Here is a 115,930-nt window from a genome sequence, read left to right on the forward strand (position 1 = left end):
CAACCAATGGAGCTCAAAGGAGCAGATGGTGTTCAAAAGACCTTAATGAGATATCCAGTGATAAAAGTTGACAGACGCATTGTCATCCCTATGGAACATTACATTGGTAACATGCTGGGCAAATATCAGCATTACTCTTTTCCAGTAACTGCTATTTTAGATTTAACTTAAAGGGATAGTTCACCCAAAAAAATGTAAATTCTGTCATTAATAACTGACCCACGTGTTGTTTCAAACCCATAAAACCTTAATTCATCTCCAGAACACCATAATGGTGGCAGACTGTCCTCGGAGATATATTTATTTTTCTTTTCTTTGTGCACAAAAAGTATTCTTGTAGCTTCATAAAATCAATGTTGAACCACTGATGGCACGTGGATGAATTAAAAATACCCTTAATACCTTTCTGGGCCTTGAACGTGTCAGTTATATTGCTGTCTATGCAGGGTCAGAAAGCTCTCGGATTTCACCAAAAATATCTTTGTGTTCCAAAGATGAACGAGAGTCTTCCGGGTTTGGAACGATATGAGGGTGAGTAATTAATGACAGAATGTTCATTTAGAATTTAGCATTTTACTACTAGATGCTTTAACAACTAGATGCTAACATCAACGGTACAAAAAATGTAAATTATCAATGGCAATTTGGGGAATTTTCTTATTGTAGCAGTGCTTCTATGCAAAATATTATGGGCAAAAAAAAAAAAACAATTTTCTATTTGTCAATAGTATGGGGAAACGAAGCACAAAATTAACAGAACAGTCACTTTCAAACCATAAAGCTTTCTGATGGTGAACACATTTTTTGACTAACCTGAACCAGTTTCTCATTGGGGAGAAGAAAAAGATTGCGCAGAATTAGATTTTATTATAAGAATTAGAACTTATATGACTCCTTTCTTCAAAAAAGTGATCCATTTGACTGCTGCATATTTCAAGTCTTCGTACAGATGTTTTACTGTAGATTTGTCTAAGGAACAGACTGAAATTTGTCAAAATTCACTACAAATTCTCTTCTAGTGTGAACCGCTGAGACTGGATTTTGAGTCGTTGAGTTTAATTCTAGAACCAGATCAGACGGCTCACTGACAAATCAGTGTTGTTATTGTTAAATCTCATTTTCATTAAGTAAAGATGAGGTGAACTATCCCTTCAATGGATATCCCTTCACACGCTCCCTAAATAATCATCACTATAGAAGATAACAGCTGACAGACAAATCATCATCCGCTTCCCAATGGAACGTTACATCAGCAGCTCGTTGTCAATATCTTGAGAGACCAAACATCAATATTACTTCATTTGCATTAACTAGATAAATCAATAAACGGTACAGGTGCTAGCTGATATCAAAGGTCCAGAGAGGGCGGTCTGAGGATTTTCTGCTTTTCACAGTGTTACTTAAGGCCACATACTAACCCTGGGTTAGAATCCCAACAACAAACTCTCTTTTATTTATGAACCTGTATGCACTCAAGGTGAAACTGCCTCTCTGAGGATGTTTAAGTAGCTTTTGGTTCTGTATGCATAAATCATTCGTATAGAAGATCTGTCAGAATGTAGAGCATGTTGGCCACTTGGATGGAGTTGAAATTTTATTTACGTACAGGCATGTTAAAAAGCTTATCGTAACAATGATTTCACAGTGTCACTGCGCTTTCTGTTCTATGCTGTGACCTTACATAATATGACACGCACAGTCAGTGGCGCTTGGAGCTAGCCAAAGGCTGGAAGCCAGACGGTGAGGATCCTGGGCTCAGTTCTCTGCAACTAGAGGCACTGTTGGAGTGGTAGTACACTGTTATCACACGTCTCCCTTATTCTGAAATAAATAATGCAAATGAATGGAATCACATGCACAAAATATATTAGACACCACCACTTCCATCTGGATTACAGGATCATTTATCTGACAAGGAAGAAGTAAATGACAACACCTGCATATTTATAAGCGACCATTAAGAATAACTGATAGCGTGAGAGGATCAGATTCACTGGCACTGCTATGTACTTGTCATGCTCAGTTAAAGCTGTGCTGTGGAGGACGTGTGTACCGGAGGGGGAGGGTTTGATTGGGAAGAAATGTCCATTTCTGCTCTGAGGTGTGACCTTGTACTGAGTTCACCATAATTAAGTCTATTACCGATCAGTCTTTGTCCAAAACTAGCACTCAAGCCATACACAGACCTAATGCTGTACTAATTACTAATTTATCATTCAGCTCAGGCATTTATTGTGGCACTACAAAGACTGAGTGCACATTGTTTCTTACTACTTCACTACTGTAGGACTGTAGGGCAACAGTATATCACACACTTCTGCTGCATTTTGTGTAATGGTATAGTTTAAATTTACATTTTTGGGGATTAATATATTTGTATGTTTATATTAATATACTATGTAATAAAACCAAGTCACATTGCCTTGGTTGCAAAGATTTAAAGAGGTTATGAACTGTCTTTGTTTTTTACTTTGTACTGTTCTCTGAGGTCCTCTTACAATGCTATCAAGAGTTTTATATAAAAAAAAAAACATCATAATTTAGAATCTATTCTCTGTCCTGTTTTAACCTCCTCATCTGAACGCTCTGTTTGAATAGACGTGACAGATTGTAGAGCTGGAAGTAAACGCATACTGCTGTGATTGGCTAACAGTTGTGTATGTTTGACAGCCTACATCCTTCATAGATGGGTGCTGCTGTGATTTAGGTTAAAACCACATAAATAGTCACTACATATCAAACAATCTGTAATAACAAACATTACTGTTGGATCCAATATAGTCGGCACAGCATCATCTTTTCGTTTTAATTTTTCTGAAAATCCCATGTTGACTTGTGCCTCATTTGTAAACGAATCCGTGTGAAGTGAACAAAGGACCAAGTTCTTACTGAGGCGGTCTAGAACTTCATTAAAAATAAAAGTTCATAATATAAAGTTTATCGTTTGTTTTCTGCATTGACCTGCATTTGCTGCTCTTGTCATTTACCTACTACATGTGCAAATCAGTGGGCGGGGCTAAACAGGCAGTGATGTAGAAGCAGGCGTTGATCATCTTCTGCAGAGGCGGAGTTCATCCACACTATTACATCATAGAGTACAACATTCCACAAGCTGATGTTTTTGCAGACTGGCTTCAATATAAGCTGTTTTTAGACTAACGAGAACGTTTTGAGTTCTAAAACTTACAAGAAACGTTTATCACACAATGACTTCTTTATTGTCAAAAGAACAAGGGAATTTTGATTTCTCTGTTCATGCCCCTTAAAATTATTTGCACCGCTTTAGATATGAAAGTATTTTTTATTTTTTATTTTTGTACTACTAGCTGGTGTCCAACCTGCCATTCCACTCTGTGTTTACATGCACTCATTTTCATCAATTCAAAATGAATGCAGTCCAGTTTTCTGAAATTTCTGATTATATCAAACCTATATTTTGGACTCAGCTCAGAAATTTGTTCACATGATGTGCAATTAATATATTTTGAACAAAAAACATAAAACATATGCACACATCGAATCAAAAATACTTGGATTCAAGCATGCTTAATTTATTTTTCTGTTAATATGATTATTTCATCTCTACACCACACCTTTAAGGTTGAGATTGAGGTGTTTACTTGAAGGCTTTTCAATCAATCTGATTGCATACCTACTTTTTGGTCTGCGTAAACCATGCTAGTGGAGAAAAAAATGAGTGATTCAGTTATTTTCTCATCCATATTTCATATGCACTGCCAACTCGCTGATTGTATATGTGTACACACAGATGCTTATATACAGTAAACATTGTATATTTTTCTCCTTCTAACTCTCCTCTGTACATTTTTATGTTTCTATCTATGACTTTCCCATCTGGGGGACGCACGAAGTAAGAACTGCACTGTACACTGAACCAGTGAACCTGAAAAATGAAGAACTTGACTTGACAAATTATCCCAAGTCACAAGGACAGTCACCCTGGAGCAACCTGAGTGTCTTGCTCAATGGCACGTGATATTCGGATTACCTCTTGTGTGTTAAACCCAGAGCTTTAACTACCGAACCACTGAACCACCGTGCACGGGAAGTAATACACAACTCTAAAAATGCAATCCATATAAACTACTCTTCGAAATTATATTTGGAGGTTAAAAGAAAGCCGTACACTAGATCACACTGCTGCATTTCACTTGGCAGAGAAGAACTGTCCTTATTTCCATTCCTGAATATGGTGGATTGAGTAACAAAACCAGTTTGCCAAAAGGAGGTGAATACAACACAAATGCCTCAGCTGATTTAAAACAGCAATTAGAGCAGTGCAGACTTGCAGCACGCTACACAAACAAGAGGAGCGTAACCCCTGTAGACCTGAAGCTCAACACCAACCGTATTTACATACGATGTGCTGGCGTACTGCAGTTGCTCAGAAAAGGAAGGTAGAGTGCAGAGGATATATTTCCAAATTAGGCCATGGAGGGGGAGGAAAGGAGCATGACAGCGCAACACTGATTATCCCAACATGCAGAATTCATAGCGCAGATGTTCCACTGAGAATCTCAGCAAAGCGAAGTGAAAAAAAGATCTGGAAGGTTTTCATATCAGTTTAGCTTTGGGTCATGGTAAGAAAGAGAAGTGTTGTTTCTTATCAGCTGTGCAATAAAATCTGAATTTGAAATGCCTGATTTCTCTCTGTCTTTCCATCGCCGTCCCTCTTTACTGCAGACGCTCATTGGCATTTCTTGTGGAATGGTTTGAAGTGGGATCTGATGGATTCAGTGGGGAAAAAGCCAAGTTGAACCAACAATTTTTTTTCTTTCCCACTGAAATTTGTGTAGCAAATGGCATTCAGTTCTTCTCTTTAAAGAAATGCTCTTGGTAAAGATTGTTTTATTTTTTTCAGATTGTAGTTGAACTAGCAAGGGAGGGGGAGGTTGGGGGTAGTCTGGTAAGTTAGTTGCTATGCAACAAGACAGTTCTGTATGAAAGCATTAGCATCCTCTCTGTAATGGAACCTGGTGCTATGAAAACACTGGCGCTCGAGATCAGCGATCACACAGGCGTTTTGAATCTCTTTACCCTTAAGATTAGCGATTATTCATATGAATCTTGAAGGGATCCAAATAAAGGGCGAATATTGGAAGCGTCGTCTAAATCCCAGCTGAAATACGCATCAGAGAAAGCAGTGAAGATGGCAGGCAAGTATGGTTTGTCACAGTTATTCGCTCTTCCCATGAGAGGACCTTAAGAACTAACAAAGACATCCACATCAGACAGGTTTCTCTTTTGACAGTCTCCCAAACCACAACATTAACAGATGTGAATCAATGGTTTCGGTGAGCTTTCGCTTCACTTCCTGTTATGATGCAAAAAGACAAGAAAGAGCCTCAGGGGCGAATTCACTGTTGGGGAAAGTAGAAAAGATCTGAAAGGTGGTGTTATAAACTTAAAATGAGTTTAGCTTATACATAATAATCAGGTAGATAATGAATATTAATTATATTTGTTCACTGAAGAAAACCCTGTTGGAAAAGGTTGGTCCTATTTACATAGTTAAAATGTTTTCTAAAATTGGAACATTGTAAAAAATATTAAATATAGCCTTTAAAATGTCTCAAATTTGATTCCAAAAAGTGATGGATGGAAATTCAGAAATGTCTAAAAGTGAAGAAATGGTTATGCGTCATATTCACTAACCATCACCCTCAACTCAGATGAACTCTACACATGCTCTACACAGAATACACATGCTGATGTATTGGAATAGTGCTGCTCCATTAATATTTAAATTAAGTCACTGTCTTTCTGTACAGCATGAACATGCCTCCTTTATATGTAAATGTGGCTCATTACAGATTTGCAATCTCATGCTCAGAATCCAACCCGCAAGTTCAGAAACTGCACCAAGCAAATTGCAATAAGTCTATTTTTTGGGGATGCGTTTCTGTCTAACCTAATGTGCTTAAGTCCTTTGATGAATCTGGTGCTAAACAGAAGAGGGGTTAAAGGGATAGCTCAGAAAAAATATCTAAAAATATATTGTTGATACTTTTTTACCTTTCCTGTGAGAAAGGGCTGGGAAATTAATGGGTTCCAAACCATATGAAACTACTGACTTTCACTGTATGTGCAAACACACACACACACACACACACACACACACACACACATATATATATAACGGGGAAAGGGGGAGATTTGATATCTTCAAATATCTTTAACATATCTTCATGTTAAACAGAAAAAAATAAGTCATACATGAATGACATGAGGGTTAGTAAATGATGACAGAATTTTCATTTTGGTGAAGACATTACCAAGGTCACCAAGTTCTACTGGAAGAACTGAAGAAGAAAAAAGCAGGCATTTAATTTCAACTGAGAGTTTAGACATCTACGAGGGACAGAGATTGATTTCCTTTGTCAACTGCAATACCTTTTCACACAGCCCAGAAACTGCAGCTTGGCAGCCTCCAACTCTCTTCATCACACGTCGCGAATATACAACTGCGAATGAAATCTTTGAAATAACAGTCACATAAGTCACGCGGCAGACTTCAATCAAAACTCTGGGGCATCAAAACTCCCAGCCCTTCCTCTAGACTCACCTGCCTCCATGTTCTTTTCTGCCGCGATCTGGACGTGTCAAAGCACTGACCCTGTTACCGGCTGTCTGAAATGGACCCGTTATATAACCATTCCACTTACAAATTCAGTTTTTTCAAAAGGATTCCAATCGCTTTCATTTCAAGGCCAATAAGATTGTCCCCTCAGAAGCGATTGTTGTATTTTGAACTGCGTGTGTCTTTGGATTGTGTTCTATAAAATTGAGATGTGATGCAACCTCATTCGTTTGAAAACAATTATTGGGTTTTCACCGAAATATTTACTCTTCCAGTAAAAGCTCCCCCCCGTTGTTCACTTTTCATCTTTATTCAATGCCGTTTTTCATGCTGCTTCTATTACGATGATAGCAACACACCCCTTTTTCATGGATCTTCAGTAGAATTGTCCAGGTACTATAGGAGATAAACACTGAGTGAGAGATGGATTTGTTTGCAGTGGCTTTTCAGTAACAGCGTGAGGTGTGGAAAAGAGGAGAGGGGTAGATGCTGACAGGGTTTATTTTCACCAGGGACTATGCTGAAAGCATTATTGCTGTGAGAGCACACACAAAGATGCACAAAAACAATGCACACTGCCACTATACTACAGCAAATGATCAGTTTCTTTACAAAACCAGTGCTTGCCATTCAGATTAAGGGTGCTGTGATTCATTTTCTCTTGCAGATTCTCTTCAGAGGTCTTATCTAACAAAGGCAAAATGCTGCAGGACAGAGCGGTCTGTTTGCGAGTCTCACAAACTCCTTCTCATGCCAGCACTTCACTGTAGAGAATGCTTAATAGCAGCTAGCGCAGTGTACACAGTGTTCAAAACTGGAAAAAAGCTGAGGCCTGTCTGAGAGCAGAGAAAAATCTAGCAAAAACAACTGCAGCCTCAAAGCGGACTGTCCTTCCTATGAATCCAGGCTTCAAAGTAGACAGGCCATGTTCGGTGTAGACTCTGCAGGTCCTGAAATATGGATTTCATCGCCTATGGGATTCTGCCTACCATTTCTTATATTATACACTTCTTAAAAACAGGCTATTGTTGTTTCAGCATCTTTAGGGTTAAATATCTGCTGCAGTGATGTTTATTTGTAAGCAACATTTTAATATTAATAAATGCTTATTGGTGCACTTTCAAAACAGCATTTTATCAATTTAAATATACAAAGTAAAAAGAACTATATATGGGCCGAATGATGTCCCACAACCAAAAAAATGTTTAAAAAGCATTTAAGTGTTCAAATCTTAGATGTTTATTAAGATCCTCCTATTATCCATTATACCCACAATAATATTTAAAATATTAGTAAGCTTAATATGTATAAAATCATAGGCGGAGGGTGGACCAACTCTAGGCTAAGGCTAAAAACAGCCAAGTCTATTAACTACAAACATGATAAATGCATCTTTTTATGCAAGAACCAGATATGGGTGTCATGTAGTCTGATAAATTATTTTTAATGGGACTGAATAATGGGGCTAAGCCTTTCCTATAACTTACACAAGCTCCGCCTATGTATAAAATCATCATTTAATTTGTACTTCCAGTTGGGAGGTGGCTGTCCCGAACCCTAACCCCTTAATTTAAATTTATGAAAATTATTTATTAAAAAAAAAACAATTCCCCAGTTGTTTTTACAAATATCTTTCTGATTCTCTTAGAAAAGTGAAGTTAAAAATATATATTATAATATATTTCTATAGTTATATTTGTCTTTGTAAATTATGAAAACTTATGTAAAAAATATGTCTCACATTTTATGTCACTACCGAAACAGTGCATGTTTTAGTCCACTGGCCGAGAATGATTTTAACTAAACCAAAGACTATAGAATACCCAAGACGTTGTCACTTATGTAGTTTTGAATGGGGAAAAATGCAATGCTCAATATGGCTGCTCAATTCGCAGGAAGCCCCGCCTTCTGAATGAAAGAGCCAATTGCTAAACGGTGAAGTCAGTGCCTCACTGCAGCTACCAAAGTGACCCGGTTGCCATAGAAACAGTAAGCACTCTGAGACATGCCCTTAGGACTGACTAATCTAACCTGAGAAATTAGCTTTTATAATGCTATTTGAGCAAAAATAACAACATTTACGACCCAGTTGTTGTCAGATTTCTTTGGGAATTTCAAATATGGAATTTAATCCTAAACTTAGTGAACAGTTTTAGAGGATTTGATGTTTCCCCATTCAAAGTGACAGGAGCTGCACTTGGATCCCCGAGAGGCGTTTCAAAGATGGCCGCCGTCTGACATGACTTGCCTTAAAGAGACTTTGACTAAACCCATAAATTTATGATCAGGAAATATTCCACTGTCCCTATCTCTAAAAATGTTAAATGTGTTCAAAAGTTTTTTTCTGCAATTAAGCACACTTTTTGGGAGTTATTCCATAACATTTAGCTTTTAAATACTGTTCAGAACTGTGCTAGCTTACCATGTACTGATTAGAATCTTTGAGCTAGTTTAATTTAAAATCTAAAATTCACCGCCGAAACAGTGACTACCAAAACATTTGGTGGAGTTTCGGTAGTGACATCTTTGTTTTTATTTTTTTGGGTGTTATCCAATAGAACTGTTAATACCGAAACATTCACGACCGAAATATGTCATCACTGTTTCGGTAGTGGGAAACGGTAACAAATAAACAATTTTAGTACGGTTATGCAATTTATTTTATTTTTTATTCTATTATGTTTTGATTGTGTTTTAGTAGTAGAGAGTTAAAATTCTGTAATGCGATGTGGTCGTTACCAAAGCATTACTGTCACTACCAAAATTATATTATATTAAATATAAACTAAGATGTAATGATAGTTTAGGTTCAATGTATGTTCAAACTAATGAATCCTTAACTTCAAAATCAATATGATCAACTTTTGGCCATTTACAAAGAAAAAATGGATTCAAAATAAAACAAGTCTCATGAATTACAATTTAAATATTGTTAACATTTTATTTATTTACCTCAGAAATTTTTTAAATAAAATAGCAAATAAATAAATAAATAATTCAAAGAGATAAAAACAACATTAGATATAAACAAAATCTTAATAGGTTAATAAAACCTTTCTAATTAAATTATTATTACTGTGTTTCGGTAGTGACAAATTAGGGGAGAGGACAAATATTCCAAAACTTTCTGAAAATACAATATGAGAAGTAACTGCACAACTACTAGAATTGATTCATTTAAAAAATAAAGATTTTTTTTAATTAATTAAGCTTAATTCAGTTTAATAAATGTGCATAATCATCACACATTAGTGAAAAGCACCTCAGCTATGATGTCATTACTATCTAAGGTTAATCTCAGGTCACTGATCACTAATCATTACTAAGAACATAATGTTACTTCTTTGACTGGACACAAATTATTCAAGTAATCTGCGGTCAGGTGCTCTCCTGGGCAAGCGCTTCAGTAGGCCGAGCATAAATGTCATCAGGAATGGACAGTAAAAGTACAGATCAGGCTCTAATTTAAATGGACATCAGTTAAATGAGGTCATGACTACCTACCAACACAGAAATGTGCCGTTAAATTTACTGTGTGGAGTCAGAGGCTTCTTCCCTGACCTTCAAATCGCTCAACATCTTTCTTCATTTTATTAAATGACTCACAGGTTAGTTTCATAGTCACTCCACTTTTCTCACTGCAGACAGTTTCTACAAAGAAAACAAATTAATAACAAAATGTATCTGCATCTCTTGCAAGTTTAGCAAAAATTGGAAATGTCATCTTTAATGGCACAAAATTGTGTCTGAGAGATTTCTCCTTAGTTAGGTAATAGTCTGAGTGGGTAGAAGAGGGTGTAAATTAAGCCAGATTGCACAAATCAAGTAATACTAGATACCTTATGTCCATAAACTCTCTGATTAAATAATTCAGTCAAAATCAGTCCAACTGTGATCCACAAAAGATTTCCAAATGATTTGTAAATTGATTGGTTGATTTAAACAAAATAATAATACTTATAAAAATCTGCAAAAATAACTGATGTTAATAATATAACTGACAGCGTGCACAAGGTTTTAATCGAAAGTAGCTAGATAACAGTAGGCTTATTTATTAAACTAGTTGAAATAGCACAAAACACTCTTTTTTTCTGTTCAAATGGTCCTCAACCTCAAATGGCTTCAAAACCACTGTCCGAAGCAAACATAGCTTACAGCAGGGCTACATCTATAAACAGTAATAATGTGAAATATTATTACAATTCAAAACATCTGTTCTATTTTTAAATATTTCACAATCTAATTTATTCCTGTGATGTCAAAGCTTCATTTTCAGCATCACTGCTCCAGTCTTCAGTGTCACATGATCCTCAGAAATCATACTAATATGCTGATTTGCTGTTCAAGAAACAATTCTTATTATCAATGTTGAAACAGTTTAATATTTTTGAACTTAATGTTTTATGGAAACAAAATTTTTGATGATTAAAAGAAATCAATTTTGAATTTGAACTTCTGATCAATTTAATGCACCTGTGTTGTATAAAAGCAATAATATATCAATAATAATAATAATAATAATTTATTGAGCGTCAGACAGTGTTAAGTTCACACCCTTCCTATGCTATCGTTTCCTGTCCAGCTTCAGATCAATCCGGGAAAATCAGTAAACATCAGTTACGGTAATGTCCCAGACAAAACCATTTAAGAGCTCCCAAAAGAAAATTCATTCTTTTATTATTTATCAAATGGAAAAATTCTAAAAGCATGGGTGGGAAAGATTTATCTTTCATGCAAACTTAAGGAGTGGTCGAAATGAAAGCTGCTGTAATCTGACACGTGTAGATCCACGGTGACCCTCTCATCTGTCTGACACAGGCCATTATGCTGTCACAGAGCTGCACTCCAGCTAATGGAGAGGCAATATTAATGATTAGCCCTCATAATAAATGGCACTCTGCTTTTGACCATGATTGGAGTTTGGAGGGAAGGACATAAATCGATAACAATTTTACATGACATACATTCAGGTTGTGTCTCAGCTTAGCTTTCCAGTGAAGTCGGGGAAACAGTGACCTGGTATTTTCAGATGCAGGTCAGGGACTGACTATTATACAGTATGGCAAGTTCAGTACATAAAAATCTAAAAGCCATTCTATTAAACAATATTATATATTTATGAGCTTTTAGGCCTTTATAAGGCAGAGTCATAATGGCATTAAGTGGATGTTTCTTCCACTCCATTATGGTCAGAACCTAACGTCTTCTCTTTACATATTGAGTGAATAAACAGGAACTTGAATAAAAATAAAGTTCAAATCTATGTGTGCCAGGGTTATTATAGTTAACAAAAACCAAAACCGTAAAAAGAAACATTTAAGGTGTATAAATGAATAAACGTACATGTAAAATATTACATAAACATAACAATAATAGTACCGTGATGCTACTGTTTTCAAGAAAATTTAAGAAAGATTTCGAAATCCATTTGTAAAGGTAAAATGTTAACCAATATAATAAATTATTTTTACAAAAATGTCATTTCTGGGAATCAAAAAACATAACAAACCTTGACTTGTCATTAAATTAACTTTTTTTATTTTTTTATTTATCAACACTGGCGCACAGTCATGAGGGTCTACAGTGTTCCTTTCTATCTTATCACTGCATAACAAAGTTAAATTATAGTACAGATATTAAAAACATGCTCATTGTATAGGAGATTAATTAAGTCACTGTATGTGTGAACTGCAATTTAATGTTATGGTGTTATTTTATTTTTTTTGTACAAAATTAAAGAGCACCATGTCACTGACCCATAAATGGTGTCTGAATAAAGCCAAGCTATTATAAGCTCCTTGTTATCTTCAAGACTAAACAATGAAGAACACTTGTCTTTAAGAAAACACAGGATCGTCTTTCAGACCACCAACCAGACCCTCCAAACTACAGCCCAGGGCACATGACCTTTCCGTGACATTTGCCATGGTGTGGACAGTTGCTGCATGTTTTGGTGACACTAGCAAATGTCACCCAAACAAAAAAAATGTCAATCAGATGGACACAGCTATTCACAAACTGTCCAGATCAGAAGTTCAGAAATAGATTAAATGGATTTCACAACTAAAGATTTGTGCTATGAGATTAATGGAGGACAAGAACAATACAGTCAACCTAAACGCCACATGGGTTGGGTATGAAGACAAAAAAAAAAAACATGCCCCACGGAAATGACTGAATGAGTCTTTATTTCAGGCCTAAAAAGGGAGACACAGGTCCCGTAGAGGACTTGTAAGTAGTACAGACGTCTATTGCTATAAATAGTGACTGTAAGTCAAAGACCTGGTCCCAGAGAGGGAAAATTGGCAACAGATGAGGACAGCTCAAACTGGGACATCGTTAGGCCAAAAAGTGACAGGCAGGTCTTCATCTAGGTTAAAAAAAGCTTTGATCTGTGTTTACTCAGTCCCAAACTCAATTTGTGGATTTATATATTGATTGGCTATAGCATGTCGTCTCTTAGGAGGGGTTTACATTTTAACTTTGTTTCATAGATATCTCACACTTTTTCTTTTCTTTTTCATTTTTCAGTTTCACGGTCTTGGTATCTGTTTCAAGGACTCACTTAGCTTCCCTCAAGGTTGTCCTTTCTGCTCAGGTGAAACAAACCTTAGTTTGTTATTTTAGCTGCTGTTGTATTTTATACTGACACCTGTTGGCGTGGATGTGGATGTTGGCATTTTTTTGTTGGATTCATAACAACATAACATAACTTAATATTTCGAAAGAGGGGGCAAACCTCGTAAACAAAAGCAGCTGTACCCCTGCACAGGAAATGAGGTGAAAACAACACTCTGGACCTCATGCCATAATAATAAACATATTAAATAGTTAAGTTCATCCCTGCTTTACGAACCACAAAGAGTTTAATTTAACATCCAATGGGCTAGTTGCATATCTCCGCCATCTTGGATTTCCGGTCTTGCGAGTGTGTGCGTAGGTATTTCCGGTTGTGTTTAAAGTCAGTGCAGAGAACCAGAGAAGTCCAAATATTACCTTCTATATGTTTACAGGATTTATAATATCACTTCATATGCAAATAAGATATACACTGCTATTATCACTATACTACAAATGTTAACTGAGCCAGTGGATTTGAAACCTGTATGTTTCGGTCCTGTTGAATTAAATACACTATGTTCACTATTGTTCACGAGATGAAAGTTTAACTCATGGTGTGTATACACAGCTATATAATGTATTTTATCTTACCAAATATGTAAATGTACAAATTACTTATTTCTCGAAGATGTTTGCATTGTTATTATTATTTTTATATTAAATATTTACCTCGTGAGACGTGGGCTGCGATTTATCTTCAGAAGTATCCATTTCTCAATTGTACACATACATCAGTCCGTTTTATCGTTATTTTCACAAGATTATTTTACACAGTAAAAAATACGTGACTTTTAATATCTGTTTAATCTGATAATTAATGCAAAACAATAACAATGGCTACTCGTAGACAGATAATGATTTATGCTGCAGATCTTTCACAAAACAAATAACCAGATAAAAACACACATGAATGCAAACAGCGATCTTTTATTTAAGGCAAACCTACCATAATTATACTACGTTTAATTGTACAGTTAGTTATAAATTATGTTATCAAATAAAGTTAATAAAACGCTTTATCAGAAATCTCTGTGCGTCTTGTTTGACAGTCAGAAACAATTATCTTACATAACAGAACAAAACCAGCTCTTCGAAAATGAAAAGTATTGCATATTTGAGAGGTTTCTGTTTGAAAAAAGAAATCCATGTGGACCTGAACTGACGCTGATCCACATAATCAACAGAAGAATAAAGCAATCTCCGCGTTGTATCTTGATGAATTTCCACACAGAGGTACGCAAAATATAGGGAGGATGTTTCCCCATGTTTTTGATATACCACTATGGGCTGTTAAATTTGAAAATCTTTAATTATATACATCTAGCCAAGTTTCATATGTAAGTTTCCCTTACAGTCAATGCGAGCGTCGCAAGACCGGAAATAAGTACGCACACACTCGCGTCGCTGAAGCTCACCGGCGCCATCTTGTGCACCTAGCCCATATGGCCATACATGTCAGATCCGTAAGTCTTCATCCACTAATCCGGAAAACCAAATAAATTCAAATTTCATGTCCACGACAACCACCTAGCGGAGTATCATTTTAAAACGCATTTTTATTTCGGATATTTTGGACCGTATTGCCTGCCGTACTGAAAGCGTCCGTAGCAGCCATAGTGATGTTAACAACAAGCATGCATTAACTTCACATCGAAACTGATTTTAGTGCAGCGAGGGAGGTTTGGTGGGATTGAAATGTTTTCCAGGGTGTTAATGGTGTGGAAATGACCTCAGACAACCCTTCTGTTTTTCTTCTCATGGTTAATGGGCAAATCGAAGCAGCCGATGTAAGTTAACATTGATTTTTAGAAGATGCGTATAATGTAGTAAACTGTGTGCAAAGCCTGTTATTAAAGTGAGTTAATAGGATAACTTACATGTCGTATTTTGCCTAAAGTTCCCAGAATATGATGATCTTTACTGCAAGTATTGCTTCGTTTATGGGCACGACTGGGCGCCCACATCAGTGAGTGACGTCAACCTGCTGCACTTCACTTTGTCTTACAGTAGATCAGGACACAAACACACACACACACACCTAATATTAAAAGTATATTTAATTATGTTTATTAACGTTTGGCTGTCCCTGCTCTCCACTGTTAATATATAGGCTATAGACTTTAGTATTCTTATATATTCCACAGTAGTAAGTTTGTATCTGTTTCCCACAACCTGAAGGGCTTGGAAGAGGGAATTTCTCAAATAACTTCTAAAGGTAGAGGATCTCGGAGTTTGGTGTGGAACTTCCCACTGGACATCTCGTTCAAAAGCACGAACCCATTTGGCTGTAAGTGAACCACGTGTGATTGAGATTCTGTGGGTTTTAAAGGTAATTTAAGTACTAAAAAAAAGTGTATTTAAAAAAGGAGCAGAAAATCTTAAATTCATGAAGTTGAATTAATGAATTAAAAAGTGCCTCCAGCACTGCAAAAAAATATATATATTAAAAAAAAAGTTATATATATATATATCCCTCAGTACGTTTGTCTTGTTTACCAACATATATTTACAGTCAGAGAACATTGACATACTCTGGTCCCTTTAATTTATTCCTTAAATTTATTTACTTGGTCTTAAAAAGGTAGTACAAATGTATTAAATTTACCATTATAAAACCTGCAGAAACCCTGATCTGATGAATGAAAATTATTCTGAAGATTGTAATGCAGCTTAATAGTTGTGCCCACTGTTTCTAAGTATCCATCTATCTTTTTATTTTATTTTATTTTTTCTTCAGGGCCCCAGATTGTGGTCAGTGTGTATGGCCCTGACACTTTTGGAAATGATGTTGTGAGAGGTTATGGAGCCATACACATCCCGTTTATACCTGGAAAGTGAGTTACTCTAAGATTGTGTTGTCATAATGCAAGCTTAAACAATTACATGTGAATCCTCTCTGTCCAGACACACCAAGACCATCCCTATGTTCGTTCCTGAGTCTACATCAAGACTTCAGAAGTTCACAAGGTTGTAACTCATTTCTCATAATTAATCCAATGTCTCCTCATTCATTTGAAGTCACATGTAGACATAGAGCAGAGCATTAAAGTTACCCGATTTATAATTCAGCAGCTTTGGGATATGATCTGAATATAATTTGCTGTTGCCCTTCCCTTTTGTTCTCAAGAATTAAGGTACACTGTAACTTAACATTTATTTTTTTATCAGACTCTATCCCTTGGTTTCACAGACAGGGCTTAAGATAGTCCCAGACTAAAATACATGTTTGAGCCGTCTCAACTGAAAGTATCTTGCTCTGAGACATCTTCAAATAAGTCAGTCATTGTTCTGTGTCAAGATGCACACCTGTAATGTTTTGTTCTAAGGCATTTTTGTAAAAGTTGCTTAAATCTCTTAATTTAACTCAAGCCTAGTTCTGGCTTAAGATAAATCCCATTCGTGAAACCGGGCCTATATCTAACATGTATCTGGTACTCAGCTGGCTGATGGGACGGCGTCCAGAATTTACAGATCCCAAGGTTGTTGCCCAAGGAGATGGAAGAGAAGGTAAGATTTTTTTCTAAAACCCTTGTATCAAAATGAAATATGACATTTCAGTGAATGTAGGGCCTCAGAAATTGTTCTTCTGCAGTCAAGTGTATTTATAAGCCATAACTGATGCAATGGTGTCTGTTTGCAGTGACGAGGGTGTGCTCACAAGGTTTTGTTACACTACAGTTCAACATTGTGACTAAAGACATGAAGAAACTGGGTTATGAAACAACATCAGAGCATTCAACTGCTACAGGACTGACAAAGACATCTCAAAAGCTCTAATAACCACTTTCAGATTATTCTTGTAATCTTGATCTGCTTTCATGTCACTTTCATAGTCACTTTATAGCTATACAAATGTGATAACTAAACTGATCTTGTGCATTTATAGAAGTTTTTTGTGCATTTTTGCTTTGCATAATCTGAATTCCATCTTTGCCCATTTTAAACCTAGACGCTAAATATTATAAATCTTTGCCCAGGGTCTTTATATTGAATTAAAACCACAAGAACATTAAAGATGACTGAAATAAACAAACAACTGAAATGAAATGTGAAAAAGTAAGCTTATTTTATTTCAGCTAATTGCCAAGGCAACATTTTTTAACTTTACTAAAATAAAAAGAAACATGTTACTCAACAAACTAACGAAAATCATGAAAACACAACAAAATTACCAAAACTATGAAATGGGAAAACAGAATTCAAAATATCAATAAAAACTATGGTTGCAAAAATCCGATTTGAAATAAGTTAATGTTTGCATACTCTGTGTGTGTGTGTGTGTACGGTGTATACTTACGAATATATAAATACACATGTATATAAGAAGGGAAAATGTTAGGTAAAGTATTTATATATAAAATATATACACATTATATATAAAATGTTATTTATATACATACACAATAAATATACACAGCACACACATATATAGTATGTGAACAAACTTTTATTTTGAATGCGATTCAGGATTAATCGTTTCGCAGCCCTAATAAAAACAGTATCATAATGATGCTAAAATAACACTGGCTCTGGCGCCACAATAAGATGTGATGTCTGTGTTTACTGACAGCATGAATAGACGGATCAAAAGTCATTGATACAATTTATTTGTTTTACCGCTGCAGCTACAGGTCCTTTATCACTTGCTGCTGTTTAGATGGCAATAAAACATCTCACTCCTCCTGTGACTCTCCTACAAAACCATTACACGACAATATGTTACAATAGAACAGATGATAAATTATATTATACAGTCATAATGCCAACAAGTTGAGCACATATCCATAAAAGCAGCCTGCTCCCAGTAATATGAGACAGTTTTGTAAATACACAGACACTATAATATGGAAAAATAAAAGGTTGTTATGCATGTTCACATGGTTAGTCCTCCACAATAAATGCATAATGAGTACATAATAACAGAAGAACAGGTGATACATGGTAACAGCCAAAGAAAATGGTCGAGACGAATGAGTTAGATATCATATGGATTCAAAAGTAAAACTAGTCTTGCATAATCAAATACAGTGATGTTCACTAGCAGGGAGTCTTGTTTAGCAGAATCAGTGCCTGCCTTAACCATCACGGCCATCAAGAGTGCATTGCATACATCTTAAAGCTTTCTTAGCCACCCCCACCCCCCAAAATGCCTGAGTATGCCTGCAGATTATTGACCATAACACCCAGGCTCTGCTACAAGACTGCACTATAGCAGTACTACTGAAATATTTCCAGCAGAGGTCACTAGCTCACAGATGAGAGAAACCGTAGAGTCAATTCTCTAACCCTAATCAAAAAAAAAAAATATAGGCAGGAATAATAATGATAATAGCTGGGGAAAAACTAAAGAGAGAGAGAGAGAGAGAAATGTGTAGTCAGTTCAAAAATGGTCGCAGCTCTGCATTTAAAAAGGACAAGCACGGTCACTTTGGTAACTACTATTGGTGGCAAACGCTGCCATCTTGTGCTTAACTGGTTGAAGTAAAAAGTGTAGACACAGCAAGCCACACCAAACACCAAAGTCTAGGCGTTCTCGCTTTAAACGGACTGCTAATTGATAAACTATATTTATAGTCTAGTCTAAGTCTCATTTAATGATAAAACCGTGGCCAAAATCAATTCATGAATACAGAACAATGCAAATAAACCACAGGTTTCTAGCTGTAGAAAGATGCGTATGACCACTAACATACATGTATACCACATATTCAACAAACAAATAAAGGACTCCTCCCACACTATAACCTGTCTTAGCATGTCCACTCATTCTTGTAACACTATAAGCCAGTTAGCCGCCTCGAATACAGAACTGAAGATTTTGTTAACGGCAAGCTCTGATACACGCTTGTTTCCCCCCCCCCCGACGTACATGAACAGATTGCATTAGGAAGCAGGGATTAGTGATACAGCTGTCAGTTCTAACAGTAAGATGCATTAGGACCTGATGAAGATATACACTCATTTCCTCCTGTTTCCCTTTGCTCCTTCCATTCGCGCGTAGACATATATTAAAAATAAAAACGTTACTGAAACGATCACATTTCAGATTGTTGGATACTCCGAGAGAAGGGGATGAAAACTAATCATTAGTATGGATTAGCTGTCGAATATGGCGCTGTGCAAATAGTGAGCCGTACTGAGTCGAAAGAACCCATTCACCCAATAAACATCGTCTCGGGATTGTGAAACAGTAAAAAAAAAAACAGGCTTCGGTATAAAAGTTAAGCTGTATTATGATATGCAAACCAATCCCGCCATGCATTACAAAAGAAGAGGAAGAAAGAACAACTCTCCACTTCAGTATGAAGTTCATCTTTTAATGCATCAGGTTTGAAACCATTCACACATGCAGTTCGCAGACTCCCTCCTAGTCCTCGGCTTTGCTCGTGTCTTAGTGAATGGTTTCCCATTGCTTCTCGCACTAAGGACTAACGGTAGGCCAACAGTCAAAAGCAGATAAACCAGAGCATGTGCAAAATCCCTGCTTAGAACATCAAAATCATTTCCATGTAAACTGATAGAGAGTCCTCTAAACTGTCTACTTAAGCGTACTGTAAATACACATAGTGTATATGCACTGCGTAGAACGTACAGGCTGCTTCGATTAAAAGGGTTAGCTTTATCTAGCAAGCTGCTTTCAAAGACTAGAAATTAGAAAAATTAAGAGGAACCAGTACTCCTAGTTTCAAGCCTCTGATAAGAAAAGGTAGCCATCAAAAAAAAAGAAAGTTAAAAACAGGAAGGTTGCTCCCGGGAAAAAAATCTCCTAGACGCTGTATCGCTGATGGTTTCTTTTTAGGAAATTTAGAAAAGAATACCAAATCGTCGTATGGTACCAATTTCTTACAGGAGAGGAAGGGAATCTCCTGCCAGTGTAAAACCTGTAAACACCACTGCTACTCCCAAAAGTCTCAAAATAGCACACAGGTTTGGCAGAACACAATAGACTACGATGTCTATGCCATAGGAACAGGGATGAGAGAGAGAGAGAGATTGTGTGTTTCGGGGAGGCAAATGTTGTTCCTCACAATAAGAAGGGGTTGGTTGTGCCGGCGGCTTGTGTTGCTGCGCCTGTGGGCGGCAGCCCTACGCTCATGAGCGGCTGGGGCAGGGACATGGAGGCTGGGATCCCCATGTTTGGAATCTGGCCCACCGGCCCGAGAGGAGCCATACCGGCCATGGGTACGACTGAGATGGGGCCCGCTGGGGGCAATGAGGACAGAGGCAAGGGCTCGTTGCTTCTCTGGACCATGCTGAAGCTCTGTCCGCTCAGGCCCATCATGGGACTGACTCTCATCTGGTTGAGGGTGGGTGGCTGTGGCTGGTTCACCTGGAAGGGGTTGACCTGAGCTGCAGGAGCTGAAGCTGCTCCCGAGACTGAAACGAGACCAAAGGGAGGTACAGGTGAGTACAATCAGGCTATCTGCAGGGGGTTTCAAATCTAACTTAAGGCTTTGTAATTAAACTAATACTCTATTCAGAACAAACCAATACGGTCTCAAAAGCTGCACATTTTAAAATGCTCTAAATAGGTTTTTAATAAAAATTTAATGAAATCTATTCCAACATATCAATGCATACAAACAGGTTGATCAGATTTTGCCGAGACAGTAATAATGTCTTGAGAAAGACAGAATACACATTGAGCTGATACTAGTAAAATCTAATCTACTGAATGTATATTGTGTCTATATTTACAGCATATTACCATATGAAGAACTTAAACATTGTCGTATTCTTTAATACAGTACAATTATGAGCAGAGGTACTCTAGATAATGGCAGAAGATGTGATTTGAAAGAAGAATTATTGAGTCAAGTCATGATTTTTGTTTTCTTTGAGCACAAAATGTATTCTCATAGCTTTGTAAAACTGCAGTTGAACCACTGATGAAGCATGGATTGTTTTATCCACGTCCGTGCTACCTTTCTGGATCTGGGAACATTTCAGCTGCACTGCCTTTGGAGGGACAGAAAGCTCTGGGATTTCATAAAAAATATCTTGATTTGTGTCGATGAACGAAGGTCTTACAGGTTTGGAACGATGTAAGGGTGAGTTATTAAATGACAATTTTCATTTTTGGGTGAACGATCCCTTTAAAATGACAAAATGACCTTTAATTTTATAAAACTTAATTTCGAGACCCCAGTAAATGTACAAGTGTTCTCCTAGAAATATGTAATTGGTTAAGGTTACCTCCACCGAGGAAAGGGTTGGAGACTGGAGCCTGCTGGGGAGGTTTGGTGACCAGAGAGTCTAGGTTGACAAGTGCGGCATTGGGACCAAGGAAAGACTCTGGAGTTTTTCTGGTTGGGCCACTCGGTACGTCAAACAGATCAGAGCCTACAGACAAACTGGCCTGCGATGGCAAGGCGGAGCTTCCTCTACCATCACCTGGAAAATAAACATCACTTCCTTATATCATTCCTAAACAATAGCCTTTCTTTTAACTAGTAAACTGTAGTAGTCAGCATTTACCCGTCACAGCTGAGGAGCGAAGACTGTCAAACTCAGAGAGGTCCTCCCTGGAAGTACCATTTGTTGTGGAGAAAACATCAAAGCTACCCACTGAAGGATGACAGTTGGGATTAGAATTTTAAAGTAAAATAAGAGAACAGGCTTATTTCTCAGTGTAACAAATACATTTTAACGTGAACTTACCTGTGGCAGGGGCTTTAGGGCGAGTGGCAGGTACTGGGCACCAGGGATCAGCAGCTGCAGGAGCCGGGGTCGACCCCCAGGGGTCACTGCTTTTCAGAGGAGCAACTGATGAAGAGGCACTGGGAAGACCCCAGGGATCTACAGGAGCAGCTGGCTTAGGGGCTGCACCTGGAAGTTACACACACCTGTGTTAAGTAACACTACAATGAAAAACCACTGCCACTCCCCTTGCTCTGACTCCGGTCAAAAATGCCTTTTTTAGAGCTAATAAAAAAAACAAATCAAACCCCAATGAGTTGCAAATAATGGAACTAGCAGCATAATATGAAAGCAGAATGAAACAGATAAAAAAAAAAACTTGTTTCTATCCATTGCTTTTTGACTGAATAGAAGCTTTGAATGAGAGCCTTAGTCTGCCATTTCACAGGAAGACCGATTTATGACATTTTGATTTAAAATGACAAAGTTATACAAATACAAATGCACCGATGAATCACATGATGCACTGAACTAAGCACAACACAATTAAGAGTATACTGATATAAATGAGAAGGCCACAGAATTACTGTCATCTCATCAGTTATATATCTTCACCTTTAATAATTAACTTCCTAAGAACAGAAGCCAAACGGATCAAACCTGTGCAAACTATGATATGACAGGAAGAGAAAAAATAACTATTTGAAGACAATCAAAAAGTTTAAGATCAATTACATATACCACAAAAATCTGAAATCAATCCATTATTTTAAATCTACTGGCAATCCTAAAATTATATTAAAAACAGTAGCAACAAGAGAAACTATTTTACTAATGAGTGTGACAGGCAAGTACAAGTAAAATGGGAGTGAAGGTTATTGAAGATACAGTGAAACTTTTGTTCGAATCGGCAGTATTTGCGGTTTCCACTTCAAGAGGACATACACACTTGCCTCAGTGCTTCTCTCCATATGCTTCATAACTTTAGTCCGGCTTAAACTTAATAGAACTAAGCTGTTGGAAGAGGAACCCAGCGCTCTCTCAACCAGTGCAGATCTGAATACAGCGTCTCTCAGTTTTGTTCACACTGGAATGCACAACGAGCGGTCTTGCTACATTACTGAGCTGCCACGAAGAGCTACAGGCCCAAACCACATTATGAAATAGAGTCTGAGGGGGAAGTGGGGCTCTAAAAGAAAAGTGGGCTTTTGGTTAACAAGTGGTCCTCACATTCTGACCAATAACTTTTTTCTGTTGATAAAATTTAATTCAAATCTGCCTTTAGTTGTAACAATGAAGCTAATATCTATTATGCAAATGGTCCTGGTGGGATAAGTGCCCTTTTTTTTTTTTTAGTTCAAAGCCTAATGTAATCAGCACAGCAGGAAGCTGATCTGATACAAACTGTTGTCAATGTGCTATTATTAGCCACTGCCAAATGTGATCTTTTATGTGGGTGTTTACTTGAGAAACTAGCTAGTGTCTGTGAGTGTATATGCCTTCAAGATAATAAAACTAAACAGTGTCTGTTTTTAGAGATATATTGCTCATCCATTTGACAATTTATTACACACAATATTTACGCGTTTTCTCCAAAATGGTATAAAAGGGTGATTTTTTTCCACTCCTGACGAATCATTAAATTCATTTCACTGCTGCCAAGCAGATATTTAAATGTAAATTAACACAAGACCAAGATGGACGAGTCTATTGACACTACATGATTGCCAACCAAAGGTGCTTTATAATCATCATGATATTTACAATCTAACGGATATTGTCAAACCCAAGTTTGTGTGTGTCTGTTTACCGTAGGACTGCCAGGGGTCTGAGGCGGGGCCTGCTGCTGCAGCACCTGCTCCCCAAGGGTCCGAGGTTTGATCGGCAGGGCCCTCCAGAACAGAGTCCATCAAATCCATCAGAGAAGACTGTGGAGGCTACACACACACGACATACGAGATTAGCGCCCACAGATATATCTCACCATCCAAAGCTATCACATCAGCTTTAGTGAATAAGAACTTGGAAGCTGATCTGAACATAAATACTCACATTACGAGTAAACAAGTCTACATGCAAAGAAAGGGAAAAAGAAGTTCTGTGTGGCCCCTGATTCAGTTCAGGCCTTCTGATGAGTTGAAGCGCTCAGAGGCTACACCTACCTCTTTCTTCTTCTTGGCTATTTTCCCTGTGCTGGAGTCTTTGCGGCTTTCTTCCAGAGCCATCTGCAGTCGTAGGTCATCTCCACGACGCATCCTCTCCTCCTGAACAACCACACACAGACACACAAAAGAATCCATGTTACATCACACACATTATGGCCTACGTGCCGTCTGCTGAATCACAGCATGAGCCTCCCGCCCTGCGTCCTGTGATGATACAGCCCTGTTGTTGTGATTCATGGTGATTCAGCATCAAAATTCAGTTACTGAGGCACGTAAAAATCTGCAGATTACACAATACACATTAAAGCCAATACTCAGAATTCAGTTAGCAAACCAAGAGACACATCCGACACTGTTTCCTCAACGGGTCCATTTCAAAAGGGCAGAGGAGACGGGAAGGAAGCTAGAAATGTAAAATATTTCAGTGGGAAGTAACAGAGGATAGGCTGTAATCTAATCCCTATGTTAATGTGGAAGTAACTTTATATTTGGTTAGCCATATGTGAATATTCACAACAATTAAAGCTTACAAGCTGAAAGGGGAGCAAGAACAGATCGACCTGCAAATCAAAACATTTGAGCAATTATTTGAATAAAATGTTGTTTCAATAAACAATCCAAGTGATCATCTTGCAAAACCCGGAAATAATTAGCAATCAGACATGGGTTAAATGAGGCTGTAGTGCAAGCAAAGCCCCTTTTAAAAGAGAGCCATTTCACTTAATCAGTGATCATTTCTAATGTTGCTACATGCAGGACATTTTAGTGTAGGGCTGAAACATGAAAGATTTATGCATGAGACAAAGAAGACCGAGAAAGCAGAAAAAGCTGAGATAAGTGATGCACTTTCACTATTTCACCACAAGCCTCATTATATCAACAGTTAGAATACTACTGTTCCCATATCCTCATAATGATCCCAAATCTGGGACATCTGACGGACATCTCATACAATTATGTCCATTTTTTAAACAACCCCTAGTTAAACTCAAGATCTGACAGGGAAGGAGCTCACAGAATGAATCACAATCCCTATAATAGACACCTGTCAGTTATACACTGAGAGGCAGGTCTAAGAGGAGCCAATAACTAATTAACATGCCTGCTTTTTTCATTTGTAAATTCATCCCAGATGTCCAAGCGCACACACAGTTCCTTCACATTAATTTTAGAGCACCAAGCATATTCAGAGACTTCAGGAACATTATATTTCCTACTGTATCAGCTGCCCCGCTTCATCACTTTTATAAGACATGTAAGATGCGGTTTTAAACCCCACTGAGACAGTTGTGTGGTTGTATGGCTTCCACACTAATTTTTAAGCTTCCCAAACAATATCCTGTTGCTGGTCTGGCCCCATGTTGCAAGAAAAGGACAACCAGGTATATGTAAGATGTTAGCCAGCAGAAGGTCAGATTTCCTTTTTCTTGATACCATGCCAATTTGAAATATAAGTACAGTGAGAGTGGCTTTCATGTGATGCAAATAACCCTCAGCTTGCAATTAGAAAAGAAACATTTTCCTAGAAATGGAGTAACCGTATCACCATAGACTAAATATACAGTGACACGGTTAGTATATGTAAAAGAGAGACACAGTAATGTAAACCTGTCCACATACAAATGTGTTCACTCCTGAATCAGCTGTTCAAAGCTGTAAATAGAAATAATAAAATGCATTCCTCTGTAAAATTGGTTTGAGTAGAAAACATATTGGTAAATAACGTTACTTTTAAAACTTTTTCTTTGCCAATAATAATAATAATAATAACAACAATAATAATAATAATAATAATAATAATAATAAAGTTAAGTGTTTAATTTACTCAAAAAGAAAAAATGATCTCTCCAAGTCATAGCCAATGCATCATCTTTTCCAGATTAACCAAAGACCAAATGTATTAAACAAAAAAAAAAAGGTCAACAATTAAAACATTAAATAATTTTTCTTCAAGATATTAAAAAATGTTTCAGAAGGATAAAAAAAAGAAAAGTGTTAATTTTGAAATGGGAGATTAGTGGGCTGTATGTTGCATTTTATTATTACATTCAGAAATAATGTAGGCTAAAATAATGGTAAATAAAGGCAAAATTACAAACACAATTATGCTATTTTAGGTCCCTTCTCTTCATAACAAATCCTCTAGAGTTGTATTTTTGTTTAATATAAGTGTCAAGCCATACCTGTCGGGTGTCTGAAGCCTACCTCTCTCATTTTGGAATCCAAATGTTTCCATATTCGCAAAGTATTTGGATACTAACCTATTATTTATTATGTATTCTATAGGCTTTGTTCTTCACTCACATTATCAACGTACAACTTCATCCTTCATAGGCTATATGAGCAGTGAGGCGCTGGTCATACTGAACAGCACAGACTGTACTACAGACTGTTTAAATTGAGCAGTGTAACTTTGTTTCTTTTCCTGCATTTTATTTTGAAATGTTAATGTCAAATTAGCAAAAAATGGTTGTGTGTGTGTGAGTCACCAATGCTCACTGCACTGTTTTCCCAACTGTCACTCTGTAATTTATGTTCATACCAAGGCTGATTTGTTATATAGACAGAAGCTAAACATATTTCAAATCTGTAAAGCTTTTGTGTTAATGTTTTCATCAAAAACCTTAATTTATTTTTGACTGAGGAAAGAAAAACACAAACATCTTGGAAGAAATAGGGCCGAGTAAATTATCTGGACATTTTAATTCTGGAGTGAGCTGATCCTTTAACGTACATGTGTGCTTCTAGTTAGCCCTACCCAACAATAGAACTCATTGATCCAAAATCTTTTTCATAAACGTACACCAAGCATCAGAGTAATAAATCATATAATTAGCTGTAGATGCATCACATCAGGCAGCAGTTTTAGAGTGGTATTAAGTGACATGATGTACCTGCTCAGCGGCCTCTCGGCTCATGGCAAGAGCCAGTTGAAACTGTAGCTCCTCTTCTCCACTCGTCTGAGGTCTGGCTTGCTCCAGCTCTGAAGATGCATTGGGAGATGTGGCTAAAAACAAACAACACACAAATATGATGATGATGACGACGACATTATCATTCAAGCACTGCACTGCTACTACACCCGGCTGGGTTATCTTAAGGCAGGACACGGGTGAGCCAACAGGCACACATTAAAATTACTATTGGGTGGCTTTTATCAGTCATATCACATCTGTCACCCAATGACTAAGTTGTTGTTTAAAGAGGTCAAAGTGAATACTGAATGAACATCCATGAGAGTGTTGCACGTGCCAGGCCAGAACGAAGGAGCCAAACTGGGTAAATCACAACAGCCTACTGATAATAAGCTTGCTGCTAAAACCAGCGGACAAGAGTACATCAATACTAATTGGATTAGGCCAAGCCATGTGTTTAGAAAACACAAGTATCTCTAGCCATTTCGGAGCACACTGAGAGCCAAAATACCTTAGAAAGTACAGTTCACAAGGCCAGAATTAACACTACGCTCAGAACAACCACAACTTCTCAAATTATAAGCACGACACACGCGACAAAATAAGCTACAAGTTAGTGTTAAGGTTTTGATGTTTTAAGTCACCACCATTAGTCTAGGCATTTTTGTTGTAAGCAGCATCAATCAATAAACTGCTTGTCTGTAATCCATAAGATCTCTGACAGCCATTAGGCCTAGTCTTGATGTATCACTTCAGTAACGATCAGAAACACTGGACCTGGAGAATCTCAGTGTCTTTTGAAACACAAGCTTCCCGGTTTCTAAACCCTGAGGGACTAGAAATTACAACCAAAGGGCTTGAGTCTGTGGGAAAAGCAGCAGAGGCGAAGAGGGGAAATGAGGTAGTGTGGGCGTTGAGCTTCAGTGAGATCTCAGATGATATCACAAGTGCTTCCATTCCGCACCATGCCACCCTTACTGGGCTAAAATGGAAATATGACTCATATGCCAACTGCATGGTTCAAAATCAATTTCTCAGAATCATTATTTAAAAAGCAAGTTGGTTTTTCAATTCATAGTCAAAGATATTTTGTATGCAAGCAGACAGTCAGCGAAGGTACGGTCTCAAATCGTCTCAGCAGGCACAACTAATGGACTGCTTATCCATCATTTTGGGGCCGAGACCAAGACAATTCTATTAAAAGGGGTCATATGATGCAATTTAAATTTTTTCTTTCTCTTTTGAGTGTTACAAGCTCTTGGTTCATGAAGAAGCTCTGTAAAGTTGCAAAGACTAAAGTCTCAAATCCAAAGAGATATTCTTCAAAGTTAAAACTCTGCCACGTCCCCCTAAAATGGCTTATTCAAACAAGCCCCCAGATGTCTATGTCACTATGTGGAAATATTTGAATGATGCCACCAATTTGTCCACGCAAAGAAAGGCAGCGTGGTTTCAGTAACCGCAGTTAGCGTTAAAGCAGCCGTGTCAGGGAGATGATGTGTGTACCTAGTAGGGGTGTGACGGTTAGTATATAACCGTGAGACCGACGGTTATAGTTAAACACCGTCATTAGAACTCTATAACCGCCAAAACCGTGTCATTAAAATATTTTTTACAAACATTTTTTATCAAAAATTATTTTCATTTTTTAGATAAGATCATAAGATGCGCAATATATCGGGAGACATGGTTTTTACCACTTAATGAAGTTTTGTAAATCGTCAGACATGATATTTACCACTTCATAAAATTTTGCTTTGTAGAAAACCTTTCTTAAAAACGAATTTTGTTTTGTACAAATTTTATCTTAATTTTAATAAATGTTTCATCAACCAATTGCATGTATTTTAATAAATAAAAAGCAAGTAAAGCAGACAATGATAACCGTGACATGGAAGCACCAGCGCGCCGCTTGCACTGCACTGTGAACTAGAGCACATCTCATCGTAAATGAAACTCAGCGTAGGCCTATGCCTCATACTTTAGCATTAAATATCTTTGCTGCATCCTTTCTAGAACAGACAATGGCTTTTTTTTTTGCGGCTCGCATCAGCAAAGCATTGCATCGCCATAGACCGCAAAACAAGCAGCGGATGGCGGGCGGGTGCGGCTTTGAAATTTGCTCTATGATTTCCATGAAGCAAAAAACGAGGACGGAATCTCGAAATCCAGTCATGAAAATGAAACTTGCATTTTAATATGGACAGTCATGGAATTTGCCAAAGTTAGCATAAAATAATCAAATCAAATCTCCATATGGACCAGTATCTGTAAATGTTAAGCCGCAAAAGTTGTTTAAAATATAAATCCGTGTTCTGCGCGTCTCTGTGTGAATTAATGAATGGCAGAGACGTGCAGGTTTGTTTACTACATAGACTGAAGCGCATGACGCTTGCATTAATTTCAGCATCTGAGCTTCAGAGTTCTCTCTCCTTCAAGCGATCTGAACTTTTCAGCTCATCTCAATGGACACACAGCGCACCTGTATTTGACACTCTGTAAACTCTTTGTGAATGCGCATGACTCACCGTCACTTTACTGATAGCGCTGTTTCTCACACATGCAAAGAGAGAGAGAGCGAGAGTCTTACCACGCTTAAACAACACGCTATATGTAAACTATTCTTTGTTGTCTTCCCCTGTCCAAATAATGGATTAAATTTAGAAATATTCATATTCATTTTCGAACAAGCAGAAGACATACCAGTTTCTCCAGTAGTGGGCGGAGCTAATGGGCAAATGGCAATGGCTTTTTTTTTGCGGCTCGCATCAGCAAAGCATTGCATCGCCATAGACCCCAAAACAATCAGCGGATGGCGGGCGGGTGCGGCTTTGAAATTTGCTCAAAAAACGTTGGCGCGAATGATGAGTTTTGTGACAGATCTCCTTAATAAACGGAGGTCTGAAATCTCTGCCCCTTTACCGATCAGAGCGCGCGCTGACACGGAGTTAACCCACTATCTCCAAGAACAACCAATTGACTTGGACCCCCCCCCCCCCCGACGGTTATGTTATGAACCGTCACATTTGACTCACGTCATAACCGTCATCACCAATTCTGAAACCGGCACACCCCTAGTACCTAGGTAAAAGCAAAAGCACTTTATTTGGCCTTAGATGCATTTAGGAATCTTTAAGATTACTTACAACAGAACCTAGAAGTGGAAGTACTTCTAACTTTGCTACAACAATCTGCCGCTTCTGAATCAGCTACTGTATGTATGTTTTGTTATTAGTTTAAGTATTTGCTGTTGAATGTTCAAATGCGGGGTTTTGCACATAGCGCGTGTGTGAGAGAGAGAGAGAGGGTCACACAGTGGAGTCAGCTGTATTAACTGTCCGTGGCTTGTGTACTGCAAACACATACGAGCTTCATCACCGTGTCCATCACGCAACTCTGTTCCCCTTTCGGCTTGAACTGATGGTAAAACTAAGGACATTATTAACTGTCTTTACATTTATTTTGAAAGATGAAGCTTGCGATTATTGAAAGGGACGTTACATTTCTGACGAGTGCTCGTGTGCTCTGCCTTTGTAGAAAAGGACACATTTGAGAGAGACTATTAACTAATAGTCAAGTGTTTAACTACATAGTCCTATAGTTATATCGGTTATATGTGAAATTTATATTCAGTTGTATTCGAAATGATTCAAAATGTGGCCAAAATTATTTTCAAAGAAAATAACTGGTGTCACATTGTTTGTCAAATTCATTTGTAACCATGGTTTAAGCATAAACAGAAGTATATAAAAAAAGCACCAATGTTTTTGCAGTTTGGAGACATGAGGAAAGTTTGGCTGCATTACGTTGTTTGAGAAAGGCATCCAGAATCTATTTTAAACAAGGTCAAGATCTTTCCTGATCTATTGGTTTAATGTGTTGTCATGTGGCCAAGAGGGTGCCATCCACTGCTCTGAAAACAAAACCTAGGATCTAAGAGAAATGGTAAACAGCTTGACATTTCACAGTTATGCAGCTTTAAATACCTTGTCTTGGATATGTGCACCTGTGAATGTCTTACACACAGTTCACCAACAAAATGAGGTTTTTATGTAAATGAAACTGATAATGGGGGAGTCTTCAGTGTAAGCAAAAGCTTAAAACGACAAAAGGTGCACATAAGGGGAAAAATGCTTGTTTTGACGTCTGATGATGACTTCATATGAAGAGGTTTCTAATTTAGAAACTAAAAAGGTTTTAGAGGTTTTCCGTCAGCGGTTTTATACGCAGTACATTCACACGACTACAGAACTAATACACAGCATTAAGGCTGGGAAAATAAATTGGTGCATCACGAATAAAGAAATTATTCAACACCGATTCTGATATTTTCTGAATGCATCGGCCAAATATAGGTTTGGAACTACATCAGTGTATGTAAATAATTATAATAAAAATGTTTGGTTGAACCATTGCTTTACATGATCAGTGAAAGACAGACCACAGAATGATCAGTGGTTCTAGATCAAGAAAACTACATGCCAGAAAATCATTCTAAATAAAAAGTTTCTATCATAACACTGAATTAATTTTACAAACCAACAAAATCACATCTTAACGTTTAGCACTCCTATCCTAATTTTCCTCAGTCTGATAAAGTGTGAATTACACGTGACTGGCAGCCCATTTACACTTTCTGGAGAAACAATACCAGGAAACTAGCAGAGGAATGCAAATTGTTCCTTTTTTTGTTAATAACTCAGCCGTTTACGCCCTCTTTCATGGAATAAAGCTCGCCATACACTTTTTCCATCTTCTCCTTAATCCAACACATTAATGCATTTGATTACACTAGGAGAAGGTCACAAAAAAAAAGTACTTTCAATGGTTAGATTTTGGATCATGATAAAACATTTATTGGCTGACTTGTAGCATATTATCAAATTCTTTTTTTAACACTGTATAAAAGACACAGGGGGTAATAGCTAAAAAGGAGAGAGAAATATGCAACTTCCTCCGTGAAGAACAGGGCAGAGATAAATACCTCTGGGAGTTCAGGAATTCTGTCTTCCTGTAAAGAGCTGAGGGAATGGGGAGGGGCGTGGATGACACGCAGCTGTCCAGGGCAGACGTACAGACACTGAGTGCTGCAGGGAGGCACAAGAGAGGATGTGTCTCCTGCAGGGTAACAGCAGACAATCAGTTTCCTGGTCTGCAGCGTAAAGAATCTGCACCATGCAGTTTGAGCTCCAAGTGTGCAGCATTTCTCAAAATGAATACGACAAAGTTGATTCTTTTACAACCACACCAGCACAGATTTAGTTGTTGGCATTGACAACAACATTTCAGAGACAATAGGAAAAGATCAGCAGGCTACCAACCTTTTATTGTCGGTAAAGGGCTTAATGTGGTCCTCAAGAATAATGTAGCCTGTAACATTAAAAAAAGCTTCAGTCCAAGAGCTACAGCGAATGACCCTGCTAACCTACCCCACAAAACAAAAAAAAACTGACCCTTAAACTAGTCTTAATGGTATAGTTCAATTTAATTGTTATCATGTGATGCACAGGAGCCGGCGTTCTGATTAGGGCTGCATGATATATCATTTCAGCAACAATATTGTGTCGCAATGTGCGCATCCATGATAGTCACATCGCAGGATGTGTAATGTTCAGCATACTGACCATTTTCTTTGCTCACACATAGACACAGTGTCACAGGACGAGACGTCTGCTGTGTCACGTCGCAGCTGATGTCTGTCTACACTGGAGTCGACAAAGCAACCATTAAAATCATTTGAACTTTGTGTCAGTACGTCATAAATAGAACACGGCATCAGTTTAATGTCAGAGATTTGTGGTGTCACGCCCCATCCAGTGTAGACAGCATTAATAATATTAATGGATAGGCCATTTCCTTGCATCGCACTGCACCACTCACATCCAGTGTTAGACACACCCTGCATCCCAATGTGCATACCATCCACCCTACCTGCCCTAAATAGTACTGAAAATGGCAAATATCACATAGAATTCAGCATGGATAGTGTGCACATTGGAATGCAGGCACAGTGAGAGGCAAGCAGATGCATGAGAACTCTGAATTCAGTTCACTTTCGCTTCTATTAATGAAACATATGCGCCAAATTCACAAAATGCATGTCTCTGCAAGTATCCTTGTAAACACATTTACTTGTGGGCTATTTGAAGGTAAACAATTGAGAAAGAAAATGGTTGTGAGAATTTTGTAACTATAACAGATTTATTAGATTTAATTTATAGACTGTTTCATCGGCCGCACGCGCCTGGACCTAAGTTAACTTCCGGTCTGTGTTGTGTATATCGGTCTGGCTGCAGTGCCTTCTACAAACGCAGTTAAAGTTAAGGTGATGAGTAGACTGAAGTTAGGCTCAGGTGTCTGTGCTGCGGTTTGTGTTTTCCATACATTTATTTATTTTTGGAGACTCGCCACAAATTTTAAAACTGATCGATTTTCAAAAAGGCTTCGTTGAATAAACATTTTTATATAGCTGTTTTTCTGAAGGAAGACTTGCATGTTATATGCCTGATAAAGCAGCGTGTGAGCGTACCAGCTCTGCTTTGTTTACAGCTGTTACTGGGGAAACCTCGTGCTTTATGACTATGCTTTAAAACATCTCCTGCTGGCAAAGAATGAATTAGCATTTTCATTAAGTCCGCCTGATCCACGCAGCAAACATATTTTGTTTGTTATCCAAAAATATCTACTCTAGAGGGACTTGGCTGTTGTTATTGATTCTATTTGGAAGTCTACCGGAAGTAAGGTTAGGTCTACAAAAGCGCGCATGCACAGTAATGTTAGTTTATGTGGATGCCGTTGAAACCATCTATACAGTGAAGGCTTTGTAGTGTTATTTTTTCAATTTCTGTACCTGAATACTGTTAGACTTGCCTAATAAATGTAAAGCACTTTCATTTCATTTGTATCTTTGTTCTATTATATTTATCTATGCTTGTAAAGCGTTCATTTTCTATACTCATTTACTCGTCTACAAAATCACCCCATCATTGATTTCCCCCCCCCCCCCCCAAATAGAGCTATTCAAGTAATCTGGTGATTTTCTTTTCATATCGCAATATATAAATTTTGTGTGTTCAAGTCCTCCAGGGAAAGTTAGTATTTAAAAGTTTAGAAGTCAAAACGTCAGGTCCATTCAAGTCACAATGGTCAGAGTGCAAAAATTCAGCAAGATTGATTAATTCTTATATAAAATTATGTATAATGAAAGTGCATTAGGTGTGTTTCTGCTTTTTTTATATTTGCATTTAATTTATTAAATGCATTTTAAATGGAATAGTTACATATTATGTCATGTTTGTACAATACCAGCTACTGGAAACTAGGGGTTTAAATAAAGTTTTTCAAAGCTTTCCACACATAATTTTAAAATAGAGCTATTCAAGTAATCTGGTGATTTTCTTTTTCATATCGCAATATATAAATATCACAGAAAAACAAAATATCGCAATGTGAGTTTTTTTTTTCTTCAATATCTTGCAGCCCTAATTGTGGTAGCTATTTATTTTATAGTCCTGTTCCCCATGTACATACTATGTACTTATTATAGTAATTACAATAACTATGTAATAACTAGGTACTAACCCTGAACCTACCCCTAAACCTAACCCTAACCCATGTAGTTACCTTGTATTACCAGAACTTTCTTAGATAAAAACACTAAGTACACTATAAGTACATGTAAGTACACATACTTTAAAATAAAGTGCAACCCTAATTCTGATGTATAAGCTGAATGCGCTGCATCTTGTTCGCAAACAAAGGAACGCACATACGAATCATGGTACTGTCATGAATGTGCATCAAAGACTGACAAGGAATACAGGAACTTGTTAAATAATTGCTGCACACAAAAGTATTTGCATAGCTTCAAAACATTACGGTCGAACCACTGATGTCACACTGACTATATTACTACCTTTCAGGGCCTTGAACATGGTAGTTGCTTTGTGGTCTATTCAGTTTCAAAAAGCTATCGGATTTCATCAAAACTATCTTAATTTGTGTTCCGAAGATGAACAAACATCTTAAGGCTGAAATACACTACACAACTTTTAAAATCTGAACAGATTTTTTAAATGCTAGTCATCATACACTTACCGACTTTGTAAATAGTGACAGAGGAAACCTGGCCATCATACACTAATCGACTAAGGATCACACAACAGCAGACTTTGAATTCATTCCAATCATAAACTCACGAAGAAAAATGTGCCTTGTTACTAGGAGACACATTAAAAATTAAAACAATGTGTTGTAAAATCAGCTGAAAATATATAACATGTTTGATATACTCAAACTGGATGGAATAAAAAACTAAAACAAAAAAAAAAAAAAAAAAAACTGTAAATCAGCGGACAATTGGTGCAAAAGACTCCTAATTTGACACTATATATATGGTGTGTTCAAGTCCTCCAGAGAAAGTTAGTATTTAAAAGTTTAGAAGTCAAAACGTCAGGTCCATTCAAGTCACAATGGTCGGAGTGCAAAAATTCAGCAAGATTAATTAATTCTTATATAAAATTATGCATAATGAAAGTGCATTAGGTGTGTTTTTGCTTTTTTTAATATTTGCATTTAATTTATTAAATGCATTTTAAATGGAATAGTTACATATTATGTCATGTTTGTACAATACCAGCTACTGGAAACTAGGGGTTTAAATAAAGTTTTTTAAAGCTTTCCACACGTAATGATGACTGCGTTCAACATGTAAATATGATCTTTCCAACATGACTTCATCGCACCAAAAGTACCCATCAGCTGATCGCAATTTTTTTTGGGGTGTTATAGGGATCCTACAGTGACAAGATGACACTAACCTCTTGCATGTTTGTTCATTTAATGTACCCCATACCACAAAACCAGTCATAAGTGTAAATTTTTTGAAATAAGGATTTATACAACATCTGAAAGCTGAATAAATAAGATTTATATTAATGTATGGTTTGTTAAGACAGGACAACATTTGGCTGAGATACACCCTTTTAAAAATCTGGAATCTGAGAAAGAGAGAAAATCGCCTTTAAAGCTGTCCAAATTAAGTTCTTAGCAATGCATATTACTCATCAAAAATTAAGATGATATATTTACAGTAGGCAATTTATATAATATCTTCATAGAACATGATCTTTACTTAACATCCTAATGATCTTTGGCATAAAAGAAAAATTGGTAATTTTGACCCATACAATGTATTTTTGGCTATTGCTACAAATATATCTGTGTTACTTAAGACTGGTTTTGTGCTCCAGGGTCACATATCTCAGCTAATCTAACTTGGCTAGCAAGTTAACAAGCTAAAGAAACTTACATCCATGATATGATGCAGGTGAGCCCTCAGACTTGCCATACTCCTCTGAGTAGCTGGTGGAGAGGTTGGGCTGGCTGGAGCCACGGCCGAAGCTGATCTGATTGTTGCTGCCCACACTGGTGGCCACCTGCGCCATGCGCTCCTTAGTCTTCAGGGCCTGAGAGCGTTCGCCCTTCAGACGGTCATCATCCTTCAGTAGCACAACCAGCTGCTTCGACTTCTCCCTGACGTTGATGCCCTGGTCTTTGCTGTCCCGATCGATATATTGGAAATCTTTGAGCGTCTGTATGGCAAAGATGTTCTCTTTGCACTGCAGGGCCACTCGCTCGGAGCCCGTTTTGATCAGGTAGTCCAGCAGTGTTAGGGCCTTGTACACATGCCGCCAGTTCTTTCCGTGGTCATTCAGCCTCTTCCAAATCATGCTCATTATCTCTGAAAAGGCCACCACATTGTAAGTGAGGTCAGCGATCTCTGACATCAGAGAACTGGAAGGGCCCCATGGGTCATTGGAAGTCGCTTCCCTGACCTTCTTCTCTGGATCTGAATAGTTATTTACCACATTTTTCATCTGTCTCCGAATGGTTGAGCTTGGCATGGTGGCGTGTAGTGTTCAAATCCTTGAGAATTGGAAAAAAAAAAAAAGAAAAGAAAAAGAAGTCTTGTGTAATAGTTAGAACACACAATCTCCGTTTGAACGTTTTCTCTGTTACTCTGTGCCTGTTAAAACCATTTCCACAGAGTGAAGGAAGCCAGCTCGATGAATTCCTCCATTACCTGAAACACAAAACCAAAATGTCATACAGAAACGGAAAAGGTTCAAACCAGAAGCTAGTAAAAGATGCTAAGCACAATTAGACTGCATACAATCAAGTGCACATAAAAACAGTAAAAGCAATTATCCTGTTTGTTTTTCTTTCCACAAACATTACACAAAAAGAAAGTGATGTGCTGATAACCATGGTGAATTGCACAAGGTGCATACAGAAGTTTAATGGTCCATTACCAAACTACACTTGCAGCTCCTTCAGTTAATACCACAATTCAGATAAAGATACATTTATTGCAGCAGTTCACAACACATCATACCACCCAGGTACACGTGGAGTAAAACATTACTGTGTACACACAGAGGGGCGGCTTAGTGTGTGAAGCGCTTCATATTACTCATCTTTTACGGTAACACAACACTCATGTGGGAAGACATCTTATTTCCCAAAAGTAATTGCACCATACCATACACACCATTACAATATTGCATGTAAAGTCAGTCTTTGCTTGAACTCAGCACAAATGAAGCATCAAAGTCCTACTAAATATAAGTTTCCTGTCCTGAGCACACCATGACGCTTCAATCGCCAAGAAACCATCTCAACCCATCCCATAAATTCATTAAAAGCTACTGAAATGTGACTCCTGCTCTCCTGCGGGGGGGCCAATAGATCGCTGCCTTACGAGCAACCCCTACTGCCGCTCCCCCAAGCCTGCATTCACACGAATACAGCCATGGCCTAATGAAACATCTGCTGCTTTAATGACCAGTTCAAGCCCAGCACATCAGAAGAAGAGAGGGGCAACTGTATCACCACCGGAACAAAGCTCCAGTGGCTCTCACTGTGACGGGGGCCCAGGAAGCCAGCACACAGGCCCGGGTCTGTGTAAGGATGGCCTCCTCCATACTAAAAGAACAGGTTTGGCAATGTCCTGCCAATATCAAGGAGTCTCAGTGATCGGTCTTGAAGCAGCGCCAGAGACCGAGCATAGCAAGTCCTATGAGCAGCACTGGCTCTCTTTTTTCTACTTCGAGAAGACATGAACCCGGTCCAGGAAATCAGCTGAAGTAATACTAGGACACTTTAAAAGATGTAGATGCTTCAAAAGGACCCGATCTGCTTCTATAAAATACAGTTTTGATAACACTACTCTTGCACTACATGAAAATGCTGCTATTAAATATATTTTGGGGAACTGGCAGTGTTTTATCAACACCAGATCACTACAGAACTTCCTTATTCTGAGAACTGTTTATTACCTCCTTGAAATCTCCTTCAGTATTTGGTTAACAATATGTTCCTACTTAGCAGCAACACACTTTTATCACTAAAAATAAAACCAATGCCATTCTTTATACTTATTTACAATTGTGTTTAAAGTTTTTCTACAAGTAATACAATTATGAAAAACAGTAAACAAGTTTCACCCAAATATTAATTTGTCTTAATGAATTTTACACATTTGGTAAATATGGAGATTTGATTTGATTAATTTATGCTAACTTTGACAAATTCTGTGACCATATTAAAATGTAAGCTATATATCCAGCACCTGGGGAGCAACTGGGGGTTCAGTGCCCTGCTCAAGGGCACTTCAGCCATAGGTATTGAGGGTGGAAGAGAGCGCTGTTCATTCACTCCCTCCATCTACAACTCTTGCTAGCACCGAGACTCAAACCTGCGACCTTCTGGTAACTAGTCCAAGTCTCTAACCAGCAGTTGGGGGTTCAGTGCCTTGCTCAAGGGCACCTCAGTCGTGGTATTGCAGGCCAGAGACTCGAACCCACAAGCCTAGGGTTAGGAGTCAAGCTCTCTAACCACTAGGCCACAACTTCCCCACAAAATAAAAATACAAAAACCGAAGACCCCATTAGATGGTTTGACTGACAGTTGTCTTTCCTGTGTTGATTCATTTCATATTGAAATATGTGGTTTGGGTACAACGTACTTTATTTTTTAATTATGACACGTCTTCAATATTTTTGGTCCATTTTGCCAGAAGAGAAAGAGAAAAAAAACAACCCTAATGCAAACTGCACACAGGCACCAAAACGAAAATCAGCCCACACAACATAGGCAAAAAAAATAAATAAAAAAAATCACGGTGACCTTGATGCACACAGCAACTGCTCTGACCAATTCCTCCTAACATTTGACATACGCATGACACCCATGCAATGAATACTAATCCTGCATAAGAATCACCAACAAGTTCTGCAGAGCTGTGAAGGGACAGCTAACCCTGATAAGACTAAATCCAAACAAAAGACGAGCATGGCAAGTGCCAGCATGTCTCATGTTTTTAAGGATCCATTGTGGAAGCACCAAGGAAGGGTGGCAGAGCGAATCCCAACAGTGAAGAAAAAGCAGGCGTTAAGATTCTGCATGCTTAAACACTACAAGAATTAAGAGGGAGAATAAGGGGGTAAATGCACACATCTGTTGAATTACTCCATAGAAATCAGGCCTGCAGGGCGAACTGAAAAAGGTGGATGTTATGTAAGCCAGTGCTTGTGAGAACAGGCTTCTCCTCACAGGTAAATCAGCCAGTTCTGTCTCTTCCTATACATAATGCTACAGAAAGCTTTCAACATCTAATGTATCGAATATTCTAGCAATAAATCAGAAAGAAAAGACGTGACCAAAGGTAAACTCCACTTTGGTGACTAAATAAAGGCAGATGATCGGATCTTGCTGTGCTGTCCTCCAGAGACACAGTGTGTCTAAATACAGGAAGCAAAACATTAAAAGATGAAGATTCATATGCTGCAGAAATTGATCACAGACACGGCTCCCCTCAATCACGGGTGTGTCCAGCAAGAGATCAGAGGAGGAACTGTGAGAAATCTCCGTGTGATGGGGACAAAACCGCTCTGGTCACACGGTCCACAATCTGTGCAGTGTCGACAAAACAAACGCGTCAAACCACAAATCAGTCTTTACCAAAACTTAAGCAGCGGGTTTTTGACTAGACAGCAATCTCACAGACAAACTGTCGACAAACTAATCTGAGAACACCATAAATGTAAACAGAGCAGAAAGTGTTTGGTGTACATCTCAGGAACGGATTGAATAAACCAAAGTTAAGTCGTGGTGAAATATTTATATAAGACACTATAACTAGACGAAATACAATTACAGTTTATGCACCGAATGGAGGAAGATTACGGAAAGGAATAGAAAATCTGAGTTTACAAATATATAACCGTTACACAAACAATCCCAACGAGTATTGTTAACAGCAGTTTAACCAAACAAGGCCGGTTACAAATGCACTGAAGTAACTTATCCAGCCAGCTTTAGCACAACCAAACTAATAGAAAATGTACAGCTAGGGACCAAAATACAAAACAAACCTGGGCTTAACGGTCCTTGTATATTTTTAAATGTATAAAGTGACATTAACTACGTTAGCAAGCTGCAGAAACCACGACGAAAGTTTTCGTTAACTATGATAACTTTTTAAAAACTAAACTAATTTATGTCACTAATATAATGTTGCCGAATATGTTGTAAGCTTCAACGCATCCAGACTGTAGTGGATTGGCGTTTTATTTTTAAGCACACCGACTCTTTAAACGCTATAAAGTGAGTTTAAATATTAACGTTAGCCGTTTAGGCTAGCTGACTGTGGCTATCCGCCGACTTACTTGCTAATTTAATAAAATATTTCTATTCGTATTCCTTTCAGACCGTGAAGGAAATCGAGCTTTATCATAGCCTTTCACTTTAAATAAAGTGTTTAATGCAAAATTAGTTAAAGCTCAAGCCGAAATGATTGCAGTGCTCGGCGGAGATATCGCCACACTGAGAGAAGAGACTAGAAAACAAAACCAGTCACTTACCAAACCTCCTGTGCCGATGATGACCGGGGGTAACACCCGGCATAAGTACACACTACTCGTGTGAGAGAGATAGAAACTTTATTTTCTGAGACACGGTGTAGTCGACGTGTGTGTTGATGTGAACGGTAGTGTTAGAGTGCTGGGCTTGTGTGTGTTCAACATGGCGCTCTGGATGCACATTCATCCTCCTCCGAGGGGCGAGACAAGCCAAAGGGTGTGACCAAACTCACTGGGCTTCATTCGGAAAACTCATTTCCCAAATATCGCCTCTTTAACGCCACGGAAGTCGACCAAGACACCTATAAAGCGGTGTTCTTCTGAAATGAGTGTACACTTACCGTCATCGTGAGATAAGCGTGCTCTTGAGTTACCGAAACCGATAAACTCGGCGGAATGTGGCCCCCAAGTGGGCTTATATTGGAAACATCTGACTGTGACCCAGAGGGGGGAATGTTTCTAGGAAAAAAAGAAACTTCACGTTCTCATCGTGTTTATAATAGCTCTGTCTCAGAGGAAGATGTACAGAGTGGACGACTCATAACAGTACAATATTACTCAACAACGTTTCCCTCATTTATGCAAAAAATGTAAAATAGCCTAATTTCCACCAAAACACCATGGTTATGGTTGATCAGGTAAAGCAATAAAAAAAACATAAATAATAATATACATATATAAATATAATATATAATTTTAATTATTAATATATTTAATTTTATTACATTACATAAGAGTAATGGCAACTGCATGCTACATTTAGTTACTGTTTTACTGTTAGTAAAAAGTGGTATTTTAGAGAAAACTAAAATATATATGGTTACTATGTTTTTCAGATTAAAAAAACAGACAGATGATGTGGAAGTTATCATTAATCTTTATGTAGGTAATATATTTGAAACTTATATTTTGGTGAAATAAATAACAGTAAGTAAGCCAGTGAATGAGTAAATAAATAATAATAATAATAATTTATAATAAAAATAATTATCATCAAATGGTTTAAAAAGTGAAAGAGACGTGACACAGCCAAGTATGGTGACCCATATGCAGAATTCATGCTCTGCATTTAACACATCCAAAGTGCACACACACACACACACGCACACACACGCACACACACACACACGCGCACACACACACAGAGCAGAGGGCAGCCATTTATGTTGCGGTGCCCAGGGAGCAGTTGGGCTTTGGTGCCTTGCTCAAGGGCACCTCAGTCGTGGTATTGCCGGTCTCAGACTCAAACCCACAACCTTTGGGTTAGGAGTCATACTCTCTAACCACTAGGCCACGACTTCCCCAAATTAATACAAAAATACAATAAATTAATACAATTTAGATCATTCTTTGACTAGACAGACTTTAAAGACAAAGAATCTGTTTCCCCTGTCAAACCAGACGATTACCAAATACAGACAAAAGACACTCAAGGTTTATGAACTTACTTGGACTCAGATGTAACATTAGAAACATTAGAATGAACGTAATTTGACGCTTTTTAGTAACTATGATGCCATTTTACTACTAACAAACATAATATATGTGTTACAATGTGAATCTTTTATTTGACTGTTGGGAAAAAAAACATTGGACACACACAGCTCAACTCATCAAAGAAGAATTCTTAGTGAAATGTGACGCATACATTGACGTATTATGGTCGGCTAGACTAGATTGAGAAGTATTAACACGAGTTCACCAGTAAGGGGCAGCATGGTGAAGGTTTTCCTTGTCATGGTACTGAACTAGACGTGTTCAATGATAAATCCTCTTTGGGGAAAGTGAAGTGAAACGACTTCTAAATCGTACAATAATTCTAACTTTTACTCCAGTTTATTACATATCAGTTTTTATCATCTCATTAATTACAATATCTGGTAAACAATAACATTGTTTTCCTCTAAAAGTGTTCAAATCCTGTCTTTGACCTTAAAAGAGCAGTGTGGTGAAGCAGTGTGGTCCCTTTCATGATGCATGCATGCATTTATTTCTGCATACAGTCTGCAAGTGACATCCTACAGTGAGGCAAAACAGAAGTTTCCATTTAGCAATGTTGAAATGTTTCCCAATCTGCATAGTTTCCTTTGCATGACTTCTAGACATTGTATGGCGTTCATCTTGTCTCTTTTGTTGAGTAAGTGTGATTTTCATTATCTAATGGTACTATGCACAAGGTCTGAATAATAATGAGCAATGCAACTCGGATTTACAGTCCAACATGAATATTTGTATTATAATAGCTTATAAATGTGGATCATAATATATGCTAAATGTAAGAAATGCCTCATTCAGTAAGAGTTGCAATGACTACAAATTATTTATACATCCTTTAATGATGGTTCACATGAAAAAGGGAAAATTCTTTCATCATTTACTCCCACTCATGTTGCTCTAAACCTGTATGATAATTGTGAAGAATGTTAATAACCAAACAGTTTTTGTTATATTGTAATAAATATCTTAATATTTTTTTCCACAGAAGACAAACAAACATGTAATGCAGGTTTGAAACAACAAGGCAAAATAAATGATGACAGAATTTTTTATGTTTGTTTATACTTTTTATTTTATCCTAAAGTATCTGTTTAGGAGAAAGGTTCACCCCAGTCTTTTTTTTTTTTTTGGTGAAGAATAGCGTGCATAACTTCTTTGTAAATGAGAATGTAAATGGTGTGGTTATTAATCATAGGCCACAGGGTCATATGAGCAATAATTGCAAGGTATGAGATGGTTGCAGTGCATCTATATTTTTCACCCTCTGTCACCTAGACGCCCCTCTGTTTGTGGTTTCCTTGTTTCATGCTCAGGAAGCTCTTTTTCTGCACCCCCATATAATTTTTATATTGTTGTATGCGTTTCTCCGGATATACATAACATACATTATGTGTGTCTATACATATATATGTATATGTATATATATATATATATAATGTAATTACATTAACTAAGATCCATAAAACACACACCAACTCAAATATAAGTAGTGGAATTAATGCTACAATGAGCATTCTACAATGAAATGTTTCTTTTTATATAAGCATCTTGACTTTCTGTCAGCGGCTTCACACCACCAGCAGTTTGTCATGTGCAATCCTACATCTGGGTGCAAGTTTCATTCACAGGTTGTCTTTTGTGGTGCAAAATGTTTCCAAGTCGAAGTAACAGTTAAAGGTATGGAAAATATTGTGTTGAGTGCTGATGACATCCTAACTAGACCTTTATGCGTGTACACATACAGGTGCTTCAAGTCTTTGGTACTTGTAATTGCGATGATTTTGGCTCACATTTAAGAAAAACCAGTCTAATCTCAACAAATTAGAATACTTCATAAAACCAAAAAATAAAAAATCATCACAATTAAGAGAACTAAAGACTTAGACTACTTCAGTCTGAGTGCATTGAATTTATTTAATACACAAGTTTCATAAATGAACTTTTCCTCGACATTCTAATTTATTGAGATGCACCTGTGCACTAGGTTTATCATATTTAAGGGATAATTCATGAAGTAACTTTCTTTCTTTACAGCTAAACTTCAAATGTTCTGAAAGGGAATTTGTAAACAGCAACTCTCTGCCTTGGGGAGCATTCATAACATCAGCTCAAACAGCAATAATGACTGTCTGTGTGCGTAATGAGTCCCATTACGGTCCTCTTGCATAGGCAATGCCAAGACAGGCTCTTTGAATTTGATCATGATGTCTCGAGTGTGACATCTAACAGTAAAATAGTGTATTTTAAACCTCTGAAATGAGAGCCAGAATTGGTATGGGTGAAATACAATCAAAAAATCAATTGTTTAGTCAATCAAAATCCATTTTAAGGATAATTTAGATGTGAGGGAGAACGTGTGTACCCAACCTCAGGTTGCTCAATTAACAGTAAATCACTTTGCAAAAGCATCTGCTGATTGACAGCTTGCTATCTACTTTCTTACTAAATGTAAATATGTTCATTGATATGATATTGGAGATATAGTTAACAGATGGAAAATGAAAACATATGAGAGCTAGAGGTTTTCTACTATGTGCAAAAATAATATTCTTTTCACTGAGGAATATCAAAAGAAAAGAGCATTTCTTGTGAAATATCTAGCCACAAATGGGGCGTTGATGTGCATTTCAGGGCTAAACAGAAGCACCAGTAGAGAAACGTTCATTGTGAGGTATTCAGTGAGTCACGCGGGTCTGGGGACGTTTGCTCATTTTGAAACACATGTGTTCTTTGAATCATAAATTCTTTCACATGAACTCCTCAGCGGATTTGATTCAGTTCCAGCTATTTCCAGACAATGATATGCTAGTAACATCTGAGGAAAAGTCTAAACTAACACTTGCTCTGTGACAGATCTGCTCATAAAACAGCAGTCAGGAAAACACATGTGTTGTTCTTTGCAAGTAATACGCAAGAGGCTGTTCTTTTCGTCATCCTCCCATAATTTTTTTCAACTTTCCTGTTACTCACACAGCTGTATTTCCTTCTGTTAGAGCACACTGAGACAGGAACCGCCACCCCTGCCTCCCTCCCACATGCTTCTCTCTCTCTCTGTTAGACCCACACACATTCTCATGCTCGTTCTCTCGGTTCATTTATCTCGGTGCAGTGCTTGACAGTGAGCTGTTTCAGTGTGGATGCTCTCTGGGCTCACCCTTTCTTCTCTTCTGTGTTCTGTTGCTGTGTTGGGACGTCTACACACATTGATCTTCTGGGATCTGGCTTCACCTCCAGCTCAGGATGGAAGCAGTAGCCCTTTACAACTTTTTTGCCACGGAAAGTGACGAGCTCAGTTTCCAGAAGGGAGATGTACTCAAGGTAAGAGCGGTTTTGTGTTGGTTTATTTGCTTGCTGGATGATATGATTCGCTTATGGTCTTTTCATCTACTAGATCACTAATATGGAAGATGATCCTAACTGGTACACAGCAGAGTTGGTGAACAGGAAGGGCTATGTACCTAAAAACTATATCATCGTAAGGCCGCACACGTAAGTACAATTTTATTATCTGTAAACCTTGTAAAGTATTGATTTCACATTGGTGAGTCTAGTCTTGATTCACACACACTAGATCAGAATGGTCGCAGGAAAAAGAGCACATGTGAGAATTGTCTCATTGAGATTAAACAGTCTCCTGCTTCTCGGATGGTTCTTCTGAGAAAAAGACTCAAAGCGCTGCTATTATACCAACGTGTTTTATCATATATGTCAGTATAAACTCAAATAATTCTCAAAGAAAAATCTTCCAGGAACAAAATATTTGAGCTGTTATATTTTGTTTGATTTTTTTACATTAATTTATAGCTATGGGGTGTCCGTATACGCAGTATGCAATGTAAACATACACACTCAGTAAAAAAAAAAAAAAAATTCTTATAATTTTAAAATTGACATTTTTGTGGAAACCAGGATACACAACCATTCAAAACTTTGGAGTAAGATTGATTGACTGATTAAGATGTAAATATTTTTATTCAGCAAGGAATCTGGTCTTAAATTGATCAAAAGTGACATTAACTACATTTATAATGTTACAAAAGATTTATATTTCAAATGCATGCTGTTTGAACTTTTTCCAAGAATAACTGAACATCATTTTTTTATATCCCTTTCTGTCACCGATGGAGTTTTGGTTCCTTGTCACTGTTGCTTTGCTTAGTTGGTGAAGCTTGACTGATTGCACAGACACTATTAGAAGTGATGACATCACTCTTTGTTATTGTCCTCTTGCATTAGTGTTTTCCTGTTTGACACTGTTAAAGCTGCTTTGACTAAACCTGTTTTGTATAAAGTGTTAAAAAGAGTGTGAATAAAAAACCCGATCTGCATATCAGAATAATTTCTGGTGGATGTTCAGAATGGGACACTGACGACTGGAGTAATGATGCTGAAAATACAGCTTTGTCATCATCACTGGAATTTTTTTTACATTTCAAATACTCAAATAAAACAGTTGTTTTAAAATGAATCATATTACACAATATTACTGTTTTTACTTAATTTTGTTACCAATAAATGCAGCCTTGGTGAGGATAAGAGACTTCTTTCAAATCATCATCAACAAAAAAAAAGTAATTATTTTACAACTTCTTTGTTTATAAAGATTTTTAGCAGAAACACCACTGAGCAATGAAAGAGAAACCGTTGTTAAACAGAAATTTCCTCTAGTTTGCCAGTAGTTATCCACATAGTATTAACTGTATAAAAACATAGATACAATGTCTAATAGTGCTGCTGTGCCCCTCTATCTCGCCCACAGATGGTTCTCGGGCCGTATCTCCAGACAAATGGCCGAGACTCGTCTGCGCCAGCAGGAGTGTGGAAGCTTCTTAGTAAGAGAGAGTGAGAGTGCACCTGGAGAATTCTCCATGTCGGTGAGGTAAGACACATCCCAGCCTTCCTGACCTACAGTCTGCCGTAAGCCCCCACCGCTGTTGGGGTCATTGTAATTTGTTGTTTGCTACATGCCTCTTAAAAGCAGAACTAGAAGTTGCATAATGAGGAAAAACTGTAGGGTCCATCAAAACCCATCTGACCTACTTAGCAAAGGACACCAATATCCTCTGCTGCTTAAGAAAATGTACCATGAAGTTGTCTGAAAATGAGAGCATCAGAAAGCTATTACGTCGGAGCAGAGATTTCATTTAAAATTCATCAAGTGCGCTGGCGCTGGAATCACATTATTATTCTGACTGGCTCGTTACCATCCACTTCTTGATGGCTGAGCTGGGTTTGGATGGTAGAGCACAAGTCTGTCTGGGATCCCGCTAACGAGCTGGCTGGGATAATCAGCGGTGCTGTCTTGAGTGAGGGCTGGCCTCAGGTGTGGAAGCACCGGCTTGGGTTATTGTGAAATTAAATGACTGCACAGCACACTATGAAGAGCAGAATTGGCAGCTGGTCTGCAGGTCCAGGGCTCATGTGTGACGCAGCTCTGGATGCATTCCTTGAGAGACTGCTGTCTCTGGATACCGACTGACACAGGTGTGATCGATGAAATCTAACTCTGGCATTTGAGTTTGATGAGCATAAATTCTGGAAAATGTCAAATCAAGCTCATAGTGCAAAATAAGCAATGTGAATGCCTCTGATTTAGTGAATATTTGATAACTTTGGCCATTAATATCCAATGGCATCCAGATTTGAACTGGGTTAATGGGAAGAGACCCTAAGAAACCTCAGATGCTCTGATAGTTTTATTTTCCACAGTACTCATGTTCCAGTTTTTCTTTGAGACCGTAAGCCACCATTTTAAAGAAGATATCCTGGGATTTTCAGATATCTTAAATGTCTGGCCATGACAGCTTCCTCTTTTGCGGTTTCAGCATAATCCTTAACATGCTCTAAATACCCCAAGTGTTTTTTTATTTATTTCATTATTATTGTGCAAGGCATGTTTAAAAGACAATTTATGCTGAGTGCTGGTTGGCAACTCAAGCGTGAAGCCTGCATTGATTTCAATATTAATTTAGAAAGCAGTTTTTATATTTTTTTTATAGTAAATTCTTAAAATCCTGGGAAAATGTACATTGATATATACACAAATCATTTTGTAATATCTTTCATAGAAACTAGCAATTATACACAGTTTGGGTGATTTTTTTGAGAAATGAATACTTATATTGGGTAAGGATGCATTAAATTGCTCTAATGTGACAGTAAAATATACTTTTAATGCTACAAAATGTATATTCAAATGATTTCTGAATTATCATGCGAGACTGACACCTGGAGTAATAGATGCTAAAAATTCAGTTTTGCCATCACAGAAATAAATCACTGCCTTGGAACTATACATTTTGAAAAAAAATATATATAATTCCAAGGTGGTGAGATTACATTTTAAAATACATTAAAATAGAAACGTTTTGATTTGTAATAATATTTCACAATATTACAGTTTACACCTTATTTTTTACCCTATATAAATGTAGCCTCATAGTGAGCATAAAATAATTTTGAAAACATTAAATGTTACCCACTTCATACTTTTTAATAGTAGTGTATTTTTAGCATAAGTTGTTTGTGCAGGAAACCACTCGTCAAAAAAAATGCCAACTATTGGGATAAAAGAAATAATACAAAAAATAATTATATAACAGTTGGGTTTGTCTTTATTTGACCTGAATTTGAGTTGAAACAACCCAGCATTCTTTAGTGTTCATTAAACACACATTAAATGCATGCAAATGTAACTTAAAAACAAATATTTTATAAACATTGTTTCCGATGTTTGTATGATTTCAGCTTTAAAGTTTGTCACGGGGGTCATACCATTTGAAAACGTACTAACTTTAAACTACAAATAATGGGTACCATTTAGGGGTTAATAAAGTACAAAAATGTACCTTTTAGATTTTAGACCTCAGGGTACCACCGCAGTGACAGCTTTGTACCTTTTTTCCGAGAGTACAAAGGAGGTGCAGTCTGTCTCACCTGGCTCAGTGCCACAGGTCTGGGCACTCTGCTTGGCTGAATGAAGATCGGTGAAGAAGATAACTCAGCGGTGACATATCATCTGCTCCGTCTTAAACTGGGACACTGACTGACTTGCCAACAAAACCATGTTTAGCTTGAATGGCATGACCACTGCAATGAAATTCTTCTATGCATATTAAAGTATATACATTAGTTCACAACTGCAAAAGCAAACATTCCTAATCCTGAGTATTAAACGCTTCACTCTTAGTAAAACTTGTCCTTCACTATTTGTAATACATACATGATGCTTTAAAAAAGTGGGTTTTGTTGAAAAGTTTCAAAGTGCTAATTTATTTCTAAGTGATTGGACAGTTTTACCCGGCTAGCAGCCACTAAGCAATACGTTAAAACTACTTTGAACACTTCAGCAGTCACAAGACTTGCTATAGTGTAAGAAACCACCTAGCAACACCCTGGTAACCATCCAGAACAACCTATGTCTTTTTAATTTTTTTTCTCACCGAGTGGATTCATTATGTTGCTAATGATGACAAAAGATCATTAGCATCAGCCTATCAATCATCTTCAGTGAAAGGCGAGAATGCCAGCAAGCAGGTAATCCTGCATTAGAGAGCAAAAGCTTGTCTGGATCTGTTCACTAGATAAAATGATTAAACTGTCAATCGCAGTAATTCAAAAGAAATAGCTTTATAGCAGCAGCTAGCTGTAGACAATGCAACACACCACAGCCATTTGCTGTTACCTCAACACAAGATGCAATATGTACCTGCCTTGCTACAAACCACAACAGCTTTGAAGGTTTAAGCACTTAATGTAGGCCAGCTGTTAATGGCACTGACGGCTATGAGAAATGACAGCTTTTGCTGACGAACCACCAAATCATTCACATCAATATTTAATTACAGCTTCTGTCCTCACCCATGGCCTAAACCTCACCACCAGCATATCATGCTAGACTTTATTTCTGTTCTGGCTGGACTTGTGACTCAACTGTGCTTGTGACTATAATCAGTTCATAAATAGCACTGAAGCAACTACCGACTTTCAGGAAGCTTTGGGGGAAGTACGATATTTCACACTGAGAGTCACAAGCTTTTAGGTTTATTGAAATGCAAGTTCTCAAACATAACGCTTTTTCACTTTCTTAGAATGAGCAAGTCTTGGCACTTGGTTTTCAGGTAAACTGAGTGGCGAATGGATTTTATCATTGCTGCGCTGCAGAAAGCAGAGAGATGGGTATCATTGTGAATGCACAAAAAAATGATGGGATGACTCACGCTCGTACCTTTGATCTACTTTACTCTGGAATATCAAGATCTTATTAATATTCATAAAGCGCAATTCATTTTTAGACATGCCTTCGTCATACTGTTGAAAGAAAGTTTGCTGTTTCAAACACTGAATTATTTAAACGTTATCACGGCTTTGAATAGAATATTTGCAGGATTTCTTAAAGATGTCTAGGAGATTTATACGCTAACGCAACCAAAGAAACATCAAAACTTTATTTAGAAGACATGCTGACTAAATGTTTGGCCTGCACTGAGTACAGCTGTTTACAGATCCTAAAATGTAAAAATAAAACAGCGCAGAGAGGATGTTTTGAACCTTACTGTTTTAAACCTGTCATGATTATTTAAAAACCAGCAAATTCTTTCTTTGAAGTGTTTTGGTTTAATAGTGTGTGTGTGTGTGTGTGTGTGTGTAGGTGTGTGTGTGTGCGTGCATGCTTTTTTTTTTCAAGAACTGATTTGTTTGATATTTCCATGCAGGGATATTTATGCATTTTTAAAGTAATTTGGTTTTGTGGCCCAAAACAGAACTGAAATCACTGATCATAGCAGAATCTTTGTTCTGCTGACATACATAGTTGGTATCTACAATCTAGACACAAGCATGGCAGATCGGAAACGATGTTTTTGTTATTATTAACTAAAACTGAAATGTTTTCATTAATTAAAATAAGGCTGAAATAAAATAAAACTCTTAAAACTAAATTTAATAAATGTTGCATTTGCAACTAACTACAATAAGTTTAGGTTAAGCACTAAAATTATTTAACGTGAACAAAAATAAAGCTATTTATATATATACAGTATATATATATATATATATATATATATATATATATATATATATATATATATATATATATATATATATATATATATATATGTATGATATTAAAATGACAAAAGCATGAAACCTGAAACTGTAAAAGTAAAAGCTAATTAAAAATAATTATAAAAACTGCAATAGTACAAATATATGAAACTAAAATAACACTGGTTTGGAAAATCATTATTGCAGTTCTGTTTGGAGCCACTGGTGACACACTGCACCTTTAAGAGTGACTTAAGTGACCTGATTTTTGGGGTCACTCTATTAAATCCTAAAGGGCTTATTCAGTAAATGCTCTGATATTCTGTACTGTTGTGTCTCCTCTGAACAGCTACGGGGATCATGTACAGCATTTCAAGGTGTTAAAGGACAGAAATGGCTACTACTTCATTTGGGAGGAGATCTTCCCTTCCTTAAATCAGCTTGTGGACTTCTACAAGACTAACAGCATTGCAAGGGAAAGGACTGTATTTCTGAGGGAGACTCCAAAGGTAATTAACACTTACTTAGCTGAACGTTTTTGACAACAGCAATTTAATTTTCATATTTAAATGCTTTTTAAATGTCTGCTGAATTGTAAATAGCTTCTTTTTTCTTTTTTTTTACCAAACATCAAAAGAAAAAAAAAGGTTCTTATTAAGATTCTTGTACTCAGGGCTGTCAGAAATGCATACTTTGAGTACACCATGTTCAGAAACCTTGTCAGGCTTTTCAAGCACACTTTCCATATAAATTACCAGATTGCCAATTTTCCAAATGACATGTCATCCACGTCAGCAAAAATAAACTTAAACTACAAACAATATCTCAGGTGTGATTGTAATGATGAGGCACGTAAAGTACTACGTCAAAATGGACCTAAATGTGGAAAATGTAAAGGCAGGCACAACAATAATGACCTTTGTCTGTTATCGTTTCCCATCAGAGGCCCCATGAAGCACAAGCCCTGTTTGACTTCAACCCGGAGCACAACTCCCAGCTGCACTTCCAGCGGGGTGATGTCATAGACCTGCTGGACTGCTCCGATTCTCAGCGCTGGAAAGGTCGCTGCCGTGGCCGTGTGGGCTTTTTCCCCCCTGAGTACGTCCAGCCCACCTATCGCTCTGAAGGACAATAACAACACTGTGTGTACACACCAGTATACCAGATTGTTAGCATCTTTTATTGGTTTAATACAACGGGAATGATCAAGCTGAGGAAGTTTGAACATGACTTTGCAAACAGACAGTAATGAACTTACTCTGCCACAGTTACTAAAGCAAAACCATGCTGTTGACACTAAGATGACACCTTTTTTCAGAAAACTATTAAGCACCATTAAAAAATTCAAATAAATATATAAATAAAAAGTCTCTGAGCATACTCTGGTGCATTAAAATGCAAAAGGAGATTTTGAATTGTATTAACACAATATCTTCACTGCACTTTGCTTACAAATTTGGATATTAACTAAAAAAAAGTCTTTAATCAATTGCTATATTTATTGCACTTTTTTCTGTGTACTGTATATATTGTTTTATAACTGTCGATGTCTTATTTTCTTTTGATGATGTAAATGTTACCACCATGATGATTAAAAATATATGAATATTAATACAATAGTGTGTACATGTCAGTCATGTTCAGTTAGGGTGTAATATGGTTGGGTCAAGCCAGCAAATGACTGAAGTTGATACAAAATGATCAAGCTCATTCCAGATCATTTCATACCTCCCTTATCTGAAATTCTGACGTGTTGCAAAGTAAAATTGATTCCTAAAACTGAAGGGAGATTTTTCATCCATGGGTTTTATCTGGATTTTAGAATATTGCTTATTTATTTATGAGTAAATCCGTGGTTACATGAATATTTTTTTACAGCTTAAATTACATACAAAAATATAAGTTTGTTGCTACATTTGGACTACAATGTTGTCCAGTTTGCCTGTAGCTGTGGGACCCTTTTTTAGAAACTTTTAAGAATTAATTTTTTTTACACATCACAAATAACACATATCAAAAACACTAATCACTTTCTTGATACATATGTTTTAATAGCTGTTACACATCTACTTCGAACTGCAGAACAGTGAAGCTCGGAAAAAAAGCTTTGTTTCTGAAACAATAATTCCAGGTCACTTATGGCCAAAAGAAAACAAAATTCTTGCTAACTGGCTAATCTGAGGTCATTTTTAAATATAAATATTTTTTTTATGAAACCAACTAGTTAGAAATCATTTGATGGGAAAAGGATTTGCTGATCACAACATAACTACAGAAATTAAGTTATGTCCATTGAGGGCATTTTACCCAACCCATCCCTATTTATATATATTTTTTCTTTATTCTGAAAATTAGATAATTTACTATGAAATGAGTTTTCTCTCAGTTACATCGTAAGTGTGAGCTTCATGGTGAACACTTCTACATCACTCATGTCAGCGAAGTCCATAGTTACAATAAAAATGTATCTTTCCTTTTTTATGGGAAAAACAGTGTGGGAGTGGCGGGGTGGTCTACCTATAATACACGTCTAGCACGACATATCCTCTCATTTCGTCCTTCAAACTGGGGAAACGTTCCCAATAGACAACTCAAGTTGAATAGCATCATGAAGTGTGAGTTTCTCTTACCATTGGTTGACAGTGAGTCACGTGACTAAGGTGTGCACGTTTACCTGCTCTTGCATCTGTGCGTGAACACACTCCTGACAGGATCAACTGATGAGCAGAGGCGAGTGAACCGGATCTTACACTGTACGCGTGTGCCTTTAAAATAATAATAATAATAATAATAATAATAATAATAATAATAATAATAATAATAATAAATAGATTAAGTAGCCCAAATGGTCAATTATACGCAAATACATTTTAAATGCTGTTAAAAATAGCTCCGAGTTCAAGTAATGGCACTGTCACAGGTTCAGTGTCTAGATGACAATCACATCAACTTGCGCACTAACGAGTCCAAGCCGGAGTTCTTCTACAGCGAGCAGCAGAGACTCGCGCTGGAGACACTCATACACGAGGGACGGGACGCTTATGAGGACTACATCAAAACACACAACATCCGCTGCTTTCTCTCGGACCTCGAAGTTGAGAGGATCCTCAGCACCGTGGAGGTGTACAGCCCGGGCTCCCCTGATGATAGCGCTGAGCTGCTGCTGGGGGACAGTGATGGGGAGGACATGTCCCTTCAGTACTGGCCTGACCGCTCGGACCGCTCCATCCCGCTGCTGGACATCGGCTGGCCGGACCGAGCGTCCTACCGCGGAGTCACTCGAGCTCAAGTGTACACTCAGCCCCCTTATGAGGGGCAGTCACATATCAAAGAGGTCGTTAGAAAAATGATCTCCCAAGCACAAAAGGTAGGGGATGAATGTGCAGTGTTGGGAAGGTTACTTTAGAAGTGTAGTAGCTTACAGATTACAAGTTTCCCTTTTTAAAAACTAATAAATTGTGTAACTATCTCAATTAGCCTACTTTATTAAACAATGTAACTGATTACATTTTATTACTTTTCTAAAATTCTAAGGAATGTTTTCAACTGTTAATCATTTTCAAATATTTAAAGCAGGCAGGGTTAACACTGAGTACTGACAGACTTTCAGAATCCTTCAACTTGAATTATGATTCATAATTTAATTTCAAAGCACTTTTTACTTTAACTGAGACCGTTCTGAGGTTAAAATCAGAGTAAGAGGCGTAACAAGAAATAGTAAGTATTAATACAATAAACATTTAGATGTAACCTCCTTCGTAATGATTCATTTTTATAAGTGACTAATTTAATGACACTTTTTTTTCTTCGTTACTGTAACGATTTACAGTTACATATATTTTATAATAACGTAACCCTGTTACATGTAACTAGTTACTTTCCAACGCTGTCAATGTGATGTATTATTATGATTTTATTATTTTTGTTGTGACTCACCTCCAGTGAATAAGACACTGACTGACCAAAGTCCAGTGTCGAGATCTACACGTGTTCTCAAGCTCAAAAAACAGCCAGAGCTCTGAGCTGTTCACTCTCAGAAAAAAAGTATAAAAACAGTGGTCAATGTGTGGCAGTACCCTATTAAAAGGTTCATCTTTGTACTTAAAGGACACATATTTATACCTTAAAGGAACATTTTAGCACTTTTTGAAAAGGTACCACCCCAGTGACAGCTTTTGTACTTTTTTTTCTTTCTTTTTCTGAGTGTAGGGCTGGGCACTGCTGGCACTTTGGACTTTTAGAATTAAAATGTAAAATTGTAAAACGTTTAATATAGGCCCTTTATATAATTTTGAGATTATTCATATAATTTAAATCATTAAGACATTTTGATGAAAGTTTTCAGATCTTGAAAAATGTAAATTTAATGTCATGGGAAATTACCATGTGGACTTGACAAAAGATCAGATCTTCCTTCCACTGAGGCTCAAAATCTAAAAAAACTAATATATATATATATTTCTTTTAAATCATGCTGGAGAACATGATCATCAGGTTTACACAAACATCATACAGCTTGAATACTGGTGCATTAAAGCAAAATACACTTTCAAATTCCATGAATTGTTTGATTCATTCAAATTATTATGATGGTCATATAATTTATAAATGAAGATATTTTCTTTATTGAATAGTCCCAGAGTGTTTTTTTGAATAGCCCTCAGTTTCCCATGCACTTTTCCAGATCTGTTGGCTCTAGTTACTTGGAATTGTTTTATTTATTTATTTATTTTTATCTGTGCACATGCATTATCATTAAACAGTGTTGTTTGTACCAAGTTTTCATTAATACCTGTCCCTTTGCAGGTTATTGCAATTGCCATGGACTTGTTCACAGACATTGACATCTTCAAAGATCTCCTGGATGCAAGCTACAAACGGAAAGTTTCTGTTTACATTGTGTTGGAGACCACCGGAGTGAAGCACTTCCTGAGAATGTGTGAGAAAGCAGGCATGCACACAGGACACCTCAAGGCATGTCACAAATACTTTAAACACATTAATACTTTAAACAGTTGCAATTTAAGATGATTCATTAACGAGTTATTAGCAGAAAAGACACATCAGATTTATTAAAAGCCTGCAGTTTAATGAGCAGGAGCAACTTACTGAGAGATAGCGTTTGGGACGTTCAGTACTCAGAATCAGAAAGTCTAATTTTCCAGAAAGCCTGAGGCAACTGTGAGCACTTGTGTTTAGAGACAGAAACAGATTTCAGCTGATGATAGGTAGTTTTGCAACACATTTTTTAAATAACAGAGAATCTTTAACTTTATCCGTGATAGTGAGGGAATTGTTAGAAAGAAATTAAATGTATTTAGTGTTTATATACAACAGAAGACTTTTTTTTCACAAAATGTACATTTACTATAATCTATTTAGATGTTCTTCATGTACATCACTTGACCTGAATAGAGATAATAATGTCTGTCTATGACCTAAAGGCACTACAAATACTTGGTGGATAGTTAAGAGTTCTGTTCACTCACAGAATGAAAATACAGTACTGATGTGTGAAAAGTGATGAAAACCGATGACCACAACAGGCTCAGTGTAATTTCAGATAACCATCAATGTGTTAAGACATTACATATGTGACATATGATCTGTCTGTTATTTGTTTTTACGTTGTCATATACTACTAGACATTTTAATGTAATCAAGTCACTCACTTTTGGTCAGGCTCACTGGCATAAACAGAGTGTGTCAGAATCTATGTCTTAAAAATAAAAAGCATTTGCAGACTCTAATAGGTCATCTGGGTCAGTAAACCCTTTTGGTACACATAAAACCCTCTTAATAAATTGACAAATTTCATTGGTCTCTCATTCCTTCAGGCAGTAAAGATATATATATATATATATATATATATATATATATATATATATATATATATATATATATATATATATATATATATATATATATTAAATATATATATATATATATTAAATATATATATATATATATTTTTTTTTTTCATCCACACAACCAAACATGCTGAACTTTTTTCCATTAGAACTTGAGAGTGCGCAGCATTAGAGGGGCAGAATTTTTCAGTCGATTCTCAAAGAGAGTGTGTGGAAGCCAAAGCCAGAAGTTCATGTTTATTGACGGAGACAAAGCAGTCTCAGGGTCATATAGGTAAGTCTGGGCAACCCAGTTTATCATGATTAGATCCAGCCTTATTTATGATTCTATTACATACATCAATAAATACATCAGTTAAAGTAGTAATTCCAAATAAAAATGTTTTCTTTACTTTTAGTTTCACATGGTCTGCCTCTAGACTGGACAGAAACCTCATCACAGTTCTCACTGGCCAAGCAGTCGACACATTTGACTTATTGTTTCAGGATATGTACATGATGTCTAATGGAGTGTGTCTGAGCAAGATTAATCTGAGCAATGAGCCTGAACCTGAGTTCCTCCCTAAAGTGGTACCCATTCTACTCCCCTCAGCCACCACAGCACTCAAGCTCATTAATCCAAAATACACTCTTGTCTCCAACTGTGCATTCACTACCAACGGACCTACATCTAACCAGACAAGTGCCAAGAACAGCACTTCCAAGAATCAGACGGAAGTCATCAAACAAATGAAAGAGACAACAGTGGTGCCACCGGTTCACCCGGGACTGTTCAACCTGGAAAAGGCGAACATGATCAATTATGTGCCGACCTGGCCGGATCCTGACCCGCCGAGTGATGTCATTGGTTTCATTAACATAAGAGACTCCAGCAAGCCATTGCAAGCTCACCTAATGCGTTCAGAACTCTTTGAAGTGTCTCAAGCCATCCGATTCAAGGATCCTTTTCTTGAGGCAAAGGAGTCTTTATATCTGAGGGCTTGTCCTGGACCCATATCCCAAACTCCCTCTTTTCCTGAAGCTCCAGCTCAGAAACAAACATCAGGTGAAGCGCAGAAGTGTTTTGATCCAAATCAACATCAAAGAAGCAGCCGGAATGAGACAGTTATCTCGCCTTTTGAGAAGCTGGAAAGAGTGCATGTGCTTGCCTGTAAGAAAGTAAATAAAGAGGAACTATGTGTGATGGAAAAAGAGGTGGACTCTATATCTTTGCAGAGCAAAAGCACTATTAAAGAAAAAGACATTCCTAGTACAATTTCATCTTTGGCTCAAGACGATAAAGATACAAAGCAAGCTCTGGACAATCTACAACCTCCAAAATGTCCTGCCCAAACCTCAGAGGATCTTGACTTGAAATCATCATCATCAGCGATGCCCAACAAAAGTCATCATGACTCATTTGCCCTCATAGACACTCCTTCTGTTAAGCAAAGCCAAGATGACCAAGTCATAAATGATGTTGCCACTCAAGACCACAGCGATACTAATCCAGACACAAACCAAAATGGCTGGAAAGGTACACAGACGTCTAACTTTGGCTCCAGCATCTCTTCATTGTCTGATGAATACTATGAGTGTTTTAGCCCTGGTGCTGACTTTAGGTCTGTAGGAGATGTCTTTTTGCCTGAAATTAAAAAAGAATATTTGCACAATTCGATCCAAAACAGTGACAGAGAGCAGGAAGTTCCTTGTTCAAATTCATCCCCAGCTCAAGACGCTACAGACTTGGCTAATAAACAGAACTTGTTTATTCCCAAACTTTTAAAAAGATCTTGCAGTATTGTTTTCAGTTACTTATCTGCAGGCATCAAAACATCAGCTGCAACTTCCAAAACCTGTAAAATAGCTGAGAAAACTGAAAAACCACCCCTGCAGGGCTTTCAACCTGAGGTAAGTCTAGATTTGATATGTAAGGGACAGTGTTTCCAGTTATCTGAGACTACCACTAAACCACCACTACATGACTCTCAGTCTGGGGAAAGTCCAGATTTAATGCTCAAACCTTCAAAGGTGAATGCTAACCCACAGTTGTTAACAGACAATGCATTTAGGAGCTCAACACTGCAAGATAAAGCAGATGTAACTCCTGTAATTCCAGAGAAGACCAAGGCAACAAAGTCCATCGAGTTCCCTAAGAGTGAAGAACTGCAAAACCCATCGACTGATTTAGATTCTGGATCAAATCATCCACTCAACCTTAAATCCGAAGAGCATGTGAATGAGCATTTAAAACTCCAGAGTGATGAAGTCAGTCCGGCTGTGTTAAAGAGGAAATCCGAGGACCACAATCTTCAAGAGAAAGTACCAGAACAGTTTGAAACCATTGAGCTGCTGATATTAGAGGATTCAGACTCTCAGGAGACAGAGCTGAACTATTCTGAACCCATAGGACCTGCACTGAGAAATCAAACAAAAATGAGCAAAACTGAGCCTATAGAACCAAAGACTATAAATTGTAGAAAATCTAAAGAGAATAAGCTTGTTCATGATGTTTACAGTAGGCATAGAAAGAAAATGTGTCACCCGACAGCGCTGATTGATGAGAAACAAGAAGGGGAACATATTTGTTCAAATCAGATGAACAAGAACCTGCCAGAGGCCAAACCCAAGCTGGAGTGTCTGGTTAGGAAGGTAAGAGTTTCTTATTGTACTACCATGAACAAAAAACTAGTTTCGAAAATTGGATTAAGAAAAATATCATTAACTAATGATCTGTCCTTCATCCTAGCAACCACATCAACCAACATCCAGAATTCCTATTCAAGCAAGAGGAGGGTTAACTAAGTTACCCATCAGCAAAGCTGACACTAGCAATCGTTCATTTGGGCTTCAAGCTCCTAAAGCTGGCATGCATATACACCCATTTGGAAAACCATTGGGGCAGAATAAGCCCAGCATTACATCATCTCCTTCTCCTGAAAAATTGTCTCCAGGAGGAGTTGCTCCAGTTAGGTCAACACAAAGACCCCCTCGCACAGTCCCTGCACCAAATGGTCCTACTTCTCCCTCAAAACTGCCACAGGTCCAGCTGATTGCACCTAAGATTGGGCAGTCAGACCAGCCAAATGTTTCCAGGAAACGCTCTGCATCCTTAACAAAGTATAGTTGCTCTTCTCCTGGAATTTCCTGTCCAGCACAAGTAAGGAAGCAGGTGACTAAAGGGTCTGCACCAAACAAGTAGAATAAGGCACCAAATCGTTGCATACTAGTTTCATGAATGTAATAATGTGCAATAAATAAATAAAAATGCTTAAAGGCCACTGGGTTATTTTAGTATTTTTATTGAACTTTTATTGAACCATGTGAGTTGAACTTACATAAAACGGCTTTATTTATGCTATTTAGTCAGCAGAAAGTTAATACAGGATTAACATAGGATTTTCCCAATACAAATAAGTTTTTCTAACTGATGAATGTGTTATGTAAATTTCAGGCACAGACTTTTAGATACAGCTTTATGATTGTCCTTAAAGCTATTAATATGTAAATCGTTTAATTATGTCTATTCAGCTCGATGTAAATGATCAAATACTGGTCTTATTAAATCTTCACAGTTAACTTAATTTTCCCTTTTTTTATTATATAAAGATGTTTTACCATTGTTGCTACTTGTTGGAGCAGTTTCAAACAGAATTTAACTTTATCACATACCATAACTTCTTTTAAAGTTATTTTTAAAGGGATCATATGATGTTGCTAAAAAGAACATTATTTTGTGTATTTGGTGTAATGCATTGTGTTTATGCGGTTTAAGGTTAAAAAAACAAACAAATGATTTTCACATACTGTACATTATTGTTTCTCCTTTACCCCCCCCCCCCCCAACCTTTGTAAAACACATTGTTTTTTACAAAGCTCATCGGTCTGAAAAGCCAGGTGTGCTCTGATTGGCCAGCTATCCAGTGTGTTGTGATTGTCCCAATGCCTCAAGCCTCTGACGGAAATGTTATGCCCCTCATCATATTGTAATGCATGTCCCGGTTAGAACAAGGGCAAGACAAGACAAAAACAATAAAACCCATTACAAACGAGCCATTTTCTTTGCGTGCAAATCTTCTGATACAGTGACGTACACATACTGTATGGAGGCGTGTTAGGGGGTTGTGAATGACTCTTAACTTTTTATAAAGAATATTTTTTGGGGTTTGAGACTTTAGTCTTTTGCAACTTAACAGACCTTCTTCATGCACCAAGAGCTTGTAACACCAAAGAGAAAGGAAAACTTGAAATCGCATCATATGACCCCTTTAAATGGCTTGGGACTGTGTGCAATCTTGTGGTGTCATCAGCCAATCATATTTGTCATGATGTCGTAATGTGATTCCAGAATGAATCATTTGCACTCAAGGGAAAAACACTTGTGTCCAGTACTGAATGCCCATTTGTATAGATGGCAGTATTCCAGTCGCATACTATAAATGTAATGAATTATTATTATTATTACCTATTTACGATGGTGTTCTAGATAGCATAAACTTAGACAATGTCTTAAGAACTAGTGCGACCGTCTGTTTGCCAAGGTGTCATTTGTTTAATTTTTTTGAGTCCATGTTAGACCAATTTAAGTATGTAAACAACTAGATTATTATAAAAAAATTGATGACTAACCTGTAAAACTAGTCTAAACATTTTATTTAACTATAGCCTCTGAACTTAACAAGCAACTACTATTGAAATGAATGCTTTCTCCAAATTATATAGACCTTGTTGTAAACAAATTAACACTCAGCAAGAGGGAATAATAGATTAGACTGACATTGACTAATTTGGACAGTCTTAAACTTTTCTCAGTAATTTGCTTTTGTTGACAGGTCGAGAGAGAGGCAACAAAGTTTTAAAGGCATAGATCTAGGAGCCTGTGCTGGGTGATTAACATGGAAGTTAGATCAGTGATCTAAATGTCCTTCCAGTAATGTCTACAGAAGTTGTATGCTCACAGAGCAGGCAAATAAGAGTCATATCAGCAGCAGAAGCAACAAGCAAATTCACATAGTTAATGCGACAATGGGCCCATTTGAAATGTTGTTTAAAAAAGAAGAGCATCATCATGACTCACACCCACACTAAGAACGCTTTTAATTGTTTATGATCTTAATGTGTTCCAGCCAGTTTAATGTGTGCTTACGCACAGTGACGGGCAGGTACATTCTGTTTTTTTAACCATAAAGTTTTAATTCTCAAAGTGATAGTTCACCCACAATCATGATCAACACTGGATTCACAGATATATCTATATCTATTCCTATATCTATATATTTTGTGTTCCACAGAAAATATAAAGTCATACAGCTTTTTAAAAACATGAGGGTGAGTAGGCCTAAATAATGTCTGAATTTCCTAACTAATATTGTTAGGTTTGAGTGGGCAACACTGGACTGGTCGTGTAGCCTACTAAACACATATTGAAAGCAATCGTTTGCTATACCGCCTTAGATAAAAATGTCTTTATGAGAAGTATTTGCAGGAAAAGAAGAAATAGCAGAGGGTTTTTACTTCCCTGTGAAACTAGCAGCAAGATTACGTAGGTCATACATCTTAATCTTTCCATCGCAGAACGTTTTGCTGAAGCTCCGTGTCAGAAGTATTTTCTGCCCTCAGGGTTCAAGAATCATTATGAAAACCATAAAAACTCAAGACTCTTTTATTTCCTTTACTCTGACGAAACCGCATGAGAACAATATGCAAATCGAAGTTAATACCAGATAAGAGAACCGCCAGTCAATTCCCCCAGCATAATTTATGCATTTGGGAGAGGATTTTCTTCAAGTCTGCTTAAAATACATTCAAGTTATGAAGTTATCAGTTCTGTGTGATCCCTGAAATCGAAACTGACCTTGATGTTGCTAGCATACTGTTGAGGTATTTAGACGGGGTTCAGTGTAGTGTTGACTGCCCTCTGTTGGCTAATTGTTTAGTGAACTTTGAAGTAAACATAGCTCGAGCAACATTACAAATATCTCAAAACCGGTGAACGGCATGTGCTTGAAATCTAAAATGGACTAGCATGGTACAACAAACTGGAAAATCTACTTCTAACAACCTGGTTGTCGATCTAACCTTAGCTGGCCTGAGAATAGGGCAGAGCATTAATTTAACAATGCACACATATGACATCAGATAGTCTTTGTTTATTCATTGTCATCAAGTGCTGTGAATAAATACAAAAGCCAGAAATATTAGTCACATAACAAAAACCCTGCATTTCATTTGAAAAAGTTCTCAGAGGAAAGATATTTAAGTACTCTGGCCACATTTATGAGGCAAATATGCTTCCCGTTACATTGGCAAAAACTAATTCAAGCTCTCACGCTGGAGTGTTAGTAGAAGAATCTAGCAGGAAACACATTCAATCAAGCACATTAAGCTTTCGATCTTAAGCGCTATATTGAAGCTTAAGAATGTACCTTGGATCTAATTTGCCTTGAATGAAATTCTTATTGATTTTCACATCAGCACTACCCAGCATTGCCACACAAACACACAGAAACAACTAGTGGCACAATAATTACACAAAGTCATGAGGCACTGACATGATAGATTTATGGTAACATTTTGTAATTGTTGGCCACACAGTGGAGTTGTTCATTCTTTACTCATTAAAAAAATTAAAAATAGAGCAGAGCTACGACTAAAAGAACTGAAGACAATTTTAACATCAAGTGGTCCATTTTTTATATCCAGTTCTTCAAATCTTAAATAAAAGTGCCAGTATTTCTGATCAAGAGGTGGAGTATCCCTGCACTTCAATCCTCTAAACATTTTTACATCAGCGTTTTAGGGCACTGAACTCGTGTACCATTACAGAACATCCAGGTTCTTGAGCACACAACTTTTTCAAAATCTTACACGTACAACGAGAAGAAGTTATAATGAGAGACAAAAAGAAAAACACATTATGACTGACTGTACATGAGCCTGTTAGTCATCCATGCCAATATTACGGAACAGGTAAGACATGGATTCTCCGTTGTGGATGCGGCGAATGGCTTCGGACAGGATCATGCTGATATCCACCGTCTTGATCTTGGGACACTGGAGTTTTTGGATCTCGTGTGGAATGGTGTTGGTGACAACGACCTGTACAGAAAGACACCACAAAAATCAGCACTCATCACAACACACTCGTCATTCTCAACCTCAAATTAAAACGATGCTATGATGACCTCATCTATGGCGGACTCCTCTATTAGCCGAGGGGCATCCGAGGAGAGGATTCCATGAGTGGCCATGACGAAGATCTTATAAGCGCCTCTTTCTTTCAGAGTTTCGGCTGCTGCTAGAAAACTGTCAACATCGTCAATGATGTCATCCTTTAAAAAAAAAAAAAGAAAAAAAAGAACAAAAAAAGACCATTTAAAAAAAGTATCTATAGCAAGAGCTTTGCACACCAAGTCCGAAGTTTTCACATGCGTTTTAAAATTTTTCCGTATCAAAATGCATGCTACAGATGCAAAAAAACTGAAAATTTAACCTGATCCGATTTTTTTTTTTTGTCGGACGAACGTTTCGAAGGCAGTGTGTGAACATGATTGACACAATGTGAGGTTGTATTTCTTTTTCAATGTGCGAAAATCTCGGATTCAGTGTGCAAAGACTTTATTCTTCGCTTAAATTAGAAACATGAACATTATTTGAAATAAATTGAATTGAAAATTCAATACAAATATTTTATTGCAACTAGTTGCCAACATTTCTCATTCCTTTTTAGTTTATGCTGAAGTACAAAAAAAAGGTAAAAACTAAAATAAAAAAAAAATAAAAAAAAAATAGAACATTAAATAAAGTCTGATTGTAAATATTAACAAAAACTATAATAGTACATCAGCGATACTAAAACAATATTGTCCTCAGTAATTTCATCTTGAACTCACCACTATGATGGCAATTCGTCCACCTACATCTCCAACCACAGTTATTGGGGGTTTTTCTTTGGGAATTAGCACTGTGCAAGAAGAAGAGAAAGAGATGATAGGGAATAGGATGGAAAACAACAAAATGGTCTGAGTGAGTTTTCTGGGATGAGATTCTCACATGGTATCTCTAGGCTTGGATGAATGGCGCCAATGTTTTTGACAGTGGGAGGGGAATGACGTCCATCCACCAGGTCTGATTCAGCATCCTGGGCTTCACCGTGGATCACAGCGATGCCCAGCCGTAACCTTTCAGCGAAGGACTGGGCCCTGTGAAAGCAGATAAAGAGATTTGCAATGTTTTTTGACACAAACCAAGGCCATCCACAAATCTTAATAGATCAGATACCAGTTGCATTAACACATACACTATGGTAAGACTGTGTCTTAATAACTAGTTTGTCTAGATGAAAACAAATTAAATGGAGAACCTTTTGAGACTAGTCTAAGCAGTTTATGCAACCAGCCCCTGAGTGCACAATCAGAATTGTAGAACAAACACTAAATAGAACATTAGAGCTACTGACAAAGTTCATTTCAGATACTGTGTATCTGTATACTCCTGCATTCTGCTGACAACATTACTCTAAATCCTGTCAGTCAGACAGGAAAGAGCCGTTTCCAAATAATCAGTGGTTCTCAACTCTTTCAAGGCCCACTTTTGCCCAAGACATATTAAAAAGCCTTCATATGTAATCTGAGACGGATCTCTGGCACTTCTTTTGAAATGAAGGAACCACATAAGTTAACAAAAACTTATATTGAAGAATACTTCTGAAGCATTTCTTAATCTGATTGACTTCTACATTATTAAAATCCAGTGTTGTATCTGTTAATGTTATTTGATGGACCTGAGCTAACACCGACTAACAATGAACAGTTGTATTTTTATTAACTAAGTTTAACAAAGACTAATAAAAACTGCAACAATGCATTGCTCATTGATATTTTATGTTAGTTAATGCATTAAATATAGCTTACAAATGGAACCTGCTGTAATATAACCTTATTGTTTTTTAATAAGATCATGTTAATTAAAATACAATGAAATAATTTTATGACTCATTGGGAACCCTTGGAAGTTGAGAACCACTGACTTAAAAACAATTTCGAGATAAAAAAAAAAAAAAATCTGAAAATATGTTTGGATGTTTTATTTGCAAATGTTAGATCAAAAATCTAATTATTTAACTGCATTGACCAACACGAATGAAAACAACATACTTATACTAAGTTTAAAAAAGGCAAGTACAGTCAGTTCTTGTCTGAAAGCATGCTGCCAGCAGCATCAGGGTGAAATAAAGGCTACTGCTGTTTTATAGTGTCAGTCTTGTTCAAAACAAGCTGTATGTATTGAACACATACTCTGCTGGCACAAGGACACAACGATAACTGATAATCTGATAAGAGCAATTCTCATGAAGTTTTCTCATTTACTTTCAAACTTACAGCAGAATTGTATCCTGTGGGATGCATGACTGAAAATAAACCGAATATACCAGTAACAACTGAAATACTGACAGTTGGAAGCATCTGAAAGCCCATATCTCTCACCAACTCAACATCATGTTTGTACACTGGCGCCACCCAATGCATACAGTTATACAAACGAGACTTCAGTCAGGGATTTGGTGGAATTGTGGAAAATATATTCATATATTCTTCCCTTCTTTTAGTGTCATAATATATTCTCCCTAAAAGAGTGGCTACTTGACCAGTTCCAATCATTCCTGCAAGTATCTCTTCCTTTAGTCTGTGGATCTTCCCCTATTATTGTTTTAGTCAACATAGCTAATCTTCTGACATGCGAACAAAGATGTGACTTCACCTTTTGGCTGATGCTGGAGATTTGGCCACAATTACAGCATTTCTGTAGTCAGGAATCTGTATGCAAAAAAAACAAAAAACAAATGCACACACACTTTAAAAAACTTAAAGATGATGTAGACATATATAACACAATCATATGTTCATTACTGATTAATGCAGATGACCTTTCATAAGAGCAAGAAAGAAAATGATTATGAATAAAATAAATGAATGCATAATCTTGAGTGGAGGAACTTATGAAGGGAAATATCAACATCAGTTAAATCCAGCTTCGGTCCTGCTTTCTACTTTTAAGCAAACGTAACTGGTGACCTTCATAAAGTGAAACATGGACTGGCTTATAATTCAGACTGAACGCTTTGAGAAGACAAACAGGAAGAACAACTCTCCACAGGAAATCCAGATCTTATGCAAATGAGATCCACACGAGTTACGCAAGGACCTACTTCTTCCTGGATGTACTGCAGCAGGAACGGTGAGGCCCGCAGATTGTCCACCGGAATGTTGAAGAAACCCTGGATTTCCTTTTGATGCAAATCCATTGTAATGAGATGAGTCAGACCTGCTCAAAGCCACAGTGAACAGAAGCAACAGACAAAGCAAATTAGTCGGAGGACTAAAACTGGCCAGTATCGCATCTTGAACAACAAATGAAGGGAGGATTAGATCTCGGATTGACTCCTTCACCTGCTTTACACATCATTGAAGCAAGCAGTTTAGAGACGATGGAGCCTCTCTTCCTCATTTTGCACTGCTTGCTGTAGGGGAAATAGGGAACGACGCCGATGATGTTTCGAGCACAGGACGTCCTGCAGGCATACACCATAATGAGCAGCTCCATGATGGTGGTGTTAACATCTCTGCAGATGAGAAGGGAAGAACGGTTTTAAAGACTGGGATTTAGGGAGCCTAATTTGCATATGTGGAGATTTGTGTATTTAACATCAGTATTAAAGTCAAACTGAGGGTTCATTTCCACAATTTGCATAATTCAGCATGGAGGGGTTTGTAAAGCAGGTCTCTAGAAGCAAAAAATATATAATTTAAATAAAGAAACAAATGCTGGTTATGGTTCCAATGTCACTTTTAAGTTAACTTTAACCTTAAAACAAGACTTCATGTTAAACTTTTCTGTACCTGAATGTTTTTTAGAATGCCATTATTTACTAATTCCAGAATACCGTTATTACAAACAACTAAACTCTGGTATGAATATAAATCTGAATTACACTGTTATTTTTTATTTTTGTTGTTGTCTTATTTATGAATCATCACAAGATTTACTCATCGTCATGCCAGTCCAAATGTATATGACCTTACTTTCTTTGGGTGAACAAAAATCAAAGATTTTTAGAAGAATAATCCATCTCTATAAGCCCATATAATGCCAGTCTATGGGACGGCCAAAGCTGATGCTGAGAAAAAAAAGACCAGGCAGAACAAACACATATGTAATTCATACGCCTCAGTCGATGAATCAATGTCTTGTGAAGCAAAATGACAGGCGTTCATAAGAAAAATACTGATATTTTTAAACTTTTAACTATAAGTAATTGCTTTTGGCTGTCATATGAGTTCACGACTGGATGTATGGCTTTGTGTATTTGTGTACTCTTTGTGTATTTTTTAAGCGTTAAAGGGGTCATATGATGCGATTGCACATTTTCCTTTGTCTTTAGAGTGTTACAAGCTGTTCGTGCCTATAGAAGTTCCATAAAGTCGCAAAGACCAAAGTCTCAAACCCAAAGAGATATATTCTTTATAAAAGTTAAGAAAAAAGGCGTAACTTTTATTCTCGCTGTAGTACAGAGACAGAGCGTGATTAGGCCACGCCCACACTGGGGTGGGGAGGGGTCAATCCAGCGCTCTCCATTGACTTTATGTTGTGGGAAGCTGCCTCCTTATCATTTCTGACTTATAACAAAAAAACAGAGCAATGTCTAAAAGCTGCGGTGTGAGAAGGTGTACAACAAACGAGCTAAAAAACCCAAAACTATGTTTTTGTTAGCAGTTGACCCCTCCCAAAATAAACTAGCGTTTAAGGACTCAAATAGTAGTAGATGTCGGTGTATTTCACGTTAGGCCGTTCAGTTCGATAATTTCTCAAACAAAAGGAAGTTTAGGAAAAGGGGCACTGACATAGAGCAATAAAATAATCTTTTGCCATGTTAAAAGCAAAGATTGTTTCCTGTCGCCGCTTACGTTTCCCTCTAGTGGTCGTAGTTCTCACAGTAACATGACATGTTGCTCTCTTTCTTTAGTGTCCTTAAACGCTTGTTTTTTTGGGTCGACAGATTATAAAAACCTAGTTCTGGTTTTTCTTTAGCTTGTTTGCTGTACACAGAAGCTTTTAGGCATTGTTCTGTTTTTTGCAACGTCATATGACCCCTTTAACTTAAATTAAATGGACTTATTCTTCTAAAAATCTTTATTTGGGTTCATTTGAAGAAAGTCAGTCATATATATCTGGGTTGGTAGGAGGGTGAGTAAACAATAAAACAATTTTAGATAGAGTCTCTCTTTAAGGCTTCTCACTTGGAAATGGTTTGGATGATGAAAACATCTTTGCCGCGCACAGACTCTTCAATTTGGACCCGTGTTTCTGTGGGAAAAGAAATTTTATTTTAATTTTCGGTCTGATCCACAGAAAACATGGAACTTTACAGAACACACTGGCTATTTAAAAGTTTGCACAAGGACAGTTCAACTTCAGTTGCTGGTTCCCATTGACTTACAAAGTTATAAGTAAAAAAAAAAAAAAAAAAAAAAAAAAAGCACTATGCAAGTCAATGGAGACCAGCAACGGAAGTTAAACTGTCCCTTTAAACCCTTGTGAAAACTTTTAAATAATGTAATGATAAATATATTTGAACAATCCCTTTTACGGTGCATGGAATGCTGGGAGAATTCCACCACAGTGTCTGCATGAGGGAATGCAAGCGGATCAGAATACACGAGCATGGCCCAAAACAAAGACTGTCAGTTTCATTAGTCAACACCAGCTCAGATCGCTGATCTGTTTTGTCTACTCCAGCATGGCATGCAAAGAATGAACAACAGCAGTGGCCACAGCTATCGCTAGTGAAGATGAAAAGATATGCAGATATTTAACAGAAAGTTGAGACGAAAACAGGCCTTCACCTCTGTTAGCTTCTTGATAGACCTGCACCTTTCCAAGCTCCACACCCAACCGCCTGCACAAGAACAGAAGTTCAAGGGAATATGACGCAATATAACAGCATAAACACACAACGGAAATCTTTATCATTTGACACACATATTACAAGACGTAAATATCAGTTGTCCCAAATCATATTTCACCACAAAATACAACAAGAAATGTAATTTACATAAAACAAACAAAGCCTAGTTATGATAAAAAAAAATATATTTAAATTAACTTGTTACCATAGTGCTTTTTCTTAATTAATAAGAATCTTAATGTAAAATAAATGTATTTTTTTTTTGTCATGTCAGTCTTATAAACACAGTGATTTACATGACAAGAAAGTGAAGTATGTTCAAAAATCGTAATTTAGTGTGCATAATTTGAATGATAGTGTACTTGCACTTACTTGATTTGTTGTTAACTAGCACTCAAAAGAATACAGTTGTTCTAGCTCAGATTTGCTCAGTTGGACAATGAATGTCTTTCCACTCTTTCCTAACTATCCAATATAACTGGCCTGTTATACTGGAGCTCCATGGGACACTTACTCGGCTATCCTCCTCCCCAGCTCTCTGCTGGAGGGTTGGGAGTTGGCCGTGAAGATGACCAGGCCTCCTTTGGTGGCACTCATGTCCTGTGGTTTGATGTCTACCTCTAGGGACTCAGGCAGTGGCTCCCTGGGCACCCAGGCACTGCTGAGCCCTTCCTATCAACAGGACCACAGGCACACTGTTAGTTTAACACCAGACACTTCCTGCAAGAACAAAGGGAAGATGGCATGTTAACACACACACACACACACACACACGAACCAACCAAGACTATATGAGAAATGTGCTCAAGTGCAGATAGACATGATGACACACAACTGCAACAGCATTAAAGTGACTTCTCGTGGATCACGATTCATGATTCACTCAGTCTGTCATGACAAACACAGTATGAATTAATAACTCCAGATCCACAGCACACACGGATAACTCACAGAAGGTCACGTGAATGGCCAAATTTAAGCAAAAACACACTCTATGTTAAAAAAAAATCAACCATTGCATTTGTATTGCTGCTAAGCTAACTAGACTTGTATGCCATTCAAATGGAAACGATAGATACATTCATATCGGCGTAACATAATTTTTTTTGTGGGGCTGATTCCGTACACTTAAAATATTGGCAAACCTCACCAGTTTGATATTTTAAACGATCCCTTCGCAGGGGTTTACTGTATCACTTGCAACAATGTGAACTTTGCTACACGAACGAAAGAGCCAGGATGGCTGGCTGTCAGACGCATAGCTTTTCAAAATAAAAGTCCAGGCTTTGCGAAAGAGAAGTACACTTCAGCATACTTAACATACATTATATATTTTCAAATTATTTAGGTAAGTGAGAACCGAATGCAATGTTTCCAGTCACTTAACTGCACGTAAATTGCAATTTTATGAAAATGTATTAGGGTTTAAAAAAAAAATAAAAAATAAGTTCTTTCGAGTGCGTTTTTAACTCAAGTTTTGTGCAATATCACAATTATTTCTTTGAAATCTGGTTAAAATTGCAGCATGAACCTTCTCATATTTTAATTACAAACTTTTAATAAAGATAGTGTAAATTTAGTACATTTGAAATTATTATCGAATAACTCATTACAGTTAAAATTGCAATCATGTTCAGTTTACATGTACTTTAGTATGTTAGCACATCAAAGTAACCCTACGAGCGCGACAAAAATTTCAAGTGCACTTTTTAAAAGTAGACTGGTAGGAACAATAATCACTTACGTCGATTTATATACTTACTTTTGTATTTCCTTTATATTATTCCCAGTGAGAAAATGAAGCCATTCTACAAATGCATTGCATCAAAGCTGAGGATATATGCGACATGATTCGAATGAGTGAACCAGCGTTTATCTCCCGCACTCCTGCTTCTTAAAATCAACTCTGTACTACCATCTACTGCCAGATTATAATACATTTCCATTTTTCAACTGTTCATGAAGTTGAATTTAAACAGTTTGCAGAAGGTCCCTCTATATCTGGAGAATATAAATAACTGTTGCTTAAGGTATACTCATACAAAACCTACAGGGAATGGGAAATGAAAGCTATGAATCTCAAGAAAGCAACAAACTGACCGTTTGCTAAATGAGATCAATTGCCAAACCAAGGGTTGCAGCTGTCACCATTAGCCACAAAAAGATAACTGAAACTGCTTTATAAATGGAAGAAGAAACATTTCAGGGTTAGTTAGTGATTTTCCAATAGGGCTCAAGAAAGCCACACACAAGAAACTTAAGAATTTTTTTTTAATACTGAACAAGAATGATTTCAGAAAGCATTAAACACTTGATTCCAGGATTTTGAGTTACAAAGATGATAAAACTGACAAACTAAAGCATAATTTATCAAAAAATGTTTTGAGTTAATAAAAATGTTGTTAGAGCAGGGTGTCAGTAGGTAGAATGACGGTCAGATCAATCAAACCATTATTCATTTAAATAAGAAAATATTAGTCCAAATGGAATGTAAAACATAAAAAAAACAACACAAAAACTCTCTATCTTGCACAAACACACATTCTCATTTGCTCATAAAGAGCAGAAATAATGGTGCACGGGGAAGGCGGCAGCTGCAGAAAGAGCGATTCCCAGACTGTCGCCTACGCTTGCCGCAGCCATGGCAAACTCTCTCTCGCGCTTAGCGGTCTGTCAAAAAACACAGCATACGACAATGCATTAGAAACCACTGACTGATCCATGCTGATCTAAATCAAATGAACGAATGGCTGGAACGTGGTTCACGTACCTCCTCGCGGATGAAAAAGAAGGTATTTACGTAGGCTGCTCCTCCCAACAGACCCTCATAGAGGATAATAATAAAAACCACCCATGGGTTTGGCAAGAACTGGTAGTACACAGCCAAACCCAACAGAACAGCATTCAAACACTGAGAGAGAAAGAGGAAACCACGTCATGAAGAGATCTTTAATAGTGTCTGATATTTACAGTTTTCACAGTTTTCGCTTCTCGTTTCTTTGTGTAGTCTATGTTATTATTATCATTTTTTTTCCATTTATTATACAATTAACAAAAGCAATACAGGCCCTAACACTAGCTTGCTCTATTCTATTTCTATTCTTCGTGTTTTATTTTTATTTATTACATAACTAAAAAAAAATATTTCTTTCTCCACTGTGTTAAACTGTGACTTGTTATAGCTCTTGCATATCCTTGCTCTTTTGTTGAAAGTCGCTTTGGATAAAAGTTTCTGCTATATGACTAAATGCAAATGCATGTATTAGTTTGTTTACTGTCTTGTGGTTCAGTCTAAGATCTCACCTGTAAGAGAGACATAAGGAAAATTTTCCTGATCTTAAAACAGACGAGAGACGTGCGGGAAACAAACACACCGATCTGGTAAAGTGTCTGATACCTGCAGAGGAGAAATAATGAAGCACAACTGATATCGTTGATTTTAAGAATCCCAAGACTGCAACTTCTACCAAGGTGACTTGGGATGTTCACCCCGAAATAAAAAAATTCTGTCACCATTTGCTCAGCCTCATCAGATTTCAAACCTAAAAGACATTATAAAACCTAAAAGATTTGAATAATTGTCTCAGGTGTTTGTTTTTTCTTGACCATACAATGAAAGCCTGTGGTCACTAAAACGGTTTGGTTTCCAACATTCTTCAAAATTTCTTCTTCACTGTTCTACAGAAGACTGAAAGTCATAAAGGTTTGAAATACTATGAGGATGAGAAAATGATGATTAAAAAAAGATGATTATCCAGGCTTGGGGTCTGTTTAAGAAATATGTTAAAAACATGTTTTATTATCCAACCTAGACTAAACATTTTCTCCTGCATTATCAAACTTGTTTTATTTTTCCTCAAAGTTTATGTAAAGTGGCTATATTCCTAAGCCATGACTGCAGAATTGTACCTTGTTTTATCATTTTAATAACTGTTTATTTAGTTAAACAATCTGTATGTATCTATATTTTACGATTTCTTTTGTGTAGTTGTGGATGATTTACTTTCCTTTTAATGTCTCCGTAAAACTAAACAGGGTTTAAAAATTAAGAAATAAAGAGTGAGTTCTTAAACTTCGTTCTATCTTCAGGTGGACTTTTGATTGATCCAAAATATATAGTTGTGGGCAAAAATATCAGCCCCCTTGGTAAATATGATCAAAGAAGGCTGTGAAAATTTATCTGCATTGTTAATCCCTTTGATCTTTTATTTAAAAAAAAAAAAATCACAAAAATGTATAATTTCATTGGATAATAAGAATTTAAAATGGGGGGGGGGGTACAATTATGAAATAAAGGTTTTTCTCAAATACTCGTTGGACACAATTATTGGCACCCCTAGATATTCTTATGAGTAAAATATCTCTGAAGTATATTCCCATTCATATTCACAATTTTGAGCACTCCAGCATGATTATAAACATGAAATTATCCAGCTATTGCTACATGTTTCACAGAATTATAAAGAGGAGGGAAAATAAAGCCCAAATGCCCTTAATCATCCATCACACTGAGAAAAACCAAAGAATATATTTCTGATGTGCAGCAAAAGATATTGGGGCTTCACAAATTGGTGAAGTGGCTTTAAGAAAAGAGCTAGAGCAGTGACAATTCCTATTTCCACCATCAGGACAATAATTAAGAATTTCCCACCAACAGAAAATGTTAGAAAACTGCCTGGAAGAGGACGTGTCTATATCGTCCTAATGCATGGTGAGGAGGTCAGTTTGAGTGGCTAAAGACTCTCCAAGGGTCACAGCTGGAGAATTGCAGAAAATAGTTGAGTTTCTGATCCAGAAAACCGTAAAAAAAAAAAGTCAAACAGCACCTACATCACCACATGTTGTTTGGGAGGGTTACGATAAAAATTCTCCTAGTTCATCCAAAATAATTATAATAATAATCCAGCATATTCAGTTATCAGACACTACAGGAACTTCAAATGGGACTGGCTTCTATGGTCAGATGAAACTAAGAATTAGCTTTTTAGCATCAAACACTCAAGATGGGTTTGGTGAACACAGAGATAAAAAGTACCCCATGTGTACAATGAAATATAATGCTGTGTTTTTGATGTTGTGGGCCTATTTTTGTGCTGCAGGTCCTGGATGTTTTGTTTAGACACATGGCATCTTTGATTCTATCAAATACCAACAGATAAAAAATCAGTAAGTGACTGACTCTTATCTTATAAAATCTTATAATGGGCCATGTTTAGACCTTCCAACCATACAATAACCCAAACACAAACCTAAAAAACAATACACAAATCTTTTAAAAATCTTACAGTGGGCCATGTTTGGATCTTCCAACCATACAATAACCCAAACACAAACCTCAAAAACAACACAGAAATGGGTCACTGAGCTCAAAACCAAGCTTTTGCTACAGCCATTCCAGTCCTCTGACCTGAACTCTATAGAAAATGAGAGGAGTGAACTGAAGATGAGAAGCTGGGAATCTAAAGGGTCTGGAGTGATTCTGGATGAAGGAATGTTCTCTGATCTCTTGTCAGGTGTTCTCTAACCTCATCAGGCATTAAAGGAGAAAATTTAGACCTGTTAAACTGGTAAATGGAGGTTTAATAAAGAATTCAGTAAAAGGGGGACATTCATTGTGGCCAATGTGTATTAGAGAAAAACATTTATTTCATAATGATATTTTCCACCATTTTAAATTCTATTTATCCAATGAAAGGATACATTTTTGTGAAATTTTTAAATAAAATATCAAAAGGATTAACAATGCAGATCAATTTTCACAGCCTTCTTTGAACATATTTACCAAGGGGGCCGATATTTTTGGCCATGACTGTACACTGCCTATCAAACGTTTAGGTGAGCATAAAATACTTAAGAATCTTAACTGAACACAACACTTTTAAAGGTTGTGTGTCATTCAAAAACACCAAGTCAGGAAGTGATGTGTCTTACCAGCGATACTGTTCTGCGTGTGAGAGACGGGAGTCAGGGAAGTAGAGCAGCTCCAACTGATTTTGGAGAGATGTATGGATAGATAAACAGTGACATTCAGTGTCAGTGATCACAGATTGCTCTATTACGGTCTCGCTCTCAGTGACTTTTCACTAAGACTGTGACAGAAAACACTCACCAGTCCCTGGTTAATAAAATACTCAGCAAAGTAAACCACGCCAAGAGGAATAATAAACTTCAGCAGACCCTGAAAGAGATCACATGGACAGGAACACACTGAAAGACCACAGACTCGAAGAGGAAGTGCATTTTCTGACTGCAGCACAAAAAGGTGCAAAAAAAAAAAAACAATATAAACACACATACAACGCTAACTATTTTCACATGACTAGCTGAGAATAACACATATTATCACGGTAACTCTATACATTTACGCTACTATAACAGTAATTATTAATTTTTTGGGGGATATATTAACAGTAGGAAATTGACAAAATATCTTAATGGGACATGATCTTTACTTAACATCCTAATGATCTTTGGCATAAAAGAAAAATCTATAATAAAAATCCCACCCAATGTTTTATTTGCTATTGCTAAAAATATAGCGACCCCAGCGACTTAAGGTTTTGTGCTTCAGGGTCACATATATTAAAGCAGACTCAATGTCATTAAAGCAGACAAGAAACACCAAACTAAGGACAATATACAGAAACAAAGTAGGTCTAACCTTAATGATATATATTTGGTCAGTGAAGGACAGGGGTCTGATGTTATTGTCCTCTGTCAGAAGGAAAAAAAAAACATGGTTTATGATTATCATACACAACATTATGAGCATGTAAAGTTGGTAACACTTTATTTTGATAGCCCACTTTAGACATTCAGCTAAGAGTAAGTAACTTTGCAGCTACATGTCAACTAGCAGTCCTTAGAGTATTAGTATTCAAACTGTCTGCTTAATATCTTAACACTTTATATCTTAACCGTAGTTGCACAGTTACTTATAGTGAGTAGAATGTCTAAAGTAGACTTTCCAAATAAAGCTGCAACAATGCAAGCATCGAGTTCCTAACTGTACACACCTTGCTCTTCCCGAGTTGTCTCGGCATCCTCATCAGTATCGGTCTCTTCCTCTATTAAAGGACGCCTCTCCTGGGAGTTTACCACTCTGGAAGTGCTGTGAGCATCCTGGTGCCGCCTCCACTGTGGAAATGAGGATGGGAACACCAGGAGAAAGAAATAGCTGAAAGAAATCATAAGAGGAGAAGATACATCGATGCAGTGAATCTTCATTATAGACGCAACACCAGAAAGCTGAGGAAGTTCTGCTGACCTGACAGCCAGAATAACAGGCACAACCAGCATGATCCATAACGTAACCTGAGGGGTCAGACCAGCCTGTGTGAACGCAGAGTAGAGGAGAGCTCCAGCTACCCCTGCTGCCCCCGTGCCAGACCCCCAGCCACTCAACACATCCCTTAAAGAGACAGAAACACATGCAAGGTACTGATAGACAACAGAGATCAGCGGCTAGAGAGCTTTTGAAATGTTTTTTGAAATAAATCTTTTTAAAGGCTGCATTCATTTGATCAAAATATATAGTAAAAAATTGTACAATCTTATTATCACCATTACATTTGTTACAAATTATTATTGCATACTTGCAAAGTAAAAATATTGAAGAATCTCACTGACCAATAGTGCATACTGTGCATAGTGTGCAAATGTTCTGCATTGCATAAAATGCCTAGATTTCAGAAAACGTGAGTATTCAACGAAGCAAACTAGAAAACCATTGCACATAATGCAAGGCACTAAATTAAACCTTCTATTTCCAGCATAACTGAAACTTTATTGCTTCTCATTATTTAGCCAGACTAAAGTTTGTTTTTAAAAAAACAAACGAAAGCAAAATAACTGCTGTAATTACCGCAGATACCAGCTGAACATGCGCTTAATGATGCCTTTCACTTTCACATAATGTTTTCAAAATCAGTGCATCCTGTGCAGGTACAACAGTGTCTTAATCTAAACACATCTTAGATAAATGGGTTTCTAGGAGGCTTTACCTGCTGAAAAACACAGAGAGGGAAAGAAAGGAAAGCTCCCCCAATCCTGAACTAATACTGGCAAAGATGACACCTGAGGAAAAATCCAAAGATTCATTACAGCGTTCATCAAATCTCAGCTCAGAAGAGGAATGCACACACACACACACGCTCATTACCAAATATGCTCATCAGTATAGTTGAAGAGAACGACACCATCAGGAAGCTGACTACCGCCGTGAAGAAACACACCAAAACACGAAATCTGTTCGTTATAAAAGTGGAAAGAATACATAATTATTATTAAATAAGAAATAACACATTATTATTAATAATAAAAAGGGAATAGCTCTTCTGTAGTGTTCCACACTGTAAAGGCCAACCAACTTAATCAGACTTCGTCCCTTTTGACCTTGATTTCTCAAACTATTCAGAGTTGACAACTCATTTCTTCTCACAGTATTACATCTTTTATCTAAACAACTAAACCAGTTTCAAAATGCTGATGGATATTTGCAATTAGATCTCAGTAAAGACATGCTTGTGTCAACTTTACCCATAAGGCACTTTGTGTATATAGAAGGGTGCTGTGAATTTGATTAGGAGGGTGGGTAATATATCAGCCAACAGCACGGCCTAGAAACAGAAAACAAAACAAAACAAGGTGTCACTCCCTGAACAAATATTCCATCTTGCACTTAAATGTGGGATAATTCTGTACAGGTGAAACAAAAAAAAAGAAAGACAGGGCAGACGTACTGCAGTGGACACAGGACTGCAGTCAAAACGGCTGCTGTTACTGATCACTATGTTAGTCCCATTCGGAGCAGGAGTCTAGTGAAAGAACAAAACCAAAAACAAGAAACACTGACTAGTAAATTTTGGCAAAAAAACATAAAGAAGTAGACATTAGCATACTCTTAAAAAGAGTACAAGTGGACATAATACACGTAACAACATATACTTACGAGTGTAATGTTTTCAGAACTGAACTAAATGAAACTGCACTGTAGTTTACACAATTACATGACATGCAAGAAGTATGTAATTTATATGTAATTTCTTTATTGCTTCTTTGAAATATGGTTTAAAAAGTGTACTGACAAGCATTTAAAAGGGTTAATAAACAACCATGAAAGTGTAAAGTATTTAAGTAAACACAAGGGATTTGAATTACATTTAACCAATATTATATATATTTCAAGTATACTTGATAACACTAATCATGTAAATGTCTTACAGGGGTCGTTGCGTTTTGAGATTCCTGTTTTTGTAAGATGTCATGCGCTGCACTCAGCATCACCACATATGCGAAGTTATTGCAAAGCCCCAATAACCTAGATAGAGATGATAAAGATCACTGTACATATTCTGTATCACTTATTTGACTAAAAGTTAACAGCGGATTGATTCACTTACCAAAATCCAATCCAATTCCTCCAGCGTTGACGACCTGGAGAGACACAGATAAACACATCTCAACATAAAACTTATTTATCATAAAATTCTGTCATACAACAAAATGTCAACAGACATGTTACCAGTGTGGGCTGTATCGATGGGGTCGGAGTTTACTGCTCGATCCATCGCGACCTTTCACAGCGAAAAACTGTCACAGTTAAACTTTATATATCTCTCGCTATTAGACGATAACGGCAGACAACCATGAACATTACAGATTCATTAAAAACGGCCTGTCTGTATGTCCATAGCGCATCCGGTAGCGATGTTACGTCAGATAAACATATAAACAGAACAACGAATCCTTTGCCTTCCACTTTTCATTTTGACAAGCACTAGCAATAATCACAGCAGCAGTAGCGGGTGCTGCACACAAATACATCCGACCGAGCGCCGCCACGCGTAAATAGTTCCCACTCACACTACTGTTCTCAATGTACAATAGATGAAGAGCTCGTTTGCAAAAAAACAAGAAACAACAACAACAACAACAAAACAATCAAACAAACAACTACAAAAAAAAAAAAGATAAGAAAAAGATAAAAACTCAGTTTTTAACAAAAATAGAATGTTTTTATTTCCAATTAATCTCAATCAAACTGCAGTTGTATTATTTGTAATAATTAATCAAAAACAAGTTTGGGTTATTTTGATTAGGTTAAAAGTTACTATAAAATACAGATAACGAACACAATAAAAACATGACAACGTAATAAAAAACGTGATTTTTGAACATTTTAAATCTGTTTTTGCAAATAAACTCTTCAGATGTACATACAGGTTTTTTGCATAGCTTTAAATCATACTATGTTATGTACATATATTGGGTAATTCTAGTTATAAGAAAACGTTTGTCTTGTAAATCTTGTAAATGTGTCTATTAAATTCATAATCACATCTAGTACATTTATGCCAAGAAGGTCTATAAATAACTGAAGAGAGCGATCAATATAGGATTCATCTCAGTTTCAGGTTAAAGGTTTATGATTATACATTTTTCATTTTTGCTTATGTTATCAGATGTTTATTTAACCTGATCTGTAAAAGTTGTGGAAAATGATGTCACCACATCTGGTAGCACCACAATATATGCCACAGTCGCAAGGCCTACACCATCCTTAGCTGTGACATCAGTGCAGGAAAAAAATACAAATAAAAAGTGATTTTCATTTAATATATTTATATGAATGCAAAAACAAAATAAAAACAACAACAAAGCACCCACATCACTGGAAAAACTCTCAAACAGGGTGCTTGACAAAAAATATTGATAATGAAAAAAAAAAAGTTGGTAGGCTCCAAAAAAAATAAAAAAAATGAAATAAATGAAAATAAAATAGACTGCAAAATGTTTAATATTCTGACAGAATACACAGCTATTTTAATTATGAACTAAGAAATGAGAACTGAATGATGTTTAACAGACCAACCAGGCCTAACCATTCCATTCTAGAGCCTGACTTCCTGTTTTCTACAGGAAATATGTCAGATATCACTGAAACAGAGAAAACATCAGCACAAAAAAAGTCACAGGAGTAACGCAAAGTTTTTAGTCAGTCAAAAAAACAAACAAACAAAAAAAAAAACTTACAAATTAGCTCGTGCTACAGTATGAAGTCTTTTGGTGCATTTCCACATAGTATTTTTTCTAAATCTGGCCAAGTCTTTTATATTTTCATTATTTAAGAAATGTATTTTTTTTATTATTATAATTTGTGTTGCATAGCCTTTAGGTATTAAATAACAATACCACTACTACTACTACTACTGCTACTGCTAATTTAATAACTAGTTATAGTTAACACTGCAGCAAGGGTGTTTCTAATACAAAAGCTGAGAGAGTGACAGTAAAATCCTTTGGAAAGTTGTGGAAAGCTATCATGAATGTTTTTGTTTTGATGTTGGAGCAAATGGGAATGCAAAAATCATTTTTGCTGTTATCTCCCATTCACCACCATAGACGTTTACACAACTATTTATAGTACCAAATAACATTCATATATTACATTAATAAAAAAAGCAAAATTGTTAAGCCCGTTAGTGAATACACAAGACACCAAACAAAACACTCCTGACAACATCACTGTCTCCATCTGCTGGCCAGTCTTCAGAAATGCTAAATTCTAAATACTAACTATTCAAGATTCAAATTTCAAGATTTTTATTCGTCACATAAAAAATTATATAGAGCATATATAACCAGATTTATGGATTATATATTAAGATTCTAATGGTTTCCACTACAATTAAAAAAATACAATTAATACCTTTAAGAAATACAATTAAAACCTAACAAACCATCAACTTTTAACCCTTAAATCCATTAAAAAAATTTCATGTAGTGTGTTTTGGGACATTTAGTAAAAATAAAATGTTTAGTAAACTTGACACTAAAGTTTGAGTAAATATTTATTTGTCCATCTGACAGTAAAATTAAAATGTGAGTTTTTTAATAAACTTAGGCTAGCTGAAGTTCAGGTAAATGTATTAATGCCCTTCTGACTAGGAAAATGGTATAGTCTGAGTCTGCAAATCCATTAAAATAACATACAACAACTGCAAACAATTCAATTTTCATGTTGTTTTTAATTGATGCATAAGTCTCAATTTTAATGTAATACACATATTACACATGTGCAACGATAATAATGTGTTCTGATCTATAGTCGTAACATAATATACACACAGTATATCATAATAATATGGTTAGATTCTATTAATATCCAAGACTGTGCGCTTAATATGTAGCTCTGCTTGACACATTTTTGTATCAGGGGTCCTTTTTTCCATGTCTCCGTCACCTAAGATAGAGGCCCCTGAAAAATGTTGAAGACCCCTGTTTTAGACAACAGGGGCAGAGCTGTGTAATCTGGAGTTGCTTCGGGTGATTTTAGCTTGGACCGAAACTCTGCAGGATGGTGATCCTCCAGAACCAGGACTGAACACCTGACCTCATTATCAGAACAAAGCCTCATTTTCAAGTTCATTTTGAATGTTTTCTTGTTTAAAATTGTTGACAACTAAAATTTATTTTGCACCTGACCAACATTTAATCATAATAATACATTTTAGTGACATGTATTTATATGCTTACTACAGTTGATTATTTTGTTAGGGCACATATTTTGGCATTATGAAACTGGCTACAAGCTGAGACAAGGGAGGATATTTGCATGCTGGGACTTGCTTCAAAGATGGATTTTATGAACCACCAGATGGCGCTGTTTACGACACTCGCGAAGCTTCATTTGCCCATCACTAGAGCATTACAGAGGGACATAAAGGCTTCTGCAAGTAATGTGTCACTTCTGAAACCACTATGAGCTCCTCGTCATGAACTCAGACAATACATCTACTGCCCGCTGCTAATAAACTGAGCCAAATACATTACAAAAATAATAGATAATCACATTATCTTAATGTCAGTCAACAGGGTGTTAAGGAAGTGTGAAAGATTTAAAACTGTGTAATGTAACTTAGTCTCATTCACTGAAATCACATGCTTTGGCCAGTTTAATATTCACCCTTTTTGCAACAATATTTATAGATATTTCAATATCTCAGAAAGCAAAGTTTATCAAGAATCCTTGACAATTACAAAACCGCTTATGGATAATAACCTTGCAAAGCAGCCGAGATTCTTCCTAGGATGATAATCATCTTAGAAATGGACATTCTTGCATCTGAGTTTGTTCACAAGGTTCAGAAGATGAACAGACAAATATTCAGAGAAATGTTCCAACAGACACGGACACAAAACCCCACAATGATGTGATGTCTGGATAACAGCATGAAAGAAACATAAATCAGGTTAGCAGTGAAAGATACTTTAATGTTTTTTTTTCCCAGCGTGTATCATATTAAACAGTAACAATAATAATAATAAACCACTGAAAGGTATATGTGCTTTGTGCAAGTCAAATACAGTCATTATAAGTACTGCAAGTACAAGAGCAACGTTTCTCTACAGAGGTAAACATTACAATACATCGGAGTGCTATTAAAAGAAGGAAGAGGGAGGAGATTAGGGCAAAAACATTATTATATTACCATTAGTCTTTTTAAGTATGATTTCTTAGTTTCATAGTTTTGGTTTCACACAAGGAAAGTAACAAACACTAGAAAGAAAAAGGGAATGGGTCAAATGATGAGTTCAGAGTATAGATGCGTCGGGGTTCATTGATTCTTCAGGAATATGATGAGGATTGAAATGGAAAAGGCTTCCTGGTGATTAGTAGGCATGGTTGGCCACGAAGAGAGACTCTCCAGCAGCAGCACCCTTATCTCCTGCGGACACGTACTTCCCAACACAGGCCTGGCTGTTGTTCTGAGACAGAAACACAACAACAGTTGGTTTAAAACTTTCACATATGAAACGCTAATCCTCTTGAACAAATTACTTAATGTTCTACAATCAAGAATCTCATGTAATAAGCAAAAAAAAAAAAAAGAAGAAGAAAAAAAAAACAAAAAAAAACACCACGTTTACATGATAATAAAAATACTGTATAATATACACATACATGGTAAATTAAAAATAAATATACATACACCATTTATAATAAATAATGAAAAGAACATTAATTATAATTCTAAAATTAATTATACACAAGTCAATAGAAAAAAAGCAAAAATTTTTCTAATTGCAGTAAAAAAAAAAAAAAAAAAAAAAAAAGCTGCCATTTTGTTTCAAAAAAGAAAAATATGATTTTTATTTTTGGAAACAAAATGGCAGCTATTTTTTTTTTTTTACAAAATTTCATATAACCAGATCAGTCTCCAGTAGATGATCTCAAGGTAATAAAACTTACGAGAGCTCTCTTTATGTACTCCTCCTGGCAGGCCTTGCCGTTCTCCTTCTTGCCGCCCCAGGCTTTGAGGGCGGAGGCCTGCAGGGCACGACCGTAGGAGAAGGTCAGGGCCCAGGGCTTCTGCAGGGGACACTGGTTGATGGCGTTCAGGTTGAGTGAGGCCTCCTCCTCACTCTGGCCTCCAGACAGGAAGGTGATACCTACATCAGGGGAAGGGGTGTGGTGTGAGGTTATGATACTGCACCATGATGATTACATGCTTAAGAATTTCCCATAGGTCTGTGATAAGATAACGCCTCAAGAGTGAGTAACTGCGGTCGCTTTACTAACCAGGCACAGCGGGAGGAACAGTGCGGCGAAGAGCTGAGACTGTAGCCATTGCGACCTCCTGAGGGGTGTACTTCTGGGAACACGAATGTCCGGCGGTCACCATGTTGGGTTTGAGCAGAGTGCCCTCCAAGTAGACATGGTGGTCTGACAGGGCCTTGTACACAGCTGCCAGAACCTTCTCGGTCACATACTGGCACCTCTTCAGGTCATGTTCACCATCAGGAAGAATCTCAGGCTCCACGATGGGCACAATGCCATGCTGAGGAGAACGGTGACAATGAAATGATCTGAACTTATTTTTATTACAAATTCATATAATAATCATTAATTATTTTTATATTTGATACAATTTAAAGGTGTTTTTGACAAGTCTCATGTTCACCATGGCTGCATTTATTTGATAAAAAATACAGGATATTGTAAAATATTATTAGTATTTAAAAGAACTTTTCTATTTTAACATATATTAAAATGTCATTTATTTCTGTGATGGCACAGCTGCATTTTCAGCATCATTCCTGCAGTCTTCAGTGTCACATGATCCTTCGGAAATCATTCTAATATGTGGTAGCACTTTATTTTAGTGGCCAATTCTCACTATTAGCATGCCTATTATTATTATAGGTTGTTTATTAGTTCTTATAAATCACTTATTCTGCATTCCTAATCCTACCCCAAACCTGAACTTATCAAGTACCTTACTAACTATTAATAAGCAGCAAATTGGGACTTTACTGAGGCAAAATCATAGTTAATGGTTTGTTAATAGCGAGAATTGGACCATAAAATAAAGCGTGACCTAATATGCTGCTGCACAAGAAACATTTCTTATTATATCAGTGTTGAAAGCAGTTGTAATGGGTAATATCTTTATGGAAACGGTCCTTTTTTTCCCCAGAAAATTCAAAAGAACAGCCATTTATTTGAAACAAAAAATATATAAAATTGCAATATTATAAATTTATTTATCTCCTCTTTTGATCAATTGAATGCCTCTATGCTGTATAAAAACATTATTAATAAATAAATAAAAACACCGCATGGATATAGAGTAGCTGTAAGTGTCTCACCATCTGGCAGATGCTAGCGTAACGGGCGAGCACATTGGCGTTCTCAATGATAGCCAGTCTTGAGGGGGTTGTGGGGGTGATCTTCAGCACACACCTCCATTTAGCAAAGTCTGCCCCGTCTTTCTTGTACTGAGCGCAGCGCTCGTACAGCCCATCCAGACCTGCGAATGAGCATTTAATGAGTCATAAGAGAGTGACTGTGACCATTCAGTTCTGGACAAAGTCCATCTAATTACAGCATTTAAGTGGATATGAAAGGTTATAAAATACCATGTGCAATTATACTAGCTGATAATCTTATTTTATAGACAGTGATGGGATTCTCACCTTGTGTGGTGGTCTCTCCATTGGTGCCAGCCAGGGGAACCACACCCTTGTCCACTTTGATGCCAACCACCATGCCCCTCTCCTTCAGGAGCTGGGAGAAGAGTTTGCCATCATCGGTCTTCTGGTAGAGGGTCTCGTGGAAGAGGATGACGCCGCCGATGCAGGGTTTGACGCGGTCGTCAGCGGTGAACAGAAGCTGGCGGTACAGTCTCCTGTTCTCCTCTGTGTTCTCAGCATTGATGCTCTGGAACCGCTTGGCCACGCTACCTGCACAGGAACAAAGAGACGAGACGATAGATTAGATTAGAAGAGCAAATGAATGGGTTACTAACAAACACAAACGGAATGGTTTAATTACCTGTAGACTCATCCGCAGCCAGAATGCCTTTGCCAGGAGCAACAATCCTCTGAGCAATCTCGCTCAGCTCCTTCTTCTGCTCCGTGGAGAGGAATGGGTAAGCGTGAGGCATCTTGACTCTGTGGAGGAAGGTGTGGGACACAAATACACATTAATATGACCTCTGAGAATAAATCGTTCAGAGCACCAGTACAAACACATTACAAAAACATTCGCCAAGTAATGAATCAGGTGACTGTTAAATCAACACCAACGAGTCTGAGCAAGAGTTCAGATATGGGTGCGTACTTAAATCGTAAAGCTTACTAAAAGCATTGATTTTTCTTTCTTATAACCACTTTTTGTTAGCTTCTTCTCGACGGGTTTTGATGCAACGTGTCCTTGAGATACAAACACGCATGACCTTGTGCGGCTCACGTAACTGTTACCTTTGCATGACAACAGAAAAACAGACTAGCGAGTAACTAGCATCGTTCAGATATGTTTGATTTTACTTGGATGTCGGCGTTTTATAAGAAGAAAAAAAACTCACCTACTAAGTGGACGTTAAAGGTGCGACTGTTTCCGAACCACACTTTCCGCGTAAACCACGTTATTCTGAGTTAGAACGCAATATAGGAAGGAAATTATCAAGACGTTTGACAGGAGGACAGCTGGACCAATCAGCACGCGAGTCTTGTTTTGATTGACAAGGCGAAGAGACGGTGATTGGCTGCTGTGAAGGTTTTATTACAATCAGAGGCGGGGTAAATGTTCTTGATACGTGACAGATTTCACATGCAGGAAATAAAGCTGGATGTGACGTTTTGATGTGCTCCATTGAAGCGAATACATATGACCTTGTCGTACGTGTGCTATTATTTCAATGATTTTAGGAGTATATCTAACAGGCTATAAACTAACACTAATGATTGTTTTCCTTTAATAAAATTAAATCTGATGTTATATTATATTGCTTCTCTGTCTACTGGACACTGAAAAACACCTCAACAAGAGGCTCTTAACATTCCAGTAACAAATCTCTATCACCCTCCGTATAAACCAAAGGCCAAATTAAATATAGACAGTTTGATGGATGAAAGCCAGTGGTCCAGCTGAACATTATACAGCAGGTTGTGTGTTGTGAAAAGGGTCCTAAAAGGGCTCTTTTGGATGTTGAATGCCAAGCAAAGTCAGTAAAGCTGGTTAAACATAATTCACGAAAAAAAAAATACATTGTTGAATGGTATTTTGTATTATAAGCTTAAGTACATTATTTAGAGAATTAAGAATGATTTACTGATTAAATACTTTAGTCACTGGCTAAATTATGAATATATTTTTTTAAACAACTAATTATTATTGTATATTATTATTATTATAAAAAAATTATATTTATTAGTAGTAGTGCTGGTGGTATAAATAATAATATTGATTTTGATATTGATATTTGAAATAAAAACAAAATCGTGGAACAGTAGAAAATAATTTGCAAATGGCTTTAAAAAAAGAGGTAAAGCCTACAAAATAAAATAATCGTATAATATAGTACATAGGTACTGTATTTCTGCAATTTACATTTTGTACTACAGAATAAAAGAAAAGAGCATGCACATTTTTACCGTGTTTTTGGTTGAAGTGATCAAGAGATACTCCCCAAATGAAGGCAGAGGAGGTCTGGATAGTCTGTGACATCCGTCTATTTCCAGATGACCTGTATTTATTCAGACGAAATGACCTTTGACATTACGTGGGTTTGGCTAATCTTAGTAGCAGGCAAACCCACGATGCAACCGGAGAAGGGCGATGTGACATTCATGCACACTGGCATGCAGCAAAGAAAGGTTAAAGAGAAAGGCTGAGAGTGGCACACACATGGTATACGATGCATGAATTACAACATGCATTAATGCAATCCCTGTTAAATGATGCAAAGGGGGGCTGGTGGTCTTCAGATGACTATAATAATCTGAATGAAACTTCTGCATGATGTTACCTCCTCTATCTATGAGAATACTGTCTTTCAGAAAAGAGCTCTACTGTCATGAGATCTTCTGTCATGACCTTTCATCTCTCAAACATCTTCTCTACTTAATCGCTGTAATCAGCAAGAGCTACACTTTAAAAAAATAAAAAATACCGGCAACTGTGGTTGCCAGAACCTCTCCATAAAAAAGATTGTAGCAACATTTTAAGTTTTACAGACTTAACTTAAATTCACAATAAAATACCGGATTTCATTAACTGAAGCACTGTATATAATCCAAGATATTGAAGTGTTAATATCTGTTTTGAAACATTGTAATGCACAGATAACCACCAAAAACTGAAGGGGATCAGAAAGTCACATGATGAACTAAAGCTCATCACAAACAGCTTTTCTATGAGCTGAGAAGGGAAATACTTATATATAGAAGGTCACAGTGTCATTCACAAAATCACTAAACCCCATCATGGTGACACATGATACTGAAACAATGCAATAAACATTAATTTAACCACATTAGATGTAAAAATTAAACCCTAATGTTCACAACCGATAAGAAAAAAAAAAAAAAAACTAAGAAGAATCATGTTATTTAAAAAAAAAAAGTTTTTTGTTCATTTATGGATTGTTATTGTAAATTACACAATGACTTTTTCTTTTACACTTCCAAAAAACGTATTTTTTATAGTATTTTACTGTAATGTACTGTTTTTTAAATCGCATGTTTCATAAAGAAAGCAGAAAACCCAGGACAATGCAACAAAGAATGTAGAGTGAATTTTTTAATATCTCACTACCAATGCTTGATAGATATTAATTCTACTGTAAACAAAGCCTCATAAAAAGTCACTTACAAAAAATAGCATGTTTATATAAAAAAAAAGAAAAAAGAAAAAAAGAGTTTTGCCATACAACAGAGGGACCATCAATAATAAGTGACTGAGTCACAGCAGGTTTACTTTGTAAGCCATAGTGTATTTGCAGCAAGCATTCTAAATATGGTCACATACATGACTGTATCGCATTTCACATAATACAATACACACACACATAGTTAGATCATATATCTTATGTAACAAATAAGATGGTGCTCTGTAAACAACTAGATCAGTAAAAATAGAAATTACCTTTTGTTACAGTTTTTTACTGTTTTATAGTATATCACAAAAGAAATCAAACCAAAACTTTCATATAAAATTGGTCAGTCAGAACTTTATGTCATCTCATAAAAATATAGGTGAGCAAATAGTTTCAAAGACATCTGTGTCAAAATGAGATATACTGAACAGCACATAGGGTTTATTAATTCTTAACTTCCCTTTGTATTAAGCACAAATGTCCATCAAACACAATGATGCCAAAGAGAAACACAATGGCTAGTACATAAATGTAAAAAGTCGCAATAAGTTAATAGGACTTTTTGTGCTTAAAATGTAAAAAACCACTAAATGTAATGTTTTAATAGTTCTTGGCACTTCTTAAAGACATATGCTACAAATTCATAAGAATAAAACCTTTACTTTCGCCTCAGTCTTCTGTTGTTCTGTAATGCTTGTGTACTTCAGGAATTACAGATGTTTGGAAACCTGGTATGAATGATCTCATTCATCCTGATATGAACAAAACATGTCTGACAACCATTTCATTCTACAATAGTATGTATTGTGCTTTAATAATATTTATGCTGTTTTATTAAGCACAAGAAAAATTGTCATAAATGATTCAATTAAACAATGTACTGTATATTCCCAATAGATGCATATCTTAATCTTCATTTTAGTTAAATCAATGATTATCAATAGGAAGGATGCGGTAATGTTTCAGAAATTATGCAAACTTCACAGAACAGCCGAAGACTGAATCACGATTTCTCTCGAGCTTAAGACATACGGAAGTGTCACTTGGAGTTGGAGCTTCTAAGGCATCTTTTAAAATGAGGAGGATCTTTGTCATCTACTTAAACTTGATCTCAAAGCAGAAGCAGTTGATGGAGTCACACTCTGGAGGCTGACAGGTACAGGCACAGTCCCACATCGCACACTACATTACACAAGATCAAGAAAAACAAGTTTAGACCAGTTCTAGTCACATTTATAGGCAGGAACTGCTGATTATTTAGTATAAACAAAAACAATCAAATTCTTTTATACTGAAGTTATTTGATAATACCATCATAATGTTAAGTTTAGTTACAAAGGGAGTTTATGGGGTAACACATAACAAGTAACACATATTATGTAATCAGATGACCTTTTAAGTAACTAGTAAAGTAATGCATTACTTTTAAATATCTGAGTTACTTTTTAAAATAAGTAACGCAAGTTACTTTGTTTTCTTATTTATTCACTGACACCTCTCCTGTCCCTGTGTGGAGAGAAATCACAGACCAGAGGCACTTCCTTTAGCCTGAGGGTTATCCATTTCATTTTGGGTGAAAAAAGGCCCTTACAGTTGCCAAAAACATAATTTTGAGGTTTCTGTTTTATATACATATTTATATAAAAAAAAAAGCTAATAAGCAAGTCCAACCCATGTGGCAAAAAGTAACGCAACAGTAATGCATTACTTTCAATTTTCAACACAATAAGATACTTTCATGGATTAACATAATATTGTAATGCACTACTTTTAAAAGTAACTTTTCTCAATATTGGGCAATGGTGACATGAATGGTTAACATGAACTAAACACTTCTACAGCATTTATTATTTTTATTTAATGTTAATGTTATTATATAAATCAGCACTTTTATCTATTTACATGAATGCACTGATGTGAACTTGATCTCAAGTGTGTCTATTTTTTTACAGAGTCTATTTTTATTAACTTAAATTAACAAGGGTAAAAATATATATATATATATATATAATAAAATCATTCTCATTGTTCATGTTAACTTATGTACTAACTGATGTTAACAAACAAAATCTTATTGTAGAGTATATCACACTAAGGGATCAAAAACTTAAGTCTTACGTGGCAAAATTGTGGCAAAAAACTTACAGTGTGTATTCTAAAATACAATAGGAAGAGACAATCAACGTGTGACTTACATTAGGGGAGGGGCAGGAATAGTCCAGACAGGATCGCAGAGATGGTGCACGGCAGTCACATGACTGGGCACACACTAAACAGTACTCGCAAGGAGAGAATCCTGCGCAGCAGTCTGAACACTGAGGATCACACTTGGCCTGCAAAGTCAGAGAGCTGTTACACAATGCAAAAATTACTCAAAAGAGAGAAGTGAGATTTAAACTGCCTTTCAGAACAAGGAAGCTGTGAAAAATCAGGCTACATCTGAGAAAGCTACTGAGACAGACAGGCTTCTGGATAGCAACAACTATAGATATTGATTCTAGGAGAATGTTCAGCAATTCGGCTCACAGTCCAGTTTTCTAAAGTTTCCTCAGAAGGAGGAAGTGATGATGCTGAAGTACCTTGAGACAGTGATGAAACCACAGCATCATCGCAAGGAAAATCATGTAGAGCCCCACAGAGATCATGATGATGGCAGGCAGCGGGAGGGAAAGAGCCCACACAGGAACAGCCTGACAGGGACATGAAACATCACTATAGCTCAATAAATTATTAGTACAGCTTATGGAGCAAAAGAGCATTGGTTTGTATTTTTAATTAGTAAGTATTTATTGTTTTCATAAATAAACGTTCTAGTAGTTTTTTTTTTCACATCTCGGTAGGTTTTTAATCCCAATGAAATATGAAATGTTCTTATGAAATATATACTCTCATTATTAACTTTACGTCACAAATGGGACCTAAACACATTATTATATATAATATTAGGCATGTACAGCAGCGTATAAGGCTGGGAAAGGGAACACCCATCTAAAATCACAGATCACTAAATCAGAAAATAAATACTACATGAACAAATCACACTCTGAATTTAGTAACAGAGCTGAGAAAGCCTAACGTTAGCTCATGTAATGTACGTTTAGTGAAAGATGAGATTGATGCCATAGATTCTGACAGAAGAACTATTTTAATGTGTGTCCATTTACATATATACGACGATATCATTAATAGTATTCATTATTTAATAGTAGTAGTAGTAGTAGTAGTAGTAGTAGCTAGTATCAGTGTTGCACAAACTTAGGTTGCAATGAAAACGCTAGTAACGTAAGTTTGTTTTAGAAACGCACAGGTAACTTTAGTTACAGACGGCGTCTGGTGTCCAAAAATCTTAAATTCAATGATGTAGCAATAGAACACAAAACAATCTTACATACCATTACATCGTCTCTGCATTCCCAATTTAAATGACCAGGGTTTTCAGTTACCGGGAGGTTTATTTAATTTAATGAAACCAGATATTTACATCGGAGAGCACATTGTTCTGGTGAAGCGGACCGATGTTGTCCTAGCAACGGAGATACGACTTCCTTCGCGTGTACGGAGACTTGGAGGGACCAAACTTGATCAAAGTTCCTTTAGTCTGTGACTTGATCCACATTGAAAACGTCTTAAAATTTAAAATTACTCTAATTTATTTTGATAAAATCGATGTTAAACAATTAGCGTCATAAATATGTTGTATGTTATGTTAGGAATTGCACTGCGACAGTGGAATGAGATTAATAACATCGAATGTACGAACTGAATGTAGCCAAATGGCATTATACATTATTTAACATGAAACATTTCGGCGTTTACATAAAGCAATTGCATATATATATATATATATATATATATATATATATATATATATATATATATATATATATATATATATATATATATATATATATATATGTATGTATGTATGTATGTATGTATGTATGTATGTATGTATGTATGTATGTATGTATATATATATATATATATATATATATATATATATATATATATATATATATATATATATATATCAAGTTAGAATCAATGGAAATAGATTATTCTTATTCTTCTTAGGCTGATGATACATGGGGCAACTTTCAACTTTCTGAGCAATTTTGCCGGGCAAATTTTCTTGAGCAATGTTTCTTGGGCACTTTTTAGCATTAAGAAATGGTAAGAAATTTCTATATGGATACTTTAAATCTGTAAGCCCTGGGTCTCACCGGATTGCCCTTTGATGGCAACATTTAGCCCAAAGTTACTCGGCAACATTGCTCAAAAAGTTGCCCTGTGTATCATCAGCCTTTTTGTGTAATTTCTATGTGGCTATATCTATACCAGCTATCTTTATTTTTGTATATTGTTTACTTTTACTTTTGTATATTGGACGTTTTCACGTACAGCATGTAATTTTTAGTTTCAATGCCCTCTAGTGTTCAATGTTGGATCGATATGCCCGGGGAAATGAGAGACGAAAAGCCTGACCAAGTACTTTTTGTTCTTGAAGATTGTTTGTAGATTACTTGTGGATTATTTTTATATTTATAATAATCACTTTAAGACCCCCTCCTAATTGTTTGATTTACTTTATACAGTCAATTAGAATTTTATTAACTTTATTAAATTAAAATTTTAATTTAATAAAAAGTTCAGTATACATTAATGTATTAATTCATTTATTAAACACAATATAACTACGTTTCTAAAGCAAGAACAAATTGCTTAAATAATGTGCTCTTTAAAAATCAGCAATCCATTCATTGCCTGAATGCATTCGTCAGTTTTATTGAGTGACAAAATGACAGAAGACAGCTTAAGGCAAGAATGAAGGGTAAGAATGACACCGGCCCAGCCAGAATAGATAAAACATTGTTTAAGCAATGTGAGTCATGAAAGATGTAAAGGGACAGCTTTTGATGAAGACTTTGTTATTGGAGAATGTGGGTTGAAGCCATGAATGATGTGATCTGATGACAAAAGACAGAATGGCAAAGGACTGTCATTTTCCTGCTTTCATTAGTGTGTCATGTAACCCTTAACCCACATGAAAGAACCACACGTGGACTGTGTTGTTAAATTACTTCTAATAATAACTTAAAATCTTTTAGGGTTCTTCAAGTTAATAGTTTAGGATTCACCGGACAAAACTGTTCGAGAACCCCTGCTTTAGACTAGCTTTGTAGATTGTCCACACAGCATTGCTAGCAAGAAGTGAGAAAGACAGTGAAGGTGTGTGAGAAGTTCATACTTTAGATCAATAAGAATTACTTCTCAATCAGTGCAGCTTTGTTCCTCCAGCTGAGAAATAAGAGAATCTTCTGACAGAAATGTTGAGAATTCAGCTGTAACCAAACAGAAAATGAAGAGAGTTGACAGAGCCGTGCTTTCATGTGTCCAACACCCGAATCCAGACCAAACCTTAAGTGTAAACAGAAGCTTAAATGAAACAGCCAGAAGAGACAGCAGTCAGGTAAAATTGAAATTAAATTTGCTTTGTCATTGTAATGTTAAAAAACATACATGAGTAGGACAGTTCACATTCTAATGAACAGGATGAATGGAGTTAAAATGATTAAACCAGTCCTATTCATTATATCTGCCGAAAAATTTAACCCTGTTGCTGAATAACTCACCAGGCACACCAGGGGCCTGTACCATGAAGCTGTACCATATATTAGCCTATTATTAATCCATTATACACAAGCAATTTTAGTTGAACATGTTGCTATAAAGCTTTTAAATGTATATTTATACAGATCCTATGTAATAAACGAATATGCTGTATAATCAATAATGCTTTAAAAATGACTACATGTGACCTCACATGTTCTACTCGGTAAATCATCTATACAAACTAACTTCACAAGTTTCATCTGTGACTGTGACTGTACTGATAGAGAGTTATTTGTCCTCTTTCACGGAGGAGTCCTTTCTTCTGTGTAAATGGGTTTAAATTCCTCACTTTCTTCAATTCCCCAACCTTTAGCCTCGAGGCATGTGATTGGTTGTTCACCACTGATGTCACAGGTTCATGTTCACGTGCTCCACTAACTCAGGATCTAATCCTGAGTTGACAAAGAAAGCTGATCAGCATAACGGGACCAACAAAGCTGGATTGCAGTGGTTTGGTTTTGTTGACTTGAGTTTGTTCAGCCACCATCATGGTACAGGCCTCAGTATATTCAGGCAGAGCAAAAGCATTTAACCAAAACTCACAACATCAGCCTGGATCTAAACAGAGCCTTGTTTGACGACCATTGGACCTCCACATGGACATCCTGGCACATGTGTCTGTTATTGATTATCTATTAAATGGGTTTTATATTTTGATTTCAGAAACACTTATTATTATCATCACCAATAGCAGATTAGTGAACTGCCTCAGATGTAGTGTTCCATAGTTTTTGAGAATATCTGGTAATGTGAGCTGTTTACTGATCGAATCTTGCACCTCCCGATCTGCTCACACACAAATCGGGGCAGCCCTGATTAACATCAAACATGAAACATATTTTGAACAGGGGTGCATCAGGTACTCACAAGCGATACATGGGTGCTCCAGAAAGGGAACAAAATGTAAAAACAAATTTTTGATATTTAGGATTTTAAAAAACCTAAACGTATCACAACCTTAAGGAGAAAGAGAAGCGCTGGGAGGTGCTAGCACGCTCCATGTAAACATCACTGAAATTAAATATCAACGACAATCTGCTGTGTGAGATCACGTGAGGTGCTCTCTAGATAATTTTAATAATATCTTGTGGTGTGTGATGCACCACAATTTTCAAAGCTAAACTGGTTGGCTGGTTTTAGTTGGTCAAAGCTGCTTGCATCCAAAGAGGGCTGCTGGTCCTCACTTGTGAAGTACACAGGGATGTTGAGGCAAAGTTCCCAGACTTTTTACTGGGAATCTGGGAAACAGGGAAAGGGGTATGGTCAATTAATTATGATGGAGACATACAGGGTCAACAACGGGAACAAATAAGGCAAACAGGGACAGCAAAACGATATAGGACGTGAACAGAGTACTAAACAAGAGCCCTGAACTGCAAAAACAGGGTAACAAACATTTTTTAGCTTTATTTTATATAGAAAGGGTACATCTCCAACTTGCCCTGACCAAAGTGACTTGAACGCACTTAAAGTCATAATTATGATTTAACAGAACACAATAGAACGGAAGAAAGGCTCTATGGCGCACATGTAAATGGACCATCATTTTCATTTCATTTCATTTCATTTTCATTTAAAAAAAATCAGTCTACAGCTTTTCACAGATAATGAAGCCAGAGAAGGTGTGTTTCAAAAAAAAAAAATGTTTCATTACAAGCTGTTAAAAAATTGAAAAAAGTTTTTTTTTTTAATTCCAACAATGTAGTTATTGTCCTTATTGTATATTTTCCTTTACACTTTACAGTGTTTCCAACCATGTTTACCTCATGTCGGTTTAGAGCAGAAAAGGGGATCGAATTTGCTAGATTGCACATCTGTGATGAGTCAACGCAATGCAAAATCCAATGCTCTTATTCATCTTCATGCTTTGGAAATATCAGAGAAATGCATAGTTTTTATATAGTTATTGCTACTGGGCACACCTCAACAGAAGTATTTCAGTAATGAAATAACAGGTTTGACTTCATTGGCCTCAAGTTCAGCAGTTCAAGTTCTCACCATTTGTCTTCCTCAACAGTATGGCTTGTGTTTCTGTTTGCTCGCAGATCACATGTGGCTTACTGTATGCATTAAAGTTCATGGTTGAGGAGAGATGCACAATTCATTTATTTTGCTAATTGCATGCTAAATCTGTTATTATTATGGGTAAGAAAAGAATACATTAATACATTTAACATTACATGACCACAGTGGTTGAAGCAGCGCTCGCATGGCAATCACAGCAGAGTGCGTGGTGATCACCAACACCGGGTCCCCATCAGCGGGACAGCTTTTAAGCAGAGGATAAGAAGAGGTAGATGAGCTTCGACTCCAGAGCAAGACTGCCGGTGTGTTTAGATTCAGGTGTCTGATGATCACACAGATTTTTTGCTGCACCACCAGGACTCCTGCACCAGATCACGCCAGCACTGCACTGCACTGCACTGCACAGTATTTGCTCATTCACTGTTCAGTAACCTACCCCTTCGGGGACTTAATGCATTACTGATGTCCGTCAGAACACTCTTCCTTCCACAGTAAACAATGAGAACACTTTTTAAACGGGGTAATTACGTGTAGGCCTACTACCCAAGTGACAAGCTGTCAACCTAAATGTACAATTTTTGCTTTTTTCCCGTCAGTGTGCTAAATAAGCTTGTCTTATGACTCTCTACAAGACTTGCCAGCATATGAATATTCAATAAGGCACTATATATATAACTATATACAGTCATGCCCACAAATAATTGGCACCCTTGGCAAATATGATCAAATAAGGCTGTGAAAATTCATGTGCATTTTTAATCCTTTTGATTTTTTGTTTTAAAAATTCACAAAATTGTATCCTTTCATTGGATAATAAGAATTTAAAACGGAGGGCAAATATCATTATGAAATTTATGTTTTTCTCAAATACTCGTTGGACACAATTATCGGCACCCCTAGAAATTCTTATGAGTAAAATGTCTCTGAAGTATATTCCTATTCATATTCACAATTTTGAGCACTCCAGCATGATTATAAACATGAAATCATCCAGCTCTGGCTTCCTGTTTCACAGAATTATAAAGAGGAGGGAAAATAAAGCCCAAATGCCCTTAATCATCCATCACACTGAGAAAAACCAAAGAATATATTTCTGATGTGCAGCAAAAGATATTGGGGCTTCACAAATTGGTGAAGTGGCTTTAAGAAAAGAGCTAGAGCAGTGACAATTCCTATTTCCACCATCAGGACAATAATTAAGAATTTCCCACCAACAGAAAATGTTAGAAAACTGCCTGGAAGAGGATGCGTCTATATCGTCCTAATGCATGGTGAGGAGTGGCTAAAAGTTTGAGTGGCTAAAGACTCTCCAAGGATCACAGCTGGAGAATTGCAGAAAATAGTTGAGTCTCTGGTTCAGAAAACCTTAAAAAAAAAATGTCAAACAGAACCTACATCACCACATGTTGTTTGGGAGGGTTACAAGTAAAATTATCCTAGCTCATTCAAAAACAAACTAAAGCATATTCAGTTATCAGCCATGATGGGAATTTTAAATGGGACTGGCTTTTATGATCAGATAAAACTAAAAATGAGCTTTTTAGCAGCAAACACTCTGCCCACAGATGGGTTTGGTGAACACAGAGAAAAAAAGTACCCCATGTGTACAATGAAATATAATGCTGTATTTTTGACGTTGTGGGCCTATATTTCTGCTGGAGGTCCTGGACATCTTGTTTAGATACATGGCATCATGGATTCAATCAAATACCAACAGATAAAAAATCTGTAAATGACTGACTCTGTTAGAAATCTTATAATGGGTCATGTTTGGATCTTCCGACTGTACAATAACCCAAACACAAACCTCAAAAACACAGAAATGGGTCACTGAGCTCAAAACCAAGCTTCTGCTACAGCCATTCCAGTCCTCTGACCTGAACCCTACGAAAAATGAGAGGAGTGAACTGAAGAGGAGAAGCACCAACATGGAGCTGGGAATCTAAAGTCTCTGGACTGATTCTGGATGAAGGAATGGTCTCTGATCTCTTGTGAGGTGTTCTCTAACCTCATCAGGCATTATAGGAGAAAATTTAGACCTGTTAAACTGGCAAATGGAGGTTTCAAAAAGTATTGAATAAAAGGGTGCCAATAATTGTGTCCAAGGAGTATAAGAGAAAAACATTTATTTCATAATGATATTCCCCCCCATTTAAAATTCTTATTATCCAATGAAATGATACATTTTTGTGAATTTTTTAAATAAAAGATCAAAAGGATTAACAACACAGATGAATTTTCACAACCTTATTTGATCATATTTACCAAGGGTGCCAATATTTGTGGGCATGACTGTACAACCAGACATATGAAATAATAGTAATATACTTTAAGACAATATACAGTTAAAAGTTTTAATATGTTTTTTGTTATTGTTGATTGTCATTTATATGTATAAGGATCATACAGTAAGAATATGGAGCTCAGGGAGAACAAAGCACAAAACACAAAGTTTTAATAAGAGGCCCAAAAATATATATGTGAATTGGTGCAGTTGCTTTTATTTTTATGGTCAAAAAATAAAATGAAATTCTGATAACTTGTAGTGTAGATCATTGCAGACTATAGCAGGGTACTTACATTAAATGCATGTAAATATCAGTTGTCACTCACCATCTCTCAATAACATGTCTTAGTAAGATGATATGAAAATGCTTAATTTTCTGATCAATGCTCAGTAGGTTATGCAATACAATGAGGACTGAGAGATGAACAGATAAACATTCCTCTAAAGCCTTTATCAAATTTGATAATCAGATGATTTCTAAAAAAGAATATACATGGATAATCAGGTACATAATGTTGCTTCAGTCCCGTGTATAAAGGTTCTTGAAATATTACTAACAATATAAAAGTTATTCTTATGTTTAATTTATAAAAAGCATTACAAATTTTACCGCAGTTTCATTTGTGTTCTAGCTATAACTAGAAGCTTTATTTTTTATGCTTATGATTTATTATGAATAATAATAATAAAAATATAGTTGATTGCTCTCAGTGTCCTTAATTAAAAACTGCACTGATTTTTTGCACTAATATTGGAAAATATCTTATTGGGATTTACTAATATTCATGGGAGCCAAATTTAAAAGTGTTAACAAATATACTGTGAATTAATAATAAAATAACAATGAGTCATTTCTTATCTTATCATTTCATTTTATGTTCATTTTCTGTCATTTTAAGTTCCCATGGCTCAAAAATGTATCATTAAACAACTTCACTACACTGATTCACTGATTTTTTTTTATCTTAACACATTTATTTAAATAGTCATTTCAAGAGTAATGGAGTTCATTTACTAGAGAGTGCGAGTTACAGAAATTGAGGAACAAAACTTTTTTTTAATGTACTTAGTTTTTATTTGGAATATGCAAAGTGTTAAGTTTCCACCTTCATTATTTCATTCAAATTAAAGATTTATGTAGCTTTATTTCTAATGTAAGAGCAAATTCCCTTTAATGCCCCATGTAATGTACTGCATACGTTAGTTTATTCAGTGATGAAGTGACAGATGGCCGCTTCAGAAAAAGGCCTGGATGACTGCTGGGAGAGAGAGCAGAAGGATGTAAGTGAGAGAGAGGGGCGAGAAGGACTCTGCCCCATCCAGAATAGATGGGACGTTGTAGAGAGTGTTAGTCAGGAAGTAGGAGAAGGGAGAGGTCTGGATGAAGACTGTGCTGTTGGAGAATGGGTTGTTCTCACTGCCAGGGGGAATGGACAGAATACCAGCCTGAACCCACATGTCGTTCGTTCTACACAGCAGAGGACTGCCATCATTCTCCTGAATGAGAGTGAGCCAGAAAGACAGTTACAAACATCATACAGTGCTAGATTTCTAAAAACATTATAATTGTATGCAGTAACAGTAGCTGAAGCAGTAAATCTGTTTCAGTCTGAAAACTCAAAACACAAGGCTAAAAGGACTGAAAAAAAAGGACCCTGCAAATACCTGCTGAAGGTGTAACAGCTCGGTGCAGATGTTGATCTGTGTGCTTTGTGAAGGATCACAGTTTACAATGGTGGTCTGCAATTCATGGAAAGGTAGACCTGCAAAAGAAGAAAGTAAAGTAGATTTTTAAAAAATGATTTCATTGAATGCATTGTCATAGAAAGTCTGGATAAATGATTATTTGAACTCACTTGTACCAGCACTTGAGTCCCAACCAATAACTGAACATGGAGTACCAGGGCCAAAGTTTAGATCATACAGGTTAACCGGTAAATTGGGAACTTGAGAAAACGGATGAGACAATTGCAGGACTGCTACACCATTTCCTAAAATATCGTCAAAAAAGACATTTGCCACATCAGTGGCAGTTGGCATGCTGGAGCAGTCTGGTTGGACGACATCGAGGACAACTTCCCATCCATCCGTACCCATGAACCTGAAAAATAAGATGTGTTGAATGTGAGTGCGCAAGTCATCGGTTTTTAGGCAGCTGATTTCATATGAAATGAAGTTTTCCTGAAATGATCACCTGGCAAAGCAGCTAGCAGCGGTCAAGACGAATTGCTCAGAGATCAAAGTTCCTACACACATTGGATAATTGTGATAAGTTACACTAGCCATCCATGGCCATGAACCCGCAGTACCTCCACACACTGGCACTGGAGAGAAAAGCGAGAGAGAAGGAGAGGTAAATATAAACGGCAGCTAAAGGGGAAGTGTAAGTAAGCTGTAAAACTGTTGATGGATCATTTCATTTTTCTTTGTCATGGTGATGTTAAGAAACATACTTGCTGAAGGACAGGTCTCATCTAGAGCAGGCGCAGTGGAGGTAAAAGGGACGAAGCCCGCATTATTCATGCCCACATGCTGATAGATCCAGTTCTGGTAATTGGACACTCTGGCATACACACCAGGAAGATTAGGCAGAGCACAACCTTGACCGAAACTCACAACGCCAGCCTGGATCCATCTAGAGCCCTCTCTGATGACCATTGGACCTCCAGAGTCACCCTGTGCAGCCACAGAGTAAATTAAATATTTACATATTAATACAATTGAGAAAATATTATTGCATTAAATGGTACAAGCAATGTATTATTAATACCTGGCAGGAATCTTTTCCACCTTCCAATGATCCAGCACACATCATGTTATTTGTTATCGATCCTCCATTAAGGCAGTTACACTTAGTGTTTCCAACCATGGGCACATCCACCTCCTGAAGGATTTGAGGTGAAGGAAGGGGCACTGCGTAACAATGAATGAGGAAAAACTTATCATCAATGCTCAGATAACAGGCAGAGATCATTTTGCATAACATTCTGATCTTTAGAAGCAGAATCTTTTATATGAACATCCTTTTTAAAAAAAAAAAAAAAAAAAATTATCTGTTAAAGTTTGGTTGCATCATATATGGTATAGAAAGTAAAAGCAGTATAATACTACGATATACTGAATTCAAGCTTTATGCAAAAAGAGTTGAAAAACTTTGGGTATTAAATGTATGAAACTTTCAAATCTGGTATGAATGGATGTATCAAAAGCCCAAATTCACTATTCACTGATAATTGACCTTGCTTCTTACCTCCTGAATTAATGGTTCCCCAACCTGTGACCCACATCATGTCACTGTTGAATGTGCTTCCTTCAGCAGCCAGACAGACTGGTTGTATGTAATTAGTGAAGGTCACAGGCGAGGAGAGATGCATCAGAGCCATATCATTGTCATGGGGGAGGTTGTTGTATTCTGGATGAAGTATGACTTGAGAGACGGTCCTGGACACCTCGTTTGGGTTGGGTAGGTCTTGACTCTGTCGACCCAGGTACACAGTATAGACCGAAGGGTCCGGGGAACTAATGCGAGGACACCACCAAGTGTTTACAATCACATAAATTATCAAGAAGGAATCGTGTTATTAAATATGTTTGCGTGGGTTACCTTGGAAAGCAGTGAGCTGCAGTCAGAATCCATTCAGTGTTGATGAGCGATCCACCACAGAAATGACTCCCATCCTGGTGAAGGCTGGCCTGCCACGGCCAAGCGCCAGCAGAGGCATCCTGTCCCCCAACGATCTTAGTGTTGAGGGGCGCACTGCCACACGCTTCAAACAAGACAGGGAAAAGACCATCACACTGACGCTCCAAGAAAGAGGTGAATATGTTATTTTGGTTTTGTTACTTGTATTATTATGTGAGGAAAAAAATATTTACCAAAAGCTTGGCAGTCACACCCTGGAGGAGATGAAACAAGATTAAATGTTAAAAAAAGACAACTGCTCTTCACCAGTACCCTCGAGAAGCCCAGGTAGTAACTACACGTGAGACTCGTTTTATCGGCTTAATAAGTCATCTTTGTAATCCCAGATATAAACTGGAAGATAACATGTTGTAATTTTCCATAAAATTAAAAACAATCTATTCAAGCAAATTATTTAGAAACTGGAAAAGTATTTTCAAACACAAATTGAGAAATCATAACTTGAGTGTTTGTGTGTATCTCAACTTACATATAAAAAATAGCATATGTTACAGCATCAATAAATAGAAATAATACAACTTGTAAAAAAACAAACAAACAAACAAAACCTTTGTTTTTAATTATTTAATTAATTTTGTCATAACAGATTTCTTAAAGAACATGATATGAAGATGAAGGCATTTACCTTTGGTTAGGAGAGTGATCACAAACACCAAACTCAGTGTCGAGAACATCTTCATCTTGCTGATTTCGCTGCTGATTCTGAACTTATATATATATTCCCCAGATCCTGACGTCTACACACCTCTCCTGATTTTCCTTTTGAAGCCGGAGTCGCCTTGGTCACACCTACACGGTGAAACCAATAGCTCTTTTACAATAGAGATGACAAAAAAAAAAAAAAAGAATTATTCAGACAAAAATGCTGTCATTAAATTGACAAACTTGATTCTCAGCATGAAATACCAGTAGAATAACTTAACATATACGACACATTTCATAAAGGACGTTTTGCTATGTACATGTGTGAATGTTTTATGTATTTTCTTCAGAGCTTAATAACTAAACAAAATTAAACATGCACTCTTTGACCTGATCATACTTTGAGGTTTTGCCTTAAATCAGTATATTAAATCCTAATATAGTTTGTTGCGCTCAGTTTCTGTGAGCTTTCCAAATACAACAATGATATAAATGAAAAATACTAAAGTTCTTTAATATATCAAGTGCAAAAACACATTATTAAAATGTCTTTGCATTAAAATAGTTTTTATAAATATGAACAAATCTTCATGTTCACATACTTGTTTGACAATGAAACTGGTTTTGCAGGTTTTCAAGCAGCATCTATGTATTATCATAATAGAAGATGACAAGGTGTGTTCTTTTCTCTTTTTTTCCAGTGTTATTTTAAACTGTTTTTAAAAAGATTGTAAAGTTTGGTCTTTGTACATTATGTGTACAAAAGTGCAATGTTGAAAAAGACAAATAACAATGAAATGAGTCTTTCATGCCATCGAAAAAGTCTCTTATGTAACAATGATATCTGCACAAATACAATTTCAGCTATAAATAAACTTTAACAGAAATGTATTATATTATTCATATATTGTGCATATTCATCTTTTAAACTCACAACATAATATTTTATTTCATACTTTATGAAAGGCCTCTTTAGTTTTCTAAGTGTTGGTTTATACTTTCAGTCATTTTTTTTGTGAGTTTCAAGTTCTTACTCTAGGGAAGGCTTTAGCTTTCCAGGTTTTTTTTTATTACTTTCAGGTATGTTTTAGTAAGTTTCAAGTTCTCACTCTAGGGAAGGTTTCTTTAGTTTCCTAAGTTTTGGTTTATACTTTCAGTCTCTGTGTTATAAGCATTTAGTATTTATTACAATTAAAATTTTTGAAAATAACAACAAGGTTCAAGGATCATTCTTAATTAAACTGACTACATGAAGAGATATTAATTGTGACCCTGGAGCACAAAACCTTAAATAAATTTCTTAAGTCGCTGGGGTTGGCTATATTTGTAGCAATAGCCAAAAATATATTGTATGGGTCAAAATGATACATTTTTTCTTTTATGCCAAAAATCATTAGGATATCAAGTAAAGATCATGTTCCATGAAGATATTTGGTAAATTTCATGCCGTAAATATATCAAAACTTAATTTTTGATTAGTTAAATGCATGGCTAAGAACTTCATTTGGACAACTTTAAAGGTGATTTTCTTAATATTTAGATTTTTTTGCACCCTCAAATTCCAGATTTTCAAATAGTTGTATCTCGGCCAAATATGGAAACATCAATGGAAAGCTTATTTATTCAGCTTTCGGATGATGTATAAATCTCAATTTTCGAAAATTGACCCCTATGGGTCACAATTGAGGAATATATCAAAAGTATTACCACTCCTCGTGATCTGTCTTTTTTTTTTTGCACATATTGTTTAAGGTAATCTGTGCTTTGATCCACCAAAAAGCGTCCTATCCCATCCACATTCACTCCAGCAAACTGAGTGCTTAAGAAATACATCAGGAAGCAGTGTATACATGGACAATGCTATATGGCAATACATTTTGACGCAGTGAATACAAACACCCACAAATCAGTGTATTTTCACCAGACATCAGTTTAAGGCTGAATTAAGAATCTTAAACAGCCATATTCATTACATATTACTCTATAATTGTATTTTAAAACAAAACATTTACTTTTGTCTACATGACAAATGGAATTCTTTAGCTGTTGTCCCTTATGCACGTTTAAGCGTGAGTGACTTAAAGCACGATACATTCTGAGGCCCTCGTCTTTGTTTCTGTGGAACTGCACCTGACACACAAATATGAAGACATACGTCTTGATTTGTTTCTCATGTTTGTTTCGGTGTCATAACTTGAGGATTATCAAATGTCACAGTTCTGGAACTAAAAAAAACTTTCAGGCATGCTAGATGAACACGTTACAAATTTTCTACAGAAATGACATTGTTAGAGAAGAGAATGTTGTTTGCTGGTTTTTCAGCTGCAAAGAAGACAAAAATACAAAACTGGTTTACTCCGCACATATGTGCAAAAACATCCTGGATCCACAGCCTTAAAATAGTGACTTGTGAAGGTACAGCAGCAAAAATGAACAGGGCTCGGACTAGTACCATCCATCCATGGTGCTGTTTTCCTTCCAGGATTTTGGACTATATAGAGGAATGAACATAAACGTTTTGTTTTTTTTCCAGATTGTAAAATTATTGCTGTATCAGTTGCTCCTCTTTCCCTGATTGGTTTGTTTTGAATGGATTTAGTTTTGTTACAAATAAAAGCCAAAAAAAAACAAAGTTGATCACAAAAAAGAAATGACGTTGTTAGAAGAACTTAGCACATTCACTTTTAGAAGTGTTTACCCTGTCTTTGACTTGAACATGTCTTCGTTTTGCATGTCTTTCATTTTTGAATTCATGCCAACAGACAATTATTTATTTTAAATGTTATTATGACACATATTTTATTTATTAAATAAATAAATAATTAGATAACATTATTTTTTTATGTAATTGTTTATGTCACTAAAGAATATTAAGAAATATCAATCAAGCTTTTTTGGCCATGCTCCTTACACTGAGCTTATTGTTTATATCCTTCTAAATCTAAATCTAAGTCTAAGTCTAAATCGAACTGTCGAGATGTTCACTGAGACCCTGAAAATTCACTGAAAACTTTATTCTGAGTAGCACAATATAATAACTTTCATCAATAAATCATTATATAATGCTTAATGGATCATAGTTAATGTTTACAAATTTCATTAAAATTTCAATGAGCAGTCATTTTGATGGCAAAAAGTGTCCCGAATGACCGCAATTTACCATCGTTTTTTTAAATATATTTTTACGAATAATTTATTAATCATTTATTCATGTTTTTGCAGTAACACATCTAAAGTTGAGACTATTCATAATTTGTAAATGTTTATGAATACTTCATTTATTTACAAACAATGAAATATAAACAGACTGAATCGTGTTCCCTTACAGTAATCAAGTTAAACCCATACATTAAAACCTGTCCCTAACCTTACCCCATCACACCTCAATAGCAGCAAGTGTTGTGCATTAACACAAGCTTTTAATCATTGTGTAACATATGTTAAAACCATTTGTAGATTTTCAAGATGTGCATGATCATATGAATTAGAACTTTAATGACATTTGCAAGCATTTTAAATGTAACGTTTAAAAAGTTTATTAGCAAGCATTTCACATTTATAGATATCTGAATATATTTTAACTAATGATCCATTAAGCATTAAATAATGTTTGTTAATGATTATTAATAAAAGATATTATAAAGTGTTACGGGTGCTTCTATGTGAAATGAGTTTTAGTGCAGTAAATGGTACAGCGTACATGTCACATGCTTGTTTCTCGAAGGTGATAATGGAAATGGGCGAGGTGCAACAATAGAAAGTTATGCTTTTCATGTTTGATTCACCCACGCTGAACATGCGATGACTGCGTGGCATGATACTGGGTTAAAGTTATCGATTCAAGGATGGGCAGCAGTTGTGTTTTACCTTGAAAATACACAGCACCTAAGCAAACAGAGCTGGGTACATTACTTACAAAGTGTTGTCCATTACTGATTCCAAATTACGTGGCAAAAATTTTAGTTATTAACAAAATCCATTACTTTAGGTAATATAATCAGATTATTTTTTGATTACTTTTAGATTACTTTTGATATAACTTATTTATTCCATTGATTTAAATAGGATAATCTTGTACCATATTTCTATAAAAATGCAAAGAAAAAGAAAATACATTCCATTCATTGTTACTGACAACATGAAGTGCATTAAACATTACATTACATTATCATGGTTTCAATTAAATTATAAGATTCAAAATTAAAATAAAACATTTTAAACTAACATAAGTCAAAATAAAACATTTTTTTAAAAATTAAATAATGTGTTTATCTGCATGTCATGTGACCATTAGACAGCTGTGTACAAGCAAATGTGACTATTCAAATAAAATGTTAAAATCTCAAGGTTACTTAAATATCTTAGGTGAAAGAGGTTCAGCTGATAAATGTTTGGGAATCCTTGCATTACACACTTAAAAATAAAGGTGTTCAAAAGTTATTTTTTTTGAAATTTTTGGTTCCACAAAGAGCCATCCATTCAAAGGTTCTTTAAAGAACAATCTCTTTCTTACCTTTTTATAACCTGAAGAACCTTCTTCGCCACAAAGAACCTTTTGTGTAACAGAAAGGTTCTTCAGATGTTCTTTGTGGAACTATTAAAACAAAAAAGATTCTTGCATGGCATCGTGAACCACATTTATTTTTAAGAGTGTACATGTAAATAAGAAACAATGTAACTTTTTTGCATTTGAATGTGTTTGAAAGACAAAAGCCTTCCGAAACATATAGTAATACATGATTAAATAACTCACAGAGGGATCATTCAAATAAAAATGAGTATGTTCATCAGTATTGATATAATGTTGGATTGATGCTAGATTTGGTCAGTTGCTGTGTGGCTTCTCAATTTGCTGTGCAATTATTTCCACCTGACTAGTGACTACTAGGACAGTTCGAAACAGGCTCCTAAGGGAAGGGCAACGCTAGAAAAATTCCTTTATCTATGAGAAGCAAAGAAGAGCAAGGTTGAGGTTTGCTAAAGACCATAAGGTTTGGACCTTCTCTGATGATTTAGACAGAGACCTTGTGAGGCCTACAAGCCACAGTGTCTCACACTCAAATTTGGTGAAGGATTGGTAATGATCTGGGGTACTTAAGCATGCTGGAATCGGGCACATGTCTTTGTGAAGGGAGCATAAATCAAGTCACTTACAAGGCTGTCCTGAAAGAAAAATAGCTTTCTTCCCACACAGCTAGATCAGTCAAGGTGTGGATGGAGGAACATCTGAGCCCCATTGAATACCCCTGGAATGTGGTGAAGATGGTTACAAACCATCAAACAAAGCTGAGCTGTTTGAATTTGTGTGCCTGCATGGAGTGGCACAATCTGAAAGACTGGTGGAGAGCATGCCAAGACACATGAAAGCTGTGGTTGAAAATCAGGGTTATTCCACCAAAATATTGAATGAATTTGAACTTGTTTCCTTTGCATTATTTGCGGTCTGAAAACACTGCATCTTTTCTATGAATAAATGCTTTAAATTACATTTTATTTGGAAAATTTGAGATAAATGTTGTCAGTTGCAGTCTATAGACTAAAAAAAAAAAAAAAAAGTTAATTTTACTCAAACACACACATAACTATTAAAACCAGAGAAACGGATCATTTTACAGGGGTGTCTTAATTTTTTCCAGTGCGTTATAAGAAAGGCTGACAATTCAATTCATTTGTAATGTTTGCGTTCACTGTAGCAGGATTTTGTCAGTGTTTGCATATATCAATCTTTAATAAGACTGACTTTAATTAAATGATCAAAATGATTAAATGATCAAAGTAATTGGTAGATACTAACTAATGCATTTTGGGGGAGCTAAAAGGATCCAAAATGTCTGGCCCTATATATAGCAGTACAATTTAAGTACAATATAGGTGGCATAAAAAACTCCTTAACTGTTGCCATCAAAAAAATATTTTCCTATGTTTCATATTATTATCTTTTTTTAAATGTTTTGTTTATATGTTATTGGCATTTTTCCAGCAAATACTTAAATTCTGGTAATTAAATGTGACCATTTCAGTTGAGAGGAGAATTATTTTTCTTAATTTATTTATGATTAATAATTAATTCATAAAGAAACTTTAACATCCAAAGAACCTTTCTGTTTCAGCTAAAAGGGTTCTTTGTGGTGAAAGAAAGTTCTTCAGATACATTCAACACAATACAGTCAGTGTTTCAACATCTACAACCCAGATGTTGATGTTAAGTTCTTTTTGCACTGACATTGATATTACCTGTGGCACCACCTATGTGACACACTCTTCTCATTTTTTGTTGATTTTGAAGCCACTGCAGATCTGCTCACATTAGGCTGAAATTTCGGTCTCTTTAAAGCGAATATGTTGTGCTGATTATTAAGACACTACTTCCCTCTGCTGGTGTAAATCTAGCAATGCAAGGAGCTGCTGTACACTACTGCTTCAGAGACCGCTACATGATATGGGTGTTATTTGCCTCTTAAAACTAGAGGCAAACATATTAATGCGATGAGTAAATATACCAAACCTCAAAACACCAGAGATACTGTTTCTACCCAAGACAAACTGAAAATCCCAGCTAAATCAACAAATATTAATTCAGTAAAAAAAAAAAAAAGAACTCTGAACCATAACTAACAGTGGAAGTAGCAGCATAAATTAACTATTTTAAAAATAGTTACCACAAAATTATCATATAATTATTGCAATATAAATGCTACCATGCATGCTGGGAACTTGTAAAACATTGTTCAACATAAAAATTGTAGGTGCTCTAAACTGACTTTTATCTAATCTAAGATTTATCACAACCTTATTCTATCCCATAGAATGCAAAAATTAGTCTGGTATCTTGTTATAATTTAAGTTTTGTATGATTATAAATTAATGTGAGAAAATATACACTATAAAACTAAAGCATACTGTACTTTACATAGGCTATGTATTCTTTAAGTTCAGTCAGTTGTCTTTGACTAATGTCACGTTTAGCAGGATCAATGAAATGTGGACTAACAATTGTCCCTTTATGACGGAGTTATGTAATACACTCAGGGCTACTAATCACATCTGATGAATACAAGTGACAGCCCAGGTGCGCTGGTTAAAAAAACCTTAAATACATTCCTTTTTAAAAACTACACTTTGTAGTAGAAATATAAAAGGATGTATGAGGAGGAAGGCACGTGACTCAATGCACAGTTTGCATTGAGCTAATCTTTTTTTCCTTTTTTAAAAAAAAAGATTTTTCCTGTGATAATGTCATGTAAGACATGTAATATCTTGAGGAAGCTATTGGAGGGCCCTTGACTGGCTGATAACATGAAAAGAACACACAGACCCGGGTTCAAATCCACTGTGAGACACCAATGTGTCCCTGAGCAAGACACTATACCCCTAGTTGCTCGTGTGACCTCTGACATATATAGCAATTGTAAGTCACTTTAGATAAAAAAGTCAGCTAAATGTAAATGTACATTTCTGCAGTGAGTGACAAGCTGCTGTAAGTAAATAAATAGGATAATTAAAAATGGCTACATTTGCATGGGCCATAAATATATGTATATATATGGCCCATGCTTCTTAAAGAAGCAGAGTATGCAACTTAATTTCCACATCCACCAGGAGGGGGTAAAGAAAGCAATGCTAATCAGTCAATATCACACATAATAGTCAGTTAAAACAGTTTTTGTTCTAGTGCCTAAATAGTCCAAAGAAAGTCGCACTGGAACTTTTCAGTGATTGTATCTTATAAAAGCAATTTCATGCTCATAAACATACTTTGTCTTTCACACATATGAGTTAAAGATGAAAAAATAGAGAGGAGGGTGGTTTATTGTCTGTATAGATTGTGGCCTGTGACATTCTTCTCAATGTGTGTTTCTGGAAATCTGTGGGTTTTTGACCTTCTTTTATGTGCTCAAACAGGTTCTGTACTATAATGGTTGGATTAACTGAGCTATTTGTAAAAAAGAAAAGAAAAATGGAATTCTAAATTCTCAAACATTCGATGACTAGCGTCACATTATTGCCTTTGCTTATAATGTCATGTCTCTCCATCCTTTTATTTCTGTAGCACATTTGTCTATATTTATGGTATGTATGTAACTCATTTATCTGTTTATCGCATATGGGATTATAGGTCACCAATTTATATATATATAAAAAGCAAGACAATATTGTTCTTTGTTATCAGTATCATAAAGTGCATTACATCGTGCTTATAGGGTTTGTCAAACTGGGCTTCCTGAAAGAACTGCAGAGGGTCGTGACGCGAGTCGAATAAAAGCTAATACTTAAATAATAAAAATGTTAAATTAAAATTACTTCAAAAGCAAAAACTAATAAAAATAAAACACCTGAACAGTAAAAATTTACATTTTGTTAACATAAAAAAACAGTGAACATGCACATGGGTTGGTAAAGCATTTAAATATAAATTACAAATCTCAGTGGGCTTCAAGTAAATATTTAAAGTCCAATCTAGTTGAGGTACTTAATCTTTGGAATCTGATTATATAAGTCTGTGTACATCTAAAGTTCCTAATGTACTAGAGAGGCAGGTGCATTGTGCTTTTTTTGATTATCACATGATTAATTGTCATATAAAATAATAGGGTTATGTAATAAGGAGTTACTGTTAGAGCAAGTTTCTGTTAGATGGCATTTTTGTCATATCACGTGTACCAGATCATATGAGTGATCGTCAGTAGGGCAGAACAAATTAAAGTATGTGTGACTATCTGTGCTTGTTCCTTGTTCAAAAGCATGTCTCTACTAGTCAACCAAATGTCATTGTTAAAGTGATAGATTTCTCTGACCAGTTGTTTATAATGTGTATAATAACTATATAATGTCCTTTAATTTTATCATGTTTTATTATGTTGTTGATAATTTTGTTGATGTTAGTGCACAGAGATGTGCAGATTAATGGCAAAAGTGTTCTTATAAAGATTAGAAGTAGAGCTTTGATTATATGAGCAATGACAAATGGCCAATTTCACAGTAAGTCATTATAATGCCATTATAAAGTCATTAAAAGTCTTTTTTTTTCTCTCTTTCTCATGACAGAATCTTTCATTTGAAACATATATATGCACATGAAGTCACTCTCTTAGCCTAAAGTGAAATATTTAATCTTCTAGTCTCCAAAGAACGATAGCAATTTTCTTTTTAAGTGGTATGACTAACTCAGGACTCACTTTATCCAGGGTGTGACTCACAACTAAATGTTGACTTTTTTTCCCCTATGAATTTTAATCACTCTTTAACTTTTATTGGAAAGCAGTAGATATGTTAAACCGGTCTGTCTGGCGGCAACAGAAAGCACATGCAACAATGACATGACCTGGGTCACCAGACAGTAAACATCAATGGTTATCAAAAGGAGTTATGAAAAAACTGATTCATACAATAATATATCATCATCATCATTATGTAGTATATGTGACCCTTGACCACAAAACCAGCCTTAAGTCACTGGGGTATATTTTTAGCAAAAAAAAAAAACATTTTATAGGTCAAAATTATTTATTTTTATTTTATGCCAAAAATCATTGGGATATGATTCATTTTCCATGAAGATATTTTGTAAATTTCTTAATGTAAATATATCAAAACTTAATTTCTGATTTGTAATATGCATTGACAGAATTCATTTTGACAACTTTAAAGGCAATTTTCTCAGTATTTGTATTTCTTTTTTTTGCACCCTCAGATTCCAGATTTTTAAATAGTTGTATCTCGGCTAAATATTGTCTGATCCTAATAAACCATACATCAATGGATAGCTAATTTATTAATTTCTGGTAATAATGATAAACAGTGCTTATAATGTAAGGAAAACAACAGTACCTCTAACCTGAGAGTGCAGTGCAATTTTAAGCAGAATCACGGTGTAGATTCATTTTTTTAAACAGACCAGTAGTATTGGATACACAGGACAATACATACAATTCTATACAATACTTTTGTTTTTATGTTGACACGACTTCACGACAACAGTGTCCCATCGACGCTAACAATAAAGGACAGTGAGTGATCGTCTGAGAGGTTATTAACACAAAGTGACATGACGTCCGTCTAAAGTCACAGTTTTTCTGGAATTTCTGGTTCTCTTGCTGTTTGTTTTCTCAGTATGTATTAACTAACCTAAAGCTTAAATGGGTCTGCTTATACTAAAATGTACCAGAACAAAAGCTAAAATATAGCTAAATATATGCCTAGAATTATTTTGATTGTCTAATTTTGATTGTAATGATCATCTGATCATACATAAATTAGCAATTGGCAAAAAAAAAAAAAAAAAAAAAAAAAAAAAAAATATATATATATATATATATATATATATATATATATATATATATATATATATATATATATATATATATATATATATATATATATATATTATTAACTTGTTTATTGAACTACTGAACAAAATTACACCAATCCTACGGTGCCCATAAGGTGACTTGTTCGGTTTACTCAGTGTTGTGGGAACGTGATAATATGTCGTGGCCACGAGATATTAATTTGTGGGAACGACATGTTTTTCTCGTGGCCACGAGTTTAATGCGTAAACAAATAACAAACCTGCATGACCATATAGCAACCCGGGATTATCATTCATATTTTATTTTGAATTACAAAATTATTATATTATTTATACATATAAAATTTATGCATTTACATTTTGACATTTTATGTTAAAGGAGCTATGTGGAGGTTTTTACTTAAAAAAAATCTTTGAGATAGAGTTTTCATTTGTACATGTATGAGCCAACCATGATGTAAAAAAAAGAATGACACCTCGACTGTCCACCACGGTTGCCTCTATCAGCCTGTAGGCTCAATTGTGTGTGGAGGAGTCGGGCCCGAATTGGCGCGAAAATTCACAAAATGTGACGTCATGCGCGTTCTTGTCTACTTGGGCTTACAACTGTACGGCACGCCAGCCATTATAGTAAGCAGCGGCAATAGTGTTTTCAGATGGACTCTGCAGATGGAAAGAAGTGACCAGCCTCCAGCACAATTCAGACACCGATGGACGCTCTTCGAAGTAAAAAAAAAAAAAAGAGCATGCTCCTCTGCGCACTGAGAATGAGCATGAGACTGGCTGAAGTTCCTCTAACGGCCAATGGTGTCAGTAACGGTTAAAAATTTCAGAACCTACGGAATGCTCCTTTAATGTAGAGCATTTACAGTATGCTATTATTTACAAAAGTATTCAGAATGTTAAGTAAAGAGATCGAAATTGAAGCAGAAAAAAAGAGAATATAAATGAAATAAAAAAAACAATAATAATAGGCTAATAATAATAATAATGTACACATTATGGGGGAAAGACTATCAGTTAATGGACTTAAAAGACTGTAGGATGGATAAAAAAAGTTTTTATATTTATTATTTTATTTATACTTTATGTAATATTTATTTATGATAAACTTCATTTGAATGCTGACAATCGCATGTAATACAGCCCGGTAGCCAAAGCATATGGTTAATATAATAATTACTTAATTCAAGATAAAATATGAATGAATCCATCTCTGATAATTCCGGGTTGCTATGGTCACGCAGGTTTGTTTACGCATTAAACTCGTGGCCACGAGAAAAACTTGTCGTTCCCTCAATATAAGAAGTCAAGGCCACGAGAAATGGATGTTGTTCTCTCAACATAGCATCTCAAGGCCACGACATAAGGATGTCGTTACCTCGACAAAATGATATTGTGGCCACGACATAATATGACATTCCCACAAATTAATATCTCGTGGCCACGACATATTATCACAATCCCACAAGTTATTATTTTGTGGCCGCGACAAAACTAAGTAAACCGAACAAGTCACTTTACGGTCACCGTACAATCCTGCTTTTTCTCTGAATATCATATGGCTGCGATCACCTCAGTATGTGGCCTTGTTTTTTTACAAAAACAAATATCATGTTACTGAAATATGAAACAATACAACTGAATTCAGGGCTTGTGTAAGGTAAATACAATACAAAACAGTCTATGTTGATATAGTTTTTACATATGTACACATTTTTGAAGTTTGTATATTTTTAAATCCAACTTAAAAAATAGATACATAGCCATTAACCATTATTATTATTTATAATAATAAAATGAGAAATTTTTTTTTTTTTTCAGCCATTACTTATTTTTAAAAACTATTATAATGAAATAGTCTATTATAATGAAAAAGTATAATGTTGATAAACAGTTAAGGTAATAA

General features: G+C 36.3%; 9 protein-coding genes across 17 annotated transcripts; 3 read left to right on the top strand and 6 right to left on the bottom strand.

Annotated features, from left to right (window-relative positions):
• The first annotated feature begins 14,786 nt into the window (after positions 1 to 14,786).
• On the top strand, positions 14,787 to 17,269 carry b9d1 (B9 protein domain 1). Its single transcript, XM_052551333.1, has 7 exons — positions 14,787 to 15,009; positions 15,120 to 15,188; positions 15,401 to 15,509; positions 15,960 to 16,056; positions 16,127 to 16,189; positions 16,662 to 16,729; positions 16,863 to 17,269. Exons 1-7 carry the CDS (start codon positions 14,947 to 14,949, stop codon positions 16,997 to 16,999), a joined length of 606 nt encoding a protein of 201 aa, XP_052407293.1. The 5' UTR covers positions 14,787 to 14,946; the 3' UTR covers positions 17,000 to 17,269.
• Positions 17,270 to 17,651: 382 nt separating this feature from the next.
• epn2 (epsin 2) lies at positions 17,652 to 41,299 on the bottom strand. Of its 2 annotated transcripts, none has more exons than XM_052551331.1 (9): positions 41,206 to 41,299; positions 36,253 to 37,026; positions 26,922 to 27,034; positions 24,025 to 24,126; positions 23,673 to 23,799; positions 21,884 to 22,051; positions 21,701 to 21,790; positions 21,419 to 21,616; positions 17,652 to 20,599 (listed from the first exon to the last, which is right to left on the bottom strand). In XM_052551331.1, exons 2-9 carry the CDS (start codon positions 36,845 to 36,847, stop codon positions 20,247 to 20,249), a joined length of 1,746 nt encoding a protein of 581 aa, XP_052407291.1. In that variant the 5' UTR covers positions 36,848 to 37,026; positions 41,206 to 41,299; the 3' UTR covers positions 17,652 to 20,246. The 2 variants fall into 2 exon arrangements, with proteins under 2 accessions (XP_052407291.1, XP_052407290.1); XM_052551330.1 differs by lacking the exon at positions 41,206 to 41,299 and adding an exon at positions 40,868 to 41,124.
• Positions 41,300 to 45,350: 4,051 nt separating this feature from the next.
• Positions 45,351 to 53,023, top strand: grapa (GRB2 related adaptor protein a). The gene is made up of 5 exons (XM_052552871.1): positions 45,351 to 45,679; positions 45,753 to 45,850; positions 47,121 to 47,240; positions 51,756 to 51,915; positions 52,350 to 53,023. The coding sequence occupies exons 1-5, from the start codon at positions 45,602 to 45,604 to the stop codon at positions 52,539 to 52,541; spliced, it is 648 nt and encodes a 215-aa protein (XP_052408831.1). The 5' UTR covers positions 45,351 to 45,601; the 3' UTR covers positions 52,542 to 53,023.
• Positions 53,024 to 53,929: 906 nt separating this feature from the next.
• fam83ga (family with sequence similarity 83 member Ga) lies at positions 53,930 to 61,316 on the top strand. The gene is made up of 5 exons (XM_052552869.1): positions 53,930 to 54,773; positions 56,213 to 56,380; positions 57,426 to 57,550; positions 57,675 to 59,907; positions 60,005 to 61,316. Exons 1-5 carry the CDS (start codon positions 54,312 to 54,314, stop codon positions 60,455 to 60,457), a joined length of 3,441 nt encoding a protein of 1,146 aa, XP_052408829.1. The 5' UTR covers positions 53,930 to 54,311; the 3' UTR covers positions 60,458 to 61,316.
• Positions 61,317 to 63,384: 2,068 nt separating this feature from the next.
• On the bottom strand, positions 63,385 to 72,344 carry prpsap2 (phosphoribosyl pyrophosphate synthetase-associated protein 2). 6 transcript variants are annotated; one of them, XM_052552230.1, is made up of 11 exons: positions 71,982 to 72,344; positions 70,734 to 70,891; positions 70,158 to 70,210; positions 69,552 to 69,618; positions 67,704 to 67,876; positions 67,463 to 67,578; positions 67,015 to 67,070; positions 65,308 to 65,456; positions 65,148 to 65,218; positions 64,440 to 64,586; positions 63,385 to 64,353 (listed from the first exon to the last, which is right to left on the bottom strand). In XM_052552230.1, the coding sequence occupies exons 2-11, from the start codon at positions 70,814 to 70,816 to the stop codon at positions 64,195 to 64,197; spliced, it is 1,074 nt and encodes a 357-aa protein (XP_052408190.1). In that variant the 5' UTR covers positions 70,817 to 70,891; positions 71,982 to 72,344; the 3' UTR covers positions 63,385 to 64,194. The 6 variants fall into 6 exon arrangements, with proteins under 6 accessions (XP_052408190.1, XP_052408187.1, XP_052408185.1 ...); XM_052552227.1 differs by having other exon boundaries at positions 70,734 to 70,939; XM_052552225.1 differs by lacking the exon at positions 71,982 to 72,344 and adding an exon at positions 71,370 to 71,526 and having other exon boundaries at positions 70,734 to 70,939.
• A 128-nt stretch (positions 72,345 to 72,472) lies between these two features.
• cln3 (CLN3 lysosomal/endosomal transmembrane protein, battenin) lies at positions 72,473 to 80,042 on the bottom strand. Its single transcript, XM_052552224.1, has 15 exons — positions 79,743 to 80,042; positions 79,621 to 79,654; positions 79,442 to 79,538; positions 78,961 to 79,035; positions 78,758 to 78,837; positions 78,381 to 78,466; positions 78,223 to 78,295; positions 77,487 to 77,630; positions 77,236 to 77,396; positions 76,881 to 76,933; positions 76,329 to 76,397; positions 76,151 to 76,206; positions 73,523 to 73,616; positions 72,990 to 73,130; positions 72,473 to 72,889 (listed from the first exon to the last, which is right to left on the bottom strand). Exons 1-15 carry the CDS (start codon positions 79,786 to 79,788, stop codon positions 72,773 to 72,775), a joined length of 1,326 nt encoding a protein of 441 aa, XP_052408184.1. The 5' UTR covers positions 79,789 to 80,042; the 3' UTR covers positions 72,473 to 72,772.
• Positions 80,043 to 83,473: 3,431 nt separating this feature from the next.
• On the bottom strand, positions 83,474 to 88,315 carry LOC127953560 (fructose-bisphosphate aldolase A). 3 transcript variants are annotated; one of them, XM_052552748.1, is made up of 7 exons: positions 88,160 to 88,315; positions 86,559 to 86,677; positions 86,201 to 86,467; positions 85,874 to 86,034; positions 84,804 to 85,062; positions 84,474 to 84,673; positions 83,474 to 83,989 (listed from the first exon to the last, which is right to left on the bottom strand). In XM_052552748.1, exons 2-7 carry the CDS (start codon positions 86,668 to 86,670, stop codon positions 83,894 to 83,896), a joined length of 1,095 nt encoding a protein of 364 aa, XP_052408708.1. In that variant the 5' UTR covers positions 86,671 to 86,677; positions 88,160 to 88,315; the 3' UTR covers positions 83,474 to 83,893. The 3 variants fall into 3 exon arrangements, with proteins under 3 accessions (XP_052408708.1, XP_052408709.1, XP_052408710.1); XM_052552749.1 differs by lacking the exon at positions 88,160 to 88,315 and adding an exon at positions 87,091 to 87,255; XM_052552750.1 differs by lacking the exon at positions 88,160 to 88,315 and adding an exon at positions 87,095 to 87,115.
• A 1,163-nt stretch (positions 88,316 to 89,478) lies between these two features.
• Positions 89,479 to 92,954, bottom strand: si:ch211-198p11.6 (uncharacterized). Its single transcript, XM_052552776.1, has 4 exons — positions 92,775 to 92,954; positions 91,962 to 92,072; positions 91,578 to 91,715; positions 89,479 to 90,564 (listed from the first exon to the last, which is right to left on the bottom strand). Exons 1-4 carry the CDS (start codon positions 92,775 to 92,777, stop codon positions 90,478 to 90,480), a joined length of 339 nt encoding a protein of 112 aa, XP_052408736.1. The 5' UTR covers positions 92,778 to 92,954; the 3' UTR covers positions 89,479 to 90,477.
• A 7,598-nt stretch (positions 92,955 to 100,552) lies between these two features.
• Positions 100,553 to 103,821, bottom strand: zgc:165423 (uncharacterized protein LOC100101646 homolog). Its single transcript, XM_052552294.1, has 10 exons — positions 103,696 to 103,821; positions 103,244 to 103,264; positions 102,972 to 103,134; positions 102,618 to 102,886; positions 102,138 to 102,280; positions 101,821 to 102,043; positions 101,562 to 101,691; positions 101,224 to 101,468; positions 101,033 to 101,130; positions 100,553 to 100,864 (listed from the first exon to the last, which is right to left on the bottom strand). The coding sequence occupies exons 1-10, from the start codon at positions 103,748 to 103,750 to the stop codon at positions 100,604 to 100,606; spliced, it is 1,608 nt and encodes a 535-aa protein (XP_052408254.1). The 5' UTR covers positions 103,751 to 103,821; the 3' UTR covers positions 100,553 to 100,603.
• Between the last annotated feature and the right edge of the window lie 12,109 nt (positions 103,822 to 115,930).

Source organism: Carassius gibelio, chromosome B3, assembly GCF_023724105.1.
Source record: "Carassius gibelio isolate Cgi1373 ecotype wild population from Czech Republic chromosome B3, carGib1.2-hapl.c, whole genome shotgun sequence".
Classification (NCBI taxonomy): Eukaryota; Metazoa; Chordata; class Actinopteri; order Cypriniformes; family Cyprinidae; genus Carassius; species Carassius gibelio.

Excerpts from the sequence above, each read along its gene's own strand:
- grapa (XM_052552871.1), top strand. The coding sequence starts at position 45,602 with ATGGAAGCAGTAGCCCTTTACAACTTTTTTGCCACGGAAAGTGACGAG. Across the intron at positions 45,680-45,752 it reads AGAAGGGAGATGTACTCAAG|ATCACTAATATGGAAGATGA; the intron begins GTAAGAGCGGTT and ends TTCATCTACTAG. Across the intron at positions 51,916-52,349 it reads TTCTGAGGGAGACTCCAAAG|AGGCCCCATGAAGCACAAGC; the intron begins GTAATTAACACT and ends GTTTCCCATCAG.
- b9d1 (XM_052551333.1), top strand. The coding sequence starts at position 14,947 with ATGACCTCAGACAACCCTTCTGTTTTTCTTCTCATGGTTAATGGGCAA. Across the intron at positions 15,010-15,119 it reads GGCAAATCGAAGCAGCCGAT|TTCCCAGAATATGATGATCT; the intron begins GTAAGTTAACAT and ends TTTTGCCTAAAG. Across the intron at positions 15,189-15,400 it reads ACGACTGGGCGCCCACATCA|GGCTTGGAAGAGGGAATTTC; the intron begins GTGAGTGACGTC and ends CACAACCTGAAG.
- prpsap2 (XM_052552230.1), bottom strand. The coding sequence starts at position 70,816 with ATGAGTGCCACCAAAGGAGGCCTGGTCATCTTCACGGCCAACTCCCAA. Across the intron at positions 67,579-67,703 it reads TTCAATGATGTGTAAAGCAG|GTCTGACTCATCTCATTACA; the intron begins GTGAAGGAGTCA and ends GGCTTTGAGCAG. Across the intron at positions 64,354-64,439 it reads AGGAGTCCGCCATAGATGAG|GTCGTTGTCACCAACACCAT; the intron begins GTCATCATAGCA and ends CTTTCTGTACAG.
- cln3 (XM_052552224.1), bottom strand. The coding sequence starts at position 79,788 with ATGGATCGAGCAGTAAACTCCGACCCCATCGATACAGCCCACACTG. Across the intron at positions 76,398-76,880 it reads ACCAAATATATATCATTAAG|GGTCTGCTGAAGTTTATTAT; the intron begins GTTAGACCTACT and ends GATCTCTTTCAG. Across the intron at positions 73,131-73,522 it reads TCCTTATGTCTCTCTTACAG|TGTTTGAATGCTGTTCTGTT; the intron begins GTGAGATCTTAG and ends TTTCTCTCTCAG.
- epn2 (XM_052551331.1), bottom strand. The coding sequence starts at position 36,847 with ATGCCAAGCTCAACCATTCGGAGACAGATGAAAAATGTGGTAAATAAC. Across the intron at positions 24,127-26,921 it reads GCCGAGAGGCCGCTGAGCAG|GAGGAGAGGATGCGTCGTGG; the intron begins GTACATCATGTC and ends GTGGTTGTTCAG. Across the intron at positions 20,600-21,418 it reads CAACCCTTTCCTCGGTGGAG|TCTCGGGAGCAGCTTCAGCT; the intron begins GTAACCTTAACC and ends GTCTCGTTTCAG.
- fam83ga (XM_052552869.1), top strand. The coding sequence starts at position 54,312 with ATGGCACTGTCACAGGTTCAGTGTCTAGATGACAATCACATCAACTTG. Across the intron at positions 56,381-57,425 it reads TGCACACAGGACACCTCAAG|AACTTGAGAGTGCGCAGCAT; the intron begins GCATGTCACAAA and ends TTTTTCCATTAG. Across the intron at positions 59,908-60,004 it reads TGGAGTGTCTGGTTAGGAAG|CAACCACATCAACCAACATC; the intron begins GTAAGAGTTTCT and ends CCTTCATCCTAG.
- si:ch211-198p11.6 (XM_052552776.1), bottom strand. Across the intron at positions 91,716-91,961 it reads GGTTTCATCACTGTCTCAAG|GCCAAGTGTGATCCTCAGTG; the intron begins GTACTTCAGCAT and ends CTGACTTTGCAG. Across the intron at positions 90,565-91,577 it reads ATTCCTGCCCCTCCCCTAAT|TGTGCGATGTGGGACTGTGC; the intron begins GTAAGTCACACG and ends TGTGTAATGTAG.
- LOC127953560 (XM_052552748.1), bottom strand. The coding sequence starts at position 86,670 with ATGCCTCACGCTTACCCATTCCTCTCCACGGAGCAGAAGAAGGAGCTG. Across the intron at positions 85,063-85,873 it reads ACGCTAGCATCTGCCAGATG|CATGGCATTGTGCCCATCGT; the intron begins GTGAGACACTTA and ends CGTTCTCCTCAG. Across the intron at positions 83,990-84,473 it reads AGTACATAAAGAGAGCTCTC|AACAACAGCCAGGCCTGTGT; the intron begins GTAAGTTTTATT and ends TTTCTGTCTCAG.
- zgc:165423 (XM_052552294.1), bottom strand. The coding sequence starts at position 103,750 with ATGAAGATGTTCTCGACACTGAGTTTGGTGTTTGTGATCACTCTCCTA. Across the intron at positions 102,281-102,617 it reads GGGAACCATTAATTCAGGAG|TGCCCCTTCCTTCACCTCAA; the intron begins GTAAGAAGCAAG and ends ATTGTTACGCAG. Across the intron at positions 101,131-101,223 it reads GGACTCAAGTGCTGGTACAA|GTCTACCTTTCCATGAATTG; the intron begins GTGAGTTCAAAT and ends CTTCTTTTGCAG.